This window comes from Myotis nattereri (assembly GCF_964212035.1).
Source record: "Myotis nattereri genome assembly, chromosome: 1".
In the NCBI taxonomy this organism is placed as follows: domain Eukaryota; kingdom Metazoa; phylum Chordata; class Mammalia; order Chiroptera; family Vespertilionidae; genus Myotis; species Myotis nattereri.
Window position 1 is genome coordinate 132,036,177 of NC_138075.1, and position 144,179 is coordinate 132,180,355.

Genomic DNA, 144,179 nt, shown 5'->3' on the forward strand with positions numbered 1-144,179 from the left:
TGTAGTATGCTTTTGTATTGGAATACTGCTTAGCAATAAAAGAACAGGTCACTGACAGACACAACATTGTGGGTACATCTTGTTAATGTAAAAAAAACATTCAAACCTGTAAAGAATTTTTGTGAGTTTATTTGAGCCAAACTGTCGACAATTGCCAGGAAGCAATATCTCAACGGATTGGGATCATGCTCCAGAGAACGGTGGTTTCTCATCTATTTTTATACGTTGCAATCAAAGGAGGGGATGTAGGTGGGTTACATGAAATCCCTTGGTGATCGATTAGAGGGGCGGGAGAAGGCAAAGCCAGGAAACCTCTGGGATTGGATAAGAAGTAAAATGAGAGACACATACTTACGTAGATGGAACAATTAACATGATAACAGTGAAGGAATATCTGTCCTGGCACCCAGGCACATTATGCTGTGCCCCAAGGGTCCAGAAAAAGGGAAGTTACAAGTTACCCAGACATGTCAAGGGTATGTTATCATAGACGCAAAAAGACAGGTAGGTTCAGTTAAGGTAAAGGTTGGCCTTGTCAGTGAAGACACCGGCCTAGGTGGTGACTACCCACCATAACTGCTTTTAGTTAAAGTTTAATTTCAGACCATCCTTTGTGGTGACATTAGAATAACTCCCAACTCTCTCAAATCCTTCCCACTGAGCCCCCAATATTTATTTGATAGGTCAACAGTAGGCCAAGGAATTTACATTTTTAAAAGCTATAGTACAGGTGATTTGATGACCAGTAAGTGCTTGGATCACTGCACAAAACTACCTCTCTGCCTTGATCACACAGATATATGTGAGATTCCACTCCTAATTATACTTACTTCTTAATATTTATTTGTAGCTTCCATTTACCTAAGGATGTAAAAAGGCATTGAATATTTGCACTGCACGCTTTCTGGGAGTCTGACGGAACCAATACACAGGCACTTCAGTGACTATTAGAAAATTAAAGTATTGCAGCTGGGACACCTGGAAGGTGGAATTAGGCTCCTTCCTCTCTGGGAGTTAAGAAGCTTAGGTCTTTATCCTTGAAACTTCCTGGAGAGCAGGCCTAAAGGTCACAAGAAACATGAGAAATCTTCAATGTCAGGCTACTCAACTGTCAAAAGAGATAAAATCAAGTCATCAGATAGTCAGGGGCTGGGACATCTTCCCATAAAGGCGGCAGCTGGTGGGTTTAAAGGATTAGTTTTGCTCAGCGTCATCCTTTATCTTTCCTTTGCAAGGGGAAGAAGGAGGATCCAGTAATAACGAAGAGGGGTCCACTTACTTCCCAGAGTTGTTCCTGGCTCCCTTCTTCATTCTGAGCACTTTCATAGAATGAGGAGAGCAAGGGGAAAGGGCAACTGGTCCTCAGGCAATAGGCAGAAAAGTTCAAGACTTGTTCCTAAGGGCAAGTCACAGCACCTGCCTGTAGGACCCTCCAGATTAATTTCACTGGCAACCTAGAGTAGTAAAATGAGGGAAATTCAGCATATTTCAACATCAGCACAGAGCCAGTGACATTTTCACAAATGTATTTTTTTTCTGTAGTACAAAAAGCCCTGCTTTTACTTTTCAAGTACTTTAAAGGAAGAAATAGAACTGAAATTATAATACAAATTTTGTAAAAAAATGCAATTTGAATGTATTTTTATCTTGAATTCACATAACATTATGATGCATACCTCATATGAGAAGACAGTTACTAAGGCATTGACAATGCTTCCTTTTTGCATTTAAATACCACAGTAAATGCATCACATTTTTGTAGAGGAATAGTGCATAAATATGTCCATTTCCAAAATGACACAAAATGTAAGCACAGTTTTAGGTAAAATGACATGTTTTAAATGTTCTGAACTTTTCCCACACTATGACATCACTTGCGCTTTTTTTTTTAGAATAGTGGGTATTATTAATTCCACCCTCTGATTCCTTTTTGTTCTCTAGATCAGTATGTGACACAGTCTACTAGCAAAGGATCTGTTTCTCTAGACAAGAGCTATAAGATAAAGAAGGCAGCTCCAGATATTTCTGAGATCAAGGAGTCTGAATATGGAGTCACAATTAACTAATAGAGAGAGATGCATGGGTCAGCTTCTATGAGGTCAGTATAGAGGAAGCAATTTCTGTCATGTGGCCATAATGGACTTTTCTGTCAAGTCATCTCTGGACCTCAGGAAGGGAATGAAACTAATTGTTTTCCTGGGGATGCTGGACTCTGCGTCAGTCTAGACCTGCCCTTAACCTCTGAGGTGTAAGATGACAAATTCAGACATAAAGTATTAGAAGTGTCTAATCACTTACACATTAACAATCAGGCTAAAACTATGAAATATGTTCTCCCACTTTAACAAATATACCCCCACAATAACAAAGTGGAAAAATGTATATAAAGCTATGACTTCTACAACACTGAACATCAGCAAAACAGCAAATGACAAAATTTAATTATGTTTGTATATGTCAGGATATTTTGATGATGCATCAGTGAGTAATAAGATGAAGACATATAATTCAAAATGAAGTAATTCCATAAAGTCAGTTTTCTTATTTTCTTTTCTACAAAGTGAATAATTATGTTGCTATAATGAAGATATGTATATAATTTTTGCTCAAATATCAGTAATCACTTAAGATTTATTTACTGCATTTATTTTAAAGAACAACATTTGAATATATTTTCATCCAAAATGTAAATTAATGTAAATGTAATAAATCTAATACCATTTGTCATTTGCTTTTTTAAAAGATTTTCAACTTGATGTTAACTAAAGAGAAAATACTAATTATATTTAATGTATAGCAAAATTTTTAATTTGTCCAATTTAGCTAAAGTTTTTAAGCAAAATTACTTAAACATTTTTTGACAATTCAATTAAATATCATATATAATAATAAAAGCGTAATATGCTAATTAGACCAGATGACCTTCCGGACGAAGCCTGGGCTGCAAGGGCCAAGGCAAGCTGCCGGGGTAATAAGGGCCAAGCCCCTTGCACAAATTCTGTGCATTGGGCCTCTAGTTAAATATATTTAAAAATAAAATATTAATAATCCAGGGTTCAATGTTTATTTAATTACCATTGTAAAGAATTGATATCATGCCTCACACATCTCTATATATATATGTATATGTGTATATATGTATGTATATGTATATATGTATATATAAATTTAAGAGTGGGAGGAACTATTTAGTGTTGAAAAATATTCCTCTGCCAACACCTGCAACTGCTGTGAATAGTACAACACTTTATGAGTAGCTCTAAAACCATGGATTGGAAAAGGAAGGGAAGCTAAAAACTGGACTGTAGGTTTTACTGGAAGTTACAATTGTTATTTGAGAATCTATTGTATTTATGGCATCTTAGAGAAGAGATTTGGTAACCTAATTAGTCTTTCCCTCAATTAAGAGCTTCAACTATTTACAGCCCACCCCACCGCAACCTTTTCTCCAACCCAGCCCTCCTAAATCAGCAAAACCACAAACTTCCAGGGCATATTCAATGCCATGGCTTTTGTTTCAAGGTGAGAAAGCAGGAAATGGGCATAATATTTCCCTGGGACCTGAAGGTGTTAGACACCATTGCAGGTGTTTAGGATTTTATGGATTCAGTCTTATAGAGGTTGAACTCAAGCATTTATCAGTGGTAGGTATTTGCAATTATATGGGGCACCTTAAAGTTCAAGGATCTGATTTAGACTAACGAACCCCCACTCTAACCCACCTGACCCCACACCCCACCACAAAAGTTTAAACTGATGTGTTTCACTAAATTCACAACTTTTTCTTTTTTTTTTTTTGTATGAGTAGATCAGAGATTGGAGAAACATGAAAACTGGGGGAAAGGTAATACAGTAGGATAGTGGGACTTGTGACAAACTAGAAAGGTCATGCCTTCCTAAAGGTTTTTAAATTGAAAACTGATTTGTCAGCACTTTAGGATCAATCTTAAGTGTTTTACCACACACATACGAATGTAACTATGTGAGGTGATGGATGTGGGATGAACTTGATTGTGGTATACATATGTTAATCAACACATTTTACACCTTTTTCAAAAGTCACATTGTACAACCTAAATATATGCAATTTTATTTGTTAATCACATCTCAATTTAGCTAGAAATATAAATTTCCTGGCCAAATTGTGGTGTTGCCACTGCAAGGCCCATATTACGAGACTATTACAAAATTATACAAAATTATTTATTCTACTATAACAAATATAAATGCTATAGATGTACGGCTTATAGAATCTACTCAATTCTGAGTCCCCAGTCCCAACTGAAAAACACTATTCAACCAGGCCCCAAAGCTTGCATTATGAGAGCAATGTTTTCTTTTCTAATTCATCAGGTCTCCTGTTAAAAACAAAACAAAACAAAATACACATATACTTCAATATCAATTTCTCCTTATATTGACCCTGCTTTTATTTCCAGACAAGGGAAAAAAATTCCTAAACGGAATTACTCTAAAATTTCTTTATTCAAGGCTAATACAGATTGAACTTAGGTTAAATATCACTTAGAGTCGATGAAAATGGTGCTTCCTGTATAACTCAGTCCTGAGTTAGTATCTATTACTCTTTCTTGAGTAGTAATTTGGCTCCTAATGAGCTTTCAAAACAAATCAAGAGACTTTTACCTAAACATAAACAAATCAAAGAGGGAATAACAACCCCTTGAAAATGACATATTTTGTAATGTTATGTGCCAAGCATGCTACCAAACACTCTATTCATTTATTCCTCAGAAGCACCTATAGAACGATGCAGCATTATTATCACCTCCATTGCACAAGTGAGAAGGAAAAAACGGAGTGTTAGCTTACCTGCCAAGGTCACAGAGCTAGTGTCACTTAACCAAGACTCCCATGTCTGCTAGATTTCACAGCTCATTCTCACCTTTCCCTTTTTGTCTGCTGGACTACCTGGTGCCTCAATTTTCTACTCAAACAGCTCTCCTCATTAACTTCATTTCTATTTCAACTCTACCCATTCAAGTTATTCAATTTTTTGTAAATTTTAATCTGAGTACAATATTTAAGCCTATTTATTAAAATTAATATGGCCTTATCTCTGAAATAGATTGTTTAAAAAAGATGATAAACTTTTCTACATCCTAACATTTTAAGCATATTTCATTAGAAACTGTCAAGAAATTTAAACAGAGATATAAACATATTTCTTTACAAAGAGGAGCTCATAACTATAGTTTATATCGCCTAAGAAGATAAAGGAATGACTAAGAAAATTAATGGAATTAACTTTTAAAACTTATGACGTTTTCATAAAGTGGAGATTCTAATAAGGTATAAAACAAACTTAAGTGTTATTTAATGAATTTTTAGAAGTAAAACTTTAGGGCTATCTGAAACTACTCTTAGTCCAAACAGTCCTTTGACAAAGAAAAAGAAAGGTATGTTAAAAACAGCAACAACAAATCTTTACTGAGGAGCACAAAGATTCAAGACTACTTGTAAACTATTTTTCCTACATTACTGACCCATTTTTTTTTTTATCTGCCCATGAGTTTCTGCAACTTGACTCAACCAAAAGTTTAACCCTGACCAAATGGTTGGCCTTTACTTGACATATAAATAATCATCTACAGAAGTTCGTGATTCAGGGCTGACTCATTGGTGACTGCTGTCCATGAGCACAGTCCGGTGTGGATGGACATCTGCTTCATGATTAACCTCTGCTATGGGCTCAGTTGACTTGGAAACTGAGCAAATGATTAATGAGTGAAGAATTGTCTGGGTGTTTTCTTTTCTCTGATATTTATAGTGTCTGCACCAAGAGAGAACACTATGGCAACCAGTATATAAAGAAGTAATAGAAGGATGTTGCTGGGTGCTGACAAATGTATTTTGCAGGAAGTACTGAAACTATAGAAAATAAACATGAAACATAAATTAAGTCTTAGGAAGGAAAAATTAACAAAATGAAAGATTAAAAACTCAAGCAAGTTGAACCTTTGGTAGAAAGAATAAAATTTTACAGACATTAAACCAAATGAGAGAAATTTCTAGATAACACGGAATAAGTAATAGCAACAGAATCCACAATTTAAAGAATGTTAAATGTTAAGGCCATCAAATAAAATTAGGTAATTTTTCAATTACATTTGAGCAGGTGTGATCTGCTCACCAAATGTCATAAACCATCACCATCATCTTCCAGAAATATCTAGTAAATGTCAGTTGTGCATGACTGGGGAGATCCTATTTGCTCTTTTTTTTTTTTTTTTTTTTGCAAAAAAATAAACTCATATTCATAGTTTATACCTAGCACATCACTTTAGTACATTAAGTGCACAAGAGTTTGCTAGTCTTTTTGTGAGGCTGACAAACATTATCATCTATAAAAATATGGCATAAGAAAAAATGATCAGACATGGTCTAGAGCAGCCGTGGGCAAACTACGGCCCGCGGGCCGGATCCGGCCCATTTGAAATGAATAAAACGAAAAAAAAAAAGACCGTACCCTTTTATGTAATGATGTTTACTTTGAATTTATATTAGTTCACACAAACACTCCATCCATGCTTTTGTTCCGGCCCTCCGGTCCAGTTTAAGAACCCATTGTGGCCCTCCAGTCAAAAAGTTTGCCCACCCCTGGTCTAGAGTATGTCACTGAGTAGCCATTCAAATGAATACATGAAGATGGCATCCAGGAAAGTAGACACTGTGTTTACCATTCTCACTGTGAGGGGAAATGGTGAACTCTATTATCATCTCAGGGATGAGAGGAGGAGGAAATTGAAGAGCATTTCTAGTGATGGATGAGAGAGAAACAGCTCAGTGTCCAGGGGGAGAAGAGGGCTCTAGGCAGGGTCTGAGCTGCCAGCTTACATGGGTGTGAAGGCCTGACACTAGGCAGTGTCTCAGATAAGTGCAAGTCTGGCTGAGGTGCAGGAAGGTACCAGGAAAGATGGGGGAAAATGACTACAAGTCACTGAGGACGTTTCCTCCAGGGCCTACAGATAAAGCATAGAATCGCACACACCAAATGCCTGAGAAAGTAATCAATTCATCAAGTGTATGAACCCACCTCATCTCATTGCAGCGTAAGTTTCACCCTGAAGTCAGTCTGTCTGAGGACTGCGGTAGGAGCGCACAGAGGACTGGGGCGCTCAAACCCACAGGGGACCTTCTGGCATCAGAACGGTGCTGATGCGGTCATGTCTGCAAAGATGGCAGTGAGGTCCCCAAGGTCCAGAATGGTGCTCATGGCTGGTGGGCTCTCCATGGCAGGAGCGCGGTCAGAACCCAGCAGGGAGGCAATGTGGTCTCCAGCCGGACGGATGTCTGGTAATTGGTCTCGAAGAGGCAACGGTTTCTTTTCACATGCCCTGTCAATGAAGACCTACATACATGCTGTACTCGAAAAATGTCCCAGCTATTTGTGATCTGCAAATCCATTACTTGCAAGTAGCCTATATCTTTTGGCCCTAAAACACTGAGATTCACCTTTTTTCTTAAAAGAGAAGAAAAGGACAATGGAGCAGAATATGACTAATCCATCAGTGAGGTCCCTTCTGTGGCTGTTTTCAAAGACCCTTTGTCCCCTCTCGGTCAGCATTAACTATACAGTCCAATTAAATAGTGCTGGCCATCCGCAGGGATTCCTTTCATACAAAAATGCAGTTCTCTCCAAGATTCTCCGCGTTACCTAATGGCCTGCACAGACTCAGTTTGATGGTCTCCAGCTGGTTCCCAGGGGCCAAATTGATCACCATGGCAATAATCAGGGCCTCTCACCCTATAGGTAAAACTCACAGCACCATGGAGGAAGCTTATCTGATTATCTCCAAAGGGCTGCTTCTTGGAGCAGGCTGCTATTGCCATTAGGCCACACACACACACACACACACACACACACACACACACCCTGTGCCAGCACACGGAGTGAGGCATATGGTTGGAAACCAAGAGGGGAAATCATGCCAACTTCTCATGGGCCAGCTGCCTCTGCTCAGGTGGTCAGGGTCAGCACTCTGCGAATTAAGACCTGCTCAGCCCCAGGAAGTGGTACTGATGGATTCTTATAGAAATACAACTGGATTAAAATCAGTAAACCACTTCACTAGCATTACGATAGGAGGAAAATCCAAGAAATGTGATCTTCTGAAATTGTTAGAGAAAGTAGAGTGAGCCTACTATAATTACACATTGTTATATTTTGCTATATTTTACAATCTTCTGCATAGACTATAACTAGTAAAGGATCAACCATACCTATGTAAACATTTTTCTGCCCCCAAATAGACTTGTGACTTTTGTTTGAGACACCCTCAAAGAGACTAATAATTAAAATATGGATGAGGGAGAAATAAAGAAGGAAATATACACCTGTGTTATATAACCCCTATAGCAGTGGTTCTCAACTTTGGCCTCACATTAGAATCACCTGGGAATCTTTTTGAAATCCAGATTTCTGGACCTCATCCTCTGGAAATTCTGTTTCTTTGTTATGGGGTGGGGCTACAACATTAGTAACAAAGAAACAGAATTTCCAGAGGATGAGGCCCAGAAATCAGGATTTCAAAAAGATTCCCAGGTAATTCTAATGTGCAGTCAAGGTTGAGAACCACTGCTCTATAGTATAACTAAATTGCCCAGTGGGCCAAGAAAATACAAAAATGTAGTTTCCTACTCTTGAGTGAATTTTGCCTGCTTGCACTGCTCACAGCTGGGATCAAGTTGTTCCAGGCAGAAGTTAATGTTTGCACTCGCAGTATGACCTACTGTAAGGCACACACATATTTTTCTGTATTATTCTGAGCCTTCAAAGACCTTCTGCATTCACAGCCATTATCCCCCTTTAGTGTTGAGAACAATGTAGAGAGAGTTCTCTACAGAATCAAGGGAAAGGAATATTTCCCAAGGCCTCATGGGAAGTTCCTACCCTTGCAAAGTGGGAGGCTGACACGCAGCCCCAAATGACGCAGTCTGACTGCTTCTGGGGGCTGTATGCAATGGGTTCTGGGTAGAGATGGTGCCTCACAGGACTTCAATGAGCATGCTGAAAATCACGCTGAACACAAACACAGAGTGATTTCACAATTAGAAGTTGGACTGTCTGTTTCTTTACTGTTCTGTCACTTTTTTTTTTTTTGGCACTGGGTGTTAAGAGGTCCTTCAGACTCTTTTAAACTAACCCCTTAAATAGACTGTAGTTAAAGAATGTCAAAATCATATTTCATATCTGTGAAAATAAAACACATCTTGTGTTTTGTTTTGGTTTTTTTTTTTTTTTTTTTGCTCTTTCATAAAACCACTATCTTATATAGGGTGTCCTAAAATTCACGCAAGATTTGCAATTGAATTGAATTGCAAATCTTGCGTGAATTTTGGGACACCCTATATTAATTTGTGTTAAAATAAATGCTGATTTGACATGGTGTTTTGCAGAGATTCACTTTATTTTAAACTGCTGCCATTTAAAATAAATAGCAGCCTCTTCTTTGCTGTGATACTAGTATAGATTGGTCCTATTTACTTAATCTCTGAGTCTCACTTTCCTCAATCATTGAAGAAGCTGAGATTTGTGCCTCTATCCATGGGTTCACTGAGAGGATTACATGCTTGGCATGTCATAATTTCTCAAAAAATATGAGTTACCTATCTCTTCTGTTCGCTAACAACCTTTTTGTGAAGACTTTGTGTTAAATATTCTTAAATATTAAGATTCTATTTTAGTTCTATTTGCCATTTCATGAAAATAAAATGCCAAAAAATAGTCGTTTTTAAATCCTTTGCACCACCATTTTGTGAATCTTTGGGAAACTGATTAGAGCGACGGAGGCAGAAAACAACCATCTATGAACCTCATCAGCAGTATCGCTCTCTCCCAAGTCAACTAAATGTCCTTTCTCACTTTAAATTTCTTCATTATTCCTTATCCTCAATTCAGAGTGTACAGGGTCATCCTAAAACACAATTCTCCGGGCAAATGAGATGAAGAAACTGAGACAAGATACTTAAACAAGGCCAAACCAACCGAGAACAGCAGGGCGCCATGGGCACATTTTATTTGAAGAGGTCCATTGTGAGTTAGAGTGAGGCAAATCTGGGTTCAAACTTCTGCCATATTTGGCTGTGAGATCCCCAGCAAGGTGTTCAAACTTGCCAAGTCTCAGCTTTTTTCACTTGTGCCACAGGTTGTGCAAACCTATCTCAGCATTGTTGAAGACCCAGGGGGATTTGCAGTGGAGCTAATGGGGCTTCATCTCCAGGACTGCTCACTGCCTGGTCTCTTCAAAGCCCTCTATTTGTACTGTTATTCCTTTTCTTAAACAGAGCTTCCCAACTTAAATAAAATCTAGGCCCCACAAACTGTGGATCAACTACTGCATAACAATTAAACAAGATAATACACATCAGGTAACTAGCCCATGGCAATTGTCGAAGAAATGGTATTATTGTCATCAGACCAACAGGCCTTATCTTGGGCCTGGCATTACGTAAATGCAGAGAAGCGCATTGCTTATAGATCATTCAAAGTTTAACCCATCCTAAAATATGCTACACCAAACCCTGCTGAGATGCCTGACCCAACCCCCAGCAACCCATTTGATTTCAGCCTTGATATCCAATGTGTAACTATATTTGGGTATACATATTAGGAAGTTAGGCTGCAAGTGACAGGAAGTACAGGTTGAGGAAGAAAGGTAAAGTCAAGAGCAATGATGTCATTTGCAAGGGTCCCAGGGGGAGACCTCACCATGGAGGGAGGGGAGAACTAATGTATGGGAGCCAAGACTGACGCTCTCCAGGGACTGTGGGCCAATACATGGCCACATGCATCCTGTCATCCGTCCACATCAAACCTCCCAAAGAACCTCAACAAAAACACAACCTCCTTCCCTCCCCTAGCCCACTAAATCAGTACCTCTGGAGGTGTGGTCCATGGTTCTGGGCAATCTACCCAACCCAGGTAATTCTGAACCCCAGTTAGTTGAAGAACCCCTGCTTACAGATTGAACCCAAAATAAAGAACTGATCAGATATTTTTCAGGATTCCATACAGGGCAAGGCAAAAGTAGGTTTACAGTTGTTTGTTTGGAAAATCACATAATAATTAATAAATAATAATACAAGAATAACCTCTGTGTTTCATGTACTCACAACTACAAACCTACTTCTGCCCCACCCTGTATATGTTCCTGCCTGGCTCAGAAGATAACCAATTTCCTACTGACAGGATAACCCTTCTCTTCCATATTAAGAGGAGAGTGTCCAGTTTGTACATTTTCTTTCTTGAAAGATCTATTACAATTGTAGATAAGAAGCATGCCATTCAGACACGTATCACAATTTCAGCAAGCTCAGGCACCTCTATATGCTGCGGGTAAGATGGTTAAATGGTAGCTGAAATGGGGAGCTACTGAACAGAGAGCTACAATTCCCCTGAAGAAAGTGGATTACCAGCCACGAAAACCAGAAACAAAGTTCCTAGTGCAAAGTCAAAGTGCTCGCTCTCTGGTTCTGACACATTCAACCTGTTGTTAATAATCTAGACCAGTGGTTCTCAACCTTCTGGCCCTTTAAATACAGTTCCTCATGTTGTGGTGACCCCCGACCATAAAATTATTTTCGTTGCTACTTCATAACTGTAATGTTGCTACTGTTATGAATCGTAATGTAAATATCTGATATGCAGGATGGTCTTAGGCGACCCGTGTGAAAGGGTCGTTCGACTGCCAAAGGGGTCGCGACCCACAGGTTGAGAACCGCTGCTCTAGACAAAGACATAGAAAGCATGCTTACAAATATGCAGATGAGGCAAAATATGAAAGGAATGTTTCCAGAAAAGAATAATGATCAAGCTACAAATTAATCCCAACAGGCTGGGATGAGAACCAAAAATAAATAAGATCATGGAATTGGTGGAAGCATGAGTGGAAAGAAAACCAGGACTGTTTCAGGAAGGTATCATGCAGACAAGTTTTGTTTGAGGCAACAGTAAAATACTGTTAATACTGCTACTGCTACTCTTACATATGCATGCTTTTCAATTCTTGGAAGAGAATAGTTCTACTCGAGTCTGTGCTGCTCAAACTACATTTTTTAAACAGATTTATTTCTGAGCATGACATTTTAAGAGGAGACATCCTCAAATTACCATGCAGCCAAAAGGGGATTGCTAAGGTGGCGAGGAGTCTAGAAGCTAATGTATATTCCATATGATAACGTGGGGGAAAGAAAGACTTGTCTTTCTTCAAAGAATAGATTGTCTGTAGATAAACTGGTGGTGCTAGACAAAACCATGAGTATGTGATAGTTGTAAGAAGGCATATTAAGTTAACTCTAAAAGAAAAACCCACAAAAACAATGAGACCGTTGTCTTCAAAAATGCAATGGAAAAATCCACAATGGACGTGAGCTCCCCATTGTTCAGGTAATCAAGCACAGACTAAGGTGACCCAGCCAGAACTGTTATAAAACAAATTTTCTCTCTGATATTATTTGGAGGGGAGTGGATAAATCTGAGGTGCTTTTGAGGAAGGGTTGTGAGAAGCTAGGAAAATTCCCGGGCAAATGAAATGGAGAAACTGAGACAAGATAATTAAACAAGGCCAAACCATTTGAACAACTTACAGCCAGCTAGTGAATCACAAGCCTTATCTTCTCTAACCAAGGACACTTGAGAACAAATGGTTTATACTCCCCTCCCTGCCCCACAACCAGAGAATACATAGCTTAAATCACCCTTATTGGGGAGATAGAAGACAGAGACCCAATTAATGCCATCCGTGCCAACTAAACCCAAGGATAGATGCAGTCAGGGAACAAATACCTAAAGACCCCACTTAGAGTCAGACAGACCCAAGATAAAAGTAAAACAACAAAGCAGACCAATAATACCAAACTCCCCTATACACTCATTTTGATGCATCAGTATGTGAGAAATGCACCTGGAAAACTGAGGAATATTCTGCTGAAACCCTCCCCTAAGATTCTAGCTCACAGAAGAGAGATAAAAACCCTCAAGACAAAGGATACCAGTGCAGGCTCTCTCTAGAGCACACCCATGCCCCTTCTTGGGCATTAGCTTTTTACTTCCTCCTAAACTCTAAGGATCCCCTTGAGACTTGCAACCAGAGGAGCAGTGGGCAGCAGCAGCTCTTCCCGGGCTCACCCCCTGAGCCATCTCCAAAGCCCCCTTTTTCTCTGACTTTCCAATGAGCTGAAAGCAGCCCCTCCTTGGCTCACTTCTTTCCTCCAACATTTCTAGGGACCAAAGCAGAGCACCACCTAGGCTCTCTCCTGTGGCTTCTCCTACCCTAAGCCCTTCCTTTGTCTCACTGTTCCCAGCTTTAATAAACATGCTCTCAAAGTCACCTGGACTCCTATCGGAAAAACTTCCCTGCACAAAGTCAAGATCCCACACACAGGCTGGCCTGAGGCAGAACGGCTTCGGACTCAGTCCTCGTCCGGTGACACTTTGAATTCCACAAAAAAGTTTCTGTGATTTTTTAAACCTTAGCTAGCTCTGTGTTTTGGCAGCAAGTTGAAGAGAGACAGTGAACAGAGAACAACTAGGAGGGGAAAGAAAAAAACAGAAGAGGAATACAGACATTCAGTAAATATCGATGGAGCATGTAGCAAGATCCCATTGTAGGCACCACAGATACAATAAGAAAGCAAATCCAACCCCAACCCCTGACCTCATAAAACTTCTATTCTGTTAAAGACAATTATGCCAGGCAGTTTGGTAATTTCCTCCTGCTATGAGAATGCAGAATAAAGTCTTAAACACCTGTCTTAAACACCTGTACCAAGGAGGGCTTATTTGAATGAATATTCTTCAGTCTAAATAAATCCCAACGTTGGATATCAACGAAATCTGGCCCACATTTAGATTTCACTTTCTCCAAAGCACTGTAGTCTATTCCTTTAGAGAGGGCGCATTTATTGGCCACACCCACTTTGGAACATCTCCAAATGACACTATCAGTTTTGACTTCTTTACTGGAGGTCACCAGCTACCAGATGTTACATCTATCACTGCAAGCAAGTCCCCCTTGACATATAGATGATTTCCTTTTTCTTGCTTTTTGGACTGAACCTCCTCTCTAATTACCGAATTCCTGGTTCTATCAGTGCTTACATCTTTGATGTTCCTGAGACCACACCATCTACCTGAATCCCATGTTCAGCTGCCTGATTCTTGCAGCTGCTGTTTCCTGTCTCTGACTAAGTGATCTTCTTGAGCCCTGGCTGTTTGCCTTGCTTTAGAACAGTGGTTCTCAACCTTCCTAATGCCGCGACCCTTTAATACAGTTCCTCATGTGGTGGTGACCCCCAACCATAAAATTATTTTCGTTGCTACTTCATAACTGTAATTTTGCTACTGTTATGAATCGTAATGTAAATATCTGATATGCAGGATGTATTTTCATTGTTACAAATTGAACATAATTAAAGCATAGTGATTAATCGCAAAAACAATATCTAATTATATATGTGTTTTTCCGATGGTCTTAGGTGACCCCTGTGAAAGGGTCATTCGACCCCCAAAGGGGTTTCGACCCACAGGTTGAGAACTGCTGCTTTAGAAGAACTTTGAAGAGCTTGCCAAATCCCAACTCCACTATTGCTTCTAAGGTAGGCTGTCTGTTCATTGTCCACAGGCACCTTGGGCAGTGACTGGCTCTAGCTCTGAGTCTTACATACTCAGATAGCCCCCCCCCCTCACTTTCTCTCTGCTTTTCTTTCTTATTTCTGTGCAATTCTGTTCACCTCCAGAAATCAAGTTACTGGGCACTGAAGGTCAACTATGAGGGTGTCTGAGTTAATAACCCCAGCAAGCAAACCACTCTATATTGATCTCTAGTCTCCTAGTGCATTCATATTTCTCCCCTGGAATTAGATGCTCAGCTATCTTCCAGGGGACCTCTTCCCAGGCAGTCCCTGATTTGAACTATCTGAGGGCTCCTCACCTCACAGTTAGAGCAGACTAACCACCCACATAGCTCATGCGATGTACACCACTCTTGGGGAAGGGTGCTGCATTCTTGCCAACCAATCAAACCAATATCTCAATCATAGAAGATTAATGCCCCTTTGCTTCTATCCTTGAAAAGGAAAAATAGCTAATATGATTCTCTCCTTCATAAAGGCTTCTATGCAGTAAGTGGCTGAGATTGAATTATACAATCACGTCATCTATCTGTTCGAAAGCCTGTCACTCTTTTGCTACATTTGCCAACTTGTCCCTTTAGCAGAGGGGCTTGATCCTGTGGGAAGTGGAAAAGGGAGCATTATGATGCAGGGTAATATAATTCTAAATACCATCAAGGCCATAAAATGGGACGTAAAGTGATAAATAATTTATATTTATCAGAATGACTGACTCTTATTATAAGTTGAGCAATTTGATATCCTCCCGTGCAGCACAGACATGGATGGGGAAGGAGGTTTGAATTTCAACAGTGTGCTAGGGTTGGACTGAATTCCTCCTTAAAGCCCTGTGAACCCGGTGTGAACCTCAGGGCATTCTTTTCTGCAGTCCCTAGAAAAGAGAGTGCTTGGATTCTAATAAGGGAGTTCGCAGGTGGAAAAATAAATCCAATTCAACAAGCTAATTTGGAAAAGCTAAAATATGGAAATAAGCAACAGGGCTAAAATGTTATCTTTATTTCCATTATTTTCTCCATCCCCACTCTACCAGCATAAAGCAGAAACATTCATTCATTCCTTTATTCTTCATTCATTTGTTTACTGTCTTAAACACCTGGAGTGTGTAAGATACTGCATTAGGAATTGTGGAAGATGCAACAATGAAGAGCATATATGATTCTCACCCTCAAGTAGCTTATCCTCAAATACAGCACCCGGGACTAAACTTGGACAAGCATAACCCCAGCTTATATAGGAAAAGTGAGGATATATCCAAGTTAAACACAAATAATACATTTCTTCATCCTTCTATTTGATGGTATCTGCCTAAATCAGAGCTGGTCCCACTGCAATGTCCTCCTGGAACCAGGTTTCTGATTTGTTCCAGTTCTCTTTCATTTAAGTAGCATAATCAGAGCAAAATCATTTCTCAAATGGTCAATTAGACCTTAACACGTCTTTTACGACAGACACGGAAATAACCAATGGTCAGAGAGGCACATCTCTCTGAAAACAAACTTTAACTCAGCAGGGTATATCTCAAATGTAAGCACAGTATAAGAAGCACAGTTATTTTTAATATAGACCAGCGGTTCTCAACCTGTGGGTCGCGACCCCTTTGGGGGTCGAACGACCCTTTCACAGGGGTCGCCTAAGTCCATCCTGCATATCAGATATTTACATTACGATTCATAACAGTAGCAACATTGCAGTTATGAAGTAGCAACGAAAATAATTTTATGGTCGGGGGTCACCACAACATGAGGAACTGTATTTAAAGGGCCAGAAGGTTGAGAACCACTGATATAGACATACCTCAAAGATGTGCTGGTTTGGTCCCAGACCTCCGCAATAAAGCAAGTCTTGCAATAAAGGGAGTTTTAATTTTTTTGTTGTTGGTGGAGGGCCTGGCCTTCAATTTGTAACACACGCAACATCTGTGAAGTGCAATAAAGCAAAGCGGAGAGGTATGCCTGTAAATGCCTGCTAATGTGCGTGCCTAGCACACCAGCACCTCTTTGCCTTCCCTGCCGAAGGGGCTCTGAGCAAAGGAGCAGTGGCTCAGCTGTGTGCGCCCTCCTGCCTCTTGCCTTTCCTTTCCACCCAGGGAGGCTCCCAGAGCCTCAGGCCCCAAAGGGATGGTTCAATAAAGTCACCCTAGCATCAGTATACACTTTTTGCAACATTCCCCCTCCCTGCTGCTGAAGCTGCACTTGACAGACAACAAAGATGGAAAGACTGAGGGGCACAGCCGCAGCCTCTAGCAACCAAATTTCAGTGACGATGAGGAGAGGTGCTGGGTGGGTCCCTTTCCTCCAGACATGACCCTGCGGGCTTTGGGGCGCATGGAGAAGAAAGTAGCACTTTATCTGCAAATGTATCCCTTTCTCCTTCATTCCCACACTCCCTCCTTCTCTCTCCGTGGCCCGGCTGGAGCGGAACCTCACTGTTCAGTTAGAAAGTGAATTAGCAAATTTCTCAAAATTGCCCAAACACACCAAACTGCTTGGCATCTCCGAGTCCGTCCTCACACTGCGGAACGGCCCTGCCTGCCCAACCCTCTCCTGCCTCCGGAACACTAACAGGTTTCAAAAAGCAGCTCAGGAGCTACTTCCCGCCATCCTTCCACACCCCACAGCCAGTTTCCTCCTGCGGCTGTCACAGCAGGAGCTCCTCTCACAGTCCGGCGGTCAGCATGCCTGACTGTGTTCTTCTGGAGATGGAAGAGGAGAATCCGATTCCTGGCTTTTCTTTCTTCTTTTAGAGCTGGGGTGGGGAACCTCTTTTCTGCCAAGGGCCATTTGGATATTTATAATATCATTCGCTTTATATAACTCACTTAATATAAATTTATGTTGCTATGAAAAAAAGGTCCTCGATTTATTGAATTTCGAGTCTCGCCTTCGGTCGCCTTGGCAGGGCCAGGCCAAATGGTTTCCCGGGCCTCATACCTCTGTTCTAGGGGCTGCATGTGCTTCCTGGCGCCCGGTCCTTCCCTCAAGTCACTTCTCTCTGCAAGTCCCTCACATCCCCCTCCCCATCATAGACTCTCCTGCCTTCCTCTCTCCCGGGTCAGGGCCTTTCTGATTACATTGGGCCCACCTGTTATTGGAACACAGTTGTGTCCATTTGTTTACTTTGTGGATGTCAATGACAAAGTTGGCTTATTGCAACAGAGACAATATGCCCCGAAAGCCTAACATATTTACTTTTATTTATTTACAAAATATTTGGTTCTTTACATAAAGCGTTTGCTGACTCCTGGTCTAGAAAATGAGAAAGATCAAATCAGAATTCTGTTCCAGGCAAGCGGGATTAAATCATTCTGAATACTGAGTTCACATATTCAACCATCATGACAGTTGACCGCCTATCTTTTAAGCTGGGCGTCTTCTGACCTATTACGTTAGTAGGCTGATATTCTCACCCAGCCATGAAATTATCAACCTGGCCAGTAGATTTTTTTAAAATATCTTAATGAAATCTGAGGTAAGATAGGGCTGTATCCAGTTTCTTAAGAAATGATCAAACATCAAAGTCCCTATCACCTTCCTTATGAATGTGGCCTGAGTCATCTCATCAGTGCTCAAAAGTGGATCCCTTAAAACGTTACTCCAGCATTCAAGATGCTTCATTCCTACTTCCTTCTGAAGGTGTGCACAGACATTAGGGAGAATTCACTCAATTGCCTTTGATAGAAATTAACCTATTTGTAAGAGGAAATAAAATGAGGATAAGAATGAAAGTCAGGAAATAAAATTTTTTTTATAAAATGCTACCTTTTAACAAAGATGGCTTTGTAGTTATTTTTTGGGTTTTTTAGCCACTATTTTAGCTATATGAATGACGTTAGAACTTTCAGTATATTTGGTTTGAGGGAAAATACTTATTGGTCAAGTCATTTTTGCCACATCACCTTAAATACCCCTTTAATTAAAAAAAAAAAAAGGAAACTTCAGCATCAGAAACCACTGTTATAAAACTACCAACATTTAGCCTAGTTCCTAATTCTCAGAAATTAAAATTAAGAGCCTTGGGTTATAATTCCAGTTTTGCCACTTAACTTGTGTGAACATAAGTCACATGAATTTCTGTGGCCTCAATTTCCCCATATGTAAAATTATTACAATATTTTGCTCACCTAATAGCACTGCTGTTAGGATAAAATGAGGTATTGTTTGTGGATTTGTGGAAATACCATAGAAGTAAAAGATATTATTTAATTATTGCCTTAATGTCTTCCCAAATTGTCTATGGTGTTAAAAATGTTACAGTCACAAACATCAATAGCAGCACTCCATAGCTGACTAGGAAATTCTCCTTGTGGATTTGATAGTTTAGTTTCATTTTGATGGAATAAACGGGCATAACTAACTTTTACTGCATGTATTATTTGTGGGAATGTCTTAACACGTTCAGCATAGCCATCTTTCTCAGCATTACACAAGGATTACCAAACCGAGAAGAGCTATCTTTAAAAATGGGATGATTTCATTTGGAGATTTGAATTTTTATTGCTGAGATTAACAAAATGTTCCTGCTTAAAATGAAACTGTTTTCTTTCCAGCACTTCATATTTTTTGCTTGGTTAAAGAAACAGCAGTAACATGATTAGATGTCAGTAATTAAATATCTTTGTAGGACAGTATTTTAATAGCATATATTTAGAACACAGCCATTCCAAAAACATTCAATTACATAGACACAGCTTTAATATTTAACAGCTTGTTTCTTAACTACCAGCCTTCTGGTGAGCTGATGTTGACTATGTATAAAGAAAAGCAAGCAGCTTAGTGTCAAATTAAGAGAAGTGGAATATATTTTAATGGTACATTTTATGTTTTGCTATTCTCACATTCAGCCAAGTATAATTTTTCATTTAATAAATTTAAATATCGATTCACCTCTCATTTATAGCAATAGGAGCCTTCAATTTTCTCTAAGCAAATGAAGGTTTAACAGAAACAAAGAAGAAAAAAAAATCTCACTTCACTTAAGCATCATGGGAAAACAAACACGTCTAAAAAGCAGTAGACAGTAACCCAAGACCCATCCACCCCCCAAATTCCCAGGAAATAAAGTGTTGATACCACCGGGAAGGCATCTCAGGAAGTGGAGGAGAAAGCAGGCCTTACCCCTCTCTCTTAGAGATAAGATAGCAAGGAAGCCAGGCAGCCAGGAGCCTCTGGTCTCTCTTGTACCTAAAGCTAAGCATGAGGTGGTAAAGCAATAAAAATGACCCCTAACTTATTTATGATACACTTTGTTTTAGAAGAAATGAAACATTTCCTCCCAATTTTAATTTTGATTCCAGTTTCTCAACTCCTGACTATGTCAGGGCTCGGCTCTTTCTACTAAAAAATAAAGAAGTACCTATTCATATAGTAAGTAGGGTAATCTTCAATAATCATGAGGGTAGGGACATGGCTCATACTATTTCTCGGTGCCCATAGTAACGATGACCAGGTGGTTGAGAAAGCAAGATGCCCATCAAACACTGCTTCATTCTCTGGTTGGGTAGAATAAGCCAGTCTGCCCAATGGTACAGACATAACTGAGTATGAAGTTAAACCATAGGGGTTCAAAGCTAGTGCCACCGCTTACTCCCTCTGTGCAACCCTGGGAAAGATGCTAACTACACAAATCACAGTCTCTTACCTCTGAAATGAGAGCTAATAATAGTACCTACTTCCTGGAAATGTCAGAGTGCCTAAGCCGCATATGCAATTAGTGCCCAATAAATACTAGAAGAACGAAGGTGAAACATTGAGAAAGAAAAGTTGAGCAAAGGGGAAATGTTCAATGGAGAGAGAGTGCCTGTTTGCATTCGAGCAAATCCTTTGGGGAAGGTGGGTAGGAGGAAGGTGCTGACAGAGGTAACTTTTACCGAAGAGCAAATGAGACAATCCCTCACCCACAGGCCCTGATTCTCTCATATAGTTTCAGCTCATGGGGTTACCTGGGAATGAAAAGGCTTGACCTTAAGTGCAGTGTACTTCCACTTGACCTTCGATCCTTAAAATACTGTTCCCAGCTTCTGGCCTTTTGGCCTTAATAGTAACAGCAACCATGGCTGTGGGTCAGATCACACCTGCATGGGCACAGCGGGCCCAGTCCTCATCGCTCTGGTGATAAGTGAGCGCTTTGTAAGCACATGTTGAACAGCGGATCTTCCTGATCATTCCCCTCCATTATCTGTGGAGCATGAAGCACCTTGCCTAGGGATGGAGAAGGCCGGAGGGGCGGCTCACGTTCCCTCCAGCAATGAGGACACTGTGAGGCCCCAGGGACGCGCCTCTGAGTGACTGCTTTGCGAAGGCAGCAGCTTGTCAGAGGAAAATGAGCCTGGCAGCCAACTGCTCCCCCTTTCCTGCTCTTTTCTCCACCCGAGATGATAATCAATATCCTTTAGCAGTGAGTGGCATATCAATGGCTGAAAAGGGGAAAAAATACTTTATTTCTGATTCGTCTTTCAAGATCTCCAGAGGAGGGGATTTTGATAAAGAAGATGTAAACATTCTCTGTGCTGCGGAGCCGAGAGAGGACAAACACAGTGCGTTTGATCTGTTAGGAGGGAGATGGAAGCTGTGCTGGAGAAGCAGCGTTTCTGTGAAATCCTCCCTGATCCTTTCCACCAGGGGCTGCCCAGCTCAAAAGCCACACTATTGGAAAGGGAGAAGTGCAGCGTTGCTGTGAATAATGTGGACATGCACAGGGAAAAGCAGGGAGTCAGTCAGAGAGATAGCATTAAAACGCCTTTTCATATCGACACAGAAGAAACCTTATCTTTAAAAACGTGTCTGATGAATATATGAGCTGCTAATATGCTGCTATATCTTAAGATTCCATCTTTGAGGGGAAAAGGCTGATTTCATTATGTTGTTTTGAAAAGAAACCTATGGAGAATGAAGAGGAAGTGTCTCCACTTAAAGACTGGAGATCTGATACCGCATTCTGAGAAGTTGTTTTCTGTCACCAGCCATAATAGCAATCCAGATGGCTATAGGATTCGACACAAACAGGAGAGGGGGTTGCAGAACAAGCACTTCTTTTTAAACCTCTGGTTTAAAAACAATGAAGAGTGAGGATGTTCCCTTCATCGCAGACAAAGCGGAGTGCTATTTTTAAGTTAGTAGTAACTTCAAAGTCATTAGGGTCAAAGAACATTCAGGGAAGATAGATTACTCAAGACTGCATCTATAGGGTAACAGGGAATCAGCTATCAACCTGTCAGAAATGAACAGCTGAAAATTGCTTCATTCATTTTAAAATAATTTAAATCCAATTCATTGGAAATAATTAAGTGAAAATAGTTGGCCCCACAAAGGAAAATCAGTGGAGTGAAATGGACCATACTGAGCAATCTCCTCCCACACTGATACCTTCAAATCATCCCAGCCCAGGGTTTCTCAATATTGACATTTTGGGTCAGACAATTCTTTGTGATTGGGGCTGTCCTGTGCATTGTAGGACATTGAGCAGCATCCTGGCCTCTAACCAGTAGATGCGAGTAGCACAACCCCCACTCCCACAACACCCCAAGTTGTGACAACCAAATATTTCACCAGGGAGGAAGAAGAAGGATGCAAAGTCACCCCCAGTTGAGAACCACTGCCCTAAACCTAGTCTTGCTTTTCGTTGATCTGTAGCCTGCTGTCCACGCAGATACCCAGTAAGACTCAGTTGACACCATCACCAACTTCTCAAATACCTTAGGCCTCACCTCCAAATGTGCTAGCCCTTCCTATCCTTATAGATTCACCTTTATTTCTTCTTTGATGATCCTGGCACAGTCCATTTTGCTTTCTTAGGCTTGACAACTCCACCCAACTGCTTTAAGGCCTCTAAAGAATATTTGTTGCAAAGTTGCTGAGCCCTGGGTTCAAATCCTACATCTGACATTTAGAAGCTCTGTGACATTTAGGGAAGTCTTTTTTTTCCTGGGTGTTGACTTTTTATATGAAAAAAAAGAGAACAATTATATCTACTCTATATCAATATTGCTGATTAAATGACATTATTGTATGTAAAACCCCTACCAGCATCTAGAGGTACTATTTCACAATCCTATATAATAAAAGGCTAATATGCAAATCAACCGAACAGTGGAACGACTGGTCACTATGATATGCACTGACCACCAGGGGGCAGACACTCAACGCAGGAGCTACCCCATAGTGGTCAGTGCACTGCCACAGGGGGAACACAGCTCAGTCAGAAGCTGGGCTCATGGCTGGCAAGCGCAGCGGTGGTGGTGGGAGCCTCTCCTGCCTCTGTGGCAGCGCTAAGCCATCAGTTGGACATCCCTGTGGGCTCCTGGACTATGAGAGGGCGCAGGCCAGGCTGAGGGACCGCCCTCCCTCTCTCAAGTGCATGAATTTCATGCACCGAGCCTCTAGTAGCTTATAAAATTGGAAACATATTGCTTAGATACAAAGAAATAATTTGAGGGTAATTACAGGAGGCCAGTGGAGCTGAAGTAATATTTGATCAGCTAGGACAAGAATCAAAATCAGCAGTTCTAGAAATGAGGGCATGGTCAGGAAAGATAGGCAGGAGCATAGGTGGGTACAGAGCACCTGGGCTTTTGCAGGCAGCATAATGTTTATGATGACCGGGGCCAGGAAATGTCAAATATGGTGAACAACAATGGAAATAAAAATAGCTGGTGTTGAGAGAAAACATTATGTGTGACTAAAATAGACACAAATGAATCAAGAGATAGAATTGTAATCAATACTTTTTGTTTGTTTGTTTGTTTCCTTGTGTTTCACTAGCCAACTATTTTTTCTCATTGATTTTCTAGCTAGTTTGGAAGTGGTTACCTCCTTTTAAAAGAGTTCTCTATTCCCTAACATTACTTTTTACCTGCTCAGTGTTTCACTGATTGGCTCATCACTTCAATAACAAAAGAAAATCTTAATAAAATGTAACATTTCTATAGCACCTATTTTTGTAACAATGAAAACAAGGTTGCCTGAAAATGTCTTAGTCACAGATAAAGTAATTCTAGTTCATATATATATACATATATATATGTTTTTATTGGTTTTAGAGAGAGAGGGAGGGAAAGAAATAGAAGGATATAAACATCAATGAGAGTGACACATTGATTGGCTGCCTCCTGCACGCTCCACACTGGGGACCTAGCTGGCAACCTGGGCATCTGCCCTGACCAGGAATTGAACTGGGGAATCTCTTGGTTCATAGGTGGACACTCAACCATTGAGCCACACTAGCCAGGTTCTAGTTCATATCCTATATAATAAAAGCCCAGCAACTGAATGGCAGAATGACCAGAACAACTGTTGACCAGTTGCTATGATGCGCATTGACCACCAGGGGGCAGGCGCTCAACACAGGAGCTGCCCCCTGGTGATCAATGTGCTCCTACAATGGGAGGCTGACCAGGATGAGAAGCACTCCCACAGTGGAAGCAGCTGCTCATAGGGTGGGTCCACAGCTGCTTGGGTGACCGGGATGAGTAGCGCTCCCACAGCAGGCCGATCCCTGCAGGCCATAACCCCCACCAGTGCACAAATCCCGTGCACTGGGCCTCTAGTATATATTTTTTATTTAAAATTTTTTATTGAATTTATTGGGGTGACATTGGTTAATAAAATTATACAGGTTTCAAGTGTACAACTCTATAATACATCATCTGTATATTGTATTGTGCATTCACCACCCCAAGTCAAGTGTGCTTCTATCACCATTTATCCTCCCTTTACCCTCTTTTACCTCTCCTCCCCCCTTTCCCTCTGGCAATCACCATACTGTTGTCTGTGTCCGTTGTTGTTTTTTCTTTCTTTTTTTAATTCTTTATTGTTTAAAGTATTACATATAGTAATTACATATGTCTCCTTTTTGCCCCCATTGACCTCTCCCTGGCCACCCCCACCCCATCTAGTTTATATTTTTAAAGGAAAGGTAAGTATTAAAAACCCAACAAGTTTAGAGAATTAGGATTTCCGAAAAATACAAAATATATTGCATTGTTAAAATCCATTTGTAAAGTAGATTTATATCTAGAGTAGTACACGAACAATAATTAGGTAAGGTTTAAATGTAAAAGTGTCTACAATCTTCCCCTTTAATCCAATATTAGTATAAAACTTTACTATTGCTTAATTAGGGACTTGAGCTGGTAAGACAATATATTCTTTATGTTACAACAGTCATGAGAGGAGTTATCATGTAGCATCAAAATAATAGAGCAGTAGCAGGCAATTGCATTTTCCGATCAGATGCAGTTCTAATAGCTCTATACAATCACTATTAGACCAAGTCTCAGTGAGGGGTACCAGGAAAATTAAAACAGACAGGTACATCTTTAAGGCACTTGGTGCAATTTAAGTTTCACTTAATAGGGTCTTTCTCTGGGACTCTGAATAGAAGTATAAGCAGTTCCACCAAAATTTTCAGATCTTATTTCTGCTAGAAATGCCAGCTGCTCTTGATCATGTTGATCGTGGGGGCCTTTAATTTAACTTGTACAGAAGGTTGGGCTCCTACAAGACATCTTGTTTCTCTACACACTTAATTGTTTCTCTGCTTTCATTTCAGTTGAAACAAATGTGCATCTGGTAATAACCTGCCAACTTGTGAGGTGCCTCAAGTCAGTATTCTGTGCACATCTTTGCAGCCATGTCTCTTTGCTGCTGTGTATGGCTCTCTCCGTATCCATTTTTCAGGTGTCATGTATGTTATCCCTGTTATATCCTGCTTTATCTCTCTATTTTCGAACAACCAAAGAGATCTTGCCTCTGTAAAAATTGCAAATAGATACAACTTATTTCCCCTCTTATTAGAAAAGAGATCCTATAATTTTTATGATTAAATGCTACCTGTGTTTTAAATGTTAAAACAATAATGAATTCCACTTTTATTTCCTTGTCTGTTTCATTTTTGAAAACAGTTTAGGGTGCATATCCAGACTGTGAAACTTTCCATAGCAACAAGATATAAGAAAGGATATGGGGTTTCTTTTGCATTTTCTAGGATAAATGGCTGTGGACTACTTTGACTTTTGCCTTTTAGATGCATTCCTGAAACATTCACAGACAGGACTGGCCCCTAAATGTATTGTGCGTGCCTCAAAATGAACTGAGTAAATTATTTCTATTTTCTAGCTATATTTTTAATTATGACCATCATTCCATACTCAATTTCAGGGGAGTAAAATTCCTGTACTAGGTATTCACATAAGATATGAGATTATTTTATTTTTATAGACTCTGGAATCTGGGGGAGAGAGAAGTTAGGTGTGTGCTAAGGAAGTCGATCTCTCTTTCTCTCTCTCTCTCTCTCTCTCTCTCTCTCTCTCTCTCTCTCTCTCTTTACACACACACACACACACACACACACACACACACACACACACACACGTGCTCAGCTATATGACCCTTCAGGATCTCAACCATGGCTGGAATTTGGTGAAGGAGGGAGTGGGGTGAGGAGGTGTTTATATGTTGGGGAACACGGTGGCCATTGTTGATGGATGGTTATTAGACTTGGGGGAAATTTCACTAGTTCTAAAATCTCAGACCTCACTGTTGCTTTCCCTACCTCACTAGACATTTTATCTCCCGTGAGCGGAGAAGCGTGGTCAACTTCAGTAAGGGGCACAATGACTTACTTAACATTTTCTAAAGCCTCAAAAGTCACTCATCTTCTAGTGGGAGAATCCTGGGTTCAAGAGTGTGGCCAAGAACAGCGGTGCCCGGATAATGATATTTAAAATTGCACGGTGACCCAGGAGATGGGGGAGAGCAAGCCCTGATTTTTATTAGTTGTGAATCAAGGAACTGGTGTTATTCCAGGGTAAGGAGCGCATCATGGCTCTCGCGGAGGAAGCTTTGGCAGCCTGGCGCCGTGCCTCTGCTTGCTGAGACGCGCGCCTCACAGTCTGTGTTTACACAGCGCGGGTTTCCTTTAGCAAAGGTACCTGCTACATATTTGTTGATGTTCTCTTACCTTGTGTTGTTGACGCTGTTTTGTTTTAGATGAAGGACTACCACAGTACCAGGTTCTGTTTCATGTTTCTCATAAAACATCTATTGATGTAAACATGGAAATCTGCAAAGAAATAGGGGAAGAGTGGGAAACACACGCAGTACAGGAGACACTTTACTATGTATCAAGATATGTATGCTCTTGGCTTGGTTTTTTATTAAAAAATTGAACGGATACAAAAAAGTAAGTATAATATGTATAAGGTCTGATGAATTACAATAAAATTGACAACCATGTGCTCACCACCAGGATAAGAAATAGAGCGGCGTGGCACCTATGAGGGTGCCGGTGTGCCACTCCCTGATGCTACCCCGCTACTTCCTGGGGGTCACACTACCCTGAATTTTGGGATATAATTCCCAAGCTTTTCCTTGTAGTTTGGTGCATATGCTGATATCTTCAATCTGCAGTTTGGTTTTGAATGCTTTGAGTTGATATAAACAAAATTACTGTCTTCTTCTGTATCTTGATTTTTTTTTTTTTGCTCGATATTATTTTCTGAGATGCATCCAAGTTGATGTTTGTAGCCATATTTTTTCCACTGCTGTATAATATTGTTTTATTATTTAAAAAAAGATGTAAGAAAGAAACGTGCTGTAAAATGGCATACATTTTCAGTATTTGTTGTTTGAGAGAACTTCTATCTTTATTTTCATTTTAGCCTCTGACTCAACTTTATGCTTCCCTGAAGAACAATTATATATTAGTTATTAGTGCTCAAAGGGAATCTAGAGCTTATTTTGCTTTATTATCTTACCTTATGTATGGAGTACCTAAAATCCAGGTAAATGAAGGGATAAAGTTACAAAATAATCAGGTCTTGGGGCATCTAGCCATCCAGCCTTACTTTTTGTACCTTCTTAAAAAAAAAAAAAAAAAAAAAAGCATACCTTTTGCCATTCTCTTGTTTCTTCTATTTTATTCAGGAACTAGAGGCCCAGTGCATGAAATTCGTTCACGGGCGTTGGGGTGTGGCAGCGGGGAGACCCTCAACCAGCCTGCACCCTCTCCAATCTGGGATCCCTCAGATAGCCCACTCACAATCCAGGACTGCTGTCTCCTAACTGCTCACCTGCCTGCCTGCCTGATCGCCCCTAACTGCCTCCCCTGTTGGCCTGGTCACCTCCAACTGCCCCTACCCCCACTGGCCTGGTAGCCCCTAACTGCTCCCCCTCCGCCAGCATGGTCACCCCTTACTGCCCCCCGCCCCCCGCCAGCCTGGTTGCCCCCATATCCCCCACCCACTGGCCTGGTCACCCCCAACAGCCCCCCTGCTGGCCTGGTCACCCCACACAGCCTGCTGTTTGGTTGTCCATCTAGTTGTTTCGATCGTGATGGCCCCTGGCTTTTTATATATTAGGATAATGCAAGATACTAAGAGAGAGGCTGTGTTTAGACTCACTTCAAAGTGATCAGATGTCCTGATTTTTTAGGAAAAATGCAAGGACTTAATTGTGTAATGCATATTCATACTCTTAAGTATAGTAGTCCCCTCTTATCTGTGGTTTCTCTTTTCCTGGTTTCAGTTATGTATGGTCAACCGCAGCCCAAAAACGTTAAATGGAAAATTCCAGAAACAAACAATTTATAAGTTCTATATTGCACGACATTTTGAGTAGTATGATGAAATCCCAAGCCATCCTGCTCTGCCCCCACCATGACTTGAATCATCCTTTTGTCCCAAGACTCCACATTGTAGGCTGTAGACACTCCCTGTCCTCTAGTCACTTAGTAGCCTTCTTGGTTATGTGTGTGCGTGTGTGCGTGTGCGTGTGTGTGCGCGCGCGCGTGTGTGTGTGTGTGTGTGAGAGAGAGAGAGAGACCATATTCACATAACTTTGAATACAGTATATTGTCATCATTGTTCTATTCTATTATTAGTTATTGTTGTTAATTTCTTACTGTGACTAACTTATAAATTAAACTTACCATAGGTAATATGTATAGGAAAAAGGATAGTATACATAGGGTTCGGTTCTTTCTGTGGTTTCAGGCATCCTCTGCAGGTCTTGGAATGTAGCCTCCGTGAGAAGGTGGGACTACTGTTCTTGATTCATTCTTTATCATCTAGGAAGTAGGTTCTTTGCTAGTTGCAACATTTTCTTTTCCAATTTGCAACATAAGAAACTAGTGAGAAAAGTTTTGTGTTTGTTTGTTTTTTAATTATCTCAAACTTCAGTATGCACAAGAATATTCTGTAAGTCCGGTATTAGAGGCCACACTCTCAGAAACACAGATGTAGAAGGGCTATCAAGAGTCCAGGTATCTTCATTGTTAACAAGTCCCCAGATGATTGACAGTCATCCAGTAACTTCCTTGAAAAAAATATATAGAGGAAATAAGTTTGTACATTGTATTGAAAAACAGGATACTAAGAATATTCTTGGATGTCATGAATAGACTTTTTTTAAAAAAAAAAAAGAGAAGCAAACAAAGAAAAATAGCAACAATTAAAAGCTTAATTTCAACAAATGTATGAGGGGGGAGAGAATAGCAACAGTGTAAAAGCTATAATTTTCCTTTATAATTGACATATAACATTATAATAGTTATACAATGTACTGATTAAATATTTGTACATATTGGGAAATTATTGCCACAATAAGTCTAGTTAACACCCATCACCATACAGTTACCAAATATTTTTTCTTGTGATGAGAACAGCAACTTTCAAATATGCAATACAGTATTGTTAACTATAGTAAATAAGCTATACATTATATCCCCATGGCTTATTTATTTTATAACTAAAAATCTTTGCCTTTTGATTCCTTTTATCCATTTTGCCCACCTCTTCCCCTGCACGTCTGGAACCATCAATCTGTTCTCTGTATATATGGACGTGGGTTTTGTGGGGGTTTTGTTTTTAGATTCCACATATTAGATCACACAGTATTGGTCTTTCTCATTTCACTTAGAATAATGTCCTGAAGATCCATCCATGTTGCAATGGCAAAATTTCCTTCATTTTTGTGGCTGAATAAAATTCCATTTTGTAGATAGATGATTAGATATAGATAGATAGAGATACATAGATACAGATAAAGATATATCACATTTTTTATCCATTCATTCATCAGTGGACACTTAGGTTGCTTCCACTTGTTGGCTACTGTAAAACCAGAAGTGATCATCTATCAAAGTACACAGGATAAGAAAACCAACTGCCCATAGATTGAAAGACTCTCTAAATCCAAAATGTTTGCCCAATGCGCCCCCATGGTATCTGAAATTCTCACTATCAGACACAAGCACTACTTTAGATTAAGGAAATGTATTTCTAAGTGTGTTCTCTATGGAGCATTAATAGGTTTTATATTAAAAAAAACACACAGATACATGTTTATTAATGCCCATAAGTTTGGGGAAATCTCAGGTTTAAACAAAAAGTTGTCTTCACTGTAGAACTTACCAGGCTTGGGGAAACTGCAAAATATTATGAATCTCCAATAATGGATACAAATAAACGGGATTTTCCAAACATGATAGAACACGGAACACTTTTTTTTATAATATACCTTAACCAACTGGTACATCAGAAATTTCATGTTTCCCAGAACACCCTTAATAGTATGCAAATGTCCTCTAGATGAACAGCTCATGAGCCCACTGCCATTCATAAATACTAGAGCATGGATTTCTTTTCCATTAAAATAATCAGCTTCAGAGAAGAGAAACTTGCATGGACAGGGATTTACACTTTGGTGTGACTGAAAGACAATGGGTGATGCCTAGAGGATGCTGGTGGGGAGTGAGGAGTATGCTGGTCATCTCTGGTGCAGCACTAGCCGGTAGGAATTATCACAGATCCCAGAGCCAGACAGAGGGCATACTGGGGAGTCCAGAGAGTATGAGTGACAGTCACCAAACAGACTAAAATGGAAGTGAACAGAGAACGTGGTGGGAGGCATTACAGATGAAGTTGGATCGTGGTAATCTTTTGCCTAAGACTACCCTTCCTGGGGAAAAAAAAAATCACTATTTTATATTTCCAGAGGCAGCTAACCATTATAACCCTCCCTGCTTCTAATTCCTTTGAATGTAATTCTTTCTGCTGTCAAGTATAAACAAGTAAATTACAGCATGCAAAATAGCGGAGACCTTCAGGAATAGAGTTAATGCCTAACATGCAATACACTGTGACCTCCAGAGCTCTGCAGCTTCACATCAGTCACATTTGGACTTCTCACTTCTTCTACAAAAAAAAAGTGTTCATTTTAGTATTTTCAACTATTACAGTAAGTCCTTCCTGAACATTGTCCACAGGTTCTTGGAAACTGTGACTTTAAACAGAACGATATATATATAACAAAACAAATTTTACCGAAGGCTAATTGATAAACAGAAGAGTTAAGTTCCTTGGTCATATTTCTGGTCATGAAAACAACACCAAATTTCTCAGTGAAGACCCCAAAACACTTCTAATATTAAACACTGAAACAAATGTAAGCTATACATACATTTAAGGAAGATTAACAAAAACAAGTAGGAATGATTTTCTAACTCCCTTATTCCAGTTCACGGTCAGGGTGGCTGGAGTCTGTCCCAGCAGCTCAGGGCAAAAGGCAGAACCCACCCAGAATGGGTGGCCCTTCCATTGCAGGGCTACGCACACCCAGCCCACACTCAGACTGGGCAATGTAGGCTGGCCACCGAACCTCATGTGCACATCTCTGGGATGAGAGAAGAAGCCGGAGTCCCCGAGAAAACCCATGCACAGGAGTGTACCAACTCCACACAAACAGTGGCTCAGCCAGGAATCAAATTCTTTTTCTAATTAAAGTTATAACAGAACAACTTTGAAGAAAACAACAGTCAAGTACTCAAAACCACACAAATTTTATTTCTGTACTTTGGGTTTATTCTTTTTTTAAAATTTAAATTCTTTATCATTTAAAGTATTATATGAGTCTCCTTTTTCCTCCATTAACCTCTCCCCGGCCGCCCCTATCCCCAGCACATGCCCTCACCCCCACCCCCTACTGTCTGTGTCCATTGGTTATGCTCATATGCATGCATACAGGTCCTTTAGTTGATCTCTTACTCCCTCACCCCCCGCCTTCCCTCATAGGTTGGACAGGCTGTTCAATGCTTCTGTGTCTCTGGTTCTATTTTTGTTCATCAGTTTATGTTGTTCATTATATTCCACAAATGAATGAGATCATGTGATATTTATCTTTCTCTGGCTGGTTTATTTTGCTTAGCATAGTGCTCTCCAGGTCCATCCATGCTGTGGGGAATGGTAGGAGTTCTTCCTTTTTTATTCTTTTTTAAAAAAATATATTTTATTGATTTTTTTACAGAGAGGAAGGCAGAGGGATAGAGAGTTAGAAACATCGATGAGAGAGAGACATCAATCAGCTGCCTCCTGCACACCCCCTACTGGGGATGTGCCCACAACCAAGGTACATGCCCTTGACCGGAATCGAACCTGGGAACCCTGAGTCTGCAGGCTGACGCTCTATCCACTCAGCCAAACCGGTTAGGGCTCTTTTTATTCTTATGATGAGGGTTCAAGATTCACTCCTTAGGGAAAGCACCTATAACAGTTTCACATGCGATATTACTTTCTACTGCAAAGGGAAATTTTAGTCAAGAAACTGAACTAACATGTAAACACCACTCTAATTTTAAAATCAAAGTTCTCAAATATTTTTAATGGTTAGGGATTCACTTGAACTTAAAAGCAACGTTTGTGCATTGCCTCTCATTGAACTGAATACAGTGCAAAAGAAAGTGGTGTCAGAGGTTTTATTTTGGGAGATGTCAGCACCATCATTCAAGGAAGACACAATCCATGTGTGGACTGTCACTGTGAACTGAGTCCTTTTCTGACTGAAGGAAAAATGTGTCTCGTTGTAGTGAGTTTTTCTTTCTTCTCCTTCTTCCCACCTAAAATCATGTTTTCCACCTTAATACTCACATTTGATGAGCTATTTTCATATGAAGTTTCTATGGCCTGTCAAAAGGCGCAATCTGCCTCAGGTATGATGTACTAAGATATTTGTACCCTGGCTGTTAATTAGCATGACAGCCTACAACATTTTTTTTTTTCAATTGAGTGCAGCTCTTAGTGTCTAGGCTTAGGTTAAAAGTGCAGGCTGGTAAAATCACTGTCTTTTAACACCTCCTCCATGTTCTTTGGATGCTGACAAGATTATTTTTATGTCAATAAAACAGACTGTCCTGTTACCTGAAAGAGGGAAGTAGGAAAGCAAAGACATTTTTCCTAAATAAACATTTCTATGACTTCACCCATGCCAGAAGGAAAGTAAGGACCCTATCTCTGAGAGGTTTAAGTGATATCTTATTTCTATGTGGTTTATTTTAAAACTAGAGGCCCAGTGCATGAATTCGTGCACATTGAAAGGAAATTAATTAGAAGAAATATTTTAATGTCACTATTCGCCCTTTCTCTATAATAGAAGTGTCAACCAAATTCACAATCAACAATGACAGATCGAAACACACATGTGTGATTGGCGCCAGTGAAAGCTATATATGTATCATGCAAGCGTGAGTCAACTTAGCCTTTTATAGATATAGAATAAAGTTGCTTAGTTAGACCTGCTTTCTGATTTAGCTAAACCTTTTCCAGCCCAGTAAAGCACCCCAACTTCTCTTTCAGGTAACTGTCAGCAACACAGCAGTAAATATCAACATGAAGCAGATTATTATTGTAGATCATGCAGGGACAACAAAGGGTAAAAATATTTAATTGCAGCAGTGTTTGACTATATTCTGCGCAGTGAGAAAACCTGAATTCATTTTCAAGTTCCACCATTTCTTACTTCTTTTCAGTTGGGTCAAGTTTCTAGGCTTTCTAAATCTCCATTTTCTGGCTAATGAAAAGAAAATAGGATTCTACAGAGTCTCCTATCTACCTTCTCCAGGACTTCTGTGAGGATCAAATGAGATGAGGCATGTGAAAATGTTTCATAAACATTTGGTTAAAGTGTGAAATGTTTGCACCTGGCTATAAAGCAAGTCATGTTCCTGGGCTGAAGAAACTGCAAGGAGGCTAGTAGCTACAGAGAGGCAGCCAGACATTGCTACTTGACATCATTACCCAGACAGTCTGACACTTAGCATATTAGCCTTTTATATATATAGACTAGAGGCCTGGTGCACAAAATTCATGCATGGGGGGTGGGGAGGGAGAGGGGTTGTCCCTCAGCCCGGCCTGCACCCTCTCCAATCTGGGATCCCTATCACAATCCAGGACTGCTGGCTCCTAACAGCTCACCTGCCTGCCTGCCTGATTGCCCCCTAACCGCTCCCCTGCCAGCCTGATTGACGCCTAACTGCCCTTCCCTGCTGGCCTGGTCGCCCCCAACTGCCCTCCCCTGCTGGCCATCTTGTGACAGCCATCTTGTGATGACGTCACGCAAGGGCGTCACATGAGGGCATGACACCACCTAGGCTTTTATTATGTAGGATATTGAATTTGCCAAAAGTTTAAAAACTTATGTTGTTTTCTATTACTCTATCAATGATGTGAGTCAGAGTAGCTTTTTTAAAAAATAGGTCCCTGATTAACTGCAAATTCTGTTTATTCCGCCTTCATAGAAATCATCTTCATACCGTGAATCGGAGCCAAACCACAGGGATCACTCAGGTCAGGGGCATCTGCGAGGTCAGGTGTGAGCAAGGAAGAACAAGGCTAGGTTTTCATGCAATTGATGGGCGAGAAATCATTTCCAACCAAGGCAATGGGACTTCTCTCCAATCTCTGGATCAGGAAGAGGAATTTTATGGCACATTCTCCATGGCAAATGGCTCCTTGGAAACAAAGCACAAAACAGGCACATGTTAACCACCAGCATCTCCGTTCTGAAAGCTTTGCCTGTGTCGCCACTGAAACATTGTTCCCAGAGCACAGACCGCAGGCACATAGAGATGTACCGGGATTTGCTGCAAAGTTAGACACGCCAACATTGCTTTTCAGACCACTGATGCCAAAATGCTGCTCCAATCAAAATAATGAAACGGATCGTTTAACACCATTGCCTCTTGGAAGCTGACATCCAGGAGATGGTGGTGGTGGAGGTGCCTTGAAAACTGGGGTGTCTCTAAGAACGGCAGCAAGGAAAAACTAATGTCACGTTCAGGAGAGTGACTTCCCTGCGCAGGGCTGGGAGGACTGGGTGAGTGGAGAGGTAACGAGACTGAAGCAGAGTGTGCAAGGGGCCTCCAGAATAGTGGGAATGTTGGGTGGTGGGTTCACAGAAGTTTGCTTTATTGCTAGGCATTTTATCTTCCATAATATTTATTGAATATGTTCAGCCATGTCAATTAAAATACCGTGTGTCTCATGCTCAAAAAAAAACTGTCTGTTAAGCTTCCACACATTTATGCTCCTTTTGTTAAAAAAAAAAAAAAAGATAGTTCTCTATTAAAATGGCCCCACTATCCTCACATCTTATTACCATCTAAATATCAGAATAATGAAACGGGCTATTTTAAGAACCCTTAAGAAGAAGAATGCCAAAGCCTAAGATAGAAGTTTTCCTGTTGTACCGGTTCCTATGAACACATAGTCAAGCGCACACACTTGCATGACGGTGCAGTGCTTTCTGACTCACCCTGCTTCTCTGAAGTTCAATCCTTTCTCTGGGACTTCAGATTCTTTGAGTCAAAAGCTCCTTTGAGTTTGCTCATTTCTCAGCAGCGGGTGATTTAAAAAATGTCCTTTACCTCCTCCCAAGAGGAGAGCGTTAGATACTAGATTGTTTATCAGATCTTCTTGTGGCTCTAAAAGTCTCTGCCTCTGTGACAATCAAGGCACGTGTTAACTTGTCTTTTCCCAGCTCCCCCATTCTCAAATCATCCAGTTTCTTCCTCAAATAATTGAAGAAAAAGAAGGTGTGGAATTGGAACTCTGCTCCCTGATTCCTCCCTTCTTTGCTTTTCAATGCAAGTCAACTCTCCTTACTTCTCCATTAGCAGAACACCCCTCGGTCCTTCCGCCTAACCAGTGCTCCACACACACAGACACACACACACACACACACACACACACACACGGCATATAGGAAGCCTGGCCTCACTGAGTCACTAGTTTAGCTCTAATCTTGCTTCTGCTGATCTGTACCAGGCACTCATTCCCTTATCTATATAATAAGAGCTAACATTTGTTGATCCCTTTGCTATGCACTGTGCTACATATTTGAATTGCTACGGAGTTAGCAATTCTTAGTATTTGGAGTCAGCTAATTCTAGATTTGAATCTCAGCTTACCCCTTTATTGACTATGAGACCTTGAGCAAAAGCACTGTACATCTCTGAGCCTCAGTTTCCACATCTGTAAAATGGGGATTATGTAAGTATAAAAATCTTCAAAATGTTTGTAAGGGACTATTAGAATAGAGAGAGGCACACAGATTTTCACTAAATGATAGTTACTTTTGTCACTATTATTTGCATTATTGCCAGTGGCACTACATTGGACAATGTCCCCATATCCTTACTCCTGTGCTCCTCCCCGAGACTCTCATGCCTGATTTCGCTGCCCCTACCTGGGTGTCAAATCCCTTCTCCTGACCCCTGGATCTTGGGCTTTTCTTTCTGATGGTCCTCACAGGGGAGGCCTTTTAGAGTGCTGCACCCTGAGGCCCACCTATCCTCTCATCTAAAAGCACACTATTTACCCCATTCTATTCTCTATACTTAAACCCTAACTACCCCTCCTGTCTAGCCAACCTCCCAGTATTGCTCTGAAGACTCCAGGTAGGACACTTTCACATAGGATATCACTCAATCCCATACAAACACTACGAAGGTTCCGGGTCTCTACCATCCTCAATACAGGAGGTGTTTTCTGTTTTCGCCATCTCCCAGAGGATGGCACATGTATCACATCTGCTAAGTCGCATGGCCATGCCCAGCTGCAAGAGGGGTCGCGTAGGGTCATCTGTAACCGGGTGACCACAAAACCTGCTAAATTATGAGAGTGAAAGAAAAGGAGAGTGATCTGAAGGACAGCCAGCAAGCTGCCAGAGGGAGATGATAGTAGTGTCATTTCCTGTGAGGACACTGTGCCTGGGGGAAGTTAAGGGGTCCCACAGAAAGACACAGGGGAGCCAGGAATTGCGTCAGGTCTATCAGACCCTGGAGCTGCTTCTGAAGGTCCTGGCGGGCACTGCCTGAGTGCCCGTGTTCAATGAGCTTGCAGCTGCTTCTCTCAGGAGGTTTGTCATAAGAGAAGACCCTGGTTCTCCTCCTAGTCTACCTAGAAGATCAAAGCAAACTCCTCTCTTCAGTTATTTTAGCTACAACATGATTTTTATAGACCCTAATATTTTTCATAGACCCTGGTATAGTGTTACTTCTCTTAGCAATATTTACTGACAGTGTAGCCAACGACTCACACAGAAGAGTTCTGTATCAACTACGGTTGCAAAAGGACGTATTTTTTACACAGAACAAAATATTTTAGATTGGCCACCATCATGAATGACACAGTAACTATCCAGACCAGGAGGTTCATGACCGACAGACTACTTCGGTGGAAGCAAATGGTCATGGACTTCCTTTTCCCTGGGAAGGCAAAGGTAACCCAAGACAAAAATTTGGGAAAATCTAGCCAAAATGTACAAGACCACACCAGATGCCATCTTTGTGTTTGGATTCAGAACCCATTTTGGTGGTGGCAAGACAACTGCCTTTGGCACAATTTATGATTCTTTGGATTACATAAAGAAAAATGAACCCAAACATAGATTTGCAAGACAGGGCCTGTATGAGAAGATGACCTCCAGGAAACAGAGAAAGGAGCACAAGGAGAGAATGAGCGTCAGGGGAACCCCAAAGGCCAGTGCTGGTGCGGCCAAAAGGGAGCTGGAGGCGGGACAGCAGAAGTAAAGGTTCTTCAGGGACTTCATCTGTGGTGACGGTGTAGAGTTTTCATGAGAGGATTAATAAACTGAGAATTTAAATACATATATATGTGTATTGGTTTAATATATGTATTTAAATATATAAATATATACATATTTAAATATATATATACATATTTAAATATATATATATATATGCTAACATATATTTAAACCAGTATTTATGCAAAGTTTCTGAATAGGAATTTAAACTAATTCCATGGCAAACCTCTCCCCTTCACACACACACAATGTTCAGCAATCCTGCAACGAAAACAAAGAAATTATCCCTATTACTTTTTAAAAAATCAAATTACTTGAATTATGAATTCAAGTCATCCTTTTAATGCTTGCTTCTGAGTCCACATTGTTTTGTTTTTCAACACTGAGAAAACTACCATTTGGTATTCTTCATAGACACACATGCTTGAACTTCACAGTGAATGAATAGCTGTCCTGCTAACTTTTTTGGTTTTAATTTTATTCTGTTTAATTTATCTCTCAGCGCTGTTTTTGTTAAAGATCAATAATCACATTGTTATGTGCTAATAGATGCCTCTAACACTTCCATAACTCTCTTAAGGATTTGAAAGCATCATGGAAGCCATTTAATATTATCAGCGACTGGCTAAGTGAGGATGGCTTTCAATTTGCATAGGGAACTATCCAATTCCCTTACCAGCACAAATACTGTATTAATCAGGGTAAGCTATCTACTGTAAAAAAATGACCCCCACATCTCAGTGGCTTAGACAATAACAGTTAATTTTTCATTCACATTTTCTCAAAGTTAGGATAGGTAGAGGGCCTGCTCAGATGACCATTCAGATATGTCCCCTCTCTCCTGTAGCTCTATTCTCCAGGGCTAGGAATTCTTTCCATCCTGCCCACGAATGGAGAGAGAGTGGAGAATGATGGGTGGGTGGGAGGTTTTTTAATGGGCCAATTCTGGAAGGCACATGTCACTTCTGCCACACTCCAATGGCTGGCACTTGAAGGACTGCCCCTACCTGCAAGGAGGTTGGGAATTGTTGGTGTAGGTATGTGCCCAGGAGGAGGAGGAGGAAGTGGGTTTAGTGAGCATCTAACCATCAAATACCTTTTTGTCTGTCACAAATACCAAAATAAATTGTTCAGTCAAGAAAAAAAAAAGAGGCAATTTAATTTAAAAGTATTTAAAACTAATGCTGGCATAATTTAAACATTTTTAAAATTAATAATGTAGTTTATATTTATGACTTATTTATACTAGCAAATCTAGTGAGAAATAAGCAGCCAAATTCAAGTCAACTTTTTACAAGTTATTTGCAAACAGCTATCTAAAGTCTAAATATTTTTTATTGTGAAAAAATATACATAACATTTACTATTTTAACCATTTTTAAGAGTACAGTTCAGTGGCACTAAGTACATTCACATTGTTGGGTTAATGTCACTACCATCCATCTTCACTTTTTTTCTTATTTCCAAATTGAAAATCTGTATGTATTAAACACTAACTCCCCATTCACCCTCCCTCAAGTCTCTTGTAACCACTACTCTGTTTTCTGTATCTATGAATTGGACCACTCTAGGCACTTCTACAAGTGAAATAATGCAATATTTTTCCTTTGTGTCTGGCTTATTTCACTTAGCATAATGTCCTCAAGATTCATTTAAGTTGTAGCATTATCAGAATTTCATTCCTTTTTAAGGCTAAATAATCTTCCACTTTATGGACCTACCACATTTGTTTATCCATTCATCCATTAACGGACACTTGGGTTGTTCCCACCTTTTGGCTGTTGTGAATAATGCTGCTATGAACAGGGTGTACACATATGTGAGTCTCTGCGTTCACTTCTTTTGGATATATATAGCCAGAAGCAGAGTTGCTGGTTCAATTGGTAAGTCTATGTCTAATTTTTGTAGGAACTGCTCTACTGTTTTCCACAGCAGCTATAAGTCAGAATAGTTTTAAAGACAAACTTGTAATCGGTTTCTACAAAAGGTAGTGACTCATCTGTAACGTTATAGTCCCCATAAGAGGTTCCTTGAATTGGGGGATTATGTGTTTCCAATGTTGTTCTTCAAAAACTAGGATAGTTCTAAATTTTATTTTTCCTTTGCCTCTAAGTGCAGTAATAAAATATATTGAGTAGTTAGTTGTATTCTCTGGGTGGTTTAATGAATAGGAATTTGATAGAAAAATGTGTGTTTTTCAAGTGCCTTAGCCCCCTTGTGACATTGGTATCTATTCCATTTCCTAGAAATGATGGGAATGGTTTACCACGCCATGGCTAAAAATTTAAGCAGGAAACTCTGCAGCACTGTCATTTTAGCTTCCAGGTAACAATTAACACCTGACAGTAAGATGATATTGTAGTGCATTTTTCTGCTGCTCATCTGACAAATTATCTGGATTACTTTATGTTTTGCCTTCTCCAGATTTTTTTGTAGAGACTCTTTCTGTTATATTAAAAGAACTAACTCTGTGATGAAAACCTGAGTGCTTTCCAGAAGTTTAACCCAAACGGTGAGGGGGTTTGCATGTTTGGTTTTGATTTCATTCTCTCCACCAATTTTATGTTTCTGGGTCCGTCCGGGGACTGTGAAAATTCAAACACACGATGAAGATGAAAGGCGGGGACTGTGGAAAAGAGAGTGCATTTGAACTGAACCCTGAGAGAACCCTGAAACTGAGAGATTCATTTGGAAACCTTTGGTTCCTTAATGATGTGATTTTTAACTCGGCTATTTCATCACAGACATTGATAGTCCAGGGTTCAAAACATATGTCCAAGCTAAGCTTTCCCAGGAAGAAAGGCTGAATAATGAAGTTGGGCACAAGGCTTGAGGCCAGATTGCCAGTTTTGACACCAGCACCTAATAAAAGATCCCTCTTATCTGTTCTTGCCTACCCGACCTCAGGGCTAGTAGATTTGGGGACCAGTAGTATAGAATGTTTATTTTTTAATTATTTTTAAATAGGATAGCATGTGATGCTTACCTAATAGTAATATTTAAACCACTTATGATATGAAATGGAGTTACAGTGTGTACTCAAATGCTATATGCTATCAAATATTTTCACTGTTGTACATTGGATTTGCATGAATTTCTCTCCCCTCGTTTGAAAACACGTGTTCACAATAGCTTGATGCAGCTCCTGAAATAAAACTCCTGCATATTAATTTGAGGTTTCTTTGAAGTTACTTCTGTCAAAGAGAAGTGAAATCTAGACCAGTTCCCCTTTAACACTATGTTTTTAAGGAGGAAAGCCATAGAAATAAGAGCCTGAAGGGAAAATCCATCACAAATCTTGCACAACGGACGCAAAGTGGGCAGTGGAGAATTTAGTAACTTCCACAAAGAAAAACCAAAGTCATTTTTTTTTAACACAAATCTTGTGTATAATTTCATGTGTGGCAGCAAGGGCTAGTAAAATACATAACATTATAAATAATGGATGTTTCGGCCTCTCTTTAACAACCATTGTCAAGTAGACATGTATCCGGCTTTGTGGCTGCAGTGCTGGTAATCTAAGCGGTAGCCTACACTGAAATTGCTCTAGAAGGCTCCCTCGATCCATCTATTCACTATACAATCTCAGTATAAGCCCAGCCATTCCTCGTAATATTCAACTGTCTCAATACTCATCCCTCTGGAGTTCTTAACCACTACTTTTTTCTTGTCTCCCCCACCTCTGGGCCTGTTTTTATCCCCTTCCCTGTCTAGGATGTAAGCAGCCACATTCTTTAGGACAATTGCTCTCACTCAATATTTTCTCCCTGCCTAGCCCTTACCAGCCAACATCTTTATAACTACTTATACTTTCACTTTTCTTAAAAAACAAACAGAAAGAGAAAAAAAACACCAAAAAGAACCCACACAAAATAAAACATTTATATCCTTTTCCCCCCTCTTTTTCCTGACTTAACTATATTAATGTTTTCCCTAGGCTCCTATCAAAGTGCCTGCTCTCTGCTAAAAAGATATGATAGAGGGACATCAACCAAACTGGGGTCTAGTCCTGGCCTTGCACGGGCAGCTCTCTCTAAAACTGTTTTTGTGTCCGTAATTGGAGGAAAGAGAGATCCCACACACACACAAGGTTATTCTAAAAGTTAAACACGATACCATACACAAAGTACCTGTTATAAAGCCTAGCAGAGTTGGCCTCAGGAAATACCATACATTATTATTAAATGCCCACCTTCCTTTCAAATGACAACTGAAGGTCCATCCTCTTTTCCTCAGATTCAGGATAAAGTTAATTGAATCCACTGTAACACTTAAAGGTGTCACTCCATATTTTGGCAACTGATCCTAGCACGGTGTTTTGCAGACAGACTCACTCGTAGCCACTAAGCCGACTTCAGTTGCATGCCATGCTGGGCCAGTGCACATGCTCTGCTGCTCTATTTTAAACACGAGAAACCTCAAGCCCAAGCACAAGAGACGGTGGATAAAGAAGCCCAAATCCTGTTCATGACACCCAGTTGCCAGGGCAGCCCCTCTGACGTGTTACCCTTGGAGAAAACTGGAAGGGTTTTTGGAGCGACTGACGCCTGTGTGTTCCTGGCTTTTCTGCAGAGAACTGGGGCCTGGGGGAATGTAGCTGCTTCCTTTGCCCTTGGGGATCTAGCCCCTGGCCCATGCAGCTCAGGGGCACTAGACAGAGGTGGGAAACCTCTCCCTCCAGGGTGTTTGGGGACTATGGACAACAGACTCTTGTGCAGAGAAAGTGGGTTCCCAGCACAGACACTTGGAACATCTTGCAGCTACAGCCTGCTGTCCCCTCCTGGGGTAGGACGGGGTGCCAGCAAGCTGGAGCCCAGACTTGGCCTCCAGGGGGTGGGGTGTGTATGTGGGGGGGCGGGGGAAAGAAGGGGGAAGGAGGCCCCCTCACCCCCGCGGCTCCCTGGGCGGGGCCTACTCTCAGGGTGGGGCGTGGCTGAGACCGCGGAGCGTGGCCTGGGGCCCGTAGGGGCGTGGCTGGCCGGGGACACCACCCGGGGGCCTGAGGGCGGGGAGAAGGCGGCCGGGAGGGTGAGGTGGGAGGGAAGGGGGCGAAGGTCACGGTCCGGGAAGTTGGGGCCTTGCTGAGGGTCCCCGTGGAGAAGGCTGCGCTCCTGGAGAAGAGGGAAGGTCCTGGGAGCCAGAGCGGGCGCGGGAGCCGTGGGCCTGGTAGGAAGGGTGGGGTGCCATGCCGGGAGCCCCGCGCGGGATCGCGGCTCAGCTCTGCGCCCTCGTCCCGCAGGGAGCCCCGCGGAGGCGGAAGCCGGCCGCGCCTGGGCCCGGTGCTGCTGCCTTGGCCCCGAGCTCGCTCGCGGGAGCTGCACAGCCCTGGGCGGCGAGCTGAGCGAGGTCTGGGAGGCCGGCCTGGCTCGGAGGGTCGGGTGCCCCGAAGTGTTAAGGTCCCGCCCAGCGCTGGCCTGGACCCGAGGCGGGGCGCCCGGCGGGAGGGAGGCCCGAGGGCCCGCACGGCCAGCGCTCGGCTGTTCCGTCTCCGGAACGCTCCAGGTCCCCTCGGGGCAGCCGTGCTGGGCGAGGGGCGCCTCTCCGGGCTGGGCCGCCTTTAATAATCACAGCCTTGGGCTCTGCCACACCTGGTGTTTTACCACTTCATGGTGCTGGTGCCATGAAGTATTGCAGGCACGGTAGGTGCGCCTTCCGACCGGAGGAGCGTGGCATTTACCGCTGCCAGGCTGGGACATGCTGGCGGCGGTGCGGTGGCGCCGCTGAGCCCGCTTACAGATACAAGCTTGTGCCTTGGGTAGAACCAGGAGTCCATTTGTCCTCAAACCACCGCTCCAGTGGCGGACACTGACAAGCATGTACTCCTAGCCTACAGGATAATGGATTCATTGTCTGCAGAGGGAGTGTCAGTAAGAAAAGAGCCCTAAGACTTAGGAAACCTACTTATCCTGTTACATTTTATTTTACGTGAACAGGGCGGGTGTCCTCAGCTATCCCACAGAAATAAGCAGCCCCTTCAAAAAGAAATCTCTGTGCATCCTGCAAAGATTAGACAACTTGCTGGCTGTTGATAGCAAGGTAGCAACTTAATTATTTTTTAAAAAAAGATCATTCAAACACAAAATTTACAAGGTGCTGCTTTATGAAATGTTTCCTCATTTGTGGAGGCTAGAGGTTGCTTTATGTTATAAAATTTACCAAGATATGTGTAACATAGGTATTTGGAATAAAATAGCAAAGTGCATTTTGTTGCTATCCCCTGATCTTAGAATCAGAATAGAAATGCCCAGGCCTGTATTGGTTGACAGTTGGTAAAACCCAAGCACCAGGGTTCTCTGAGCTCTAACTGAATCCTCTCCACAGCCCCCACCAGATAGTCCCTTGTTGAAGGAAGGTAAGGCACAGAGAAGTGAGGCCACGCTGCTGGAAAGTTTAGAGAAAAAATTTATGTATTCCTAACTCCAAAGCCTGTGCTCTTCCTCCTTAGCCACCTGTACTTTATTTTTCACAAGTAGATAAGCAGTCAGAGAGGTTGCTGGTTTTAAGAACGCTGGACCCATGTGTACAGCCTAACCCTAGTTCTGGTTCCAGTTCCTGACTTTGTACAAGTTCCTTATCTTTCCTAGGAACATAATTGATCTCTGGTATCTCCTAGATCTAAAAAAAAAATCTATAGATGCGTGAAAATAAGATTCTGCTTTTACCAGTTAATGCTATTGTTGGCCACATTTGGTGTAGAAATTACAGGGTGGTCAGGAGGGGTCAGCTGATTCATTCAATAAATACGCAACGTGTGCCACGATCGCACTGGGGCTCCGATGGAGAGCAGGCCAGGTGAGGGTTCCCCTTGGACTTCAGATTCTGGTTGGAGGCAGAGGAGCCTGAGGAAACAAGGAAGGAACCAACAAACAAGTTAATTAACAAACAGCTGCAAATGGTTAACAGAGAGTATGATGAGAAACATGGGGTGTATGTGTGTGGGGGTGGGGGGGCACATTGGTTAAGGTGGTAAAAAGAGGCCTCACCAAGACCTGGTTTATAAGAATGAGATGGACCTAGCGATGTTTATTCCTGCACTGGGCCCTGCAAGGGCAAAGGAGGCATGAAAAATTAGAGCATGGCCTAGAAATTGCCAGAAGGTCTTTGTGGGTAGCGCGTGATTCGTTCCAGATGAAGTTGGAAACAGAGGGTAAGACCATGTTGTGAAGGGCTATTTGTGTCTAGTAAAGACCCTAGATTTTCATCTAATAGCAATGGGAAGCCACAGTAGGCAGGGGAGTGACATGAAGGTGGCTACGATGAATCCACAGGGGGGTTGATGGTGGCACAGGCTAGAGTAGGGGCAGTGGACACAGAATATGGAGGGTTTTTTTTGTTGTTGTTGTTTTTAATATATTTTATTGATTTTTTACAGAGAGGAAGGGAGAAGGATAGAGAGTTAGAAACATCAATGAGAGAGGAACATCGATCAGCTGCCTCCTGCACACCCCCCACCGGGGATGTGCCCGCAACCAAGGTGCATGCCCCTGACTGGAATCGAACCCGGGACCCTTCAGTCCACAGGCCGACGCTCTATCCACTGAGCCAAACAGGTCAGGGCCAGAATTTGGAGTTTTTAAGTATCACTTCACCGGTGGGGCCTTCCTGACAACTCTATTTATAATAACATTCTAACACTCAGGAACATCCTGGCCCTCCTCATCCTCCTAGTCACTAGGCTTTCCTCCATACTACTTATTTCCATAGGAGGTAATGCATATTTTATTTATAAATTGTTATTTATGCCCTCCTATGAGAATGTCAGCTACAGGAGAGCAGGGTTTGCATATCTTGTGTACTGTTGTTTCTCCAGCACCTGATGTGGACTCTTAATACATTATCTTGTATGAATGGATTTAATAAATGGTTTGGGTTTGGATTCATAGATTTTGCTGATGAATTGGATGTGGTAGTGAAAGAAGGAGAAATCAAGGATGACTCTCAGTCTGCTGGCTCAGAAACTGTATAGATATTAAATCAATTAAGAAGAGGAAGGCTGGGAAGACAAAGTGGGGGTTGGGGTAGGAGAAACTGAAAGTTCTATTTGGTACCTATTAAGTCATGGTGTGTAGATTAGTTATCTATTACTACATTAAAACAATTTCCCTACAATTTAGCAGATTAAAACAAACATGTATTATCTCCCAGGTTCTGTGAGTGGTTCTGGCTCAGGGTCTCTCATGAGGTTACAGTCAAGCTGTCAGCCAAGCTGTAAGACAGTGATGGCGAACCTTTTGAGCTCGGCGTGTCAGCATTTTGAAAAACCCTAACTTAACTCTGGTGCCGTGTCACATATAGCAATTTTGTGATATTTGCAACCATAGTAAAACAAAGACTTATATTTTTGATATTTATTTTATATATTTAAATGCCATTTAACAAAGAAAAATCAACCAATAAAATGAGTTCACGTATCATAGGTTCGCCATCACTACTGTAAGATCTGCTTTTGGCTTTTTCACGCGGTTATTGACAGACCAGCTGGCTGTTGGCCAGAGACTTTATTTCCTTGCTATATGGACCTCTCCATAGGTCTGCTTCCCCCAGAGTGAATGATCCAAGAGAGAAAGAAAACCCAAGGTATAAGCTACCATGTTTTAACCTAATCTCCACATGGCACACCATCACTTCTGCTGTATCCTGTTGGTCACCCAGACTGTCCCTGATGAGGTGTGGGAGGATGTGAATTCTGGAAAGGGCAGGAGTTATTTGGGGCCACTGTAGAGGCTGCCTACTAGAAGGTATAGTCGGCAAACTGCGGCTCTTTGGCCCCTTGAGTGTGGCTCTTCCTAAGCTTTAGAAGTACCCTAATTAAGTTAATAACAGTGTACCTACCTATATAGTTTAAGTTTAAAAAATTTGGCTCTCAAAAGAAATTTCAATCATGTACTGTTGATATTTGGCTTTGTTGACTAATGAATTTGCCGACCACTGGTATAGGAGATATCCAAAGGGAAGCTGTTGGGTATAATCTACCCAGAGATCTGATCTGCAGATAATTATTTGGAAGTCATCATGATATATGAAGCTGTTAGAAATGTACAAGAGGACCCAGGGAGGGGAAGAGGGCCCTGGACCAATCGAAGAGCCCGACATTTAGAGGTCCAGTGAAGAGAAGCCATCAAAGGAAGATGGCCAGTAAGCAGTGAGGAGGGAGGGGGACCAGGACAGTGTGTATTCTGGGAGTGACTTAACTGAAAGACAGGTTTCACTGGACAAGTTTCTCTTCCCCTGAAGGGTAGGAAATACCTTGAATATGGCTGAAATAAAAATATTTTCTTAAAAAATGCAATTTAACATAACTTAAATAAAGTATGAATAGTTAAATGTTGACCCAGATAGGAGTAAAGAACAAGAGGACACATATACAGATAGAGCATTTAAAGTTTTGAAAAGTCTGTGCTTATGTACTTAGTGCCCCCTTGGTCTGATGTTTGGCCATAGCTCCCTGGGGTAGTAGTAGAAGGTAGAAAATCCCTATGTAAGGCTTTCAGAGGTTGCTGTTAGAAATTTACCTTGAAGACAAAATAATGAACTGTACAGCATGGGAGAAACTACTGACCTTGGAAAATGTCCATCTTTGCTTCCATATGCTTTATGTTACTATATATGGAGTCTTGCTCTTCAAACATCTTAAACTAGAGGCCCGGTGCACAGATTCGTGCACTGGTCAGGGACGTGGCCTGCGGAGATTGGCCCGCTGTAGGAGCGCCACTCATCCTGGTCAGCCAAGTGGCACTCCCACTGTGAGAGCACCACCAGGGGGCAGCTCCTGTGTTGAGCATCTGTCCCCTGGTGGTCAGTGTGCATCACAGCAACTGGTTGATGGGTCGTTCTGGTTGTTCTGCCATTCAGTTGCTGGGCTTTTATATATACATATAGACTAGAGGCCTGGTGCATGAAATTTGTGCAGGGGGGCGGAGGGTCCCATCAGCCCAGCCTGTACCCTCTCCAATCTGGGACCCCTCGGATCGGGCCCCAGGATTGGGCCTAAACCGGCAGTTGGACATCCCTCTCACAATCCGGGACCTCTGGCTCCTAACTGCTCACCTGCCTGCCTGCCTGCCTGATTGTCCCTAAATGCCTGCCCTGCTGGCCTGGTCACCCGCAACTGCCCCCCCTGCAGGCCTGGTTGCCCAAGCAGCCTGTTGTTCAGTCCTTTGGTCACCCCTCACTAAACCCTCAGCCAGCCTGGTCACCCCATGCAGCCTGCTTGTTCAGTCGTTTGGTTGTCCCTCACTAACCCCCCTGCCAGCCTGGTTGCCCCATGCAGCCTGTTCGGTCATCCATACAGTTGCGATGGTCACTTAGGCTTTTATTATTATAGACTAGAGGCCCAGTGCATGCACTGGGGGGGGAGGGGGGGGGGCGGGTTCCTCAGCCCAGCCTGCCCCCTCTCACAGTCCGAGAGCCCTCAGGGGTGGGAGGTGACCTGGAGATCAGGGGAAGGCGACGCCCCCATCACACCTCTGTTGCTGCCACTACCAGCAGCACAAGCCTTGGCCGGCGCTGGTTACCTGAGCCTTGGGCGGCGCTGGGCGATTGGGGGGCAGAGGGGACTGGGGACTCTGGAGGCAGGTGTGCAGAGTGGCTGGGCCGCCCCCCTGCCACCCTGGTGGGGCTGAGGGGACTGGACGCCACCATCTTGTGGCTGTGGGCGCCACCATCTTTGAGGGCGGGGGCAGTCAATTTTCATATTCCCTCCTTATTTGCTGTGGGTGCCACCATCTTTGAGGGCGGGGCAGTCAATTAGCATATTCCCTCTTTATTAGATAGGATACCCCAGTAACCATATACTAACAATACTGGGAGTTCCTGATTAAGCTATGTCCTGCTCAGGGGTGCTAGGAACTTCACTGTTAATAGGAGGACCTGAGATGGTTGTTGAATATATTTTCCATTTACCGGATAAGGCCTTCCTTTGTTTTCTTTAGCTCTTTAGAATGTATTTTCAGTGGTCCAGGGATTTCTAAAGAATTTCATTAAAAATAAAAAGCCTTCTCATTCATAGACATCCCTTGCTCACTTAGAATAAAAAAGGAAGAAGGAAAATAAATGACCTGTTTCTAACTGACCACCTGGCACAAACTGGCTCTGTGGTTCTGATTACCTGTTTTATGAGAACAATGTCAACCTGAGTATAAATACCTCTGCCTGCTCATAATGGGAGTCATGAGTGTTAACCATTTCTCTTTCCCCTCCCAATTAGACATTGCCATGTGACTTGCTTCCATCTATAAGATATAGGAGGAGTGACATATGTTCCTTGCAGGTAGAAGCTGTAAAAGCCAGTGAGAGATCCCTGGCTGGTTTGGCTCAGTGGATAAAGCATCAGCTTGCGTACTGAAGGGTCCCAAGTTCGATTCCAGTCAAGGGCATGTACCTCAGTTGCAGGCTCATCCCTGGCCAGAAGGTAACCAATTGATGCATCTCTCTCACATAGATGTTTCTCTGTTTTTCCACTCTCTCTAAAAATCAATGGAACAATATCCTCGAGTGAGGATTAACAACAAAAAGCCAGTGAGAGGCCGAAATCGGTTTGGCTCAGTGGATAGAGCGTCGGTCTGCGGACTGAAGGGTCCTAGGTTCCATTCCAGTCAAGGGCTTGTACCTGGGTTGCGGGCACATCCCCAGTAGGAGATGTGCAGGAGGCGGCTGATCGATGTTCCTCTCTCATCAATGTTTCTATCTCTCTATCTCTCTCCCTTCCTCTCTGTAAAAAATCAATAAAATATATTTTAAAAAAAAAAGCCAGTGAGAGATTTGTCACACATTCTTTCCCTCTTCTAGAGTGGCCACCAATTTTCTAGATCATAGCTGTTCTATCAACTTGGTTCATGGGATGAAGACAGTGAGCAGAATCCCCCTGTCACTCTGTGTAAGATACATAATGTGCGCTAGAAATAAGCTTTTATTGTGTTTAGTCCCTCAGATTTAGAGATTTGCTTGTTAATGCAGCACACCCTAGCTTATCCTGAATAATATACTAAGACTAGTGGCCCAGTGCATGGATTCGTGCACATTGAAAGGAAATGGGAGTTTCCACATCCCAGTGAGCCGCCAGGAAGTCGCATGGGGAGTCTGTCCTTCTCCCCACAGCTTCCTGAAAAAAATATTTCCAAATGTCCCTTCTGAGGCCAGGATCATGCCTTACCAGCCGGGAGGTCCCCAATGGACACCTTGGGTCATGATGGATGCTTTCCACCGAGAGGAGCCTGATAAGAGACGCTCCAACATGAACAATACAAAGTTCAGGATCTTGGAGGGAGAGGGTGCTCTCTCGCCCATGCCCCCACCCTTCAGATCCATCTCTCTGACTTTTGCCCTGATTGTGAGTCACCACCTTGTGGCTACTTTTATATTGCTGCCTTCCTCTGTAGTTCCGGGGCAATTGGAAAAGAATGAGACTTGATCTCGATGCCCAAGCAGAATTCCAGGAGTCCGGTGGCTATATCAGGCTCGTCCCAGTTACTCTGAGTATCCGCACTTCATCCCTTCCCTGGAGATTGTACCTATAGGTGTATGGGGTATGTGCCTCGCAGCAACTTCTGGCTCAGCTGTGGGTGTCATCAGGGCCGGTACCAGCACTGAAGGGTGTCCGTCTCCTGGTACCCGCTATCCATGGGCCCACCCCCCTGGGGGAGCCACCAGGGATCCTCAGGGAATGTGGGAGCCCGCATGCCAGCCAGGCCCGGGAAGGGAGCAATGGGCTGGGCCTTGAACACGCATGGGAGACCCACTCATGAGATTGAGATTTTCTCACCTTTTCCGGGACTCTCTCCGGAGGTGGGGACTGCCTGGCTTGGAAGTGGCAGCTGGGGGTGGTAGGAAGGAAGGAGGGAGAGGCTGGTCACCTCCGGGTAAGGCGTGTTCTTAGTATTTCAGTTCAGCAACCGAAGGAACACTGCAATAGCTAAGGGGTGGAACATGGCCCTGATGCCTAAGGGGCAGCTCCAGGAGGCCGGCATAGGTATCACGGTTGCCCCCGTCATGCGAACATTCCACGGTCGCAGTAGATTGTACTTGCAGGGTATGGGGTGATTTTTCCACGCAACTCACGGCCCAAGTGTGGGGCTGCCTGAACCTAACAAGTCAGGCCAGTACCTGCTGGTTCCCCTCCGCCCACCGGAGCCAACTAGCACTCTGCAGGGATCCAGGAACGGGTATTCAGTGCCAGGACGCCGACCTTTCTAGGAGATGGGGCCAGGTGGTAGGTGTAAGTTGCAAAGGGCTCGCCCGCGGGCACGTGTGGGTGTCGGTCATTGGGCTGGACTTTACCTACGTTCCTCTCAAGATGGGGGCCAGCCCAGGCAGTATGTGCATGAAGCGCCTCTGTGGGTTTTTCCCAAGCTCGTATCCGAAGACCCAGAGGGCAATAGTTAAGGGGTAAGGTGCAGCCGGTGCAGCCGCAGGGTCCAAAGGGAGAGTTCCAGGGGCGGGAGGCGGCTGGTCCGTGGTCATTCCAGCTACACCCCCACCGCCCGGGCATTGGGACTGCAGTCTGTTCGCTGGAGATTGAGCCTGCCAGAGGCGGGAGAGGCTCAAGTGCCTCAGCTGTGCTCACCAGCCATGAGCCCTACTTCTGGCTGAGTGTCACTCCCGCTGTGGGAGCCCACTGACCACCAGGGGCAGCTCCTGCATCAAGCATCTTCCCCCTGGTCATCAGTGAGCATCATAGCGACCTGTCGTTCAGGTCATTCTGCCATAATGGTCGCTAGGCTTTTATATATATAGATAGGTCTGAGCCACATGACTGCAAGATTACTGGTCTCCCATTTACCAGACACCTTGGGAACCTAAGAGGGTAGATACTATGCAAGGCTTGCTCTTATGGCTAATGCTCCTCTTACTGTTGGTGAACTAGCAGGTTCACTTGTTTCCATGATGCCCAAGTCAGCTTCATAATTTTAATTAAAGGTCACAAAAATGACATTTAGATGTATAATTACATTCTGTAAGGGCAGCTAGTATGAAAGTGAAAATATATAAAGGTTCAATGCCCAGAAGGGATAGGATAGGAATTGAGGCTTTGATTTTTATTTTGAAAACATATATATACATATATATACATATACATATATATACATACACACACACACACACACACACACACACACACACATATATATTCTTTAATTTTTAGCATCCTTCTATGTTTTCCACTATAGAGGAATATTCACAGGCTCATTATTAAGACACAATTCTTCCCAGATGTAGTTATCAATTGGTACATTTCAGAAATTATTTTGTCACCAAAGGACATTTGAAATAAATCATTCATAGTTACCATTGACTAATGTTTTTAAAAGCAGATTCAAAGAGTATTTTAAATGTGATTTCCTGGCTATTTAATTTTGAATCTAAGAGTGTCAGACCTAGGTTTTGCTCTCAACGTCCTGGAGGAAATGCATTCACTCTGTTAGTTTGACTTAAACAGAAGTGAAGCAGGAGCATTTAGCTGTGGGCAGTGCCATCCTGCCTTCTTAGGGATGTTGGTTATAAATCCACTCTCCCTCGAGGTTAACAATCAAAGTTCTCCCCTTCTCTTAGTCACACAAGTGATACGATGATGATAAATTGCTTGGACGTGACTGCCCCAAGCGCTGGTGTGATGAATTATGTTGTTCAGGGCATGGCCAAAGATCCTCCATTGTCAGCGTGCAGCACTGAATATTGGCAGTGCTCATAAATAGCCTCCTGCCGATTGTGGTCTCTGCAGTGCATATTAAATTCTCTGCTTTCACTCACTCGTCATGGTTTTTAGTTCTTAATCATCCTCTGTCTTCCCTTGAGTTCACTTAGCTAAACAACCTTTGTTTTTTTCTGTTCCCTACAGGTAGGGTGTTATCACAGTTGTGATCAGTAAACGCTGAGTCGTTCTTCACAGAAACTGTTCAAAATAGTCATGGTTAGTCCTTTTCACTAAATCCAGAGTAATAACAGCTTATCTTACAATAGCTTAATTGGGTAATTACTTAGTGTTTGAAAGGCATTTCAAAGAGAACATTGGTAAATATTGTTAATTTAATGCTACTTTGTATAATTGAAAGTCCACTGCAGCCACAAAATCCTCGCTATTATTATGTAACAACAGCGAATTCTTTCTTAATATAGCTTATTATTTCCAAAGATATATATATATATATATATATATATTGATTTCTGAAATATTTAATATATTTTCATAAACTCTCAAGGTCATCATGTTTATACCGTCGCATTTCTATGTCTTATCTACTACCTTATATATTGAAAAGTTAAATGTTATCAGTCTTGGTCTCTAAAAGTTTGGAGGAAATATAAAGTGGGAATCCCCCCCAAATCAGAAGTATCTCACATTACACAGCTTCTACATATGTCCTTTGTGGAATGTGCCTAACTTTTCAGCAAGATTTCCTATTAGGCCCTGACAAATAACAGCAATAAGGATTTATTTACTCTGAGTCCAGGCAATGAGCTATCACCCCACCTCATTGCCATAAAAATCTGTCAAAAAGGGTTGCATTACATTGCATATGCCTGGCCGGCCCTTTCAACAAATTTGCTACTCACTTTATGAACCCAGAGCCTCCAGGCATAGTTAAAGGCCACTCTATAGCTTGAATCAGACAACCTCCCTTACTGACTGTATTAGTTTGATAGGCTGCCATAACAAAGTGTCATAGGCTGGTGACTTAAACAACAGAAATTAATTTTTTCATAATTCTGGAGGCTAGTGGTCCAAGATCAAGGTGTTGATAGAGTTGGTTTCTTATAAATCCCCTCCTTTTGGCTTGCAGATGGCCCCCTTCTCCCTGTGTCCTCACATGGTCTTCTCTTTATTTCTGTCTGTTTCCTAATCCCTTATTATAAGTCACAAAATAGTCATACTGGATTAGGACCTACTCTAACAGCCTCTTTTTAAATGTAATAACCTCTTTTTTTAAAAAAAAATCTTTATTATTGAAAGTATTACATATGTATCCCTTTTTCCCCCATTGACCCCTACTGGCCCGCCCCACTTCCAACCCCAGGCCTTCACCACCCTATTGTTTGTGTCCATGGATTATGCATATATGCACACAAGTTCTTTGGTTGATCTCTTCTCACCGACCCACCCCTGCCTTCCCTCTGAGACTCCGTAGTCTGTTCCATGCTTCTTTGTCTCTGGATCTATTTTGTTCATCAGTTTATTTTGTTCATTAGATTCCACATATGAGTGAGATCATGTGACACTTGTCTTTCTCTGAGGTAGTGGGGCTTAGGGCTTCAACATATGAATTTAGGAAATTCACAAGTCAACCCTTAATAATAATGGTCTCCAGAAAGTACCATTAAAGAATTATTTTCTTTAATTATCAAATTTGAGCAAGCAACTGATGACTGAAAGTCTTTGAACAGTCAAATTCGTTTAGGAACTTCTCCTTAACATTATTAAGAGGAAAACATTATATCTGTGACTTAAAACACTGACATGATTAGATAAAAACTGAAGAAACTTTATTAAATTAATTCTATTCAGGGGTGACAAAAGTAGATTTACAGTTGTGAGTATGCAAAACAATTTATTCTTGTATTATTTATTATTTTATTATTTGTATTACAACTGTAAATCTACTTTGCCCACCCCTGTAGAGTTATAAAATGTCCATAATCAAGTATCCCTTGCCATTTAAACAACTGTCCAAATACTTGCTATAACAAGTAGCAAATATTTTTACCCAAAATTTCCTCTCTGAATCAAAAACTTGCTATAATTAGTCCACATACTGGTCGTCAGAAAGGACAACAAGATATAGAATACACTGTGGTCCTATCTCAGACTCCCCTGGGTGGTGCCGTCTGGTGCTCACACTGCTTAATTGCGTTGTGCATTATTGCCTCCATATTATCCACTGAAAATGTTAAAATGACAACAGCCAGAGACTCTCTGAAGAGAGATGATGAACCTAAGAAGCTGGGAAAGTTCTTAAATTTAAAGGAATATTGGGAATGAAAGCATCAAAGGGCTCAGTTGACCATTGCCTGTCCACATCCGCCCTGCGTACTCTAGTTGATTCTGGAAAGCACTCTGTGCCTTCAGACTATTTGTAAAACAGTGTTTCTCATAGTAAATGAATAGCCAGAAGCCCTTAGAGCAGCGGTTCTCAACCTGTGGGTCGCGACCCCTTTGGCAGTCGAACGACCCTTTCACAGGGGTCGCCTAAGACTATCCTGCATATCAGATATTTACATTATGATTCATAACAGTAGCAACATTACAGTTATGAAGGAGCAACGAAAATAAATTTTATGGTTCGGTCACAACATGAGGAACTGTATTTAAAGGGCCAGAAGGTTGAGAACCACTGCAGGATTGTGGGTATATAAGAGTAGGTGAATAATACTTGGAATAATTGGTTGATAGTTTGGAATGAGCTGCAAAACATTATTTTTCCCTTGAAAAAGTTTTTAATTGGAATTTGTTATTGAAGCTGGGTGATGGAGACAGGAGTTCAATGCGCTTCTCTCTCTGTTTGTGAACTTTTGAAAATATCCATATTAAAAAGTTTAATAACATAAATTTAAAAAAAGAATGAATGAAATATTCAGCCTCCTCCATGCGTATGTAAGAGAAGACGTGTGTAAGTAGAATTTGTTTTTTACTATCAGCTGCTCCATAGGAAAGTACTGTGGAAGCCCTTATCCAGGAAAGGCTATGAGAGCATCTTTGCTAGTTTTGAACTAGATTATTTAACACACGTTTTTGTTTTGTTTATTTATTTATTTATTTTTATTATTTTTTTATTTTTTAGTTCATTTAGTCTTTTTTAAATTTCTTTATTGATTAAGGTATTACATACGTGACACATGCTTTTGTTGCTCCCTGGTGTATGGCATGTCTATGACATCACAAGTCGGCGCCTTTCTACCAGCTCCTGAGTTTCCCGTGCGTTTTCTCCATGTTCAGCATTTAACCTCGGAGCCTTTCGATTTAACACAGGAATTCAAGAAGAGGCCACTTGTTCCAAGCACCATTCCTGGCGAATGCCTTCAGCCCAATGCTTTCTACACAAATATCCCCCGGTATTTCAGGATCTTTACTGGCAGACACTAGGCAAGGAAAGACCTCTGCATGTACCTCAGAGGAACATTACTCCAAAGCTCTGTCACTGTTGATACCTATCCAAGTTCTCCCAGCTGCCACTGTAGGATGAGGAACTGTCCTGGGCTTCAGTTGTGACTCTCACTCACATTTCTGCGCAAGTCTAAGGCCTGATGTCCATTCCCTTTTGCTAGTGTTGCTTTGAACTTGCCCCTTTATCATTCAGAAAAATACATCTTGAAGGTGGCCCTCTTTCTCCCTGTGTAACTAGATGTTTGGAGCAGCTCCGTGCATAAGTAGTCAATAGTCTGCCCTTTAAGTACCGACATTACTGAGACTGATTTACAGCCATACTTGTCTGGGGAGGGAGAAGTTTCTTGAAAATCAAGCTGCAGTGCCCCTTTTTGATCTTCTGCATTCCTCGAAGGCACTGTCTTTACACTGTTTGTCCATCAGTGTGCAAACATCAAAATATTTCAAGCTAAGCGATCCAAGCTTAAAATGATCTCCATGAAGATTTACTATAGTTCTATATGTTCTTGTTTATTGAATTTCATTTAATTGTAAGATTTAAAATACATAAAAGAACATATATAATTTCAAGCATTCAGGATACTTCATGGACCTTTGCTACTTATTCTTGCTACAATGAGGTCAAAATGATTAATTTATAAATTCCTTTGCTTTTTGATAGAACAAATCAGGATTGTAAAAGGCTTTCATAGTGCATTGTACAGGGGAGATGGTAGTGTTTTGTCAACCCGTTTTCACTTCTTCATTTTTATTTTTGTGTGAGTAATACCTTGACTAAAATATGTGTTCAGTGATTATATATGCATAATGTGATTATACACAACATTAACATTAAAGGAAAGTGGCTCGGTGGTTGAGTGTGGATCTAAGATCTGCGAGTTGTGGTTTGATTTCCAGTGGGAGCACATGCCTGGGTTGTGGGCTCGATCCTCTGTGTGGGATGTATAGGGGGCATATGATCCATGATTCTTTCTCATGGTTGATGTTTCTGTCAAACTGGTCAAATTTGATTCAATCTCATGTCATCTTTAGGAGTGTTTACTATGACTAGGTACTAATTTTACTACTAATTACTTAATATTTTTCTTCAAACCTACCCACTGTTTTATCTCAGCCTCATCCTAAGTGATAATATCCATAAAATTACAGGCTTATAATATTTAGTACTTTTTTCCCTAAACACATAAAAATAAATACATACTTAAGACATTTTTAAATGTATATGTATCACCTAAATCAGCTTGAACCACCAGTAGGATATGGATCACACCTTCTGAAAACACTGACAAAAACCAAGCAGATTATTGACTTTTTTACATATCACCTTTCACAAAAGAACAAAATAATTCTTAGTTGTAAAGTTGGCACAAAACAATTTTCAGAATAGTTTCTGCACTTTGATGATTAGGAGCTATTAAAACTTTATATGTACTAGTATGTGTCTATGCACACATATATACACATACACATGGATAGAAAATGGATTGTTTCAGCTGTTAATTGGGAAATAGCCAAGAGTTTTCAGTTTCTTGCACAGTCATTTATTTGAGAGCTAATCTAACCCTTATTTTATACTATTTTACTCATATTCATACATAGTATATGAGTGATAATAGCCCTGGCCTGTGTGGCTCAGTAGGTTGGGCATTGTCCCATTGCACTAAAGGTTGCCGATCCGATTCTTGGTCAGGGCACATGCCTGGATTTCAGGCTCAATCTCAATAGTGCGTGTGCAGGTGACAGCCGACTGATGTTTGACTCTCAGATTGATATTTCTCTCTCTACCTCCCTCTCCCTTCCTCTCTCTAAAATTAAATAAAAAATATTTTTTAAAGGAGTGATAATAGATAAGTAAACATCTGGAACTTCTGGTTATTTTTAATTTCATTCATCTGTTATTAATAGTCGGAGATTTGGAATAAATATGTAATATAGTTTGTTAGAGTTTGCCCTGATGGGAGATCAGGAAAAGAATTCCTGTAGAGATAGATATCAATAGGTTTCACAAGCCTTATGGAGACATGTTCTGCCTGATTTTCTAAGACACATATGTCCCCATCTATTTAACATATACGTTACTAGTAAACAAGGTGAACTAAGGAGAAGCTGCTGCAAGGGTGACTTAGAGGTCATCTCATGCCTCTTCACGTGGAATCATCGAACTTGCGTCTGGAAGGAGTTTTAGAGGTCACCTCATTCAATCCTTTGTTTTATTAGTGAGGAAACAGGCCCACAGAATAAGTGATTTGCCCAAAGACACACTTTTGGCAAATCAACTTTCTACTAATACACATATAGTTAAAGTTCCAGCTTTTCCTTCTCTTGGGAAAATAGTGACATGTTCATGAACGCATTGTGTTGTCCCACCTGTATGCATTCTTCTATATTTGAAATATTAGGTAGTTAGCATTAATTTTTGGTGGCACTCAAGGTATTTTGTAGCTACTAACTATTTATTGTTAATAGCAAATCAAAGATTAACCTATTGAATATTATCAGGAATAATGTCTGTTGCCTTTAATATATTTGAATAAAAGAGGAAAACTATGATATTTTTCTAAGCACTGTCAAAATATATTTTACATAATAAATAAAATGTCTGTTCCTATGATTAGTACACTTGGAGTCAAACATCCCATATTTTCTATTTTTAATCTGTGAGTGTGTATAATAACAGAGCTAATACTAATATAAACTAATATTCTAATGTAATAAAAGTAAGTTTCAATATGAATTCGCAATGAAAAATATATGAAATGAATTACTGTGAAGAATAGGCCAGGAAGAGAGTGTAATTTCACGGGCTGTTCAAACAAGAATTCAAGGAAGAAGAGGGTGGCAAGCACTGCAGACTTTACCTGTGAAATTAAAAATAACTTCTAAAGGAAGGACAGCTCGTTTTGTTTATGTAATAAGTTTATATTGCTCCACAGCTTGTTGGTACAGTAGGTGTGAGCACTGAAAGGGCATATCTTTCTCCTCATTGTGTTCCAATTTAAAGGAAACTGAATCACAGAGCACTTCTGAGATCCCCAGGCACACACCAGCCCAGGAAGGGAAAGTTAGCAGCCATCACCCCTCGGAGCGCTGATTTGCTGTAACCAAGAAGGCAAGCAAGTCTTTAATAATTCCAGAGACTGCCAGTTGTTAACTCCCCTGCTTTTAGTGCCTTGAGAGTTAGGATAAGCCCTTTGCAGTTCTCCTGTGGTGTTTCCAGAGAGAGCTGGAGGATTAAAGGCTCCTCAAATGAACACAATTCCCTGTCAGTCTGCAGTGTGTGCCATGTGCCATGGACACAAAGCCGTTTTACGCCGTAGCGCCAAACCAGAGAGTACTGGGGGCTGGGCAGTGCTTTTCAGAGCCAAGGTTTCCCTTTTTCAGACCCCAGAACGGGGGCCTCCACTCTACACTGAAAACGGTGCAGATCCCTGCAGAGGGGGTTCCTGCCATAACCTGTCTTCTGGCTTCCTCCCGGGGGTGGGGCTGGGCGGTGCCCACTGCCAGTGTCTTTGGTGGTCTCCTTCTTCCCAGGTTGGTGAATGAATCCTGATATGAACCCTGATAACACACTATTTCTGCCACTCAGTCTTTCTGTTTAATATCTTTAACCGTTTAGTCATTTATCAAACATCCTGTCTTCGGGCAAAGCTTGTTTGGCTGCTCTTACACCTGTGTACTATTACTTCACAGGACTCGGTTTATCCTGAGTCTTAATAGCCTTTACGTACATGCTGCATATCATTTGCTGTAAACCTGATTAAACTGTAAACTTCTTGAAGACAGGGGCCATGTCTGCTTTTTGTTGCAATACCAGAGAGGGCCTGACCTAATTTATTCTCCTAGTGTGAGTCCTAAACCAACAAACAAAAAGGAACACCAACCAAAACAAAGACTGTGCATCGTGTGAAAGGACATCTATTCAGTGCAGGCTCGTGTGGCGAACATGCCTGCAAGATGCGCTGACCTTTTGAGAAGTGAAATGCTTTATTGCTGAGTACGACTTTTTTTTTTTTTTAAAGCTTTCATATCATAGCAACATGGCTCCATCACAATTAATCTTCTATGGAAAGGCAGTGACACGGGATGATTTCTCTGGAGAATCTATGCTAATACTATTAAAATGCTCTTACAATGTCAAAATGATTGCAGTGGAAGCATGAGGGGGCTGTGCTATGCGATTATGATATTATAGTGATGGGCGATTACCATAGGAAACTACTAATTCAACTCTGCAGGGACTTGCATTATGAAACCATTATAACATGAGATTATAATGACATAATAACTTGGATGCACTGTCGTGATGTGAAAACTAAAAGCTAATTGGAATGCAAGTAGTATTAACATTAAATTGTAATTAAACACTGAAAGCAATACTTGTTTAAATTTAAGACGGAGACATGCAATCCAGAAATGAAAACTGCGGGGAGAGAATGCATGCCAAATATAAACTTAGGAATGGGCAGGAACCATGTACAGCTCTGCCCCCTAGGACTAGGTCTGAAAGCCCAGTCCCTCGGCCCACCAGGCTCTGTCCCTCTTTGCTGGGCCTCTAAGTCGGTAAACCAGGAGCAGGACACAACTCCCATCTCTAGCACTCCCCCCGCTTAAATTCAAGTCTCCTTGTTTCATTTTCCACGTGGGCATGATTGTATCTTACCTCCCACAGCCCTAGAGCATATTATTATTTTCCATGAAAAGTAACCTTTTCAAAAATATAACAAAATTAATCCATGTCCAAAATCAGACAAAACATAAGCTCAAAGGAGAAAAAAAAAAAAAAAAAACTAAAAAAAAAAAATTTTATCCCCTAAAAATAAACTATGAGCCAGCACTTTTGGGCATTTTCTTTAGACTATTCTCTAGGTATAGCGTATATTACTTTTTCTTCAAAAATTTTTATGATACAGTACTTTAAAAATGTACTTATTAATTCTTCCCATCCCTCCTAGTTGCAAGATCTATCTCTTATTCAGGAGAATCCAGTTGATAGGTTTTTGTTTGTTTTTTAAAGGTCAGCTCAGACTAGAAGATTTTACCTGTCACCCAGGACACTATATTTTACTGCTAGGGAACAGTGTCTGGCAGGGTTGATGCTCTGCATACATCAGCTGTAGGATGTTCCATATCATATTTTTCAGATCCTGGTGGCAACACCATAGGTAGTTCATTAGCACTTCTCTCTGTTTAGGAATGAATGGTGGATTTGTGAAGTCATAGAGTTCCAATTTGTTCTCAATTGATAATTGCTATATGGCTTAGGTCGATGTACAGACAAGTTGTGAAAAACTAGGAAAATTTAAAAGTGACGAAACTTGTTAGATGTACCCCTGCAGTTTCTTGTTCAGACGTTATAAGGACACACAGTAGTTAATATATACTCCCTCCTAATTATGACTCAAAGTGGTTATTACTCCTTGTTATAAATATAGTAAGAGCAGTTTTTGTTAAGTATTTAGTTTTCACTTAGATATGCTGTATGCTTTAGAGTTATTTTTATTACCTCTTCATGTAACAACCAATTTAAGTAGGGAAGTCTAAATTACCCAAGCCCTCATTTCTGTGATTAAGAAAGCAAAGCACAGTGCACTTAAATGTTGCCCAGTCAACAGTGGAGTTGGCACTAGCTTTTCTGGTCCTAGAAAATGGCAGCTGCTTCCGTAGGCCGATGAGGGATGCCACCTCTGAACAGTCCCCCCACCTTAATGGGCAGCAGGATAACTTATGTGATGTTTATGGTAAGCGTCTCCACGGTGAAATAAAAGAAACACTTGCCTGCTGAGTTGGGAGACTGGGTTCTAGTCTGGCTCTCTGGCCTTCAAAGGATCAGGGAAGGCTCAGTGTTTGCATCGGAAAGTGAAGTCATGGGATTGAATAATCTATCTGCATATTTCCTTTCAGCTCAAAAATTCGGAGCTCAAATAGCATTTAACATTAATTGAAACTTCCATATTTTAACAAACTTACAGTATTGTTCACTTTAACTTTTACTAAATATACTTACTTCACCTATTTAAAACAATTCATCTAAATTAAAAACCATACCTTATGTATTTTTTAAATTTATTGATTGATTTTAGAGAGAGAGGAAGGGAGAGAGAGAAAAGAAAACTTCAATTTGTTGTTCCTTACTTGTGCATTCATTGGTTGATTCTTGTACATGCCCTGACTAGGGATTGAACCCACAGCCTTGGTGTATGGGGATGATGGTCTAACCAACTGAGTTACCCAGCCAAGGCCAAAATCATACCTTATTTAGATGCATTTAATAATCTGATGGGTTTTAGCTGATTTGTCATTTGATTTTAAAATGCTCTTGTATTAGTTAGGCAATTTATTAAAATTATTAAAGTTGCAAATATAAAGCTAATCCAAAGAAGAGATTACAATTATAGTCTTGCCCTGGCTAGTATGCTCAGTGGTTAGAGCATCTGCGAGCACACTGAAGAAATCAATGGAAAAAATATCCTAGGATGAGGATTAACAACAACAACAAATATTATAGTCCTTGGTATACCTGCAATATTGTTAAAATACAGTTAGAACTATAATGAAAGGAAACTTTTGCATAATTGTACAAGTATACAGATCAATAATTATGTTGAATAATATTTAAAACATATGCTTTCTGTGAATTCTTAGGAAATGGGTGATAGCAATGACTAAATACCAAATTACAGTACCAGACAGATCTTTCTAATCGTTTAGAGCACTTTATTTTTCATGGGGAGATATATAAGCAATCACATCCCCTTTATATTTAAATATATGTGACAAGGTATTAGTTAAAATATATTTGGCCATAGGAAATTTTCCCAATTCCGTAAGGCTTTTTAATCTAGAGAATTTAAAATTCCACTAGAGCATTTGGGGGCATCTCAGATAGGGAAAGGGTGATGATTGCTCTATGCCACATGTAGTTATTACAAATTTGCCCTTGATCCCACTGCAGTAAACCAGTTTTCAGGAGTGAAAATAAGCTGTACTTTATTTTTATCACAAAGCTTACTTTTTTTTTTTTTTCTCAAAAAGAAGTTTCTGTGTCAGGTGCCACACTTTCTTAGGACTCGACAAAATTTATCTTGCCTTCTTTTCTAGACCTAGTTGTGGCATGCCAGCACAGCCAAGGGTTCAGTGAGCCTGAGGCGGGGGCGGGGGGAGGCGCGGCAAAGGATGTAGAAAAGACAGACACAGTAATAAAGGTGATCTTAAAACAACTTTTCTCACCTGGCCAGTGTGGCTCAGTGGTTGAGCATGGACCTATGAAACAAGAGGTCATGGTTCGATTCCCGGTCAGGGCACATGCCTGGGTTGCAGGCTTGATCCCCAGGGGCGTGCAGGAGGCAGCAATCAATGATTCTCTCTCATCATTGATATTTCTCTCTCTCTCCCTCTCCCTTCCTCTCTGAAATAAAAATATATATACTTAAAAAAAACCACAACTTTTCTCAAACCTGAGGATCCACAAAGTCTCAATAAAATTTTTGATTTTGTGTTTTCATTTTTATGATCATCTAAACAATTTTAAGCATATTTTGGATTAGTATAACCACCTGACAACCAAATGTTGCCATAGGATTTCCTTATTTGTATCTTAATTTGGTTTTCCGACTTTAGTGATATGAAATTAATAACAGAATTTATCTTTTTCTTTTATGCTCACCTGAGGATATGTTTATCAATTTGAGAGCGAGAGGAAGAGAGAGAGAAACATGGATGTGAAAGAGAAACATCAATCAGTTGCCTCCTGTACTCATGCTGACCAGGGATCAAACCCACAACCCAGGTATGTGCCCTGACTGGGAATTGAACCCACAGCCTTTTGCTGCACAGGATGACCTCCAAACTGCTAAGCCACCCAGCCAGTACACAGCATTTATCTTTTCTATAATTTTTTTTTAAAATTAGGATCTCTGTTTCCCTGAGAGCCATGAGTGTCAGGAAGTGATTAGGTTGAGAGAGTTGGGTAAAATGGTTTGGGCCCTTTCATTTCCTTTATAAGAAGTGGAGGTGGTATATCAGCTAGATCATATATGATAGCTGCACGTATGTTTGTTTTTCAGAGGCTGACTTTACAGCCTATACCACTATCTTAAGGGTAGCACCAAGAGTCAGCACTGGTTCAATTCTGTACTCTTTTTCATTTTGTCTAGCCCTGCAATCTGCACTGTGTCTTCAACATAACCAACTCTACTCCCAATACGACCTCCTTCAGACTGGTGCCCACTCATGCTCTTGAGTTGAGGGAAGCATGGGGACGTAGGGAAGGAAGCTGTGGAGAGAGGTCAGCCGTGCCCTGGGGACCCAGTCAATCAAAAAGATTATGCATTATGAGAAAATGGGGTGCTTGTTCCGTCGTGTGCTTTTGAAAGAAAAGGGCGATGTATATTTTCTTTGTTGCACGTTTTAGGTGTTCATTACTAAGTGTTGGTAGACTCTCAACGGAGAAACCTCAGAGATTATGAATTTTATACTGTTTTTAAGGTCTCCCAGAGAATGCTTATATAGCTCACAGCAGTGTATTCTGCCTTCAGTGAAAATGGAAGGTAGCCCATCATCCTTGTCTGACTAATAACATCATTTCCTCACTGGTGAAATGGGAGCGATAATAATAAAAGTGGATTTCATCCCATGGTCCAGTCTTCCCCTTGGATACTTTTTGGTGACTCACCTTCTGTTGATCCCTTGCTTACTTCACAGGGACATTAGGAGATTTAATTAAAGTGTGTGGAATGCCTTAAGAACGATGAAAAGCGCTTTGGTTTCCTAACTCATCTCCTGGCCTGCTGTCTCCAGCATTCAGCTTGCACTCATATTGCCCTTGTAACTACTGTCATCCTAATGGAGATCTTATCCTCTGGGGCCAGCCCATGCGTCAGGATTTTCCACTAGAGATGTACAGAGCAACCTGTGCTTCTACAGATTGCTTACAAAATCTGAAACATGCCCTTCACTGTTCACGCCACCAGAATGCCTCCTTGTAAAAATCCTCTTAACTTGCTGTGGCCGCGCCTAAAGCCCATCTCCTCTAGGGAGCCTTCCCAGTCGCCCCAGTATCGGTGCATGCTGGCCAGATGCAGTTCCCCAGAGCACATGCTTTATGCCTCTTTTCTAACATTTACTGCACTCTGCTTTATATCACGGGCGTCCCGCTAACATATAACAAATATCAGTCCTGCACTGAATGCTCGCCCTGTGCCAAGCACTGTGATGGGGGCTGTTCTCTTTGCTATGGCAAGATGTTCTTTTGCATCTTTGTTTCCCATAGTATCTTTCTGTGGACCTAATAGATCCTCAGCAAACATTTGCCATGTTGAATTGAAACATATTCATGTGAAATCTGAGGGCTATCCTCCCAAATCTATAATCAAAACAGCTTTCAAGGAGAATCATAGGCCATGATGCTCGTGAAAACATCAGCTTGCTTTTGGCTGGAAGCATGGTTCATGAGTGTGGAACTGAGGGTGGCAGAAGGGAAACGGTTCCTTCGTTTCACAGACACCTCTTGGCCATGTGCTTCCTTGCCGATTGCTAACATAGCTCAGAGTTGGCACCTATTTCCCCGTGTGTGGAACAGAATTAAAGTGGTCATCAGAGCAAGAGGTAGTTACATGCACATGCGGCTCTCCTTTTCATCAAGCCTGGGTGGCATTTCTCAGCCAGGTAGGCAGCAGTCATACTCGGAAGTCACTAGAACAAGACAAGAAGGGCTAGAACCAGGCTGGAAGAGGTCTCAGCCTTTTGTCTGTGATCACCCTTCCTTACACTGAACAGGGCAGGTCTAGGCCTGACCATTCAAAGCATGTACGGAGCACTGATTCTTTTCACCTGAATTAGTTAAGAAGGTAGTGAAAGTCAAGACTTTTCCGTCTACAGCAAGCATGTCAGACTTGCGGCCCAAGGGCTGCATGCGGCCAACAACAAATACTAATTAACGATTACTCATTTATTTCAGCCCTTTGTATTCAGCATGTCTCTATCGAAATAAACCTACGTTTCTATGAAAATTGAAGTTGTTTTTGTTTTGTTTGTTGTTGTTGTTGTTGTTTTGAGGCCCACATAAGCTTAAACCTTGTTTATTGGGCCTGTGTTAGCCTTTGAGTTTGACATGCTTGCTCTACAGTGTGGTCTTCCAAATAAGGAACCTGAGATGTTTTTGTGGGAAGTATTTGTTAGCTATACTAGTATAGTTATCCATGAGACTGAAATGCTTTCTGCAATTCAAGGAGATGGTTTAAAAACGAAACTGCCTTAAAAAGAAACTTATGTGGATGGTCTCCACATTCAAAAAGTTAACCTAAGAGCCATCATTCATAATTACTCTATAAAAGAATCACCTGCAGTAATTTTCTTACGTATTGTATTTTTAGTTTTCTGATTTATAATTGGCTTCTGCCAATTCAGACAGGACATGTTCTTGAAAACAGTCACGCCCTGTTGCTGCTGTTTTTATACGCTCAGGTGTCTTACTCTTACTTAAGGGAAAGTAAAAAAAATTAAAAATCATGTGTATTCCTATGTGGCGTTGTATTGGGTACAGAAGAATGACCTAAGATGGCATTTTCATTATCATCTGAGTGCTGGGAATGCAAAGATACAGGACAGTTGTAAAAACAAACATGGCTTCAAATCCATAGCCCCAAACTTTTGGGAAAACCTGGTCCATGGTTTTTAATAGTTTTCAGCTGTGTTGACTTTGGGACATAATGTGATATGCCATAAAAGAGGTGTACCATGATTTCAGAATTATGTATCGGTAGAAATACATTGAATAAATATTCCAGGACAATTGTTAGCCCTTTGCTAACAACTGCTAACCTCTTCTTTTCTGGTCCTGATTCTACTTCCATTTATCATTTCCTTGCTCCTGCTTTAATATTTGTTTTCTTCACTGTGTGTATCTGTAGTGCCAGTTCCCTCAACTCCTTTGTAGAATAGGCTGGATTAAAACAAGCAAGCATATGCATATTAGTTAAGCACTGATTAAGTGTCGGGCACTGTAGGGGCTGAGGACTGAGGGAGGAGACAGGATCTGCCCTCAAGGACCTTCAGATCTGGTGCAGAGACATTAGCATAAGAGGTGAGTTTCAAGGCTAAAGTTGGAGTGCTGGGCAAGAACCTAGAGTCAGCATCTTACCCAGATTGCTGGAACAATAAGGACGAGCACCAGGAAAAGATTCTAATTAGAAATGGTGTCAAAGCCCCACCCACAGGTCCAGGAGAAGTCAGCCAGCAGAGGAAAGGGGTGGAGAGGCAGAGCGGAGTGGGTTGGGTTGGTAAAACTCAGAATAAAAGAGGCAAAAACACATTCAAAGACATGAGACCAGTGCAGACATGTTGAGTCCAGAGAAGGACAGGCAAGCAGTTCAATACGCCAGAGCCCAGAGTGGGCCCCGAGGGCACACCCAGTTCCAGGCTCAGATTTACTTCTCAGTGTTGGCAGGGCCACAGAAGAGACACATCCAGCTCTGGGTTTTAGAGTCCTCAGTAGGCGTGGTCAAAGCACATCAGAAAGGCTCAGGGCAAGTCTAGAAGCTCTTACTGTGATCCCTGTGAGAGGTGGTTGTTCCAACCAACGCAGTGGCTAACAGTGGTTCTCAACCTTCCTAATGCCGCGACCCTTTAATATAGTTCCTCATGTTGTGGTGACCCCCAATTTCATTGTTACAAATTGAACATAATTAAATCGTAGTGATTAATCACAAAAACAATATGTAATTATATATGCGATTTTCCGATGGCCTTAGGCGACCCCTGTGAAAGGGTCGTTTGACCCCCAAAGGGATCTCGACCCACAGGTTGAGAACCGCTGGGTCATGAGGGGGAAGAGGAAACGATGAATTAAAGAGCTGCGAAAATGGTGGGATTTAGGCCACTTAGAAATCAAGTACTTGTGAGTGAGGCAGGAGTCTTTGATGAAATTTGGGTTCTTTTGTCACATGGGCAATTGGGTGAGGTAGTGATAGAACGGAAGTAGAGAATGCAGACATCTAAATTCTACCTGAGGACATGGACATTGCCAAGTGCTGTGTTTGGCATGAAGTAATTATCCAATCAGTGTGATTCGATTGTCATAATCATAGGCTAAACTGTCTGACCCCAACAGAACTCTCTATGAAGTGCTAATCATAATCAATATTTGGCATTCCCTGAGCAGACCCAGGTTCAAATTGCAGCTCTCCACCTCTGTGACTCTAGACAAGTTTCTTCCCTTTTCTTGGCCTCCATTTCCTCATATAATATCAACCCAGCAGATAAGAAAGATAAAGTGCTTTTGTAGCATTTGATACAGAGTATGAACTCAGTAAATGGTACTTAGTAAATGAATAAAAGGCATTGTTGTTGATTCCTACCCTTGAAATGAGCATGGGAGTTCTCTCTTATTTATCTTTGCATCTTCCTTAGGCTCTATCTGCCTGGTACTGGGCTCAATGAATATTTATTGAATCTATGATAACTTTTTATTTTATTTATTTTATTGTTTTCTGCTAACCTGTCAAAGATTGTTAACCCTTCTTTAAAAAAGATTCTTTTTATGTTTTGTCCTGATATGGTTTATCTTTACATGAAATTTTTTTGGGGGGTCCCTCTTTTTTCACTTATGAATAAATGATGACTCATCTATAATAATAAAAGCATAATATGCTAATTAGACCAGAAGTCCGTCCGGATGAAGCCTGGGTCCTGGGTGCCAGAGGGAAGCTGGTGCCGGCAGCCAGGGGAAGCAAGGCCTATTCTTGCAGAAAGTTTGTGCATCGAGCCTCTAGTACTTTATAATTTCTGACACTTTCCTATGAAACATCTTCTTGTCAATCCCCATCTGCCTGCCTACCCCACACCGGACTGTGTTCAACAGGGGGATCTTGATCCTTGTGTGGCTTGACTGTGATAAAAACTACTCTGGCTACTCAACCTTTGCCAGAATCCTCCCTGGGCTCCAGGATCTCCACTGGAGTCTAAAGCAGTCCATGAAGGACTCCGTCAAACAGTTTGGATTTAATCCAAGTGAACCACAGCCACTGGAAAGGCATGCAATTTAATCAGAAATATTTGTATACAAACAATGTAAAATCTTGGGCATGACTGGCAAATTAGCAATTCTGTGATAATAAAGAAGAATTTAAAATAGCTCTCACCTGCCTGTGTATTTTAGTTGGAGGAGTCACAATCCGTATTCTGTTATTTTACACCAGAGGCCCGGCACATGATTAAACCATGCGGGTTCCCTGGGCCTAGCTGCAATCAGGGCCAGAGTCAGTCCTCCACCTCCGTGGCCCCTGTCCCGTGAACCTCCACGCGCACAGCCCCCGCCCCGCGAGGCTCCTCGGCCTCTGCAGCCCCACCCCGCCACGCCATGCGAGCTGGACGGGTCCTTTGGTCATCTGGGCCCACAGCTCCCGCTTCCTCAGCTCCCTACCCTGGTGTTTGGTTGTCCGTTGGTCGTTTTGGATGTTACAAACCCTGGCTTTTTATATATGTAGATGTGACCTTAGTATAAGCATCAGATAGATTTACATTGGTAACATTTATCTTTTCCCATTTTATCCCCTTTTACTAATAGATTAAATAGATAAACATTAAAAACTGGAAAATACATTAAATTGTAATGCAGAAAAAAAAGTACTTATTTTGTCCTTCTACCACCCAAAGATGCAAGTAACAGTTTAGTGTTTCTACTGAAGCTCTACATATATGTAGATGCATACACTCCCATTAAATTTATAATGCTTTAAGTAGTGTTGTATTTGATTTTTCACATGTTATAATAAGGGCAGTTTCCTATGTCATTAGGTAGTCTTTGAGACTATAACTTGAGTGTTAGCATAATGTTCCATCATTTATATAAACCGTCCCATATTATAGAATATTTTGGTCTCTATTCTAAGTAATGCCATAATGAATCTTTGTGCATAAATAATTTTTACATGTCTCTAAATGTTTCCTTGAGACAGATTCCCAGTGGCACAGTAACATTAATGGACTTTAGATGCATATTGTTAAACTGCTTTTCAGAAAAGTTGGGCAAATTTGCATTTTTTGCCAGTACTGTGCGTAGAAGGACCATCATATCACCACACTCTATGGTCTTGCTTATCTTTCACAAACCAATCAATGGACCAGCTGGGTTTTTTTAAAACTATAATTGGCAATATTGTATCAGTTTTAAGTGTCTCCCAAGTGACGCTTTCTGTTGGATACCCACAGTGATCACGTCTGTTAGCTTTTAGGACTAAGTTGCCATTTAAATGGACAGCTTTTTCCTGAAGTGTGAAGCTAGATCTGTATTCATGAAAAATTACAAATGGTTAGTTGATGGTTTCTGTGTTGAAAGTGTAACCTTAAATATGTTATACATTTTAAATGTTATTACTTAGCACAGTTGCACAAAACTGAAATCATGCATCACAATCCCTCATGTTTGGGTTTTATTTGATAGCAGTAATTCCAAATAAATATCTTAGTTATTTAATTTGGGGGCATTTGGATAGTATTACATTGTATTGTATCTTCTGAAAATTACTTTTAAAAATGCATCATGCTTCAGTTTGTAGGCATGAGAATGTTATGTATGAAGCCACTGCTCCCTTCATTGATATTACTAAGAACATGTAATTTCAACTAGACTGTGATATCTCTTTGGATATAAAATAAAAAGTGCCCTACCCAGTTTGGCTCAGTGGATAGAGCGTCGGCATTCGAACTGAAGGGTCCCAGGTTCGATTCCTGTCAAGGGCATATGCCCGGATTGTGGGCTCGATCCTCAGTAGGGGATGTGCAGGAGGCAGCCGATCCATGATTCTTCTCTCATCATGGGTGTTTCTATATCTCGCTCCCTATTCCTTCCTCTCTGAAATCAATAAAAAAATATTTTTATAAAACAAACACATCAATGTAAAAATAAATAAATAAATAAATAAATAAATAAATAAATAAATAAATAAAAGTAATTATTTGCAGGATAGTTTAATCCAATGGGAAATGGAATCTGGTTCTACATGTTATGTGCTCATTTCACTTGCAAACTTCAGCAACAAAAAAAATAGAAAATTTTTAATCTTATTGGAATTTCAGATTTATAGTAAATTTTGCTTATTTATTTTAGAACAAAACGTTTGGCTTTTACTCATTCTTAATTAAGGCATAACCTAATTATAGTTGACTCTTGAGCAACACAGGTTTGACATGTGTGGATACACTTATCCTCGGATTTGTTTTCAATAAATATACAGTTGGCCCTCTGTACCCACAGTTTGCATCCTTGTGTTCCCTGCTGTGGATCCAAAATACTGATTTTATTCATGGTCGGTTGAATCCAAGGGTCAGAGGGCTGACTGTATACCATGTTGTTCTCTATCATTTTATATGAGGGACTTGAGCATTGAGAATTTTGGTATCTGGGGTTCATGGACCAATGGGAGAACTGTAATTAAGTTTTTGGGGAATCAAAAGTTATATGTGGATTTTAAACTCTCTGGGAGTCTGCACCCCCACATTGTTCAGGGATCAACTATACTTCCTCTCTATTCATTTAGTTCAGTTTTACAGATGCAAATCAAATACTAGGTACTATATAAGCACAGGAGATAAAAGAGAGACCCCGATTCCTCTCTCTCTCTCTCTCTCTCTCTCTCTCTCTCTCTCTCTCTCTCTCTCTCTCTTTCACACACACACTCACCACATAGTCAGAGAAAAATCCCTTGATAGATCAGTTAGGTCCTGTATGGCATGTGCTGTGATACACTGTTAAACCTCGTTATATGATATCTTCAACGTGGGTGTCCCCCAGCCCCAGTTAACAGGCTGCTTAGATAAAACAAACCTATGCGCCAATAAACTGACCACTCAAAAGTGGGTTCCCATGCAAGCATTCCTATTTCCTAAATGCTAATTTCTGTTCCTGCTTAGCATCTCAGCATTCTTTTCTTCAGCTCTGGCCAAATACTGTAGATATTCATAAATATGAAGTAATATAATGCAAACAGGTTGCAAAGTAAAATTGAAGACTTTTCAAAAAGATGCAGTTTGTCATGAAGTTGATGGAAGTGATATCTGAGAAATGCAGAAACACATAGAAAGCCCCATGAGGATGTGACAGGAAGAGAGAGACACTGGCATGGAAAGTATCAGGATATGTGCCTCCAAAGAGAATAAGTTGCTTGACAACTAATTAATAGAGGACCTTGATAGAAAAACAAACAAACAAACAAACAAACAAAAAACCAAAAAAAAAAAAACCACACACACACAATAAAGTCTTCAGAAATATTTTTCAATAACATTTTTCAAAACTGAGATTTAAAAGCCAAGTGAAGGATGTCATATCTTATAATTTTGCCCCCCCCCCCCCCCGAAATCCAACATTTAATTAATTTTTTGTTCTCACAATCAGGACATATTTATAATTATGACTTATTTTTTATTATATTTATCTTATTTTTCTAATTTGAAATCTTAATCAAGTCCTTAAAATGTGACTAATTATTTAATGTTTGTCTCTTACTATGTAACAGACCATCCCCAAAACACTAGTTTCAAACAATAACTATTTTATTCTTGTCTCCCATAATTCTGTGGGTTAGCCAGACTCTGCTGGGTTGGCTGCAACTGAGCCTGCAGTCATGTGAAATGTTGGCTGGGTTAGAATGTTCAAGATAATTCATTCACTTTTCTGATACCTTCACAGAGCCGGCCACAGGCTGAGCTCAGTGGGGACCCTGGGGGGTGACTGGGAGCGCCCCCCCCTCTCTCTCTCTCTCTTTCTCCCCCCCCTCCCCGCCCCCCCCAGTGTCATTTCGGAGTCTCTCCTTTTCCATCTGGGAGGGTAGCTAGACTTCCTACATTGCAGCTCAAGGTTCCCCAAAGAACAAAAGCAAAAACTACTTCCAAAGATTTGTGTCCCAAACTGACATAGAGCATCACTCCTGCCACATTCTTTTGGCTGAAGCGAGTCGCAGGCCAGCTCAGGTTCAGTGTGGAAGGGAGCTGCATGAGGATTTGAATATTGGAAGGTAGGGTTCACTGAAAGCCATCCATGGAGACCAGCTAACACACTGTATTAAGTGCATCCATTTAAACAGGCATTTCCAGCATCAATTATCATGGATACTGAGGACCTCCCATAGCTTCAATCACTTCGGTGGGTCATGTACAAAAGCCTAATGAGCTCTGATGTCAATCTCAATAGTCAATCTGCTTTTAACAATCACAGGCCTTCAGTGAAGGCCTTCATTTATAAGCAAAATTAGAACCTCCGTTTGATTAAGAAACTTCACTCTCTTTATTGGTAGTGCTTTTTAAGAACAAGTTTAGGTTCATTTGCCTAAGAATACTCAGCAAATATTGGGGAAATAATTCAGAGTTTGGAGTGTAGTAATTCTGAACATTTATAATTTAGGTTATGGTTTTACATATAATCTTATTTGCTCTTCATTCCAAATCTCATGCAGTAGATATTACTCTAGTTTTCAAAAAAGAAAACTAATTCATCCTAAGCTTTTAAGTTTTCTACAGTCACACAGCTAGGAAACTTTGGAGTCAGGACTCCAAGTTCAGGGTTACCTATCCCTCTTAGAGTTTCCTTATAAAGTTACAAGGATCTAAAACTTAAGTTCACTCATATAATCTCTCTGTCTCAGTGTCTATCTCTCCATGTACATGTATGTATGCATCCACATGCATATAAAATATACATTTAAAAAACATTCTTAAAGTGCAGCCTTCACTGATAATTAATGAATGCGACTGATAGTTAATGAATAAAATTCACTCATTCTCTCTCATTACATGGATATGTACGTAGGCACATGTATGTAAAATAAACATTTTTAAAAATTACTTAAAGCACAGCCTTCCTTGATAGTAAATGATCTATAGAAAGTCAATACTATCCCTTTCAGGCTAAAGGATTTCACAGAAGTATGGAGGTCATCTGGTCTAATCCCTTCATTTCACAAAATGGGAAATCAGGCTCAGAGTGGTTAAGTAACTTGCCAAAGTCACACAGCTATTTAGCGGGAGAGCCAAGAGCTCTGACTCCGAATCTACTGTTCTTTCAACTACACAAAGCCACATTAAGAATAGCCTTTCAAATGAAATTGTGTGAGGAATACAGATAATTTATGTGTTTAAAACAGTAATTTGTGATTTGCCAGGAATTAAAACACAAATTTTAAGCATTTAATTGCTAAATAGAGTTAAGGACCAGCTGTGCAGTTTGCTCAAAATAGGAGACAGCCCATAGCTAGGAACCCATGGAAGAGAAAACTTCTTCTATAAAAAGCTGAAGACTAACTTCTCATGTGAAGCGTTCTTCACGGAGAAGAAGTTGTAACTGTTGTATTGAATCACTTGGTGTGATGTTTCACCCCCAGGATCCTATGTGAGTAGCCAAATCAAGAAATTTACATGAAACGTTCTCACAGCACTGAGTGTGGAACCCTCTGAGAATGAGGAAGGCTGCGATGTGCTGTTTTCTAAACGGAGACGGACGTAAAGGTCAGCTCTGCAGGCAGGGCTCTGGCAGCGCTGCTCTCCTCCCAGCTCGGGGCGTTACTGTCATAGGCAGTGAGCAGTGCTCCCTTTGTCCACTCTTCTTCCTCCCCTCCTCCTCCCTCACACCATTTCTTTTATTAAGGAGAAGACACTTTCAGTTTGTTGACTAAACAGATAACAAATTCAAGAAGCCAGTACAGTCACAGCTTAACGACAAAGATACATTCTGAGAAATGTGTCGCTAGGTGATTTTTTTCATGGGGACATTATCGAGTGCACTTACAGAAACCTAGATGGTATAGCCTGCTACACACCCAGGCCTATGGTCAAGCTATTGCTCCTAGCCTACAAGCCTGTATAGTATGTTACTGTACAAAACATTTTGAAATAAAATCAAGCACAAGAGAAAATGATGCAATCAGGAAACACGGTACACACAAGATATATGAGGCTGCTGCCAGCTATCACAACGTGTTGTGTCATAGCAAACTTTTTTTGGATAAGTAGAAATAGTAGACTCTAAACTAATGGTTAAAAGTAGAGGATGGCAAATACATAAACCAGAAGCATAGTCATTTATTGTCATTATCAAGTGTTATGTACTAAAGATAATTGTATGTGCTGTACTTTTATACAACTGGCAGTGTGGTGGGCTTGTTTACAATAATATCACCACAAACACGTGAATAATGTGTGCTACTATGTTAGGATAGCTATGCCATCACTAGGCAATAGGAATGGTTCACCTCCATTATAACCTTGTGGAATATGTAGTCCATTGTTGACCGAAACGTTGTTATGTGTCACGTGACTATAGTACTTTTACCAAAGTCAAAGTGTGTGTGACTCACAGGGCTGGCCAGTTGACATGCTTTTGACTAAAGAGTCAATTAAGCCACAAGACTGATGCCTTCTGTTGAGTAGCTCGATGGGATTTCTGGATTTAGGAATCGCCACTGACTGTTCACATCAAGGAGTGCAGGGCAGGGCTCCTCTGAATGCCCTTGTCCAGGAGTGTCACTTCCTGGGTATATCTCTGCCACCATCTTCATGTTTGTTATCTGGAATTTGGAAATATGCCTAGGTTTCCTCTTCTACTTCCTTAGTCAAATAGGAAAAAAAAAAAAGGGAAAAAGAAAAGCTTGGGAATGAACCCACTCCTTTCCTCTGAATACAAGACACAAGCTGCTCATTTGTATCCATCAGTGGCTTTGTTTTGTTTGAGGAACTTGCTGGGTCCCATCATTGTTCTCTGTACTAAAGCGGTTGGATTTATTTCTCTTTATTCAGGCATGGTTATTGATTTTTTGACAATGTTTAATATGAAAAGTTATAGATCTCCATGCAGTAGAGCCATTTGCCATAAATACCTGGGCAAGTGGCCGTGTGGTGATGTATGTGAGGAAGAAATCCTTGTGTCACCATTGTTCAACCACCAGACCAATTCTGTTTGAGAGAAGATATGTCACGTTGAACCTGCACATCATGTACTCAAAAAAGCTTTAAAAAATATTGTGTGGTTTTAAAAATATTTTGGTTATAAATCAAATGTCAGCTTTAAGTGCGATGTTCATAGAGTAGCCACTCTGTGTGATGTAACCCATAAAAAACAAACAAACAAACAAACAAAAACCAGAAGTGCCCACAGATTTGCACCAGCCTGCACTTTTTCATAAGAGTCCATTTATCTGGGAGAACTTTTGTAGCACCAGCAAGTCTAGTTAGAAACTTCCATCGGCTGTAGCTCTTCCTGCTTCTGCTTTCTCACCATCTGCACTGATGTCATCTCAGACCAAGCCACCACCTAATTCATTCCACAGCCTAGCAACACCCACTGAGCCCCCTTCCGCCCGTTCTCTACACGGCTGCCAGATTATTCATTTCATGCCTTCTCCTGCATAAAACTCTGGAATGCCTTCCATTTTTAAAAATCAGTTAGGGTTTGACCAGGGAAGGAAAGCAAGGATAAGTGAAATGGATTGAGGGATTTATTATGGGGATTCAGGATTGCACAGTTGTTAGGGCAGTGAAAATTGTAACCACATAGAACCTTTATTTCTTTAACTAGGAGCCCAGCGCACCCTGCCTTGACACCTGAACCTCTCCACGTAGAGTTCTAGTGCTCCGGGCCCAGCCCCCAGAACCCTCTGGCAGTCTCTGGCTACTTCAAGCCCGCCCTCAGTCCCTTGAGTTGCTTAGGGCTGGTCCCACCTTCTCTGGGCGCCTCCCCACTTCCACCCCATCTCCAGAGCAACACAGCAGCTCCGCCCAGTCATGGCACCGGAGGAGAGAGTGGAAGCCTCCCGCCTGCTGCGCTATGCTCCTTCCCCTGGCAAGTGGGCTGCTGGGCACTCAGAGTGCCAGCGATGGGTGGCGAAGGACTGGTGAGGGGGCGCTATGCGCTCTCACCCCTGCCCTTCCCGGCAGGGGATGGTCTCACTCCTCCGAGCACCTCCCCACTTCCACCCCAGCTAATATGCTAATGATCTGGTTGTTACCCATTAAGGTGTATTGACGATTAGCATATTAGCTCTTTATTAGTATAGAAATGATGTTTGCTCCTTCCTTTCCTTTTGTTCAAACTGGTCCCATCCAGCACCCTGGCTCACCTGCCTTCTCTCTTGCAGGACCACTGCCTAAAGCATTAAGCCCTCAGGACAATGAGGTTCTGATCAGCATTCAAAATCTCAAGTCTGTTGGCCTCAGAGACAGAGTTTTGGTCAAAGTAGGGATAACTTCTAGTCCTCAGTTGGTTTCAGCTTCAGGCCCAGAAAAGCTGTGAAACCAGACAAATAATGCCATGGCTGACCACAGCGCCAGATGCACTGATCCTAGGGCCACCCAATCAGTAGAGACCACCACGCTGATTGTGACCCTGACTCCCTGGCCACCATGACTAATGATTTTCCTCTGTGTAACCTGTTCCCTGGAAGCCATTGGGGAGCCAGGTCCTGAGTATGAGCTCAGCTGAGTCTCCTCCACCTGTGGGCCACTTCCTAAAACAAACCCTGGCTTTCTCTGCTGCAGCCTCCTGTTCATGTCTTACTGGGCTTTGATTCACTCAGGTAACTGGACCCCGTTAGTCTGGCAGCAAAACCAATTCACCAAACATCAACTTGTCAATTTGACCATCGCATTTAAAACTGTAAAGCAGGGTCCTTTAACCAGGTCTGGGACTGGATGCAGCAGAGGCAGGGGCGGGATAAGAGCAGATGTCCATGAATTCCACTCATTCATATGAAAGATATTGAGGAAGTCCTACCCTCTGAAATGTGAAATGTAATTGACATGGATATTTGACCCAAGTAGAAATAAAAATTGTAAGCATAATTACCAGGATGAAATCTCAGTGAAACTAAGTCGCCTCCAGACTATCCACCCACCAACAAATCTCCAACAACTTGGCAAATTTCCATAGTTTATAAAAGTTCATTCATGCACGTATTTTTAAAAAGACAAAGCCTACATATTGCCTCTGGTTTTCAGTTCAGTGCTGTTTTCTGATTCTCTTCTTTTTTGCTCTTTTTTTTTTTAATGGTCTATGTTTTTTTTATTCTTTTACTGTTGTAATTAGCTATGTATTTATAGTAGGAAGGAGCAAAGGGAGGCTGACATTATAACCATGGTCATCTGGGCAGCTTCACCAGGAAGCTGCAACTTTACACTCCCCAGGGAACCGGCAGTCCATTCCCTGCAAATCACTGTGGGAAGGATTAGAACAAAGGGGGAAGTGGGTGTGTGAGCAGTGAAGTCCAGTGATGTAGGGAAGGTGATTGCCTGTTAGTCTAACCTGGGAATAAAGATCATTGGCTAGAAGAGTGAAGCGAATGCAAGCCCACAAAAATTGGGGAATACATAATCCCCAGACAAAGGAGTTCTCTCTCTGTTGTTCCTCTGGCTTTGCTCCTGCTTTCTTGCACTCAGCTATGCTCCCTCCATAGCCATGTGGCCCTCGAAGCCCCATGCAGACCCCACCCGCAAGGGACTGCAACTGGGAATACAGGCTGATCTAGCCACATGCTGGACTGGAATGTGCTATTTTGAATGGAGACTCAGGGCAGTAACTTTAATCCTAGCTCTGCTGAAGACATAGCTGGACTTCTTCCATGCTAGGACAGAGGGAGGGGGGCCTTAGAAATGCAGGGGTTTAATTCCATGAAAATAAATATTCATTCTCCCATGCGAGTCTTAGAAAATTACTTGTGACATCACAAGAAGCCCCTTCCACTGGCAACAGGTGGGGACACAGAGAGCGCCCCACCCATAACAAGTCTACACTCCCTAGAATTACAAGGCTGTCCCCCTTTAACTAGGCTGTGAGAATAATTACAGCCGATCCTCCGTCTCTCTCTCTGCTCAGATTTCACATTGGAAGTACAACAAAACTGTGACAAACGTGTTTATAGCTCCAGTTGTCCCTTGTCCCACTACCCTCTGTGTGCGCTAATACTGAACAAAGCAGCTTCCCATGGATTTTCCACAGAATGGCCGAAGCCTGCTTTCTTTGTGGGGGTTGGGGGGTGGGATTCACTCCTGTCTGCGCAGTTGTGTTCTGCAGCTCTCCTTGCCCAGAGCTGCCCTCCTTGTCCTTGAGCTCTCATCTCTAAGGAGGCAGGCCGCTAACAGCCTGGCCTGTGCACTGAGAAGCGCGCCACTCCCAGGCTGGCTGTGGTGGGAAGACAGCTCCCTCGCTGCGCAGTGGCCGTGAGTTCTATCTTATCCGACTAAAAGACACAGTCCAGCTTAGAGCCTGGTGGCTACGGCTTGTTCTGTACACATTGTGTCTTATCATACAGCAACAGCTCATCCTGCCGAGAGCGTTTGCAGGAAATTCCCAGAAGAGATGACCTTTCTGAAGGTGTGTTTTTTTGTGTGTTTTTTCCACAAAGACTCACAGCTTGTGAGCTTAAAACTTACCAACCTTGCTCTTTCAAATTTCTATCAATTGAATATGCAGGTTGGTACTCTTCTAGGAAAAGTGATGGTGTATGATCAATTTTTTCAAGTTTCAGCCCCCCAGTGACCCGCTAGGAGCACATGTGCAAGAACATCAGCCAAAAGGAAGGAAAGAGCAAATGAACTCTCACAGAAGAGTGAGTTGATTATTAATTGTGCTGTGGTTTCACCTACTGAAGGAACTAGCTATGCAGACTTTGCTCTCAGTAACAGGGAAGAGGCAGTATTGAACAGAGAGTTCCTCGACATCATCAATGAAAACTATGCCCTGTGAAGTGACTGGCAGCTACTTAGCAGTTCTCTAAACAGATACCATCCTCTTTCATCCTGATCACTGATAGGGAATTTTTGGACTGGAACCCAGATTCTTTGTCCGCTGGAGTCGAAGAATGAATCCACAGACAGAAGGTAGCATAGCAAAGGTGGAAATTTATTAAAGAAGAGTACAGACTCCCAAGTAGGGAGAGGGAATGGGTCCCACTGAGTTTCCATGGTTTATAAAGTTCCTGTGCCCTGATATCCCTTCTGATTGGTCAATATTCCCTTTTGAATTGGTTACTATAGTAACTCCTGAGGCTCTCCTCCCTCATTGCCCTCTTATTCCTTCTGGGCTTTCTTCCTTCTTCTTTATTTTGTAAATATAGACCTTTTTGGCTACTTCCAGTTCCCTTGTCTTATGGAAATATACCTGTTGCTGCTCCCTTGTCTTATGGAAATGTAACCGCCTCTGGCTTCCTTGTGTTATGGAGATGTACCTTCTCCCTGTCTATAGCCCTATGTTTTGGTTTTTTTTGCATGGACCCCTATTCTAAAAAGTCTCTAAACCTGCCTATGTTCCCCTAAAATTCCTGTTTCATCACCATGTAAATTATTTAGATATTGGGAGCGTGTCTTGCTGAAGACCATTATCAACCAAAAACAAATGTCCATGCTAGCCCCAACCTCTGAAGTTCTCTGTTAAATGGTCTCAATCAATCATTTACACATTGTGGGCCAATATGTATCAAACACCTGGGTTTCAGATCATTGCAGTGGCTTGATGTAATTGGACTTTATCTCAGTACTCCCTTTTCTCCAACCCTGACTTGTTTTCACCTTGCCTTATGTATGCACTATGCCCATTACAAATTTGTCCTGTACCCATTGCTCCCCCAAATTATCGCCTCTCTCATCAACCACTTCCTCTGAAAAGAAATAACCTAGACACACATAATTGTTCTTTGAACTAGCAAAACAAAGCTACTATTTATCCAATGTGTGCTATGCGCTTTTGCATGTCTTTCTGTCTATGGTACCTAATTTAATTCTTATGAAAGCCTATGAAATGTGCATTGTTATTCTGATTCACAGATGAGAAAAATGATGCTCAGAAAGTCAGAGAAGGTCCTCAGAAGGATGTGGGGAAAAGTGATTTCAGAATGTCTTCTAAAAGAACAATTTGAGAGCTTCCAAAGGCACTTTCCCGCAGTTCCTAGTCAGTTTTTTCACTGTCCTCTGTTGTGTCTGGTTGGTGCTGTGTGTGGAGGGAACACTGGGTTTGCTCTTGGCCACCACTTTCAGTAGCCCCTGCTTCTTTCCGAGTAAAATCCCTTTGTTTCAGAAAGGTGCTTTCAAATGGAAGTGCTGCAGTTGGGGTTCTTGCTGTTACTGATAGAAACGGTGAAAACTTAACTTGTGTTACAAACTAAAGTAAATACAGGATAAATGAAGAGGTACTTACTCTTTCTAGAGAGAGCAGATTTCAGTTTCAATAAATCATAGGTGCTTTCATTATGACTAGGATTTTTAGCTTTATTTTCAAAGTGTGTTTCTATGTGCCATAGATAAAATAAAACATCAAGAGTGAAGAGGTTTGTTTGTTTTTCCATTGTTAAACCTAGGTGTCCCCCTCCTCCTCCCTGAGTTGTCTTTTGGGGAATAATCTGTGAAATCATCAAGGTCAGATATTTTGTCTTTTTCCTCTTTCTAACTTCAATTTCTGGCACATGGTGGACCTTCCACAAAAGTTTGTTCCTTTGGACAGTAAATGAATAATGGAATCACCAGTAGCCCCAGTATATTTAATTTAGCTGGAAAATGACAAATGAAACAGTTCTGATGCATGATGGCTGGTTTTGATATGTTATTGATTATAAAGGTTTTTAAAATGGAGATTATTGTTGCATTATCCAGGGAAGCATAGCTATGACTAATGAGATAAAATTAAGCAAAAGAAAAATATGAATTGAATATCAAGAAATATTTACAGTAGATGAGGCTGGGATTTAATCAGGCAGAGGAGTCCCAGTGGAGGTGGTCGGGACATTTACCACCATGCGTGTCACTGAGCGCTGCAGTGAGCTCCCGCAATTTACCGGGACAGACCCGGACTGCGGCAGGATGATAAGTGAGATCGTATTTCTAGTTTCACTGATTTCTTTCTTAACACGGGTTATACATTCACAGCCTCCGTCCCCTATGGAAAGAATTTATGTATGTGTTAAATTTTCTAACTATAGTTTACTTTTTTCCAGAAAATACTCCTTTTAGAGCATCTCCAGGTATCCTCAGAAATGTCTTCTTTAAGTGGCAAAGTCCAAACTGTTTTGGGACTACTGGAGCCAAGCAAACTGGGCCGCACCCTGACCCATGAGCATTTGACAATGACCTTTGACTGCTGTTACTACCCACCTCCTCCACCTCACGAAGCTATCTCTAAGGAACCTATTATGATGAAAAATTTGTTTTGGATTCGGAAAAACCCTTATTCCCATAAAGAGAATCTTCAGTTGAATCAGGAGACAGAAGCCATCAAAGAAGAATTGTTGTATTTTAAAGCCAGTGGTGGAGGGGCCATGGTGGAGAACACGACCACAGGGATTTGCCGGGACGTGCAGACTTTGAAGTGGCTCGCAGAGGAGACTGGTGTCCACATCGTAGCAGGCGCTGGGTTTTATGTGGATGCAACTCACTCTTCAGAGACCAGAGCCATGTCTGTGGAGCAGGTAGGAAGCCCTAAGTTCTTTGACGATATTTGCATAGACATTCCGAATAGCCAGAATTCAGATGTTGCATTATCTCCACATGTCATCTACATTTGGAAATGTCATTGGCTCACAGGTAGCTGAGCATTCTACAGAAATTTGCTAGATAGCAAGGACATCTTCCAATTGAGACCCAAATGAGAAACATTTCATTCCATAAAGAAAAAGTGCTGGGGTTCTTGTCCCAGCATCAAGAAGGGTTCAGGAATCTGGAGAAGGCTGTGCGTAGATTTAATAGGAATCCAGAGACTAATAAAGAGTCCGGAGATGAGATATAATTTTGAAAGGCATTGGGGGTCAGAGGAGCTTAGCTAAAAGAGCTAAGATCTAAGATCTTAAGCCTAAGGTCTTAGGTTCGCCCTGTCCCCAGGACTCCATGCTTTTTATTAACACAATTTGTCCTGAGGCAAGGCAGAGATATACACTTCAAAGGGTCAGGGTTTAGTACAGAGTCCATTGTCAGAATGGGGGAATTAGTCTATGGCTGTTCAGGTATTTGGCCAGTAGGAGGCAATAACATGTAGATTAAGATGCCTTTTAGCTGTCTGGCAGCCAACAATCAGTTTAATGTATCCTATTCAGGTTTGGGGAAATGTCTTCAGCCATTCCCAACAGGTGACTACATGTGTGACTCAACCCTGTTGAGTCCCCAAGTCTCATCAACCTTTTGATGAAACTCTTGAAATTATGACATGCTGGAATTGGTCTCCGGCAAAAAAGCATTGAGGAAGGAGATCTTAATGCACTGGTCACTGCAAAACCCAACGTGTTAATACTTAGATCCGTGTACCTCAGTAGTGGCATCCCGGTCTGTTTGTAAACCTCAGTTTTTCATGATAAGCTTCGGTTATGCAACCTCAATTTTGTTGCTGGGTTTTATAATAACCAGCCATAAAAATTCGCTGTAGGGTGAAACTTGGCAGGCAGAGACTTGGCACATTTGGGAATATGTTTCCTTCTCCTTTTATAAAACAGGAGGGGTAGAAGAAAATCCATTCCCTTGTTGTCATAAGCTCTTAAGCAAGAATGAGTGTAAGAAACTAAATCTTTCAGGGTCTAAAAGAACAAATAATCAGCAAAACCTGGGGCATGTGTATGTGCTCTCTTTCTAGACATCCATGTAGGTGTTTATACATATATGTATATATTTATCTATCTTTCATTGCCTGCTTGACAGGCTTAGCATGTCAGTTGCAGTTTTTACAAAGCCTCAGTTAATCTTTAAAATACTTTGTTTTTCAAATCTTTATCTGCATTACTTTCCAATCAAGCCTTTCCCTTTATATATATTTACATTATTTGAAGTCTATCATGATGTCAACAATAAACAGTCTTCCAACTACTCTCAGCAGTAACTGTAGATCTGACAAAAAAAATGCAATATCAGTATTGTGTGCTGTGAATTTTTTATGGTAAAAGAATGCATAAATAAGGGGGAATTAAAAAATTACTTGATACAGTTGATGTAGATCCAAGAGTAGTCTTTTTATGTCTAAACTAGAGGCCCGGTGCATGAAATTCGTGCGGGGGAGGAGGGTGTTCCTCAGCCCAGCCTGCACCCTCTCCAATCTGGGACCCCTCAGGGGATGTCTGACTGCCGGTTTAGGCCCTATCCCTGTGGGACATCCCTCTCACAATCTGGCACTGCTGGTTCCCAAATGCTCGCCTGCCTGATTGCCCCTAACTGCTTCTGCCCGCCAGCCTGATCACCCCCTAACCATTCCCCTGCCAGCCTTATCGATGCCTAACTGCTTCCCTGCTGGCCCAAATGCCCCCAACTGCCCTCCCCTGCCTGCCTAATCTCGCCCCCAAGTGCCCTCCCCTGCTGGCCTGATCCTGCCCCCAACGGCCCTCCCTGTTGGCCTAATCTTGCCCCCAAGGCCCTCCCCTGCCGACCTGATTGCCCCTAATGGCCTCTGCCTCAGCCCCCACCAAGATGGTTTTGTTCAAGTCGGATGTCCGGAAGATGACTGGTCAACCCAGTCTAATTAGCATATTACCCTTTTATTAGTATAGATAGATTATTTAGGATAGGATTGCTTAAATGGGGGGGGGGAGCCTTTTTCAGCAGGAGGAGATGCTCTTAGCAGACAAAAACACATAATCCCTATATCTGGACTGATAGCCAGCCATATGCACTATACTGCCAAAGCAGTCCCAGATTAGGTTCTGATTGGTAGGTTTCTATGCCAGTTAGCATCAAAAGCTCCGCCTTCTAGGCAGCCATTGGCTCCTGGCACTTCACCCAGATTTGGTTCTGAGTGGTCGGTTTCTATGCCAGTCAGAGTCTCTGGGCCTATCTCTAGACCTTATCAAACAGGCGGGGCTGATCAGCAGCCCCCGAGGAGGCCCAAGAGAAACAGAGGCGGGGCTACTGGAGAAGCCGGGAGAAAAAGAGAGAGGCAACGGCTAATCAACAGCTGCGATGGAGGCTGCGGATTAGACCCAGCCTCTCTCTCTGCAGGCCTCTGTCTGGGCCTGATCCACAGCCCCCTTGGCAGTCAGTGCTGGGTCGCTGAGCCAGCACTGACTTCCAGTGTTTGGTTGAGCCTGCAGTCATTACGGACCCTGGCTCTTTATATATATAGATGCTTCTCTGGTTAAATTATAGATTTTTTTTTCCATCTGAATATACTTTCATTAAGTCATATTTTTCCCCCAATAGTTCCTAAAGCTATATGTTTCTTGCTAAATAATCACAATAAGATATTACTGAATCTTTGATTTAGAATTACTTGCTGAATTTGAGATATGGCCAGCAAAATGCCTCTCTCCTTAACCAATACTAATGGAATGAATGATGAATACATTTTTGTAGAATGAATAACTAAATGAATAAGTTCATTAACACACTGTGGCAATACTCTGTTGAGAAGTTTCACAGTCTATAAGGTATTTTCTTTCCCACCCTTCCTTAGCTTACTGATGTCCTCATTAATGAAATTCTCCACGGAGCGGATGGCACCAGCATCAAGTGTGGTGTTATTGGAGAAATTGGTTGCTCCTGGCCTCTGACTGAGAGCGAGAGGAAGGTACTTCACGCAACTGCTCATGCCCAGGCTCAGCTTGGCTGTCCTGTTATCATTCATCCTGGAAAGAACCCAAGTGCACCCTTTCAGATTATCCGAATATTACAAGAAGTAGGTATGGACATCTCCAAAACAGTTATGTCGCATCTTGATAGGTAAGCAAATTATGTACAAACTAGAGGACCAATGCACGAAATTCGTGCAAGGGGTTCGGCCCTCACAGCCCTGGCTGCCTCGGCCAGCCCTCGAAGCCTGTGCTAGCCCTCAAAGCCCCTCCCAGCCCTGGCCAGCCCCCACAGTCCCAGCTTTGTCTGGAAGGTCGTCCAGACAGTATAATTAGCATATTAGCTCTTTATTATATAGGATTAGTTCAAACCTCCAGATGATTATGGATGATTAGATGTGTAGGGGACAGCAAAGTAGCTGACTATATGAGCAGATGTTGTCTGGAGTTAATCTTGTGAATAAGCCTAACAGTGTTGCAAAGGCTACACATTAGCCTTTAGATTGAATTGATTAAGGAATTAACACTGTATAAGTGTATTAATACATTACAGTTACTTCTAAATTGGGTACATCTTGGGTATGAGGATGTGTTTTTCATTATTTCTGGAAAACCTAAGCCCTTGTATTTTCACATATTGCTTCATCCATATTTTCTTTATATTTACATCATAAATTCCAAGTTGATATATGTAGGATCTAATTACCTGTCCTCCATGTCTCAATATCTTCTCCATATTTCCATTTATTTTCATCTTTGCACTGTAATTTCTTCAATTCTATCTTCCTATTTCTACTTCTCTCTCCATTGAAAGTGATCTGTTGCTTAGACTATCAATTTGCTTTACTAGTATAATACTAAGAACTATAGTTTCTCTTTATTTCTTTTCAAATCTGTGTGGTTAATTTTGACACATGTTTTCCCCTTCAACATGTTTTCAACTCAAGTGTTAAAAAATATTGTGCATACAATGTTTACCTTATAATTAATAAATCTAATTTCTATTTTCTTTTTTACTCTAACTTTTTAGTTTGTTAATTCTTCTGGCTCTTGTTCATATGAGGTTATTTCCTTGAATTTAAAAAATGTTTTGTGGTCTTTAGATTCCTTGAAAATTATTATGAGTCTTGGGTTGAGTAGTGCCCCCTATATTTTGTTTTGTTTTGTTTGTTTCTTATAGGTAGTTAGGGGGTACTTCTAACCTAGTATACTTTATTTATTTTTTAATGCTTTATTGTTTAAAGTATTACATATAGTATTACATATGCCTTCTTTTTCCTCCATTGACCTCTCCCCAGCCACCCCTACCCCCCAGCATATGCCCTCACCTCCCTAGTATCTGTGTCCATTGGTTATGCTTATATGCAGGCATACAAGTCCTTTGGTTGATCTATTACCTCCCCCTCCCCACCTTCCCTCTGAAGTTTGATGGTCTGCTCAATGCTTCTCTGTCTCTGGATCTATTTTTGTTCATCAGTTTATGTTGTTCACTATATTCCACAAATGAGTGAGATCATGTGATAATTATCTTTCTTTGATTGACTTATTTCACTTAGCATAGTGCTCTCCAGGTCCACCCATGCTGTTGCAAATGGTTAGAGTTCTTTCTTTTTTACAGCAGTGTACTATTCCATTGTGTAGATGTACCACTGTTTTTTAATCCACTCATCTGCTGATGGGCACTTAGGCTGTTTCCAAATCTTAGCTATGGTAAATTGTGCTGCTATGAACATAGGGGTGCATATGTCCTTTCTGATTGGTGTTTCTGGTTTCTTGGGAGATATTCCTAGAAATGAGATTACTGGGTCAAACTTTAAACTAAATTTTTAAAAAATTGTATAACTTGTGGTAAAATGTGTATAACATAAAGTTTAGCATCTTAAACATTTTAAAATATGTTTTTATTGATTTTAGAGAGAGAGATAGGGAAAGGGAGAGATAGAAACCTCGATGAGAGAGGAACATCAACATGGATCCACTGCCTCTGGCATGCCCTTGGCTGGGAATAGAGCCCTCACCCCAGGCATGTGCCCTGACCAGAAATGGAACCCATGACCTCTCCATGCATGGGGCAACGCTCAACCACTGAGCCACACCAGCCAGGCACCATCTTAAACATTTTGAAGCATGAAGTTCAGTTGTGTTAAGTACATTCACATTTTTATGCAACCAATCTCCAGAATTATTTTTTATCTTGCAAACTGAAACTCTATACTCATTAAACAACAATTCCCCATTCCCTCTACCCCAGACCCATGGCAACCACCTGTCTCTCTTTATGAATTTGACTGCTCTAGGTACCTTATACAGTAGAATAATACAGTACTTGTCTTTTTGTGACTTTTGAAACTAAACTTTTGATTTGAAGGGTTTAGAACATAGGTGTTATGGATTCTGGCCCCTAAATTCAGTGAGTGCAGGCTTGTGGTTATGGATTCTCAGAGGAGACTTTTTTTCAACCTGCCTCCCTTTCACCAGAAGACAAGGTTAAAATGACATACTCTCCAAAGACTCCCTCTGGGGGCCAGTTTTTAACTAGTCCATCCACATGGGTGTTGCTTTTGGATGAGAGGAATGCTGCCTGTATGTGCTGGCTGAGGCTCTCCTGCCCCCACTGGCCCTGGCTCTGTATCATGGGCCCATTAGGATCCCCCAGGATGGTGATAGTTTTGGGTTTCCCCTTACTGCTCATTTTTCCTGCTCCCTTGTTTCTGCACCCCAAGCACGTCCTTTATTTTCCCACCATCTGAACCAAGCATTTAAAAATATGTTTTTCCTCCCTTTCATTGTATGCAGTATTTTACTTGTACTATCCTGGAAGGTTTTCTGTGAATGTTTAGTCTGCCAGACTGCCTGAAACTGCTTCCCAGTGATTATTATGGAAGAAGCTTGCTAGCGCTGTTTATAGATAGACTTATAGGTAAGTTAGAAAATTATGCTTGACACTAATAGAAAATAAGGTTTCATTGGAAATTATGAAACAATCTTAACTCCTAGCATAGTAGAACTTCCTTGCTCATAGAATCAAACCATATACCTACAGCTGCTCTGTGTCACTGAGCCCCAGTCCACACTGGTTTTTACAGCCCGTAGTTCTTACTTCCCGTTGGCTCATAAAATCAATATAAAAACATTATATCTGTATACTCCTTGTTCATTAAATCAAAGAACATATATACATATACATATACATATATGTATATGCACATTTATATGTATTTTCTTTTAAACAACAAAGTTACATTATCTGATTCTCACTGGCTGCCATTTCAGTGCCTCCCTCTAGAATGGCTCAGGATGGGATGGAGAAATTGATCTGAAATCAGACAAACTCTGAGCATCCTAGAAAATCCTGAGGCCATTTCTAGAACAGCCACCCCTTCTGGGTCTATATTAGGGAATTTTCAAGTTCCAGTGCCTGGCAAATACATATATATATAGAAGGACGAACATTTCAGAGGAGAGGCAACCAGGGGAAATAGCTTTAGAAAAAGTAGCGCATTTGGAAAAACAAATTGAATAAAGTAACAGAAAAAAATAATCAGGGAGGCAGATGCAGGCACCTTTAGCTCTTTGATGTGACTGTTCCCAGCAAGACCGTGGCCAGGCTGAGGCCTGACTAGGTCAGCCTTTCACAGACTCTCTGGGGTCTGCTGGGCGGCACACACAATCTGATCTTCACTGAAAGGGCAAGGGCGTGTATAATGGGGACAAATCACAAAAGGGCATGTATTGCATGCAACAAAATGCACAGACAGCACACAAAAAGAAACGCATCCTGAAAACAAGGCCTCCAGGGAGAAAAAGAAACAAAAACACAACACACCCAGAAAATCACTCTGTTTCTCCCACCGTGTTTCTCAGGCATAAAGGAGAAGGTTCTGAACCCACAGGCTGCTGTGATTGTGACGTAACAAGTCCAGGCGCTGGCTAGCCCCGCGGCCCCTTTAGCACACTGGGCTTTCCAGTGGGACGCTCAGCTTTGACTGTTTATAAGACCGTTCATTTATCCCCTTCAGGTAGGATTTTTGTCATTTAAAAATATGCAATAAAATATTCCAGGATGGCCACATTGCATTGAAGCAATTAAATGTTTTTGAAAATATATAGATCTTCACTAGCATTCATGCATAAGGCATTTCACCTTAAAATACATGCACACACACTTACACACACACACACACACACACACACACACACCAACAGCAGCAACAACAGACTGCTGTATGCCTGGCCAAAAGGAGCATTTGGGACCTTGAGAGGGAAGAGTTAATGAATGGCCATCACCTTAGGACACCTCTGAACCACATGGTTGTCATGTGACCATTTGTGACCTGCTTAAGGTCATTTACCTGGAGATAACAGCCTGACAAGATAAATCTGCTTCTGTGTCCAGGCCCTCCCCTAGCCATCTGTTCTCCTTAAGAAATATGGGCCTCTGGAAGTGCCCGTGGATGGCTGTGAATGTAACCCAGGGAAACTCAGAGGGGGCTGCCCTTGACAGTCACAGCCACCCAAAGTCAACATTTATTGGAAAATAACACCAGCATTTCTATTCCTGTTTGGGCTTTTCATCCACAAAGACTTTATGCCTTTTAGTCATTTATTATAATTCTACTACCTGTTAAAACCTGAGCCACATTTCCAGGTGGCACGGAATCACAGCACTGCTTCTGTCCCTGGTCTAACAGGCTATATGTGAGCAAGGGAGACCCCCCAGAGAGTCTTTTTGGGATTCATCCTTAATGTGCGAAGGAAGTTCTGTCCTTAATGTGCGAGAGTAGCTGTAGGTATTTTTATCTCAGCATAGTTCTTTCATTACCCAGGAAAGCTGGGTAAAGCAACATGACTAGAAGGTATTTGGGTACTAACTATTTACCAATTACATTTTTTCTTTCTTTTTTTTCTTTATTGATTAAAGTATTACATACAAATTCATGCACCTTGAAAGGAAATGTGGTAGGCACAGGGGCAGGTCTCAGCCTCCCCTTCGCACCACTGCCCAGCCCCTACTGCCATGGCCCCGGTCCCCATGGTCCCCTGTCTGCCAGCAGCCCCGCTCATGCCACTGCCGCCGCTCCCAGAGTGATTGAGGCCGGCACCAGCAGCAGATGCAAGCACTGGGTGAGACCGCAGCACACGGGAGCAAAGATTTTCTGTAACCATCAGAGGCTCACCCTGATGACAGTGACCGGCACCCCGCCTTGGTCTGGCACCCCTGCTCACCTGCTCCACCATCCCGCTGTTGCCGACTCCTGCCATGTTCCACACACAGCCCTTGGTGGTCAGCACATGTCATAGTGAACGGTTGTTCAGTTGTTCGGTTGTTTCAGTTGTTTCGGTTGTTCTGCCGCCATTTAGTCTATTTGTATATTAGCCTTTTATTATATAGGACTAGAGGCCCGGTGCACAAAAATTTGTGCACTCGGTGGGGAGGGAGGGTTCCCTCAGCCCAGCCTGTGCCCTCTCGCAGTCTGGGACCCCTCAGGGGATGACCACCTGCTGGCTTAGGCCCGCTCCCCTGGGGATTGGGCCTAAGATGGCAATCAGATATCCCTTTGGCAGCCTGGCAGCCCTCGGGGGATGTCCACTTTCCAGCGGGGAGCAGGCCTAAACTGCAGTCGGACATCCTTAGCGCTGCTGAGGAGACGGGAGAGGCTCCCAACACCACCGCTGTACTGGCAGCCATCAGCCTGGCTTGTGGCTGAGCAGAGCTCCTCCCATGTGAGAGCGCCCTGACCATCAGAGGGCAGCTCCTGCATTGAGCATCTGCCCCCTCATGGTCAGTGTGTGTCATAGTGCCCAGTCATTCCCAGTCCTTCTGCTGTTAGGGTCAGTTTGCATATTACCCATTTACTATATAGGATAGAGGCCTGGTGCATGGGTGTGGGCCGGCTGGTTTGCCCTGAATGGTGTCCCGGATCAGGTTGGGGGTCCCGCTTGGGTGCCTGGCCAGCCTGGGTGAGGGGATGATGGCTGTTTTCAGCTGGTCACACCCCCTTCAAGGTGGGGGTCCCCACTGGGGTGCCTGGCCAGCCTGGATGAGGGGATGATGGCTGTTTGCAGCGGGTCACACCCTCTTCAGAGTGGGGGTCCCCACTGGGGTGCCTGGCCAGCCTGGATGAGGGGATGATGGCTGTTTCCAGCTGGTCACACCCCCTTCATGGTGGGGGTCCACACTGCGGTGCCTGGCCAGTCTGGGTGAGGGGCTGAGGGCCGTTTTCAGGTGACTGAAGCTCCCAACCTCTCCTTTTTTTCTTATTCTGGGATTTATTTACCTTCTATGGCTGTCACTGGAGCTGAGAGCCGGCTTTAGCTCTGAGGCTCAGCTCCAGCTCTGAGACCTCAGCTGCTGAAAGCAGGTATCTGGTTTGTTTGGCTTCTATAATTGAAACACTGTTGCCACTCCAGCTCCGCTGGCTGGCTGAAAGCATGGAATTTGTTTAGCTTCTATATTTGCAACATTATTTCTTAGAGTGCAAGCTCAGAGCCCAGCAGCGGCAGGCGGGGAACCTTGGCTTCCTCCTTCACTGGAGCAAGCAAGCCTCCTGTTCGCTTCAGCTGCCATCTTGGTTGGCAGTTAATTTGCATATCTTGCTGATTAGCCAGTGGGAAGGGTAGCGAAGTTACGGTTAATTACCACGTTTCTCTATTATTAGATAGGATGTGTCCTTATCCCCCCATTGCTCCCTCACCCCCCCCCCCCGACTCATACCCTTAGCTCCCTGGTGTCTGTGTCCATTGGTTAGGTTTATATGCATGCATACAAGTCCTTTGGTTGATCTCTCACCTTTACCCCCACCCTCCCTACCTTCCCTCTGGGGTTTGACAGTCTGACCAATGCTTCTCTGTCTTTGTATCTGTTTTTTGTTCATCAGTTTATGTTGTTCATTATATTCCACAAATGAGTGAGATCATGTGAGACTTATCTTTCTCCGACTGGCTTATTTCACTTAGCATAATGCTCTCCAGGTCCATCCATGCTGTTGCAAATGGTAAGTATTTCCTTCTTTTTTATAGCAGTGTAGTATTCCATGGTGTAGATGTACCACAGTTTTTTAATCCACTCATCTACTGATGGGCACTTAGGCTGTTTCCAAATCTTAGCTATTGTAAATTGTGCTGCTATGAACATAGGGGTGAATATATCATTTTGAGCTCTGGTGAAGGCACCTGATAGGTGGTGTGCCTCACTCTTTTTTCTACTTGGTTCCCTATTTAACACATCAAAGGGCCTTGATGGAAATCCAGGGCCTAGAGTTTGAGGAGGAACACAATGATAATTAAGTTCAGGAAAATACCACATCTTCTGTCTTTGAAAATTGCTCCCTGTGGAAGGTTGAAGAATTTGACCCAAAGGTTTCTGACAGAGGCAAAGGGAAGACACAGACCATGGGCTAACAACACATTTTATTCTCTTTAACCCTAATTATCTATGCAAATCTACCCAGCACTTTAAAGAATAAAATTTTGAAACATTTTTTCATGCTCTTAATTAGATGGAGTAGAATATTCCTTCCTTTCTTTCTTCCTTCCTTCGTTCCCTCCTTCACTCCTTCCTCCCCTCCTTCCCTCCTTTTCTTCTTCCTTCTTCCCTTCCTTCTTCTCACAAATATTCATTGAATTCCTAATTATTGTAAACTAGACACTGGGAGGTAGCAGGGAGCAAGACCCATTCTCTGCCTTCAAAATTTTTTATTTAATTATAATGATGGTGACTCTTAACCTTAAGGTTATCTTTGAAAAGCCATAAAAAATGACTATCTGGTATCCTTGGAACTGTACACTTTTAATTTCTATGAATGCTAGTGAAATAATATTAAATTATTCTAAAACAAATATTTGACAAACTTAATTGAGCAAAACATTTTTATTATCTAAATAGTATGGTAGCACTTACTTAAAAAACACACAATAAGAATGTTATGCACCTGAAATGGTGTAAAGATTTAGAATCCTGTCTGTACAGTGCTGTATTTCTTAACAGTTTATTATTAGGATTGTGTATATGCACACGTTATGTGCACAATGTATAGTATTCAGTGAAGGAAGTGAGTGTGCATTATATAGTATGTACATTGTACATATTAAGTACAGTAAAGACAACTTACCTACTCATATTGACTCAGATCTAACCACAGAATGAGAACTTAACTCAGGCAATAATGCAGAGAGGGACCTGAAAAGCAAGTGAATTTTTTTCAAAGAAAATATTTGCTAATACCACTTCTCTTTTCCCATTTACCAATGTCCCCTGGCGTTTCATCTGCTATTACTATGGCAGATGATAGGAACATATAAAAAATAGATGTCTTACATGGCATGGCTACTTGTATATGTACTTGGGTATGATATAACTAAATTTCACATAAAAACCTACACTGGTTTGTAGAGTACTCACTGACATAGAAACACACACCTTGAATACATTTCAGGTTGAAATCACAAGATGACATCGGCAGCAGCTATGCTTTCGTTAATACAATGTCTGATCTATGTCTTCACGGGGCAATGAGAAATAGGGGTGCTGGGGTCACGATGCATATGTCTAGCTCTGACACCAGAACTTATTTGCTGTGTAACACTGAGGTCACTTAATCCTCCCAATCTTTTGCTCATGTGTCAAAAGGAGTTAAGAAAAATTATTTTTAACCTTTTAAGTATGCAAATTGCCCCCATTATTGTTTATCTTGGACTTCCTTTCAAGACAGGACCTATTTAAAAAGAAAATCCAGAGAAATGTGTGAGAAACGTATATGTAGCAACACTTTACAATGTATATAAAAGTGCCGAATAAAATGCAATTAAGTTATGCTTGTAATTGCTATTTGTTCAATATCCCAAATTGCTCTCTTTAACAGAGACATTTGGGCAGAGCAGCCCACTGTCAGGGCCAACACATGCACTGGTCATGCATTCTCTCCAGTACGTTATACCCACCAAACCCTTCCCTAGTAATTTTTTTTCTTCTAAAGCAGTTTTTTACAACTCTGACACCATTCCCATGAAATGTGACATTTTAACAAATAGGATTGCCATGTCTATGAGATTTATCTTCATTCTCCTCAATAGCATCATTCCTTGAACTGTGTATCGCCTTATATGAAAAACACAGCCTCTTTTGTGCTATGTGGCAGCTGGAAAGTTCATATGGTTAAAAGCTCTTTCTAGGGTGTGTAACCCACAAAATGTATTTTAAAATTAAGTTTTAATTACATTTCACAATTCAGAGCCAACTTGTAATTTTAGTCTAATCCAGACATGGATTTCTCTCCCATCTGTCCCTTTTGCTTAAGCCTGCACTTAAGTCATCATATTGAAGGTGTGACATCATTCCTCCCTATGATGTCATTAAACATGGCTGTTTGGTATGGGCCCACACAGTCAGAGAAATGAATAGTGTGGTGGAAACATGCTTGTTCAAATAGGGGTAAAGGGAAATAAATACATGGCAATCTGAATTATTTTCCATTGTTTTTCATTCCCAATTATTCTCTAATATTGAAAAGACTGTTCCATGAAAGTAATGCCTTGACACAAAAAGAATCCTATGAAAAAGAAGAATGAATCTTTAAAGTTCCTACATAAATGGGGAGAAACTAGAGTATAATGTGAATGCACAGTCTAAATGAGGGTATGAAGTTTGTGTGAAGCCAAAGTTTCTGTTAATTTTTCATTGAAGTAACACATTTTACTGTCTAACCATAAATGATATTTAGGCCACCATTAAAAACGTATATCACTTTATTTAGTAGTTTCTATTTTGACATTAAAATAAATTATTTAAAATTTATCAATTAAGAAATTTTCCGTATTTTATAATCAAGATGGAATTGCCATTAGCAGTATAAGAATATACATAAGTAGGGTTTTAGAATTATATTAACATTTCATTTATTAGATTATAGGAATTTATATATTAATTTATTTTAGACATGATATAAATATTTTAAAATTCATTTTAGTTTATTACATGAATAGTTCTAGGTGCTTTTGAGTGGTTGTTGAAAAACTCATGAAATAACAAAGAATCCCACATAACACTATCTGTACAAACATCCATTGTTTTTTGTTTTTGTTTTTTGTTTTTGGGTTTTTTTGAACCTCTCATGCTGCCTAGCTCTACATGGAGATTAGTCAGCCCACCAACCAGGGTGAACTCTTATTTTTTAAAAAATATATTTTATTGATTTTAGAGAGAAAGGGAGAGGGAGAGAGATATAGAAACATCAATGATGAGAGAGAATCATTGATCGGCTGCCTCCTGCATGTCCCCCACTGGGGATCAAGCCCACAACCCAGGCATGTGCCCTTGGCCGGAATCGAACCTGGGACCCTTCAGCCCTCAGGCCAACACTCTATCCATCGAGCCAAACCAGCTAGGGCAACATCCATTGGTTTTAAATTGAGGAATTCAGTGGGGAGAGGTGGAAATAATTTTTATAATAATAAGCGATTCAACATTGTTTTTAAGAAATCAGTTATATATAAGCATCCATTTATTATTACATTTGTATGCCAGTTTAAAAATTATTTAGTCAAGTTCATAAATTTTAGCACTGAATGTATTCTGTGCTTCTACCTGCGTCAGGCCCTGAGCTAGTCTGGTCTCAAATAGAGTTGCCCTCCTGCTCGCCTTCTAGGCCCAGGAACTCACAGATTGGCCTGGCCGATGAATTACAAGGTCACAGGGCAGTACAGTGAAGCACACTAGAGAGGGGTAGGAACACCTGGGTTCTCGATCGCTTAAAAGATTCTAGCTTTAGTTCATTCATTTATGCGATAATGTTAATATGCAGCATAATTACTTCACCAGTTCATTATGAATTTCAGAACATGCTCCTCTCATATTCTTGGTGGCATTTAAGGACGTCAATATCTAATCAACTCCCCAAGACAGGCTCTGATTCTTCTCCAGCACTGTCACAATGGCAACAGTGCCTCATCGCTTACTCTTTCTCTTCCTTGTCCTATTCTGATTAATGACATTATTCACTCAGATGTCAGCTTAGATTCCTCCCTCCCTCCCCTGGATCCACATGTGATCAGACCTATCTACCTCCTATCCATCCTCTGTTGTTAATTCATGTCCTTGTTTGTCACCTAAACTATTGTAATAGTCTCCAAACAGGAATCACTTCCTTAGCCTTGCTCCCTGATCTAGCCTCCACACTGCCACCATTTTGATGTGTCCAAATGCAAATCTGATGCTTTCCTCGGCCCTGACTTACAACTCTTCAATGGTTTCCCTTCACCTGCAGCGCAATAGACAAAGCCTTGGTCATCTGGCCTCCACCCATCCCTCCACCTCATTTCCCACCATCTCTAGAACAGATATGGAATTTGGGCTAAAGCTACACTGACCATGACCTTGAGTGTGCTCTACTGATTGTCCTTAATGCTTCTCACACAAGCTAGTCCCTGAGCTGGGTATACCCCATTCTTCCTATCAACTTGGCAGAATCCTTCTTCAAAATGCAACCCAAGAGAGGTTTTCTTCTCTACAAAGCTTTTCCTGACAAACCAAGCAGTGTTCACTATCTCCTTCTTTGTGCCAGCCCAGTTCCTAGCAGTACTTTTGCTCTTACACTCAGTATGGTCTGTAAAGTTATTATTTGTGTCCATGTCTCTTTTCCCTAATAGACACTGAACTTCTTAAAGGATGGGACTGTGTGTTATTTGTCTTTGTTTTCCTATCTCATATCTCATAGTAAAAAGATGATCAACAATTTCTTACTAGAAGGATGAATGGGTGAATGCTTCTTTTCTTATGTACTTTAGCTCTGATAATTACATCCTTATCTTCAAGAATAAAAAGTTTGTGTTTTCTGTTTGTTTTGCCTCTCCAGTTTTCTTCTGCTATTGTCCATCCCTCACCCAACACCGGAACCCCACCAACTTTTATCTGAATAGTCTTCTTCAAAACTCAACTCAAATGAGTTACTCCTTTAATTATTCTTTTGTAATACTTTGTATTTATTTGCACAATAAAAAGTTTTCAACACATTTAATTGTAATTATTAGTTTAAATATCTATCGGTTTCCTTAGACTTCAAGTTCCTTAAGACAGTGCCACACATTCCTTATGTGTATCTGTAGCTCAGAGGCTGGCACAGGTGGGTGATAGTACAACTAGATATTTGGTGAATTAATTCCTGAAGGTGTGCCTGAATGTATGAAATAAAATAATATATTTGAAAGTTCTTTCAAACTGTAAAGCCCAAGACAAATGGTAGGCATTATTATCATCTTGATCACACCCATGAATCACATCCTTTCCTCTGCTGCTTAGTTCTTTCTGTCTAGGTAGTCGGCAGACCCTTGTCTATATTATCACTTCACACACACTTCCTGGCTCCCATTCAGAGTGCATTTGACATTACACTAAACCCCTCAGCACTTGGATAAGATCTAGAAGACTATAAAGAGGTAATAAAAAGAGAATCAACTGTCCTGCCTTTTAGTCAACTTTATTTTTTGAAGTATATTTTTATCAATTTCAGAGAAGAGAGAGGGAGAGAGAGATAGAAACATCGACGATGAGAGGGAATCATTGATTAGCTGCCTCCTGCACCCCTCCCCCAGTCCCTCACACACACACACACACACACACACACACACACACACACACACTGGGGATCAAGCCTGCAACCCAGGCATGTGCCCTGACCAAGAATCGAACCATGACCTCCTGGTTCATAGGTCGCAACACTCAACCACTGAGCCACAACTGGCCAGGCAACTTTAAAACTCTGATAAATGATAACCATATTCTGAAAACAAAGATAGGCAAATCACTTTAGATACCATTTTCTTAGTTAATGGCAATATGTTTGTCATAAATTTATGCCTGTTCCTTATATAGACAGAATTTGTTTATTAGTTGAAGAGCAAAAGTATAAAACATGCAACAGAAGAAATAATATAATATGAATGACAACAACAAATATTTGATACAAAAATCTCATCTTCCTCCTGGAAAGTCCCAGGATATTGTGCAAATGACATTGCAATCACACCATGCACCTTGGAGAAGGGACTTTGTCTAGTATATTAAAGAGCTCTTCTGCATCTTACAATCACCTCACTGACTGTTTAGGGCAAGAGGTGAAAAATACCTAAAGACGGGGGAAAATTGAAATAAGAAAGAATATAATTATTCATGGGTAGGCTAATATGGAATGAGCAGAAACTGGCTGAGGTTGACACCTACACTTATGTAAGAAGAGCTTTGAGATCATTTATGTCTGGGAGGGGCAAGACCTCTGTTTAATCCTTATATGAAAGACGTCAAGTAGAGTACATTTTCCCATGATACCATACTGACATCTGGGGTCAATCCTTTCTCCAAATGAAAAAAATAAAAAGTCACTTGCATAAATGCAACTTCAGTAGCACCTTGACAGTCCTGGGAAGTCATCCAACTGAGTGTCAATTTAATGTGGTTAAGTCACCTTGTTAGACATTCATGATGTGGGATGCTCCCAGATGTCTCTGTGATGGGGTGGATTTCTCAATAGGTAAGTGCTGGTGAGAAGGAAGGGAGCTGCTGTTGATGGGTGCTCTCGTCACAGAAAGGGCAGCAAGATCTAACAGCATGGCTTATGAAGACAAACGCAATCTGGATTTCTTCACAACTCCTCAACTTTTCTGAGACTTAGTTTCTTTATCTGTAAGATGAGGATAATCATACCTTCGTCATATAGTGTTTGTAAAGATTGAATGAGATAGGGCTGCTAAATACCTGATAATGACTAAGTGTTTATTATCCCTGCTTCACCAAATTCTCCCATCCTACTCATCATTAACATCTAATACTAAATTCTTTTTTTTTTCAGGACTTTCCTATGAAAAATATGCATGAGCACTAACACTATTTTCCCCCATGGGTTTTACACTTCAGTAAGGAGAATTTCAATGAATTCATTTCTTAATTTCTACATACTAATGTTCAGTTATCCAGAGGGTGTTTTATCATTACATATCAATAAAAAATAATTTATATATTTATGTATATGTACTTATATATCCTAGATTTTTAAAAAATGTTTTTACTGATTTTTAGAGAAAGCGGAAGAGAGAGAGAGAGAAACATCAATGTGAAAGCAGAATATGGATCAGCTGCCTTATATATGCCCTCTACTGGGGATCAAGCCAACAACCCAGGCATGTGCCTTGACTGGGACCAGAACTGGCAATCTTTTGGTGCATGGGATTACACCCAATCAAATGAGCCACACTAGCCAAGGCTATCCTGGATTTTTAATGACAGCAAATTTTCTGCCTCCTTTTGTTTTGTTCTGTTTTGTTTTGTTTCTGTTTTCTGAAAATGTTTTTTTTAATTAATAAATCGTTATTGTTCAGATTATTACAGATGTTCCTCTTTTTTTCTCCCATAGCTCCCCTCCACCCGGTTCCCACCCCACCCTCTGCCTTTACCTCCCCACCCCCACTGTCCTCATCCATAGGTGTAAGATTTTTGTCCAGTCTCTTCCCGCACCCCCCACACCTCCTTCCCCCCAAGAATTGTCAGTCCACTCCCTTTCTATGCCCCTGTTTCTATTATATTCACCAGTTTATTCTGACTTAATTTTTAGGTTCACTTATTGATAGATACTTATTTGTTGACATTTTGTTGTTCATAATTTTTATCTTTACCTTTTTCTTCTTCTTCTTAAAGAATATCCTTCAGCATTTCATATAATCCTGGTTTGGTGGTGATGAACTCCTTTAGCTTTTTCTTGTCTGTGAAGCTCTTTATCTGACCTTCAATTCTACATGATAGCTTTGCTGGGTAGAGTAATCTTGGTTGTAGGTTCTTGCTGTTCATCACTTTGAATATTTCTTGCCACTCCCTTCTGGCCTGCATGGTTTCTGTTGAGAAAGCAGCTGACGGTCTTATGGGTACTCCCTTGTATGTAACTAACTGTTTTTCTCTTGATGTTTTTAAGATTCTCTTTTTGTCTTTTGCCCTTGGCATTTTAATTATGATGTGTCTTGGTGTGGTCCTCTTTGGATTCCTCTCATTTGGGGTTCTCTTCACTTCCTGGACTTATAAGTCTATTTCTTTCATCAGATAGGGGAAGTTTTCTGTCATGATTTCTTCCTATAGGCTTTCAGTACCTTGCTGTCTCTTTTCTTCTGGCACCCTGATAATTCAGATGTTGGTACGTTTGAAGTTGTCCCAGGGGCTCCTTACACTATCTTCATATTTTTGGATTCTTTTTTCATTTTGCTTTTCCAGATGGGTGTTTTTTGCTTCTTCGTATTTCAAATCTTTGACTTGATTCTTGGGATCCTCTAGTCTGCTGTTGGATCTCTGTATATTATTTTTAATTTCAGTCAGTGTATGTTTAATTTCTGACTGGTCCTTTTCCATTTATTTGGTATTCTCATTAAGATCCTTGAAGGTCTCACTAAGTTCCTCGGAGGTTCATAGAATGTTCTTGAGTAGCCTTATAACTATGGTTTTGAATTCTATGTCCTCCATTAGTTTGCTTTCCTCCATTTCTTTCATTTGTGACATGTTTCTTTGTCTCCACATTTTGGGCTGACTGCGAGGACCTGCTGTGTCTACAGTGGAAGAACTGCTGTGCTGGAGACACCCTTATGGGGTAGGACTTGCTTCAGTGGGGCTTTGGTGCTCACTGAGTCTGCTTCTTGAGTGTGTACCTTCTGGATGTGAGGAGTTGAAATCTGGTATCTGGCCAGGGGTACCCTGGCTCCTGGATCTCCAAGTCAACCACTGTGTGAGTCCACCCAGCAGGAGCTACAGCGATATCAGCAGATTTCTCCTCTTTGTTTGGGGTTTGGAAGTTTTGGATCTCTCTGACCCAGCTGCAGTTTGTTAGGTTATGCTGTAAAAGTGCAGGTGATTCCTTTGTGCTGCTGGGCAAAGCTTGGATGGGTATGTAAACTGAGTGGAGCGGGATCTCAGAGAATCACCAGGGCGGAGCAAACAGCCATAACTGTCGTCAGCAGTCTCCAGGACTCCTCGCGTCTCCACAACTCCGCATCTCTGAGTCCCCGAGTCCCACGCCCCCACAGCAACAATGATCCCTGCGAGCAGCTCTACGAGAAAGCCATCCTCGCTTTCCTACCCGCTGCAAGACAGTCCAGCTTCTCCTTGTAGGATTCTGGGACTCCAGAGTCTCACTGTAAATGAGTTCAGTGCATTCGAGAGCTTGTATCCCCTTCTAATTGAAAAAAACAGTGCACCCAGCTGCCTCGTGCACGTCTCTGTACCTCTGTTCTTGGCACCTCTGCACTGCCTACCCGGCCTCAATGCGCTTTTTTCTTTCCTTCTAGTTGTAGAACTTCCACTCGGCCAGCTTTCCCGTGGTTCTGGATGATAGCTGCTTTGTTTTATAGTTGTAGTTTTAATATTGTTGTGGGGGGCAGCACGTACAGGTTTATACCTTATGACACCATCTTGGTTCTTGCCTCCTTTTTAACTACATTTTCCTAATGTCCAAAATACCAGCTTAAATGCTTCTCTTCTAAGGAAATCTTCTCCCCTATACATGGCTATAAAAATTTTAAATGTGCCCTGACCGGTTTGGCTCAGTGGATAGAGCATCAGGCTATGGACTGGTTCGATTCTGGTCAAGGACATGTACCTTGGTTGCGGGCACAACCCCCGTGGGGAGTATGCAAGGAGGCAGCTGATTGATGTATCTCTCTCATCGATGTTTTTAATTCTCTATCCCTCTCCCTCCTCTCTATTAAAAATCAATAAGATATATTAAGAAAAAAATTTAAATTTTTTACCAAGGGACCATTTCCCTCAAAAATCATAACTCCTTTCTATATGCTGTTATACAGGATAAAAATGCCCAGGGGTTACTCTTAAAACTTACATGTGTAGATGAATTTTATTGAACATGTTGGTCTTCTTCTAGAAAAGTATCTCTACCTGTGGTGATATTCTTCAGATAATATCTATAATATAAATAGCAATTATCTATAATAATAAAAGCATAATATGCAAATCAACCGAATGACCAAACAGCATAAAAACCATCCAGACGACCTTCCAGACAACCATGCTGTGACACGCACTGGCACCAGGCCAGCCAAGGCAGGTGCAATGCGATTGGTCAGGGGGGCCCCACCATTGCCCCATGATCACCCTGCAGAGGGAGGCCCAGGCCACCCTCTTTAGGGCGATCGATGTGGGGGGGGGGCCTCCGTGATCAATTGCCCCAAAGAGGGAGGCCCAGGTTACCTGGCTGGCAGCACTGGGGCGGGTGAGCAGGGCCTCCCTCTGCTGGGCGATCAATCGTGGATCCCTGTGATCAATCGCCCCACAAAGGGAGGCCCAGTCCACTGGCCAGTGATGTTGTGGCAGGTATGTCGGGCCGGCCAGCGATCGCCCTGCAGAGGGAGGCCCAGGCCAGCCAAGCGATTGCACCCCATGCCTGTCACCTGCAGAGGAAGGCAACTAATGGTGGGGGGAGCATCGCCACATAGATGGCAAGCAGTGGCAGCAGTGGGGGTAGGGACAGCTGCCAGCAGCCAGGGGAAGGAAAGCCCCAATAGGCCCTGATCGCCGGTCAGGCATAGGGACCCTACCCAAGGGGTCCCAGATTGCAAGAGGGTGCAGGCCAGGCTGAGGACACACCCTCTCCCATGCATGAATTTTGTGCACCGGGCCTCTAGCATATATATAATTTGCATCTGAAGATGTTGATACCTATATTCCCCACTCCTCTCTTAAATGAGGCTGTTGTAAGACAACATCTGAAGAGATCAGGTGAGGCCTCATGGGCCACCCCAATTTTTTCTCTGATGGAAATGGCAAGCCATTGGTGGGTTCTGAGCAGAGGAGAGACCTGATCTGACTTGGATGTGGAGACAGACTTTGGTTGCTGTATTTGAATTGACTGCAGTAGAAATAGCAGAGGTAGAAATAAGGGGAGCAGTGAGACTCTACTACAGAGATCCTACAAGAGATGATGGTGATTCGGACCAGGAAGGAGCAGGGACATGGCAACCTGTCTGGATTCTGGTCATATTTTGAAAGTAGTTGAGTCAAAAGTCTACCCTAATGGATTAGATGTAGAATATAAAAGAAACCAAGCAGTCAGGATAATCATAAGATTTTTTGGCCTGAGCAACTGGATGGATGGAGTTACCATCCACTGAGATAGGAAAAGATGTTAGAGCAGCTAGTTTAGGGTGGTAGATGAGGCATTTAGTTGAAGACATGTTAAACTTGAGCTGTCTATTGGACATCCACATGGACATGACAAGCAGGCAATTAGACATGCAAGTCTGAACTTTAGGAGAAAGATGGACCCTTAATATATGCCCCTTAATATTTGTAAAAGGCCCAGAGCAATATCAGGTTACTAGTAAGAAAGTAAACAGTGGTCATGATTAATATAGTTCCTTCTCCTTTTTTGACCATGGCATTTGAATTGCCTGAAGTAACTGCAATGGTCAAATCCTGTTATAAATAGTTACTCTCTGAACTTGCAATTAAGTATTGCCATAAAGCAATCTTCTTACTTTTGGGGTTTCTCACCCTCTTTAATGGTAAATTCCCCATTTTTCAAGTGCAAATGAGGTTACTGTGGGGAAGGAATTGAATCCATACTAATAATAGAGGAATATGCAAATTGCCCAGGATGCCATCATGTAATGATCAATCAGGAGAGGGGCAAGGCCATGGCAGAGAGCTCTCAGCACACCTGCACCAGGGGTCTGAAGGGTGCGGAGAGGAAGGGAGAACAGATAGGCAGTTAGGGGGATCAGGCTAGGAGGGGAGAGCAGATAGGCAGTTAGGGGGATCAGGCTAGGAGGGGAGAGCAGATAGGCAGTTAGGGGGATAAGGCCAGCAGGGGAGAGCAGTTAAGACTATTAGGCCGGCAGGGGAGCATTTAGGGCATCATGCAGGCAGGCAGGTGAGCAGTTAGGAGCCAGTGGTTATGGATTGCGAGAGGGATCCCGGATTGGAGAGGGTACAGGCTGGGCTGAGGGACCCCCTCCTACAACCGCCCCCCCCCCATGCACAAGTTTTGTGCACTGGGCCTCTAGTTTAAAAATAAAAATTACAGCATATGATGTACACAGACAATCAATGCAATTTTGGAAAATGTCCTTTGAGTACAGAATATTTAGCCATAGGAGAAATAATATTATAAGTATGACAGTTAAGAGAGTAGATTCTAACTTTGAAATTAATTTATACTTCAGCATATCACCTTGAATATCTAATATGTTAAGTCCCAGTTTCCTCATCTGTAAAATTGAGACCTGAAAGAATTGTGAAGAATATTGAATTAGATAAATACAAAGCACTTAGCACAATGCTAGACCAGTACTTTCTTATAATTCCCAGCTATGATGGTGATGATGATCAGCGACTTTACTTTTTATTTACAATTGAATCTAAGACTAAAGATTTTTCTATGGTTTTTTATTTACTATGGACTTTTCATTGAATATGTTTCTCAATATACCACTTAAAATTTAGAAAAGTTACTCTCAAGACATTATGCCAGTAAAAGGAAAAAGGTATTAGGAGTAGAAGTCAGAGTCTGATCCAACCTGTTATTGGCACTTCCATTCTCTTCTCGACTCCAACCTGCCCTCCCTGCCCTCACCCCAGTACCTTGCCCATATTGCTAATGCACAAACCGAATGAATTGACTCAAAAGGAAAAATACTAAACTTATCTCTTCCCCCTTATGTTATTTTAATTGTGTATATTTTTGTGTATAAGCATAGTTCTTTGAGGGGGAAACAAAATGCTTACTATAAAAAAACACATATCCTTTTAGTCTGGTAACTTTGGAAGCAAAAGATGGTTTCCATATTAAGAAGATGGAAAAGGAGTAGTTTTAATAGAAGAAAGCACAGAACTAATGCACGTTTTAGAATATGCCTAAAACAACACTGTGAACTCTAAGTTATGCTAAGTTGGTGAATAGGATAAATAGAAGCCAGCTCCAATGTGATTGCTCAGAATGAAAGTCAATAGTGAACTCCCAGAAAGCATCTCAGCACAGCAGAAACTCCTGCACCCGTGACACACGGAGGCTTAATTGGTCCTCCGATGGTTTGGAAGAAAGGCTTTGAAAATACTTCTGACCTCTTAGAAGAGATTTATAGACATATAATAGAGCTTTAATCCTTGCATCCTGGTATTGCCAAAGTAAAAGTATATTGGTGTATATCCAATCCTAATCAGACATTGATTATCTGACATCCCAACTCTTCTCCAGGCCAATCCTGGATCCCAGTCATTCTTTTTCTAGACCCTCAATTACCTTTACACAATGTCTAATGGGGTATATCCCCCCCCCCCACCTCATTAGTTCCATATTCATTGTATTTTGATAGAATTTTTTTCCTTCCTTCTTATTTCTCTGTGTTTGAATTTCTATCATGTTTTGGGGGGCCTAACTTAATGCATCCCTTTTTACTTGTTATAATATAAATTTCTTAAGATCATTTACTCTTGCTCCAGACTACTCCTCTGATGGTTTACTGTACTTACCTTGCATTTTTCTCCTTTTCCATTAATTTCATAGTTTTGCAACAGAAACTAGTGATATTATTACTAAGTTCTCTATTGAATTAGAAGATACCCATGAAAATCACCCTAAAGTAATAAGTTGTATTTTAAAAGTAAGCACACAAAAGCTTAAATATATATAGAGTATTGCACCTTTTAAGGAAGTTTTAATCATATTCACATAAGCTTTGAAATTAATTTTAGAACCAGGTAATGATCTTAACAAGAAGCTAATCCTCTTATTGTACCTTAGCTTCAGGTTTTCCCCAGATTAGTATCACTCACATAATGCATGGCACCTTGTGCCAAATTTCTTGCAATAGTTTCCACAATTCACAGCAGTCAGGAAGGATTTTCAAACGTATATGGATCATATCCTGAAGACAATTCTATAGGAGAATTACAAAATTGGTTTTGAGTCGCCCTGGCCAGGTGGCTCAGTCTGTTGGAGCATTGCTCCATACACCAAAAAAATTGCAGATTTGATCCCAGGTCGGCAAACATACAGGAGACAACCAATTGATGTTTCTCTCTCATTTCAATGTTTTATTTTTTTTCACCCCCTGCCCCTGTCATCTCTCTCTAGAATCAATAAAAAACACATCCTCAGGTGAGGATTAAAAAATAATAAAATAAAGTAAATAATAAAAAAAACAAAATTGTGTTTTTAAGTATTGGCAACATAATTAAAATGTCCACCGTTCCCCAGTACTTTAAAAGGTAAAAGTCCCTTTTGGATGGGTAAATCTTTTATTTCTGCTAATAAACTGAACTTACTATTTTATAGTCACTTCATAGAAGCCAATTCAAAAGTTCAGTTACTTAAACTATGTTTCAGTACATAATGTGCTTGAAACTTTTAATCTGTATATGTGGAAAATAGGCTCTTGTTAATAACAATATGTCTGTCTTATTGTCTCTAGGACTATACTTGATAAGAAGGAACTACTGGAGTTTGCTCAACTTGGCTGTTACTTGGAATATGATCTCTTTGGTAATGAACTCCTTCATTACCAATTGAACCCGGATATTGACATGCCCGATGATAATAAAAGAATTAGAAGGTAAATATGGTTAAATCTCTCATAACGTTCCTTTTTTATTTTCATATCTGGGTGGGTATTAGCAAAGATTCGGAAATCAGGAAACAAGAAGAACCAGAGACTTGCAGAGAAAAATATCCCAAGGCTGTTTCAGGGAGAAAAATCTCTATATATTACTGCAAGGAGAAAATGAGTCATCCTAAGTAGGCAAAAGCTTAACAGAGCCTTCCACAGTCAGTGCAGATGGGCAGCTGACAAGAAACAGATAACACTCAACACCTGCCATGACAATAAGAGAATAAACCATGTTTTCCTGTTTTTATCTCTCCTGAAGTAGGATGTTTCTTTCCCAGGTTGAACACACTCAAGTCATAACCTCATACAATATCTTTTTAAATGCTTTCTTAAAAGTAGTCACTAAAGAGCTGGCTGCAACTTAAATGCTATGATGTCTAAAGACTAAACAGCATATAAAATCTAACCTTTCAAAATGGTCTAACATGCAGTGAAAGCAAAGACCTGTACACGTGGAAAATTTTGAGAGTCAAGAATGAATGGCTAACCTGGTTTATCTTAGTTACATGGTGATGTGAACACTGAATGCAGCAAGTTGGGGAACCTGAAAGAAGAGATAGATTTGAGATTGAAAAGGATGACTTTTGTTTGGGAATATCTACGTGCTGCTATCCAGAGGGGCCCTTGCATAAGAGTGTAAATCTCAGGCTAGAAATTTGAACTGAGGCATAAATATAGACATCATTGGATTGTATGCAATAGTTGGAAGTGTGGGGATGAATAAGATCACTCAGAGAAGAGAATGAGGACAGAGCCCTGGGGGACACACACGTTTAAGGGATGGACTCAGGAACAGACACTCAAGGACAGGCTGAGAAGTTTTCAAAGTGATAAGAATATCAGGAAAATGCGTTATTATGGAAGTTGGTGGAGAAGAATGCTGAAAGCAGAAGGGCTTGAATACGTGTAATAGGTGGCAGATATCAAGTGAGATAAAGACTGAAAAGTATCCACTGGATTTCAGTCAGGAAGTTCTCATTTCACAAATAGTAAGTGCAGTCTTGTTAGAAAAGGCTTGAGGAATAAGCAGGAGGTGAGGAAGGGAGAGGATGTAGGGGTTACTCTTTCAAGAAGCTTGGTACTAAAGGGAAGCAGATGTGTAGGGGTAAAACTTGAAGAAAAGACGGATCAAAGAAAGGTTTAGTTAGGAGTTGAACAGTGTTGATGTAGCTGAGAGTGAGAGCAGAGAGACAGAGAGAATGAATCCAGGGAGGTAAGTAGTGCCTGTTCTACAGGGTTGTTATAGAATATATATGAAATAAAGTATACAACATTTTTAGGTGCATGTCTGGAGCAGAATATGGAACTGGTCAATTAATGTTCATTTAAAAATCTGGAGAGAGAAGAGATACAAAGAAAGGCTCCTAAGGAGACAAATAGATGGGATCTGAGAGGCAAATAAAAAGTTGGTTAAAATGAGGTTTACCTTATCCACTGAAATGAGGGGATGCAAGTAATGGGGTGAATACAAATAAATCTTGGTGAGAGGAACAGGAAACTGAGAACATATGGCCTCCTATGGTCTCTAGTGTGCCCATGACAGTCATCTTCCGAGAAAGAAGGAGTGGATTCTGGGCAGAACCCTGAAGAAGAGGATGTAGGCTGGGGATAGATGTCAAGTGAATGAGAGGGATATGGCTAGGGACAACATGTGTGCGAGACCCAGGTGAGGCTAGAGATCAGGACTGCATGACCGGATATTGGCACCAATGCACACATGATTTAGTGATTATTTTTTAAAAATATGTTTTGTAGTTTGATAGTGGAACCAGAGAAGCTTTCTGAGTTGAAGCAAAACAAACCAAAAAACATGAGCAATTAGAAAGATTGAGGGTTGGGATTCTATCTAAAAAATGGGAATAAGGGAGGGGTTGAGATGTGGGTCGTGAGGTCCAACTTGAAGGAAAGAGAGAAGTGGGTAGATACATAGCAAGGGCAGATAACCGGAAGCTTTAATGAAGTGGGTGAATACATTTAGTAGGAGAGGGTGAGTGAAAACTAGAAAGATGTAACTGATGGCCAGAGCGAGAAACTGAAGATTTAGATTTCAGAGAGGAAGTCGTTCTCCATGATGACAAGGACCAGACTATGGTTCCAAGTGTAGAAAACTGGTTAGAATGGAAGTAAGCAAAACTGGAGTAGAGATGTGATGTCCAGAAACTGTGAGGTTCAAAGAACAATAGTAAACATGCACACTGGGGTTGAGGGGAAGATCTTGAGCCAGTGGCCACAGTTGGGACAGGCTTAGCTTCTTCCCCCTGGGCAGTCGACCTTTCTATCTGTACACCTTTCTGCTGCCCCCATGTATCAGCACTCTTCCTTGATGACCTCATTCAGAGTAAAATATGCTTCAAGTTTAGCATCACCAGAGAGAGCTGGTTGGTCAGGGTTATGTAGTTACGTAGGGGCTCAGCTCTACATAAGTGAGCGGCTTGGGGTCCTGACCAGTGAAGAAACGTCTTTTTTTACTACTCAAACTAATTCTTTGATAAACAGATTTTTTGTTTAATTTTTGTTTATATTGTTTTAATGTTTTTAATTTACTAGCCCAGGAACATTATTCAATACTGGCAAACAGGTTTCCCTATGCCCTACTAGATCATGCCATACTCAGGTGAATATTCTCTGACATTTAAAATAGGGTGGCATGGTAGGTCTTTATCATCTTTCATGTTTTCAAAACCATGATTTCCTGATGAATATCCTCAGCACACATTTTACAAATCATCTTGGAAATAGGAAGTTAGCTCTGAGTACCTGCCTCCTTTTTGGCAGTGAGGTATATCTTTTGCACCCTTATGTCTTCCTTGAGGCTCCTAGGCCTTCTGGAATATGACAGGAGATCTGCAGAGGGGGATCTATGAAGGAGATGTGGGGAAGGATGACCAACAGCTCTCCCACTCACTATGCCTTCTTAGCATATTTAATATCCTTTCAGCTATTAAATAGAAAACAAGGACTTAATTTTGTCAACTTTCATTGTGCCAAATGTAAACATTCTAGATGTATAAAATACATCAAAAATTATATACACGGAGTGGCCAGATTATTATGACCACCTGACATTTGTAGGCAAATTAGCTATAATTTCGCGCTGAAGTTGCTAGAGGACCAGACCATTATAAATAGGGAAGCAGGTTGTTTACTACAACAGTAGAAGTGATTTTTTTCTGAAGATATGGGAAAACAATGTGATTTAACAGCCTTTGAACGTGGGACGGATATATATATATATATATATATATATATATATATATATACATACACACACACACTAGAGGCCCGGTGCACAAAAATTTGTGCACTTGGGGGGGGGGGTCCCTCAGCCCAGCCTGTGCCCTCTCGCAGTCTGGGACCCCTCAGGGGATGACCACCTGCTGGCTTAGGCCTGCTCCCCAGGGGATTGGCCCTAAGCTGGCAATCAGACATCCCTCTGGCAGCCCGGGAGCCCTTGGGGGATGTCCACTTGCCAGCTGGGAGTAGGCCTAAGCTGCAGTCGGACATTCTTAGCGCTGCTGAGGAGGCAGGAGAGGCTCCCACCACCACCACTGTACTGGCAGCCATCAGCCTGCCTTGTGGCTGAGCAGAGCTCCCCCTGTGGGAGCGCACTGACCACCAGGGGGCAGATCCTGCATTAAGCATCTGCCCCCTGGTGGTCAGTGTGTGTCATAGTGCCCAGTCATTCCCAGTCGTTCTGCTGTTAGGGTCAATTTGCATATTACCCTTTTATTATATAGGATAGAGGCCTGGTGCACAGGTGGGGGCCGGCTGATTTTCCCTGAAGGGTGTCCCAGATCAGGGTGGGGGTCCTGCTGGGGTGCCTGACCAGTCTGGGTGAGGGGCTGAGGGCCATTTTCAGGCTGGCCAAGCCCCCCTGGCAACGGAAGCTCTCAGCCTCTCCTTTTTTTCTTTTTCTTTTTTATTCTGGGATTTATTTACCTTCTATAATTGAAACTTCGTAGACTTGAGAGGAGCTCAGAGCCAGCCAGGGCAGGCGGGAAGGAAGCTTGGCTTCCTCCATCACCAAGGGAAACCCAAGCCTCCTGCTCGCTCCAGCTCCATGGCCACGGCCAGCTGAAAGCAGGTATCTGGGGTTTATTTATCTTCTATAATTGAAACTTTGTTGCCTTGAGTGGAGCTCAGAGCCGCAGTGGCAGGCAGGAAGCTTGGCCTCCTCCATCATTAGGGCAACCAAGCCTCCTGCTTGCTCCAGCTCCTTGGCTGCCGGCCACCATCTTGGTTGGGTTAATTTGCATATAGTCGCTCTGATTGGCTGGTTGGCATGGCTTAAGGCATAGCGAAGGTACGGTCAATTTGCATGTTTGTCTTTTATTAGTGTGTATATATATATGTGTATATATATATATATATAGTGTGTGTGTGTGTGTATTGTGTTTATGTATCTCTATGTATATGTGTGTGTATGTAGACTTAATCTCCCTCAAATTAAAACCATGCATTTGGTCACTGACTCAAGTAGAGCCCGCAGTAATGACTAAGTGAACTGTTGGATTGTGTGCCCAAGTACCCTTGTCCCCCACCTTTTTGGCACTTGTTTTTCATCATTCATTGGCATTATTTTCTGAGCCCTAGTAGTTGTAAAGTTCTGAAATGCAAGAACAGAGAAGTATGCTTTTGCTACCTCTGGTTTTCAGCACCAGAAATTCTGTGTCTAACACCTGTTTTCAATCTTCTGCTCCATTTCTCAAATCTTATTATATCTCTGCCTTTTCACACTTTGTAGTCTCTCTCTAATATTTGTTTTCAAAACACTAACTCATTTGTATTTCTATAATTACTGTGATTTTTTTTGTCTTCTCATCTGTAGTGGTTCATTCCTCCTAGCGGCATCGCTAGAACTACTGTTCTTCCATACAGTGGTACTGCGTGAGAGATGATCTCATTTTAGGAGTGACCAGGCAGTTTTCTTGATGGGATATAATTATGTTTCTAGAGCCATAACATTATCTCCCTCATGAGATAATTAGTCTCCAGATCCTTGACTTAATGAGTTCTAAGGGTTCCCATTTTCAAATGAGTATCTTATCCACTGTGTTCTTTCCTTACTACTACACAATTCATTAAGTTTGTGTTGTTGACGCAAGGATATGACACAAGGATGTTACACAAGGCCTCTTACCGCATTTTGCTTATTCATATATATATATATGCCTCTATAGTAATGAGATACAATTTTTTCCCTCAAAGACAGATGAAAAGTTGGGGAAAGCAAACTCTAAAATTTCCGGTAGTGTGATACTCCTTTTCAGTTGTGGATCAAGGATTGTCACACTAAGTTTCAGCATTACATATTGTTTCTGTCAAATCTTTCTCTTTTTCATAAATGATCGATAACTCTCTTAGATACTTCCCTCAAAGGGAGTTTGCTCCAGAAGTAACTTCAGAACTTTTGGACATTACACAAATCTTAAAGTGGCAAAGAACTGTGATGGCACAATTAGCATTCCATGTACTTATAGGACACACATGGGGTACACGTGATGACATGGGGTACACGTGACGTGAATACAGAGTTCTAGACAAAATATCCAAGTTGACTCCTCTTTTCTGCCACTTGTATCCCTTTGACCTGCAAACACAAGGCCTAGTTTTCCATTGTAATTTATTTTTAAATGTATGTTTTCAGAGGGCAGGGTTTTGTGCTTGAGTTTTTGTGTAGTGCCCCACGTTTTGCTTCCTGTAGTGGTTGTTAAATATGACCCGTGCACTGGAATGCCAAGAAGTGCTTTTGAAATAAAAAGAATACCTAGATCCACTTGGGAATCTAGAGACTGACGGTACTATATAGCAAATGCCAGAGGAGAGACACTGTCTCCAAGTTACATCTGTCATCAGGGACCCATGCAAGTCACGACAGACACTGCCCAGAGTCCAGACACGTACAGATGGTGGCTGTCAGGAGGTGACTCATGCTATGAATTACAGCATGAGATGTTTAGACAATAGCCAGGAAGCCCTTCTTTAGTCAACTAACTGTAAATTTAAAGGAATGGCTCATTATTTATAGCAATTTTGTTGAAATGGAAGGAAGGAAGAGTAAATTTTTATTGGTCAATTTAACCCAGTGCTCCAAGACTAAGTCAAAATTCTCATAGATTTCAAAGGGACAAATGCTCCAAATATAGGCGTACCATTGCTGACCTTTAAAAAAGGACTGAATAGCACAGCCGTCATGGCTCAGTACTTGAGCGTGGATATATGAACCAGGAGCTCATGGTCTGATTCCAGGTCAGAGCACATGCCTGGGTTTCAGGCTCCATCTCCAGTAGGGTGTGTGCAGGAGGCAGCCAATCAGTGAGTCTCTCTCATCATTGATGTTTCTCTCTCTCCCTCTCCCTTCCTCTCTTAAATCAATAAAAATATTTTTTAAAAAGGACTGTCTAGCCATCATATGCCGTTCACTTCCAAACCAGCTGATTTTACTCTCAAAATGTTTTACTTGTATGAAGATTCCTTTTGTTTCTTTATTTAATCACAAATGGTCATTGATGTTGTTTGCTAGAAAAAAAGGAGAGAGACTGAGATCTGAAAAACAGGCCCACCGAGAGAGGCATTTTTAGAGTGGAGAACCAGCCACAGATGCAGAACAAAGTTATTTAGTGAAATGCTAAAGTGGCCATTCACTCAAACTCGCACCTCCTGTTAGAAGCTATCTTTAATGCAGTATTGCTAGACATTGTCCTAAATATCAAAGGCTGGAAATGTCTGTATTCATGGAATAAGGATCATGTTCCTACCAAAATGCAGCAGTATCTTTATCATCGCCACGCAGGTCTCCCAGGACAGATGCCACAGTGGAAGGTGGGATCTCTATAAGCACAGTAGGTTTCTAAGTAAAAGTTTAACGCACCCTGAACATTTGTAAATGTGAGACAAATGATGTAATGCGTTAACATTTTTCACAGGGTGCGCCTTCTGGTGGATGAAGGCTATGAAGACCGAATTCTGATGGCACATGACATACACACAAAGCATCGGCTGATGAAATATGGAGGCCACGGCTATTCTCATATACTCACCAACATTGTTCCTAAAATGTTACTTAGAGGTATCAACAAGAATGCACTTGATAAGATACTAATAGAGAACCCTCAGCAATGGCTAACTTTCCAATAAGATGGTCATAAATTCACACCTTGAATATAAAGCTTACAGAGAACATTCAGTGATCTCAAACCGACTCAGATATTAATTAATCAGAGCTATATAGAACTAATGATGGGTCATTTCCTTTTTGTGAGAATTAGAAGCGTTTTGCCTTCTCAGAAACTGGCTATTACATCTGCACCTTTAGGGAGTCCCTGAGCCTCATTGAGCCCTAGTACTTTGCCTTAACAAATAATCACAGAAGCACCTGCTTCCAAACAATGAGTTACAGTCTAAATCCCTTTAGTGAAGTCTTGTTTTGTTTTCTTAATCTATCAGCTGCCCTTCTTGAGAATTTAAAGTGTTTTGAGTTAAATTACCCCCTTCTGGAGCAATCCAATGTTTCTTGTAATATTGATGATCCTACTAATTATCCTGCTGTTCTTTAATTAATGCCTAATGAGTAAGATGGCACTTTAAAATAGCTTCTTCAGCAAGAGAAGTGAAATTTTGAGATTTTTTTCAATAGATACTGTAAGGCAATTACCAATTTACAATGGTAAAAATATTCTGGAAGGATAATTATATGCTGTCTACCTATCTGTATATACTTATCATAAATCAATTGTGCTGCCTATGCCTTTCTGGCATCCATTTTTGCTATAAGTTTTTGTTGTGCTTTGAAAAATTTGTATAAGGGGCATGAACACATAACATAATACTGAGTTACAAAAATTCAATCATAAAAGTCAGAATATATTACATAATATACTTTAATGAATCATTACATTTATAATAACAAAGGCCACAATTTAATCAATTAATCATGTGTAATGCAAAAAAAAGAGAAATGTTTGCTATATATGTATATATATATAGAGAGAGAGAGAGTCCCTTTATTTTCTATACCTTTTATTTGTTTTTCCTTGGGCCTAACCAGAGAAAATAATGCTTATTTTTCTGAAGAAAAGGTCAGGTCTATTAGAAATGACACTCTGATGCTACAGCCACCTCTCTAAAAGGTACCAGCCTTGGCACCCTCCTTGGAGCATGCCCATGACCTTCTCTCAGGCACGTACTATTTTTTAAAACTTGAAAGGTCCCCATGAGACTTGCAGCCAGGTGAGCAGTGGACAGCGGCAGCTCATCCCCCGCTCACCCCCTGAACCTGTCTCCAAGCCTCCCTTTTCTAAAGCAGCCCGGCCCAGGTTCTCCTGTTGCTTTCTCTACCCTAAGCCCTTCCTTTGTTTCCTTTATTTCAGCTTTAATATGTACTCTCAAGATAAATAAATAAATAAATACATACATACATATATACATAAATAAAATAAAAATAAAAGGTATCCAGCCCGGATGGTTTGTGTAAATAAAGCCTTTAAAAAACTCAGTTAAAACTCTCAGTTGATGTGCACTGCTTTTTATAAGTTAATCTTTTGGTTGAATTCTCTGTTTGCTGTTACCTAAAAATAAAACAAAAATTCTACAAACCCTGTTGCCAATTCTTTGATAATTACATGTTGTTAAATAGAAATAAAATTCATTGCAACTCCTTTCTGAGTTATCTTATATATCAGGATGGTCAAATGGAACTAATCATTATTCTTAGTGAATGGGCTAAGTGTTTTTAATCATATAATCATGACAGTTACTCAGGCTAAGGCATTTAAACCAAGCAAACAGTACCCTCAGATGGAAACACCATGCATAGCTCTTTTGGAAAGGTGAGGTTTGCTAAATAAAAAATATTTCTGCAGATCAAAGATGATCAAGCTTTCTGTGTGTTAGACCATAAAGTACCCAAGAGGAAAGAGCCAGGAGAACAAATTCCTTTAAGTGAAAAAAACATGCAAATATCCTTCACCAGTAAAACAAGCAGATTTTTAAATATCTGTTTTTGAATCTACTTGTCAAAAAGTCTTCAAAAGGCAGCTGAGAGGGGAACAGATTTTTCATTGTAATAGTGGAAGTTGTCTGATAGTTCAGATCTATCAGCATGCATTTTTGATTTTTTTTTAGTTTTAAAGAGATGGCTTTTGGTAGTGTATTTTAAACAGAGAGAAAGGATTTATACCACTCGCAAAATCTACTTTACTGTCAGCTTCAATCCACCTGAGAAAAGAAAAATTGGTAATTTTAAATGCGTATAATTCACAAACATTACAAAGGAGAGCCACTTCGTTTCAGCAGTCCTAATGTTAACAGTCTGCCACAGAATGCAGTAAAAAGTATTGATTGGCAGAGGGTAACAGAGAAGTCATAGGCTTAATTTACAGACATGTGGCGCGTAGGGCGTTTTGACCTAATACAATTTAATTTTCTGGATAACCTTAAAAGAGAAGCCATTTCAATTATTTTGCTATTCCATATATTTTTGTCATCCAAAATATATTTCAACCCAAAATAATTCAATAATGTATGTGTTTGTGTGTGTGCATATACACATATAATTGTTTCAATTAAAATTTTGAGGCTATAGCAGCCACTGTGCCTATGGTCTAAAGCCATATATATATATATATATATATATATATATATATATATACACACACACACACATAAATGTAACAGGTATCCCTATAAAATATATACACTTTGTTGTCATTCTGGTTATATGGGAAACTGTTCATTTTGAAATAACCTCAGGCCACAACTTCAGTCAGTTACTATTTGAAAGCCTTACTTAGCATCCCGTTGGTGATGTATGCAGTAGCTCAAATTAAACCTTTGTGCATTGGGTTATGAATAATCTTTTGCTCCAAAGTAGACAAAAAACCCTCAGTCTGATTTAACACCAAAGAATAAATTTCTCTGACTTTCCAAGTAAATCTAAACACATTCGTGTGACAAAATGGGTACGTAGGGGATTTTCTAAATACCATACATATTACACATTTTCACACTTATAGGGTAATCCTATGATACAATTTCAATCTCTACTTCAAAAGACTATCACCATTAAAGAGAAAAAAGAAAATGCATAAGAAAAAGAAAATGGGAAAATAACCACAGGCTTGGGAATTCCGTCAAATCCAGGAAATTCCAGGTTAAGGCTTGAAGTTGAATCATTCCCAGGTCTAGCTCTATAGTTCACAAGAGTACAAGGCAAACAATTTCTTTGGGGACAAGCAGCATTATTTTGATTAGACCTCCTCCTGCAGGGTAAAATCATTCCTTCCTACACTATGAATGGAATCCAAGTATCGTAATAAGCAGGTACACTCACAAGAACCAAAGCTGACATGGGTAAGAGCAGCAGGATCACGGTACACCAAAGTATCATATATATTGAAGAAATAATTCAGTGTCTTAGATTTTTCTATAAAAATTTGTGATCTATATAGGACTTCATTCACATGGACACTAATAACAAGGAGTATTTGCTTTGGCGGAAGTGGATCACACATCTGCTTATCTTGCTTTTAATATTTTTTTACATAATGTTTCTGAGAATGCAGATGTGAGTCAGGTAGCATTTGAATTCCCCACATATACACAACTGAGGTGCCCCACAACTGGCATTCCCCTGGGATCCTTGATTCACTGATGTTAGCCACACGAATCCAGCGTCCAAACTCAGATTAATAAACTTAACGCCTGCATTATCAGTCAGCGTAAATGATAAATCCAGAAAATGTGCTGTATTTGTTGTTGTTCCCTCCATGGGCTTTCCCACCATCTAATTTGATGTAGACTTCGTCTCCTGGCTCCAAGTGAAGAACCACGCTGTTACTGGCATAGTCGTAATTCTGATCAGCATCCTGGGCGATTGCACTGGCACGCACCTACGGAAACAGACAAGCATTAGAGTTCGTCAGAGAGAATCTTCAAGTTTTCTTGTAGGCCATTCACAGAGCAACAGAAGCTGACGTGCTGCCATCGCAGAGAACGGACACAGAAATGCCCACCTTGGCCTTGGAGCTTTATGTGGGTATCTTTGCAATCATTTCAGCTGTGTTATTGGAAAGGAGGAATGGAAAGGAGGAAAGGGTGCTTTTGTGAGGGTGATTCCGGCAGTCTTTCCTTACTTCGGGCTGTCAAAGTGCATACCAATTTATTCTCTTCCTAAATCACTACTTTTTCTAATTCTTCTATCTCTAGGCCCAGTCACTTCTTGAAGTGGAAATAACAGTAATTTCTAGCATTTTAATTTACCCAAATAGCAATGTTCTAACCTGCTGTTGATGAGCACATGAGTTCAATCCAAACTTCAGCTCTAGTCTTCACAATTACTAGAACATGAGATCCACAGTAGGTAAGGCGCCAGATAAGTACCACTACTCTAACTACTCTGTATAGGAAGAAAACAGGGAGAAACCATTTGATTCGGGCCTTTCAAATTGTAATGCAAGTAAAGGCCCTTTTACCAGAAGCTTAACTCTTGTGAACATCTTTGGCTATCTCACCCAACTTTTCAGGCTTTATTTCTTTTCTTTTTGTGCCTTTTTATCGCTTAATTGTGATGTGTGAAATTAAACAAATTATTTAATTTCAACATATCTAAAATTATAGAAGGAACTAAAAGTCCATGATTTGAAGTCTCTCAAATTGCTAGAATTTTTGAATGGTCTCATTTCGGTGAATCCAAATGGATGCTTTGCTTGCTTATAAACAAATCCACTCATGTTGAGCCTGTGATCTCAGTGAGTTGATAGACATCTGCAAACAAATTGCCTATCATGTCAAGTCACATGGACGTTCTGTCACATCCTCAACTCACATTAGGCTTCATGTCCCTTTAGCTAGATTTTGATTCTGCCTTGGAAAATTTTTTTCAATAGGCAGAATTGTATTTGATTTATTTCAGTAAAACATCTACTCTGTGGCTTGTTTCTATTCCAGTATAATGATATTTTCCTGAATAACACAGCAAGTGATTTAGCAGTTTGTAAAACTGCACTATGTAATAATGCATGACTTGGGGTACAATATGCCAGAATTTATCACTTGACAAAATGAAGAAAGTGAGACATAAGTCAAGAATTTCCATGCATTTCTTTCAAAATGTAAATGATAGATTTTCAAATTAAATTTTCATGGGGTATGTTCTCACATTAATGCTGAAATGTTAAAAAAAGAAGAAGGCTCTTTGACACTGCTGAACTTATAAAGTAATTTGAGTAGTATTTTAAATTTTCTTCCTGGCTATCATATAGCAAAAGGAGAACAGGGCTTACAGGACTTAGAATTCCTTAACACTGTGCTGACACTAATATAATAGCAATATACCCCTCAATTATGCTCACAAGTACTGACTGGAATGTATACACCAATTTAGTGAGGTGGCCTGTTTTGACCGTTAAATAATACAACTTAATGTAATAATATTTCCTAGGAATTAATAAGTAGGAGTTGAGTGCTTTGACTTATTAATTTCATCTAGTCATTAATTCCCAGGGGGAAAAAATCTACAAGGAGGATAACATGATTATGACCTGATCTTCTTTATTTGTGGATTTTAAATGGATGAGAAAAATTAAAATAGAAAATAGTAATTAACCAGATTGGGAATATATTAATTATCAATCCCTAATATACTTCTCAGCTATTATTAATAACCAAACACAATTTATTTACTGCTTTAGGCATTTACTACATGCTCCATGGGTATTGTGCTTTAACACTGTTTTCTATATGAAGGCATTTGGGAACCGGGACTCATTAAAAATCACTTATTCAGAGACAATAATCTTAAAAATACGTATAATGCCACTTGTATTATACATTATTATTCTGCAGGGTATAACCACAAACCCATGTCATTATCACCATTTTTATTCATGAGGGGTAACCACAAAAACCTGTCAATATATTAGTGTGACCCCACAGACTGGAAGTTACGCTTCTAGTTTTCGCTTCCTTTGTGGAAAAAAAAAAAAAAGCCAGTGTGCTTGCTTTTTAATGAAAGTGATTCTCTAAGGTTTCCACCTATAGGGCACTGTAAGGCCTTCCCAGGTAAATAACTGCCACTCTCCCGTGCACTTGCGAAGCCTTCGTATTCCTGCTCACCTGCTCGTACTCTCAAGGTATAATGGCACTTGAAATCTCAAGCTCTAGTCTCTAGCCCAGTGACTTCCAACAGTTCTTCATTTCAGCCATCAAACTATTGAGGAAGGTAATGCATCTACCTTGGCACCTATTTTCAGGTTCCTAAATCTGCACTGATTTTAGCATTTTCTCCAGGAATATGATGCATCCTCTCCCTTAGCTTAATAGACTCGTTTCTATCTAAATGTACTCTAATATCTTTTCATATTATAAGCTAAATATTTAGATTCTGCTTGATCTTTAGTTCATGTTTTGTGGCCCTAAAAAGGTAATTAATTTGACATTTCTTAATCTCACTAATAAATGAATATCAACCCACACACTATTCACTGTTCCCAATATACCTCTTATTCACTGGTCCCATAACAAATAAATTCTTAGAGTAGAAATTGGTCTTTAATTATTTTATAATTCTAATTTTGAGCCTAAGTTTTCATTATAGTGGCTTATTATAGTAGTACTATAGTGATTGTATTCAAATAGCAATGTTTTTATTCAGGTTTTCTGCTAAAAGCATGGAAACATTAAAATATTTCCTGTCTCCATGTAAAGCTATTTGAGTCCAATTTTTACATTTAATTTGCACTGTCATGGGCTCTCAACAAATGGTAAGATTAAATTTAGGCTGATGGTTTCATTGCAAATATGAGAACCATGGTGCTTTTAGTGGCATGTTTATAAGAATGTAATAGGTTGTATAGCGTTAGCATTATCATATTAGTGAGGGATTATCCTTAGAGACAATATTTATGGTAACATTTGCTGATTTAATTAATTGCTACTGATGTTCTCATAATTTCATTTTCATTGTACTTCTGTGGAATCATAAACAAAAGGTTAAGTGGCGCATCAGGTTAATTTACTGGCCTTTGATGTTTCCATCTGTGATCGTGCATTAACACAAAGCATAAATAACATGTTTCTCGTATGGTGACGGCCCAGCAGCATTCCTCTGGCCTAGCGTGAACTGCATTTTTAGTTCAATTTTTGTGTTTCTCTAATCCACTTAATCCACAAAACATTACACTGACATGGGTCTCTGAGTTTCTGTTTTATGAAAACAAATTATGTCAGCTCAGCTTAGAATGGGAAACGGCCATTCTGAGAAGTGATTAGACAAGAGCAGAATTGAAAACAAGGACAAACTATTTATTCAATATTGATAAAGACGTTACAAGATTTTTCATCTACAACTGTGTGCAGACTAGACTTTGCAAAAGAGTTCTATTCCGGAGATAAAATTCCTTAACACTAAAACTATAATAACCATATTCCAAATAGCCCATGCTGAATTAAAAAATGTATTGTTTGTCATGATATTTATTTTCTGAATTACTTGTTGCACACCTTTGCAGAGTAGCAACTTAATAATGTCAATTGAAAGCATTATACCTTTAAGGTCAGCGTCCTTGCCTTGTTCTTTTCTCCTGACCCTCAAAGAATGTGCCCGCTAGGGTGATACAAAGGGGCATTCTACATTCTGAACAATGAAATAATTTAAAAACGAAATGCACACAGCATTCGTATGTGGGATGGTTTTCTTGGAATCAGTGTGACATTTCTGGGCTCAGCAGTCTAGATATCTACATGTAAAGTAATTTAAATATATTGTTCCCTAGTTTTTCATGCAATTTCCAGATATTTAAAGATGTGAACACTTTTATACATTGGCTGATTAAACTTGAATCTTATTCCATTTTAATGAATGCCTAAAAACAATCTCTTTAGCATGCTAGTATTTCTCAGACTTAACCTCTGAGTCCTAAGACAGCCAATTTGTAAATAAATGGGTGCATCATCCCTGCCTGCTGAGGGCTGTTTGTGGACCCTTTTGTAAGGGTGACACAATAGCTCTCTCTGGGTACAGTGAGTCATGCCCTTTCTAGCCATTTACCTACAACTATCCCATGGCTCTGCAAATAATTGTTATTTATCTTAATATTATTTTCATGCATAATAACTATAATAAACAACCCTGTCAGTGCCTCCTGGTGGCCATTACTTCTTTTTTTGTTCTACAGAGTCCTGAATCCTGAGGGTCTTTCAAGCTATTTTCTTCTAAATTCCTTTAGAAGTGAGGGGTGGTGGGAAGGGGGAGGGATGGGGTTTTTTGTCCTTTCTATCTCTTACACAGTTTGGATATTTGTCTTTGTTTTTGAAACAATTCTGACAATGACTTGGGTTTTTGGGAATACTTCAGCTTCAATACTGCTTGATAGAAGACTGGGTTATAGTTTAAAATGTCTGAATTCAAGGGGCAAGTGGCCAAGCCCCATAGACCTTGTTAAATCAAAGTTGGCCATGGCAGGGTCAGGGGTCATTCACTGTGCCACCCAATAAACAGTCACAGCCCAAGAACTCGGTCCAGACTGCAGGCTGCAAGGCCTCACCCCGTGGCCACTGATTCACCATGTGCAGGGGGTCCGATTCCAATTCCAGGCAGTTACAAGTATTATTGTCCTCTTCTGACTAAGAGATAAGACACATTCCGGTTTTGCAGTGACTGCGAATTTCTCAAGCAAACGGAAAAGTTGCCCCATTATACAACTGCAACCGTGTGGCCCTTATGGCAGCGCCAACCAGCCCAGGCGAGCAAGTCCTCCTGGCCCAGGGCTAACTGGGGGCTATTTCACAGTGGAGGTCAAGGCCACTGCCCCTGTGAGCTGGAGGGCTGGGGTTGAAAGGACCTTCACGCAGGGGCCCTGGGGCTTGCTGGCCAAAGCCCACAGTCTCTGGCTGGGCTCCGCTCCTGCCCTTTTCCACCTGCCTGTGCGTCCTAGGACCCACTGCAGAAAGCGGAGTTTGGGTTGTGTGTTTGGGATCCTATTTTACGGTGTAAAGCCACGAGTCTCAACTTTTTCTTCTGTTATCAGCGCTCATTACCTCGCCCCCTTCTTCTCCTCAGCTGAACACTAAAGCAGATTTGTCTTGAATTTCACTACATGTGTTTCCCGGTCTGGGACGCTGCAGGTCTGAGGGTCTCGCTTCAACTCGCTCCTGCGAGACCCTTCTTTCTCCCTCCGGCCCTTGTCTTTCTCCTCGGGTGCGGGTTTATCGCCCTGACACGCCCATTCCAGACTCCCCTAGGCGCCCCCCTCCGCTCCCCCTCCCAATCCCGCCAAAGCGTGTGAGCAAAGACCCCACAGCCGGGGGTCGCTTCCTGCTGCTCCGGACTCCCCGCTCCCCGCTAACCGCCCCTCGAGGGTGGCGCTGGGTGTACGCACAGAGCGCGGGTCCCAGACTAAACCGCCCTCTTGGGGCCGGTGGGAGCCCCCGTTGGCTTCCGACGCGAACCCCCAGAGTGGCACAGCGCGCGCCCTCACTTTTGTCCCAGGAGCCGCGAGCCGCTGCGCCCTTTCTCCGCGGGTTCCCACCCATTTCCGGGGTCTCCTCCCTCTCGCCCGCACCTTCCAGCGCTCCTGCCCGCCCTCCCCGCCGCCGCCGGCCCGCACTCACCTGGTTGTTTTTGCAGAGATCAGCCCACATGCTGGTGCCGTCCCCGCCGCGCATCAGGACGTGGTAGGTGAAGAAGTAGATGCCCGGGATAGAGCAGGTGAACTTGCCCGTGGTGGGGTCGTAGTGGTTCCCGAGGTTGGTGACCACGTCGTCGAACTTGAGCACCTCGTAGCCTTCGTGCTGCCGCTTGAGGCCGGCGTAGAAGGCGATCTTGGGCACCGTGCTGTAGGTGGCCGCGCTGATGGCCCCGGCCGCGTTCAGGCCGGGCGCCCCGGGCGGGCCCGGCAGGCCTTGGCGGCCCGGCTCGCCCTTCTCGCCCGGCGGGCCCACGGGGCCCGGTGGCCCGGGCTCACCGGGGGGCCCACGCGGGCCCGCCTTCCCGGGTCTGCCGGCCTCGCCTTTGGGGCCCTGGATGAAGGTGGGCAGCGACTGCATGAGGCCGCGGTCGGGCGTGGCCGCCGTGCTGGGCGCCTTGGTGCCCCCGTAGGGGTCGCAGACCATGCGGCAGGTGCCCAGCATCTCGTAGTGCGCCGACGTGCCGGCCGAGCTCACCAGCACCGGGATGAGGATGACCAGCAGCAGCACCATCACCACCCCCAGCGCCCCGGCGGCGATCAGGCGCCTCCTGCTGCCCACCAGCCGGCTCAGCGCGGGGCGATCCTCTTGTCTGCTTTTGGACAAAATTTTGAAGGTTGGGCGGGGACCTCTTCAGAGCCGAAAACAACCCCCTGCGAACCCCGACTCCCCTGGGCGGGCGGGCGCCGGCCGCTCCCAGGCTGCTCCCGCTCCCCCCGCGAGGCTGCGGCTGGGGAGGGAGCTCGGACGCCTAGTGACTTGAGCTGAAGTCCCGAGCTGGGGGGTGGAGGCTGGGGGAGGGGTGCGCAGTGCGCCCTCCTGTCTCTTTCCTTCCAGCCCCTTCGCACCTGTGGCTGCCGACGCTCGGGGCGGCCGCCCGCCACTAGGAGGGCAGAGCCAGCCGCCGCCTCTTGCGCCCGCGGGCCCGCTCACACTTTTATGCCACTGCCTGCGATCGACTTTTCCGTTTTTGCAGACTGCGCCAGTTCGCACCAACTTTCCCTCTGAAGTTGCCTTTTTCTGCCTCTTATCTTCTTTCGCTTGCTCTTCCCCTGCTTTTTTTTTCTTCCTCCTTTGCAGCCACCACTACTCTAATAGATGCGCACCCTCAGAGGCCCGCGCGGGGAGCGCGAGCGGGGCCAGCCGCTCCCGGTGCTCGGAGGGGCGGCGCGGTCGCTCAGCGAGGCTGGGGCTGGAGCGCAGGAGCTGAAGAGGAGCTAAGGAGCAGCAGCGGCGAGTGCCTCGCGGCCGGGAGCCGAGGGAGAGAGAGACCGAACGTAGACTTCTGCCTGGGTGCCACCTGCCAGCAGAAGAGGAGGCTGAAAACGCGCGCCGGAGCAATTTATAGGCACCCAAGGCGCAGAGGAAGGGGAGCCGCTTTGGCATCTCATTGCAGCATCTGCTCTGCTCATCCCACTCAGGCAGAGTTTGGCATTACTCTGACAATGTGGGAAATTTTTTTTTTCGGCCTCTCTTTCTCTCAACCCCCCCCCCCTCCCGCCCCGCACAAGGTTGAACAGTGAGATCCTGAATAATACTCCCTTGCTGAACCCAGAGGATGGCAGCGCTCTCACTGGACGTCCGTGGGGGAGGGAGACAGACGTGCAATGGCCTTCAGAGCTCAAGGGTCACACCTCAGCCCCCTGTGTCACCACTGCCAGCAGCACCAATTGGAAGATGGAGGGGAAGGTTGAAAGGAGGGTGGCTTGGTTGACAATATTTCTCTACAGGCTCACCCACGGCCAGTGTCTCAGGTGTTTTTAAAATGCCACTTTTAACATAAGGAGGGCCCTTTAGAATTGTCCAGATGGTAGATGTGTGGGGTTTTTTTTTAACCTTATGGTTTTCCTCACCAGCCTTCTAAAACAGAATATAAGCTGTTACTCGGAGAACAGTAAGGTGTGTTGAAAAGCCAAAGGACATTTCGCAATTATTTTAAATGAACGTGCCCACCACACAAAGGGGGGAGGGATCGGTTCTTTTTACAAGTGTTACAAATGGTGCGTGTATACATATATGCTCTGCTTACAATTCCAGCAGCCTTTCAGGAGGTACAGCCATTGGGCCCGAAGGTGTTACATGCATGAGAAATGATCACTGGTCAAATGACTTCAAAAGTCTCAGGCTAAAGCAAGTAGCATTTACCAAAGTACTGGGCAAGATTTTTTCCAAAGGTATGGAACAAGTCCTCTAAGCTCCATAGCACATTTCCTGCCTGTACATGGGGGATGGGGAAAATAGAAAAAAATATGAGAAGGAAGAGCCTACGCCGTGAGAGAGCAGGAGAACGAACAGCCTGGATTTATAATACTAATGGAAAGCCCAGGAGTAGATATTAGGCAAGTTATCCCACCAGCACACACATAAGACACACAAGAATAGCTTGAAATAAACAAGTAGAATTGATTCGTAAATCATACTTTTGCATTCAGGAGCAATGGATGTCAATCAAACATGGATGACATTTGCTTGTCAATATGGGGATGATGGCTGGGAAGACAGAGACTTACTACACAGGGCGAGAATGTGAAATGAGAAGCAGGAACAAATAAGACTACAGCAACCAAACAAAACACTAACACCCTGGGTGACGGTGTTGTCTGTGGGCTCCACAGCGTGGACCCGCCTTCTCTGGTTCTTCTGCCTACCCTGACCCCACCCTGTTGGTTTCATTCTTTCTTTCCTGCTTTCAAACTAAATAAGGTCAAATGAGCAGGCAGAAGGAAACAAAGATTCATTGATTCTTTTAAAAGAAATGTCAGCCGTTCCTGCAGGTCTTTCCTGGGAGAATCAACTGTGAGTGTCCGGCAGTGGGGCTCAGCCTGGCCCAGGTCTCCACAGCACCTCAGCCTGGCTGATGAGGCACTCCTGCTGCTGGGAAATACTCCTTCCCACTTCTCAAACCTTTCACTTTTATTATTTATGAATGTGTGTCTATATCTTGGGTATAATTATATGTGTATTTCAGAATATTTCAATTCATGTGAGCTACCTTATTTTCAGATGTTCAAGCAGCAGACACAGTTAAGTTCTGTCCTGGACACAATACCTATTTTCCTAACACATCTTCTGGGTTGCTTCTCAAAAGTCGCCTTCCTTTTGGAAGACACGGTGGTAAAAAGTATGGTGTCAGCAATGGAGAGCCGTGAGTTACTGACATAAACTGTTCTCTGATACCACCAAATTAATAAACTTCATGAGACCTCTTTATTGCTAAAGAGGGTCCAGTGGGGGGGAAAAATCGAGAGTTTTCTAAAGGTAGGATTGTATAAATAAATTCTCAACAAAAGTCTCAAGACACATGGAGTTTCCTCTTTGAAGAATGCTCATCTCGTAGAGAAACCATGTACCTTGGAAGTCACTTCCTCCCCCACCCTGAGGATAACATAAAATAGTAGAGTTGGAAGGGACCCTAGCAAGCGAGTCTCCAGCTGCTCACTCTGTGAATGGTGAGACTGAGACACAGAGCCTAGAGCAGAGCCAGGCCATCCAATGCCAGTAGAGCACACCTCGTTTTCCTGAGCTTCACAGATGCTGCATTTTGTACACATGGAAGGTTTGCAGCAACCACCAGGGAAAAGATTATGACTCAGTGAAGGCTCAGAAAATGGTTAGCATGTTTTAGCAATACAGTATATTTAATTAAGGTATGCATATTGGTTTTTTTTAGATTAATGCACACTTAATAGACTACAGCATGGTGTGAACATAACTTTTGTATGCACTGGGAAATCAAGAAATTCACGTGACTCACTTTATTATGATATTCACTTTACTGTGGTCTTGGAACCAAACCCACAGTATTTCCAAGGCAGCCTGTGCACTTCCCGTACACCTTAGCATCAGCACACCCCAACCCAGCCCAAGACCTATGGTACTAGTCCCAGTAATTGAGGCTTTCCTCTTTCCATTTTCTCTGATGCCAAAGCAAAGCTTGATTTTGCAACCGAGAGCTCTACCATCTCAAAGTTCTCCCGAGGTTTGGAAAGGTGTTCAGTAGTCATCACCCCATGAAGACTTCATCTCCCAGGTCACAAGGCCGACCCCCATCTTTCAGTTGAATGCACAAACCCAGGCAATGCATGAACATTTGTGTGGTTTTTTTAGTGAAGTTTAAATTATCGTTCTCCTTCCTTTTCTCTAGAAATGCCCCACCATGTACTTTGGAAGTAACTTTTCCCCCTACCCCAAGATTTTCAGGGATGACTGAGTAGTATGGCTGGGTACCACCACTTTCCACGGCTTGAATTTCTCAGAAGGTTCTCTGGAAAGTTACTCACGCTTTAGCCCTGATTCTGACAGTTTGAATAAACCATCTGATATGGCATATTACTCATCATCTTTGCATGTATATAATAATAGAAAATGTGTCAATTAAAAAAATATTTGATTTTCTCCCGTCCTCACCAGAGAACCAAGCTCTCTCTCATATTGGATAGTATTAATTTTGGAAGTAGGCCTCAGAATCTAATTTTTCTTCATCGCACTTCCCGATCATTTATCAAGAAAACACCAGGCCCCACATTCCCTGGGCCTTTGGGGCCCTTAAGTGACAAAGTCCAGTACAAAAACCCAGGATCTGGGGTGGGTGATGATCCTGTGATTTCACCTTTCCTACACCGTTCCTGTCTCTTTCGGAGAACTGAGCAGCTTCTAAGCAGCCGACTCCCACACAGACATGCACGGCCATCCATTAATCTTCACTGAGCACCCACTGGCAGCACAGCTCTACACCAGCTCTTCCCAGGCAAACAAATATTTAGTCATGAGAATTATTTCCAAATCCAGGAGCACTTAAACAGAACTAGCATTTCTTATAACAGGAAAAAAATTAACAAGCTCAAGGGCTATCTAGAGAAACAGACAAAAAATATAAAAAATGGGACTGGAATAGCAATTTCTCTTTAATTCCTGGGTCTCCAAATTGTATTTCAGAGAAAACACTCCCTTTGACTGAAGAATTGTAGCTTTCCAGCCAAAGGGTCAGTCTGTTTGGCATTATGGAATCATCACATGAAGCTTTGGAACCTGATGGGTCTTAATTTGAATCCTACCTTTCTCCTTTAGTAGCTATGAAAGTTACTTAATTTCCCTGAGACCTGATTTCCTTTTCCAAAAAATGGGAAGAAGACGAAAACCTAAATCATAGGGTTGCTGTGGCGACTGAGTTAGGGCATATCATTACAATGATATTCAATGTATAATAAGAGCCCAAGAAATGTCAACATTCATCTTAGCATATTGTAGGAGCACTGAGTAGAGTGTATGTTCATAATTTGGATGGTAGAAATAAGGCTTATTAATGGAAGCTAAAGCTAAAGGGTCAGACTTAACACAAAGGTCATCAAATGGATAATAAGTATTATGGACTTAGACAAAACTGGAAAGAAAACCAAAGTTCTTCAGGAGAGTTGCCAATAATATAAAACAAAGGCAGACAAAACTCAAAACAAGGACCACTTTGCCATCCTCTAAAGTAGTAATAAACAGTTTCAAAGCAAGGATGTTTCAATTTGCTGCAGTTTGACAGACACCGTTCTCAGATTTACAACCTAGTAGGAAGCATTAGAACTTGCTTTCTGTCTTCTGGAAAGTTCCCCAAGTCAACAAGTTGCAAGTGTATTTAAAAATCACTGAAGTGGTCATTCAGAAACACTCCTATGGATGATGACTTTCATCAAAGCAAACACACCAGAGAGGACTCTTTGCATAGTCAGCCAGAAGAGCAAGGGCTCTGAAGGAGACCTAAGTCACAACCACACTCCGCAGGGAATTTTCAACACAGCCCTCGCCATAGAAGACAGTGAGTTAGAAGGCTAACATGGCTGGTCTGTTGTCAGAAAATTATCGAATTAGCCAGATGGAGGTGGTAATGAGTACATTACATAAGACTCGGTTACAATATGTGGACTTAAGTTGGTCTCAAATTCTTACTAGTATTGATATGATATTAGATACTTGCTGGAATGTGTGGTCCTTTGACCCTGCAAGTCCTCCAAGCTACAGTAGTCCCCCTTCATCCAAGGTTTCCCTTTCTGCAATTGCGCTTACCTGAGTGGTCAACTGCAGTTTGAAAGTATTAAATAGGAAATTCCAGAATTAACACATTAAGTTTTAAATCGCACACCATTCTAGGTAGCACCATGCCATCTCACACCAACCTGCTCTGACCCTCCAGAACATGAATCATCCCTTTGTCCAGAATATCCACGCTGTACACACTCCCCACCCATTAATCCCTCAGCAGCATCTGTCTCAGTTATCAGATTGACTGTCATGGTATCCCAGTGCTGGTGTTCAAGTAACCCTGAAAATAGCCTAACCCTACTACACAATGCCTGCATCATTCACTTCACTTCATCTCATTCTGTCAGCATTGCATTGTCTCACATCATCACAAGGAGAAGAATGATGAGAACAGTACAATAAGATATTTTGAGAGAGAGAGAGAGAGAGAGAGAGAGAGAGAGAGAGAGAGACCACATTCCCATAACTTTTATTACAGTACTAGAGGCCCAGTGCACAAAATTCATGCACTGGAGGGTGGGGGGGGGGGGTCTCTCAGACCGGCATGAGCCCTCTAGCAGTCAGACATTCCTCTTGCAGTCCAGGACCCCTCGCTCTTTACAACTTGCCTGCTCGCTGCTCCTTAGCACAGCCACGGAGGCAGGAGAGGCTCCTGCCACTGGCGCTGCGCTCGCCAGCTATGAGCCCGGCTTCTGGCTGAGCCACACTCCCTCTGTGGGAGCACACTGACCACCAAGGGGCAGCTCCTGCATTAAGCGTCTGCTCCCCTGGTGGTCAGTGCACATCATAGCGACCAGTTGTTCTGATTGTTCTGCCGTAATGGTTGCTTAGGCTTTTATTATATAAACTAGTGGCCCAGTGCATGAAATTCATGCATGGAGGGTGCCCCTCAGCCCAGCCTTCACCCTCTCCAATCTGGAACCCCTTGGGGGATGTCTGAGTCCCAGTTTAGGCCCAATCCCTGTGGCAATCCAGGACTGCTGGCTCCTAACCACTCGTCAATGCTGCCTCCTTTCACTCGTCAATGCCACCAAGGTTCTATGTTTTCATTCAGGCCCTTCTGACGCGCAGCAGACAGAAAGACTGAGTGCGAGCCACTCCACAGAGGGCAGGCAGGCTCTCATTATCTGGCTATTAAGACTTTCTGCCCACCCACAAAAACAAATCCTTAAGAGGAAATGTAAAAGAAATCTCAGAAAAAGAAAGAAAGAAAGATAGATAGATAGATAGATAGATAGATAGATAGATAGATAGATAATAAATATAAGTACATGATGGCAGCTATTGGATAATAGAAAGGTAACCCTCTAACTTAGCCATTTCTTCATGAAAACTTACCAAAAATTCACAGCCATTGCTAATAAAATAAACAATTTGGCTGCTTTCCCAGCCCCTGTGAAGTTGCTGGCTTTCTAGAATGGTCCAAACAAGGTAGCAGCAGGTGATAAAAGGCTACCCCCTCCCGCCTCCAGCCTGCCTGCCTGCCTGATTACCCCTAACCACTCTGCCTGCTGGCCTGCTCGCCCTCAACTTTCCCCCCGCAAACCTTATCACCCCCAACTGCCCCCCTGCTGGCCTGCTCTACCTCACCAGCCCTCCCCATTGGCCTGCTCGCCCCCAACTGCCCCCCACCAGCCTGCTCACCCCCAACTGCCCCCACCAGCCTGATTGCCCCCAACTGACCCCCAGTGACAGCCTGCTCACCCCAAAATGGCCCCCCCTGCCGGCATGCTCACTCCCAACTACCCACGCCCACTGACCTAATCACCCCCAAAGACCCCCCCCATCAGCCTGATAACCCACAACTGCCATCCCATCCTGGCCTGATCACCCACAACTGCTCTCCCCTCTTGGCCCCTAACCACCTCTACCTCGGCCTTGCCACCATGGCTTTGTCCAGAAGAATGTCCAGAAGGTCTCCTGGAACGTCTCCCAGTCTAATTAGCATATTACCCTTTTATTAGTATAGATAGAGGCCTAGTGCATGGGTAGGGGCTGGGTGGTTTGCCCGGAAGGGTGTCCAGGATCAGGGTGGGGGTTCCCTTGGTGGGCAGAGCAGCCTGGGCAAGGGGCCTGTGGTGGTTTGCAGGCCAGCCACACCCCCATGGGGTGAGGGTTCCCGCTGGAGGGGCATGGCCAGGCTGGGTGAGGAGCTGATGGCTGTTTGCAGGCTGGCCATTCCCCCAGCAGGGACCCTCACCCCATGGGGACATGGCCAGCCTGGGTAAGGGGCTGAGGGCCATTTTTAGAATGGCCACGCCCCCCAGTGGGGACCCTCATCTGATGGGGGGCATGGAAAGCCTGGGTGAAGGACTGAGGGCCATTTGCAGGCCCATCCCTTGGTGGCCAGCCCGGGTGACCCAAGCCTCCCGCTTGCTCCAGCCTGCTTGTGGCCACCGCCCACAGGCCCTTCCTTCGGCAGCCGGCCCAGGCTGGTGGGAAGCTTGGCTTCCTCCATCGCTGGGGGCAACCCAAGCCTCCCGCCCACTTTGGCTGGCTCTGTGGCTGCTGCCATCTTTGTCCTGCTAATTTGCATACTCCCTCTTGATTGGCTGTGGGGTGTCATGGAGGTACAGTCAATTTACATATTTGTCTATTATTAGTGTTGATGTTGTTATAATTATTGTTTTGTTATGAGTTATTGTGGCTAATCTCTTACTGTGCTTAATATATAAACATTATCATAGGTGTGTATGTATAGGGAAAAAACATAGTATATATAGGGTTCACTACTATCTTTGGTTTCAGACATCCACTGGGGGTCTGGAAATGTATTCCCTGCAAACAACTGGGTGGACTATGGTGTGGTCATGATAACTCAGTAATACAAGGTAGTTCGGGGAATCCTAAAAACTAAAAGCAGCTGCCATTAGACTATAGCAGCGGTTCTCAAACTTTGGGTTGCGACCTTCACAGGGGTCACCTAAGACCATCCTGCATATCATATATTTACATTACGAATCATAATAATAGCAACATTACAGTTATGAAGTAGCAACGAAAATAATTGTATGGTTGGGTCACAACATGAGGAACTGTATTTAAAGGGCCAGAAGGTTGAGAACCACTGGACTATAGGGAACTTTCAAGCAGAAATATGAAGGGAACACAGCTGAGAATCTGTGCAACAGACAGATCTACTGGGTAGGCAGTGATAAGGACTGTGGTAGTCTTAATGTTTTGTCTGATTTGTTTAGTCTTAAATATCTAAATCATCATGGATCTGAGAGAAGATGTTACAGAAAGCCAACAACAAAGCCAGATCCTGGCAAAAGCAGCCGATATTTCAGAATCTGGCTCTAGGAATAATTAGCTGGAGTAGGCATGAACAAACACCAAGTGAAAGTGCACTCAGCCCCACTCCTTTGTGGGTGTAACCCCAGAGAAAATCACTTCAAATATGAGGAATATGTCCTGTGAATAAATACTGTGTCGCTTGGGGGCTTGTATGTGAACAGGCATATCAGCTTCTCCATAATACATGCAATCTCTCAGGAATAGTCTTAAGCTATGTAAAATTAGATAGAATTTAAAGCCATAATCCTAAAAAGAAATTGTAGAGATAGTTTAGATGTGTAATAGGGTGACGGTGGTGGGGGAAAGAATTAACCAGGTATAGGTAGTTGTAATGTTCACTATAAGTAATTGTATATGTTAATGTTTCCCATTGAACGTAGTTGTAACACTTTATAAGTTAATTAATTACTCTATTTTTGGCTGGGAAAGTGGAAGAAGTAAAATTGGTCCCACTTAGATCAGGGTTTGTTTTTTCTTTTTCTTTTTCATTTCCTTTTCCCAATATAGCTCCAGATACAAGTGGTCCTCCTTTCACTCGTCAATGCCACCAAGGTTCTATGTTTTCATTCAGGCCCTTCTGACGCGCAGCAGACAGAAAGGCTCTGAGTGCGAGCCACTCCACAGAGGGCAATCTTTCAGGGGGGGTGGGAGGGGGTAGCCTTTTATCACCTGCTGCTACCTTGTTTGGACCATTCTAGAAAGCCAGCAACTTCACAGGGGCTGGGAAAGCAGCCAAATTGTTTATTTTATTAGCAATGGCTGTGAATTTTTGGTAAGTTTTCATGAAGAAATGGCTAAGTTAGAGGGTTACCTTTCTATTATCCAATAGCTGCCATCATGTACTTATATTTATTATCTATCTATCTATCTATCTATCTATCTATCTATCTTTCTTTTTCTGAGATTTCTTTTACATTTCCTCTTAAGGATTTGTTTTTGTGGGTGGGCAGAAAGTCTTAATAGCCAGATAATGAGAGCCAGATAAGGACAATCCATGATGGCTTTTCTTTGTTGAAAGCCGCAGAACATGACGTTGGCATTCCAGGGCATATGAACATTTGTTCTAGAATTACACAGACCACTGATTGGCCCCCTCTGCCCGTTTCACCCAGGACTGAGTGTGGCATCCTTATGGTCTTTTTTTATGGCCTTGAACAGAAAAGAGAAAAAAAATAGGAACTAATTAAAAGGAATTTTAGGAGAAGTGTGGTGGTTCTAGAGAATAATCATGCATTAGGCCTAAACTACATAATTAACTTTTTTTCAGAAAATCAGAACAAGCAGAGAAAGCTCTAATCTGGTGTTTTATCTACTTTTGACTGACTTCGTTAGAATGAATTCTCTGGATAAGTCGCTTCTATTATCTTTTCATTAATGTGTTCAATTTTTAATTCAATTTAGTTTAATTTAAAACAGGCAAGAAGGGAAGTGGATTTGCTGTCCATTTCCTCTTCCTCTAGTCCCTCCCATCTCTGAAGAATCTCATTCATGACATTTACATCATCTTTCTTCAGCCCCTGATCTAAGTGTGTCACCACTCTGTCCAGAAACAATACCTTTCTCATTGTCCCCATGAACGAAAGTACCATCACTTAAGCACGGGATGCCAGGCGCTGCACAGCTTGCCGAAGGCCTCTTGGACGTCCCAGCCTTACTTTTCACAGATGATCACCTACTTACTCCATTGTCCTGCTATCAATGAGTCATGCCTGAAACTGCAGAGTCATGTCCCAGTTTCCTCTTGCCTTCCCTCTACCCTTTCAACCTACCCCCTTCCTCTCTTCTCCCCTAATCTCCATACGTATCCCTCTTTCAAGGACCTACTCCGAAGCCACTCTCTTCATCCCTCCTCCCCAGAGCTCCCTGCCACCTGCGTCCCCTGCCCCCTCCTGCTGCATCTCTTCCCAAACACGGTGTGTTCCACTTCCCTTACAGCCCCCACCTTCCTCTGCTTTGTCAGAGGCCCTTGTCCTTCCTCCTTTATTGAGAGGAATACCTGGTCTTTTCATCTGTGGTCTCCCCGCTCCCCCCCTCAGTCCCACTCAGAGGCACTGAAGACATGTTTAATAGGAGCTGAATACAAGTTTCTTGATTGAATTGTTGAACTGGGAATAAACAGCATCATTTAAAAAAAAAAAACACTCTTAAAGATACAAGACATTTAGATGTAGTGAACAAGTCTGGGTTGGAAGATAGACATTTCCAAGGACTGAACACTCTTTACGCTGCCTCACATGTTAGGTTAAGACCAGATTAGCATAGATTCCTCATAAAAGAAGTAAAGATGAGAACAGAGAAAGAGCCTGTATAAGAGACGGAGTTTGAAATGTATTAGGGACTTAGATGTCATGCCTAGTACGTGTTTACTATGCAGGAAGGGATGCCTGGAGACTCGATATTTAGGACCAGTTCCAATAGTTTGAAAAAACTATTAGATTTGTCTAACCACTGCTTTTTCCAAACGCCTTACACCATGTGTATGGTGGGGAGCAGAAATTCGCCTGTGATTACTGAAAGGGAATGTGAGTTCTTCAGAGACTTGTGCCCAAGAAGATAGCCATGTGAATTGCCTACACCAGCGGTTCTCAATCTGTGGGTCACGACCCCTTTGGGGGTCGAACGACCCTTTCACAGGGGTCGCCTAAGACCATCGAAAATATGTGTTTTCCGATGGTCTTAGGAACGGAGACACGGCTCCTCTATCCGTCTCCAGGCAGGTCCGCCCACATGCAGATACACCCACATACCAGTACCCGGTGTATTAAAGGGTCTCGTGGCATTAGGAAGGTTGAGAACCACTGGATATGCCACAGTGGATCTCTGAGGGCATTGTTCCTCCATTTCTTTAAGGTTTGAGGAAAAGTATTCTGTCTATACCCTATTTACTCTCAAGAAATGGAGACAATATATTTTTTTTCTAAAATACAGAATGATTATATTAATTCTTTTAAACTTCCCCTATTCCCAAAGAAGTGGTTAAAGTTTTTTACAAGGAAAAAAAGACATACAAAATAGTTCCCTTTAACATAAAAATAAGAGAACTAGATATGTGACTGAAAGAAAAGCTAGAGACAAGGGGGAAAGAACTGCAGCCGAAATGTTCCACCAAGGATGGGAGCTGCCATATAGAAAACAAAGTGCTTTTTTGTTCCCCAACAGCCAAGGATGCCTTTATCTCATGTCAGCAGCTAGGTTTCTGGCACAAAGCTCCCAAACCCTTGGAATTTCCTAAGTGGTGGGAGCAATAGAGACAGGAAGGAAGAGGAAGGAAGAAAGAAAGAAAAAAAAGGAAGGAAGGAAGGAAGGAAGGAAGGAAGGAAAGAAGGAAGGAAGGAAGGAAAGAAAGAAGGAAAGAAAGGGAGAGACATGTCACCTGGCTAATTTGGCTCAGTTGGTTGAGCAAAGTCCCATGCACTGAGAGGTGGCAGGTTGGATTCCTGGTCAGGGCACATGCTTGAGTTGGAGGCTTGATCCCCAGTAGAGGGCATGCAAGGAGGCAGCCAATAGATCTATGTTGCTCTCTCACATCAATGTCTCTCTCTCCCTCTCCATTCCTCTCTCCATCTAAAATCAATGAAAATATATAAAAAATACGAAAACATACTTTTAAAAAAGGAAGAAAGAAACATGTCAGTCTTTCAGTAGAAAGAATTTCTCCTATCACAGACTTCTAAGAAGAACTTACCATGTAAGGGGTATTAAACAATGTCATGGCTAACAGTCAAAGGCAACTTTAAGAAAATGAAGGAAGTTTCCCCAATGAGGAGCTATAAGTAGCCCAAATCTAATTCAGCTTACCAACACGAGTACACCTTGAAATTCATTAAAAGAAAGCAGATGTGTTGAATAAGACGCAAGCACTAGTCCTAGGAAATACACAATGAGCAAGAACAAAATGAATAAGATAAAGAGAGAGTGGAGTTTAAACCAGAAGAGGTGACAACTGACTTTCAAATCAAAATCAGAAATGCAGTAAATGGTATCACTGGAGGGACCAAGCTCAGCGAAAACAAATGCAAATAAATTCCACATTTCTGTTGCTTTTTAGTATGTAATTTTCAGTCAAATGTGACTAGCTACAGACAAAAAAAGTAAAACCATTTGGTAGATTTGATCCCAAGTCATGCCTACTATATTTTGACCAGTGAATTACTATAGATATAAAAGTATTACCACTCATTTATAAAAACATAATCTTGAACAACTAGGCAGTTAACTAAGTCACACCTAAATCTCCAATTTTGAAAATAGAAAATGATTGTATATACCAGCGGTTCTCAACCTGTGGGTCGCGACCCTTTGGGGGTTGAACAACCTTTCACAGGGGTCGCCTAAATACATCCTGCATATCAGATATTTACATTATGATTCATAACAGTAGCAAAATTACAGTTATGAAGTAGCAACAAAAATAATTTTATGATTGGGGTCACCACAACATGAGGAACTGTATTCAAGGGTCGCGGCATTAGGAAGGTTGAGAACCACTGGCTATATACCATTTGATAACAATATTCACAAACACCAGAAACTACTCATATAAAAAAATTAACAACTATCTGTGCCCCTGTGAATTGCAAGCACTGATTTACTTACTGTAAACATAAAAATCACTTTTCTCCCTTCACATTTAATTGGTTACTTGTAAGTCAGAGTACTTATTTCAACTCCAGTTATTGAGTGTGTTTCCTTCCACGACTCGCGTGGAGTAGGGTTCGGTATCTGAAAGAGGAGCCGCACAGCAAATGAGAGAAAAAGACACGAGATAATTTTGCAATATTGGGGGACCAGGCGGCAAGTCCCGAAGGACTTCTTCTCTTCTCCCTGTGCTCAGGCCTCACCAAGCTTTTATTGATCTGGGATGCACCCATAGCATAGCCCTAGGCAGGTGACCCCCTAGTAACAAGCAGACTAGCCCATCAGCAAGGATTTACATAATAATAAATGGGGGAGCAGTTTCAGCTACCACTGTCTGGACAAACAGAGTTGGCGCCTAGCTCCGAGCTTTGGGAGGGCTTCAAAGGCACCCAGCCTTCAGGGGGTTTCGGGAAGTGCTCTGTCTATGCTTATCAGATAGTGAAGGCAACAAACAGTTTCCCACATCTCCCCCTTATTTTTTCTTTAAAAAATAATCAAGTCCCAATTTCAATGTCCAAAAGTTCTGAGTCCATGTTTCAATGTCCAAAAGTTCATGTGTACATGCCAGCAATGAAATGTTGGTTCTGGATGGTGGAAAATGCAGGTCCGGTCCTTTCTGGTCTGGTCCTGGACACCCTGCAGCGACGCACAGCTGCAGACTGCTAGCATGGCAAGGCGTCTTCACCATCTCCATCTCTGAACTGTCTCTTCTGTCTTTGTGGCTGGAGCAATCTGTTCAGTTTCTCTCCGGGATCCCTTGTTGCAGGAATCCACATGGTCTTGGAGCTGTTCTCTGAAAATATACAAACATATTCTCGACCAAAGGTTAAAGGAAAAAAAACCTTACTTGGGTTCTTTTCTTTAACATGATCTTTCCCTGGCTTACCCTGGCCTAATGTGTGGTTTTTCTGGGTGTCTCACTATTAGCATTATAAACAAAAAATTTTTTTCCTCTAAATGTAATTTAGTTACAGGATCTATTTCCTTACATGGTATTCTTCCACTATATTTTTCCACTATCCCCCTTTTTTTTTTATTTAATTAGGAGACTTCTTGGAAATTTTATAATGCAGTCTAGATAGCTTTACATATTAATTTTTTGCATGCAAAAAAATGAACCTGAACATGCTTTAGGTTCATAGCATGTTTACCATGAAATGAAAGTTTTTGTTAATACTTTTTGAATAATTACTTATTTCAAATTAGCCAAATTTAATTAATTTGAAAACTTGACTTTGATTAATTTGAAAACTATTTTTGCTGTCAAATTTAATATTTTAACAATAATCTTAATTTACACTGTAAATATTAATTGAAAGGATCACTTTACATCCTTGTGAAGGCTCTGAGCATTCCTGTTGTTAGGCTAGATTTAGACATAGGGTCTGTTAGCCAAGCCTCCGTTTATCTGGATTCTGATTTCAGCTGGACCAAATCTCTTCTATTTGGTTCCTGATCTGGGCTGGGCATGGGAAGCAAGAAGCAGCCATGGGGACAGGAGACCTTCCTCAGAAGGGCCGAGTGTTCAAGCCCGTGCACCGTTCAAGCCTGTGCACCATTGGGGGGGGGGTGAGGATCTGTGCCCCACCTTTGTTGCACCCCAAGTTTTCTCCTACTGGCCCCCAGCTGTGCCTGTCTTAGGTCGTCCCAACCTTTGGGATCTTACCCGTCGTTGACTACCAGCTATCTCTGGGCCAAGTAGGGTGATGTGAGGTTCAGTTCTGTCTCCTTGATAGCCTATGTCCCTCTGGCCTCCATGCCCAGCAACTGCCTTTGGGTCCCCTCGCCTGCTGGCGGGGCCCCGGCATTGATCATAGGGAACCCAGGTTTCTTCTCCAGAGAGGGCCCAGCTTACGCCATTGGGCAAGAGACAGATCCATGGTACCAGCTTTTCATGATCCCAGTTTGAACAGAGAGCTCTGGTAACAGCTGTAGGCAATTGGATTCCTCTTGACAAAAAAAGTCAAGATAGGTCAATGCAGAATGCTTAAGTGCCTTCCCCAGGAGGCCCTCCACACAGTGGAAAGGAATAAATGCCTTCATGTAAAACATTCAAATTCATTTGTAAATTTGTTTGGAATAAATGTGCAATATACTGTTATAAAGCATCAAAAATTATTAATGAAACTTGTAGAATAATACCATGTAAGAATATTCTTTGCTCTAGGTCATGACAACTTAATTTTAAACTCAAGGTTTGGAATGAGGGACCTAGTTAACAAAAAAAAGCAATTTACAGAAGCAGAGACAGTATGCTATCTAAATTACAGTGATGGGTAAACACATTATCTAGAGTCCTTGGGTAATCTAGGTAAAACTTAGGCATGTTATCTGAACTACAGTTTTTACCTGAATTAATTGTTACCATATTTCACTTTACCATGCCCCAGGTGGTCTCTGGGCTGTTGGTTGTCTGGTTTGTCTTCCTCCTGCTGGATTACACTTGGAGAATTTTAACTTAAAAAAGAAAAACCTTTCTTTTTTACACCAAGTAACTTATAGGGTTACTTCTTGGATGTTGACTGATAGTGCCGCAAGGCCGTGTGTTCCAAGTCATTAAACATTTATGGTGACTGTACTTATTTTCAGATTTGGTATTTTAACAGCAAATCATTAGATTATCCTGTAAATATTAGTGGAAGATATTTCAAAATATTAAACTTTCTCCTTTTTATTAAATTTACAATAATGTTTTTAAACAGCATTCCCTTTTGGCATATTTGCATATACAGAGGAATCATGGGAAGCCTTCAGTAACCTTTTTAGAAGAATTTTACTTTACTAGAATTCAATTGCTTACAAAGATTAGTAAATTCAGTAAAGTTTTATGTCTGATACACGAGGTGCAAACGCTGCTTCACTTCCAGCCTAATTTAAAATGCAGCGGTGAGGAGCTTTTAAATAAAAGACATTGCTAGTTTAAGTAAAGACTTTGCTACTAATAAATCAATTCTTTCTTTTATTTGGCAGAAATTCCTTATGCAACCAAGTATATTATATTTTGAAATACTGTACTCTGGAAAAACTGTCAAATACATATCTAATTAAAACATTTTCAACACTTAAAAACAGTTTTCAACATAATAGGATCTAGTCTTGACCATTGAATCAATTACTCTTAATTTGTTTATGATATATGCATAACTGTGGTTCTACTGAGAATTTAAGATACCTTTTAAAAATGTCTCTATCTACAAGCCTTTTAAAGAAATACGAGCTCTATTGTCGGCCCTTATAAAGCCAACTGCTTAAAACATTGGTCTATCATACCACTGAAATTATATTAAGACCGTGATTGCTAATTTATTAAGCATTAAAAATATCTTCTTAAAAATAGTATTAAATAAATCTGAGAGGCAAGCACACTTTCTGCCCCATCTGCATTTCCGCAGTAAAACTCCGCCTTAAAACTCCACCCCTGAAATTCCATCCTGCCTCAGTGAGAAGACACTCCTATTGTGATTGGCTAAGTCAGAGGGCGGGGCTGTTCCAAGATAGCGGCCCCCAGGGGCACGGCATGCCATGCGGCCAACATGGCGGCTGCCAAGTCAGGCAGCTCAAAGTGGCGGCTGTCTAAACTGTTCTCTGACAGAAAAGATGATTTCCTTATTCTCACAATAAACAAGGGAAGAGCAAACCAAAATTCCTAAAAGATAGATGGCCAACATTATATTGTAGACAAACAGAAATCTCATTAGCTGTTTATACCCTTTATAATTATCTTAGATATTTAATTAATTTCTCCCGATTCAATTTGCACTTTAAACTTTCAGAGCTTTAAATCTTAGATATTTCAAATAAAATATAAGGCATTTTCAATTAATAGATTAACTTCTATCTTCTAGACTTCATACTAGGCATACTCAGATCAACATTTCAGTATTATAAATTTCAATGCTTTTGGATGATTTGAACTTAAAAGCTTTAAGTTTCCAGCCAGTAAGCCTGGCATAGCTGCTAAAATGGTCACAATTTTCCTGTTGGGGAAGTCAAGAAACAAAACCATAGCTATTCACATGTTAAACTTGACTATCAACTTCCTGGTGGTGCTTGCCTCAGGGCAGGAAATTTCAAAAGTTACTTTAAATCGCCTTGGGAAGCCAGCCTTAATTAAAGGGCATAGCCATCTTTTACCTGGGCTACTTAGATTTTTATAATTAATATAGTTCAATAATTCTTGAGATTCAAATCCAAATTATTATTTTAAGGCATACTCTTTAGCAAATTTTTGTAACAGAGACAATTTTACTGAATTTTCTTTTCAGCCTTGAAGTTAACTTTTTAACACCCTTCATTAGCATTAAAAAACTGTTCTTTATTATGGAAATATACCAATCTTGTTGCTAGAATCTAGCCAGCATCTTTTTTCCTTTGGGTAAAATTTGCCATTTTTCTTAGGAAATAATCAGTCTTGGGTTTTATTCTGTACATTTGGAAAGAGATTTCAGCTCTAAACTCTATCTAAATGTCCAAAATCGGACGATGCGCGCCTTAGTTCCAAGCCAGTTTCTCTTTACACGTGCACAGAAATCCCAGACGCATTTTTAAATTTTGTAAAACTTTTCAATTAAGAGAAGGAGACTTTAAATTAGAATACTGGGGAGGGGGCGTCCACAGTGGATCGCCACGTGCTCCTTCTTCCCTTTCCCCACCTTCTGCTTTTGGGGGAAGTTTCAGCAAATGACTCAGATGGCGTATTTTTCCCAAAGTCATGCTTAATAGAAAACATTTAAAATTTTTCCCTATTTCGCTTTCTAAAGCAATGGCTAGCACCCAAGGTTATCTTAGCCAAAGTTTGGTTGTCATAAGATGTTCTCCAGTAATTTTTAAATAAAACATTAAGTAATCTCATTGTGGAAGAGCTTATAACTCTGCCTTTTCCTGCCACCTTCGAATCTCTCCACACCAGAGAGAGATTCGGTAGCGGGGTTTCATTTCTTATTACAGATTGATTGCAAATACAAATTAAGATTTTAATTTGAACAAGAAACCACATTGATGTGACCATGGCACTCTTTTTTCAGCTTGATTTAAAGGAGTACCTTTTAATATTCCAATTTCTTTATAAGTTGGCCTTTTTGCACAGGTGATTCTATTAATGGAGAATTAAACATTTAAGGATTAGGACATGGAGGTGGAGGGAGCCATGAAGGCCATTCCTCCCATTTTTTCTTTTCTTTCTGCTCCTCTTAAGGAGCGGAGGGTGCAAGGGGGAGGAGATTTATCCTCCTTGACCTCTCTTAAGCCTCTAGGAAATGAAATGCCGTGTTCCACAAGGGGGAACAATTTTTGGCAAGTTCTGATTAACTTTTTGGCAAACTTTTAAGATCTAATGTACCTTTTTCAAGAAACCAAGGGTTGTATTCTATAATAACATGCAAAAACTGTAAGAGATTACCTTCTAAAATTTTAATACTTTAAACATGCAAATCAAAAGTCTATAATAAAATTTCTTACTTTTTTTAAAAGCCAAATATACCTTTTAAAGCCGAATCTACTTTCTTAAAGCCAAATCCTGCCCCGTTTGTTAGCCTGGTTAGGAAAACGTTCCCAGTTACTTACAGACCCGGGCTTCTGTAGTTGATCTGGGCATTGCGTGCGGTAGAATCCCCCTCACCTTTTTTCGGTGAGTTATCCACACCTTTTCGGTGTTAACTTCCTTTTCTCGCTCCAGCGAGACCTGCACTTCCAGATTCCCCGATGGGCGCCAGATATTGAGTGTGTTTCCTTCCACGACTCGCGTGGAGTAGGGTTCGGTATCTGAAAGAGGAGCCGCACAGCAAATGAGAGAAAAAGACACGAGATAATTTTGCAATATTGGGGGACCAGGCGGCAAGTCCCGAAGGACTTCTTCTCTTCTCCCTGTGCTCAGGCCTCACCAAGCTTTTATTGATCTGGGATGCACCCATAGCATAGCCCTAGGCAGGTGACCCCCTAGTAACAAGCAGACTAGCCCATCAGCAAGGATTTACATAATAATAAATGGGGGAGCAGTTTCAGCTACCACTGTCTGGACAAACAGAGTTGGCGCCTAGCTCCGAGCTTTGGGAGGGCTTCAAAGGCACCCAGCCTTCAGGGGGTTTCGGGAAGTGCTCTGTCTATGCTTATCAGATAGTGAAGGCAACAAACAGTTTCCCACACTCCAGTAACTCCTTCATTTAGCCTATAGCAGGTCATTGGATATTTACTCACAATCTCTAAAATATAGACAAGTATATGCATGGTGAAAGAATCCAGCACTCCTAAACAATCAATAAGTTTTCTGAAGATCTTAAGCATCCAGTAGAGAATAAATTTTAATGATTTTAAACTCATTTTAGATCTGCACACCAGTACAGCAAGAAGTATTGTGCAATGCAAATGAACTTGAAGTGGGTTCAGGGGATGGTAATACATCCCTGTGATGGGTCCATTAACCCTGGGGATCAGAAACCATTCAAAAGCTAACACTCTCCCACCAGCAAAAAATAAAAGGCAAACTGTTTTTACAAAGTGACCAACAGGACATAACACAAAAGTGGAAAAAATGAATACTCCTTCAGGACACAAAAGGGAATGGAGCCAGGGAGATAAAAATGCAAGAATAGATATAGGGGGTTTAAATGAGGAAAGGAGAGTCTGAATGAGAGAAAGATGACTTGCTGATGTTCTTTCTCTGAGGGCTTCTCCATACCAGCTTTCTTAGAGTAACTCGAGTTTCGAGTAGGGCAGCACAGTGAAGCTTGTAGTTTAAATTTCATCATGGTCACGGAAAGACTTTGAAGCAAT

The 144,179-nt window shown here is 41.7% G+C and overlaps 2 protein-coding genes across 2 annotated transcripts; one reads left to right on the plus strand and one right to left on the minus strand.

The window, feature by feature from the left end:
* Positions 1–42,590: 42,590 nt before the first annotated feature.
* On the plus strand, positions 42,591–115,151 carry PTER (phosphotriesterase related). The gene is made up of 5 exons (XM_081102142.1): positions 42,591–42,692; positions 81,582–82,052; positions 85,010–85,275; positions 106,572–106,712; positions 113,693–115,151. The coding sequence occupies exons 2-5, from the start codon at positions 81,621–81,623 to the stop codon at positions 113,901–113,903; spliced, it is 1,050 nt and encodes a 349-aa protein (XP_080958268.1). The 5' UTR covers positions 42,591–42,692; positions 81,582–81,620; the 3' UTR covers positions 113,904–115,151.
* A 2,272-nt stretch (positions 115,152–117,423) lies between these two features.
* C1QL3 (complement C1q like 3) lies at positions 117,424–124,555 on the minus strand. Its single transcript, XM_081111041.1, has 2 exons — positions 123,375–124,555; positions 117,424–117,655 (listed from the first exon to the last, which is right to left on the minus strand). Exons 1-2 carry the CDS (start codon positions 123,960–123,962, stop codon positions 117,476–117,478), a joined length of 768 nt encoding a protein of 255 aa, XP_080967167.1. The 5' UTR covers positions 123,963–124,555; the 3' UTR covers positions 117,424–117,475.
* Positions 124,556–144,179: the final 19,624 nt, after the last annotated feature.

Coding starts and splice junctions, on each gene's coding strand:
- PTER (XM_081102142.1), top strand. CDS start 81,621: ATGTCTTCTTTAAGTGGCAAAGTCCAAACTGTTTTGGGACTACTGGAG. Junction 85,276..106,571: donor GTTATGTCGCATCTTGATAG/GTAAGCAAATTA, acceptor TATTGTCTCTAG/GACTATACTTGATAAGAAGG. Junction 106,713..113,692: donor GATAATAAAAGAATTAGAAG/GTAAATATGGTT, acceptor CATTTTTCACAG/GGTGCGCCTTCTGGTGGATG.
- C1QL3 (XM_081111041.1), bottom strand. CDS start 123,962: ATGGTGCTGCTGCTGGTCATCCTCATCCCGGTGCTGGTGAGCTCGGCC. Junction 117,656..123,374: donor ATCTCTGCAAAAACAACCAG/GTGAGTGCGGGC, acceptor CTGTTTCCGTAG/GTGCGTGCCAGTGCAATCGC.